This window comes from Phyllobates terribilis, unplaced genomic scaffold (assembly GCF_046119375.1).
Source record: "Phyllobates terribilis strain yellow unplaced genomic scaffold, ASM4611937v1 Scaffold_1__5_contigs__length_1240528914, whole genome shotgun sequence".
Taxonomy (NCBI): domain Eukaryota; kingdom Metazoa; phylum Chordata; class Amphibia; order Anura; family Dendrobatidae; genus Phyllobates; species Phyllobates terribilis.
Window position 1 is genome coordinate 663,351,512 of NW_027362761.1, and position 144,179 is coordinate 663,495,690.

General features: G+C 45.0%; 1 protein-coding gene and 1 long non-coding RNA gene across 3 annotated transcripts; one reads left to right on the plus strand and one right to left on the minus strand.

Moving 5' to 3' along the window:
- Positions 1–26,436: 26,436 nt before the first annotated feature.
- On the minus strand, positions 26,437–28,924 carry LOC141273317 (uncharacterized). The gene is made up of 2 exons (XR_012322086.1): positions 28,499–28,924; positions 26,437–26,549 (listed from the first exon to the last, which is right to left on the minus strand). It is a non-coding gene; the product is annotated as an uncharacterized lncRNA (long non-coding RNA).
- On the plus strand, positions 28,307–91,575 carry KLHL26 (kelch like family member 26). Of its 2 annotated transcripts, XM_073684952.1 has the most exons (3): positions 28,307–28,516; positions 70,608–70,790; positions 89,402–91,575. In XM_073684952.1, exons 1-3 carry the CDS (start codon positions 28,470–28,472, stop codon positions 90,981–90,983), a joined length of 1,812 nt encoding a protein of 603 aa, XP_073541053.1. In that variant the 5' UTR covers positions 28,307–28,469; the 3' UTR covers positions 90,984–91,575. The 2 variants fall into 2 exon arrangements, with proteins under 2 accessions (XP_073541053.1, XP_073541061.1); XM_073684960.1 differs by lacking the exon at positions 70,608–70,790.
- The last annotated feature ends 52,604 nt before the right edge of the window (positions 91,576–144,179 follow it).

A 144,179-nucleotide genomic window follows, 5' to 3' on the forward strand; every position in this document is an offset into this window, starting at 1 on the left:
CGCTGGCTGTTGCGGGTAAAGAGGTGGCAGGTCTGCGCCCCAAAACAGGTGTGACTGCTGTCCCCCCAGTCACAGAGGATGAAGAGGCCGCGGATGCACAAGATATGGCAGACGGTGGTTGGCCCGGCCGGCTAGGCCGCATTGTAGCACACTGAGCTTCCCACTGCAACTTATGCTTCATGTCCATGTGCCGGTTCATGCATGAAGTACTCAAACTATGTATTTTTTGGCCTCTACTTAGCTTTTGCTGACAAATGTTACAGATAACACGAGTTGGGTCATCTTTATCGATCTGAAAAAATGCCCAGGCTATGCAAGGCTTAGCACCCATGCGACCTGAAGAGCCACCACGACTTGTGGTGAGAGGCAGAGTTGTGTTTGAGGATGCAGTTGTTGACGTGCTTCCAGTACTACGTCTCTGTCCAGGAAGGCGCAACCTGACCTCGTCGTCACTAGCATCTTCCTCCACCTCCTCTGCTGACCTCATCTCTTGGCTGACTGTGGGTTGACAGTAAGTGGGATCTCCGACCTCATCATCATCACCCTGTGCGTTATCACACCCGTCGTCCTCAGAGCCAACCTGTTCCTGCCCTGACAAAAAACTAAAGTTGTCGCTCCAATCAGGTATTTGAGTCTTATCATCGTCTTCCTCATTGTCTCCACCAACAGGAGTTACAGTTTGGGAATGAGGGTCTACATTATGGTCAGAACCTTCTGCGTCTGGTCCTGGATCCGACTCATAAAGATTCTGGGCATCAGTGCAGATCATTTCCTCGTCTGGATTCACAGAAGCGCTGGAGTCGACCTCTGATTCCCAGGCTATAGTATGAGTAAACAGCTCTGCAGACTCAACCATCTGTTCTACCTCATACTCAGATGGGCAGCTGGAGATTTGGGAGCTGTGAGGAAGCAAGTGCGATTTGGGTGACACCATTGAGGACTGGAGTATTTGTGATGTTGAAGTTGATGTGGAGGAGAGCCCACTTAAAGGAGCACTTGATATCCGTTGAAGCACCTGCTGTTTTTGTGCCTCATCTGGAATTTGTAGCGATTGGCGTGGCCGTAAGAAAGGGATCTTATCACATTGTCCGCTAAAAGAAGTAGACATTTTAGTTTGGCTGGAAGATGGTCTTTCTTCTGCACCTACCCCACGGACACAACCTTTTTTCCCCTTCCCAACACGCCTATTCCCCTTTCCACCAGCAGCAGGCCTTTTTCCACTCATTTTGGTGGTTAACTAATTCACAACTCTGGAGTTGTTTGCACAAAAAAACAATGGATGGTAACCGAGCAGAGCTGAGTGGCCAAACTGTGGCATTAGGCCAAAACTATTGGCTGGGTTAGATGCAGAAAAAAATTATTTTTAATTTGCAACCTGATGGAGGTCAGTATAGATGGACTAATAGACCAAGTCCCACACACCGCTAGAAGCCCAAATATTTTTTCAGAGCTAGATGCAGAAAAAAATTATATTCAATTTGCAACCTGCTGGAGGTCAGTATAGAAGGACTAATACAACAAGTCCCACACACTGCTAGAAGCCCAAATATTTTTTCAGAGCTAGATGCAGAAATTTTTTTTATTCAATTTGCAACCTGATGGAGGTCAGTATAGATGGACTAATAGACCAAGTCCCACACACTGCTAGAAGCTCAAATATTTTTTCAGAGCTAGATGCAGAAAAAAATTATTTTTAATTTGCAACCTGATGGAGGTCAGTATAGATGGACTAATAGAACAAGTCCCACACACTGCTAGAAGCCCAAATATTTTTTCAGAGCTAAATGAAGAAAAAAATTATTTTTAATTTGCAACCTGATGGAGGTCAGTATAGATGGACTAATAGAATGATGCTATGCCCAAAAGATTTTACTTCACTAGGTGCAGTAAAAAAATTGGTATTCTATACACAGGTGGTATATCTTGCAACACAGATAGGCTACTCCACTGACTAACACACTCTGCAATAGGCCAAAAAGGATTAGCTTTGCTAGATTCAGCCAAATGCTGTGAAAAAAACTTGCACAGCACTGGCACGGACCTGCCTGGCAAAAACTGATAGGAACTCATGTAACCTAGTCCTGAAAAGGACTCCAATTACAATTAGTCTTTACTCCCACAACCTATCTATTTAAGAGCACAGACCTCCCTGATAAAAGTCGTAGGAAATGCTGTAACCTAGTCCTTAAAAGGACTGCAATCACAACTATTCCCTACTCCCAAGCTATCTGTATATTTGTGCGAAAATTGGCTTGAAATTAACAAGGTATAGCGCACACAGCAACAGCGGTGCCGTCTAACACGCAGCTGCAGCAGTGAGAAAATGGTGGCGACGGGGAAAATGGCTTGGTCTTATAGGGCAAGGACATGTGACATACACTGCCAATGACACATGCCCTTGCTTGTGTGAAAAAAAGCACTTCGCTCCGTGTGTGCGCTGCTGATAGGCTGACAGATTGCACCTCCCCACTGCAAATGCGGGAAAGAGAAAAAAAAATGGAGATCTTCATTGTTCCTGCAGAGATCCATCCCCTGCCCCTCCCCCCACCCCGCTGTACACTCAAACTGCGTATTAACATTAATTTTCATCATTACTGAGAAAAAATCCAGTTATGATTTTGGTGCACGAACAGTTATCGAACATAACCTCGAACAGCCGAATTTTTCTCAAATTGTTCGTGTTCGCCGACCGGCTCGAACACCGCCCAAAAAAGCTCGAATTTGAGATTGGCGAACAGTTCGAGTAGAACAACGCTCATCTCTAGTGAAGAGTCCGGAAAGGCGCAGACTGGATGTGTGTGAGTGAAACATTCCAGTAGCCTTAGACGGGACGACGGCTAGAGACCCCCACCTGGGAAAGCCTTAAAGCCACAGTGGTGGCGGATTAAATGGACTGCAGCAACTAAACCCGGCAAAGGTAATACTTTGTTATATGGACACTTATATAGGCATTGCTATAGTGTTACCTTGCTGAAGGCTGTAACTTGGGCCAATTGGGCCTGTCTGCTACTTGAGAGACTCCCGGATGTTAAGTGTGTAAACATGCCGGTGATAAACTAAGAAGGACTGTGTGATATGCGGTTTATGATAATATAATAAACTGCTGTATTGAGAAAATACCGGAAGGACATTGCACGTGTGCTTAATTGACCCGGTGCAACGAGTATCCCCCATTATGATGACTAGCGCTGCCTTACATGTGGTTCGAGAATGCGGGCAACTGCAGTCCGGTTGCTAGGGGCAACTGCAGTCCGATTGCTAGGGGCAACTGCAGTCCGATTGCTAGGGGCAACAGCACAGGATGACAAGTGTGGATAAAGCATCTTGCTGCAACTCGGCGGGGTTGCGAAGATTGTCGTCGCACTCAAATCCAGTTGTTTGCTGCAACTCGGCGGGGTTGCGAAGATTGTCCGCGCACTGAAAACCTGGTTTGCGGTGGCTCGGCGAGGCCACGAAAATTTTTCCAGGGAGAGCGGTGTGTGAATAGTGTCCTGAGGAAATGCAGGAGCAGATCAAAATGGCTGTGAAAGGAGCAGCAACTGAGTCTGAAGCTATTGAGCGATTAGAGTGCCTGTTAAAACCGGAGCAGGTATTTGAGAAACGTCTACTGGACATGAAACTGGACATGGTGCAGGAACCACTGGAGCTGTGGGCACCATATGGAATGGCGGCAGTGGACCATTCTATGAACTCTCCGGGGGCGCCAGTGTTGTCCCAGAGTGCCCGGGGAGGTGGTAAGAGCTGTTGTGAACTGAGTTCTAAGACTATTGTTGATTTTTCTTGTAAAAATTCCCCTGCCGATGTGGTTGTTAAAAAGGGGGCGGAGTCTAAAAAAGGGGCGGTTGTTCAAAACAGCGTGGAGGATAGAAAATAAAAAAAAAATTACTGGTGGTGGGTTGGTACCTCCTAAAAATGACAATGTGACCGTTGATAAACGGGGTAGCTCCAGTAGAAGGGGGTGACGTCAAAGTGGGAGGTGACCTGTTAGTCCACAACACCATGGGGAGTGACACAGACCCCGTAGCTGACGGTGACACTACGAAAGTAGAAGGAGAGGTCAGTCAGGAGGGGCTAGACGAGGTGAGAAAGTCCCCATCTCGTAAACGGCGCAAGGGCCACAAAAAGGTTGCTCCTGTAGTCTTGGCTGAAAGTGAAAATAAGGAAAATGTAATGCTGTGTGCCTTTGTTTCAAGTGTGGATCCTTCCGAGGCAGAAGAGGAGGTGACGTTGCCAGTAGCAACCTCCAGTAAAGTATCAGACAACTATAAAGAGTTGGAGGCAGTTCTGCAGATTCGTTACAAGCAAGATGATCTACTGGGACAAAAGGATCAGGAACTGACAGCCCAGAAAGAGGAGGTGGCCAGTCAAGACCAAGAGCTGGAGCCTGTCAGGCAGCAGTATCAGAGTGATGTACAGCAACTAAGGAAAAACATGGAGAACTGGTCCTCAGACCAGCTGAGCCTGGAGTCTGAACGGCAGAAAATAAACCAGGTTGTGAGGAACTTGCAGCGAGAACTGGAGGAAAACAGCAAGGAAGTCAACAATTGGAAGGAAAAGTTCCAGAGAAATAAAGAGGAGGTATTTCAGTTGGAGCTTGACAAAGCGGAGTTTGAAGATGAGCTGTGCGAGTTGAAAGATAAGTTCTCCCTGGTACACGTAGAGCTGACACAAGTCAAGCAAAAGCTGGATGAGGGACTACACCAGAGGGATAGAGAGCTGTCTGCCTTAAAAGAGGCGCTGAAGGTTGAAGTTTCCGGACGTGACCAAAACCTAAAACGACTGTGCGAACAGTTCAACCGGGAGCTATGTGACTCCAAGAAGGAATATGGTGAACTCATGAGGGAACTGCAACAAATCAAGAGAGATTATGAGGATCTCCTCAGGGTTAAAGGAAAACTAGAGGATGATAAGGTGGATGCAGAGCACATACGCCAAGTGGTTGAGACCACTCTGCAGGACACCCGTAATGAAAATGGTGATCTCCGCAGAAAGACCTTAGGTCTGGAAGCTCAGGTGAAGGAGCTGCAGACGTTCTGTGATAATCTCCAGAGGGCAGAGACGTGCCGTAAGGAAAGGCTCAGCAAGATGGAGGCTGAGCAGAAACAGATGGAGGAGTCTATCGGAGAAGCCACAGGCCAGGGCCAGGAGTTGGCCGCTGGTGATGGGAGGTATGAAGCAGATACCTCCTCGAGTGATGTGAGCTCGGATGATTCGGTGGATGTAGGAGCCGAGATCAAGGAGTCGCTACAAACCCATTGGAAGCAAGAGGAGCTTCAGAGATGGGCCGCTGAGAGGCGATTGGCGGAGCTAGAGGAAGAAGTTTCCGGGCTCAAAAGTCGCCTGACAAAGTATCACTCAGTGAACGAGGCCTTCTTGGAGAAGGAAAAGGGCGAACACGTTGCACTCACTCCCTTATACCATGAGAAAGTGGACATGAGGAGAGCTAAGAGAGTGTTAACCACAGATAAATATGAGATGGAAGTGGTCAAGACGAAAATTCGTGAATTTGTAGCTGTGAGTCAGCTCAGGGGAAGCATACAGGGTGAAGAAGCTGGAGGTCAGTTGTCCCTGAAACCTGAGCTGGTTGATCGTCTGGAAACCACTGGTGAGACTGAAACGTCTCGGTACAAGTGCCTCGTAGATGTACCCGAGGATTTGAGGGAAGAATGCACCAGTGAGTCCGTGCATGAGGAGTTTAAGAAGGCCGCGGGAGCCTGTAAGGTGTACTTGACCTCAGAAGCTAAACAGCTGGTGGTCCTGTCCACGACCGAAGTCACAGTGAAGAGGGTGGCTATCCTAAGTGACATGCACTGGCGATGTATTCGCACGAAGCGGTTTCTCCTGTTGAAGACGGAACAAGCCGTTAGACAACTGGAGTTGATGAGGAAATCTCACAGTATGCGTGAAGAGGTCATCCGGGTGCCTCATGTTCTGGTGAGGAAGCTCGCTGGGAGAAATGGTCGAGCCATGCAGATGATGGTCAAGAAGTCTGGTGTGGTGAAAGTAAGCAGTCCACGTGATCGTCAGGACTGGATACCAGACGAAGACGGCATGGTATCATTCTCCGCTGTAGGAACAGAAGAAAGCCTGGGATATATGCGCATGCTGTTGGAGTACCGAGTGACCTACCTGCGAGAGGTAGAACAATTGAATCTCGCTAGACTGCGAGTGGATAGACAGCATCATCTGAGTAGCAGAAGATGGAAGCCGTCTAGAAATTATAAGACCAGACAGAGAAAGGGCCCCCTAAATAACAGAACAGCTAAAGCTGGAGTTAGGGACCTTTCAAGATGTCCTGAGAGTAGTGGGCGTGGGTTTAGAGGTAGTGAGACCTCCAGTAACTTAGGTTTGAGCAGCCCATACAAACGACCCAATAGAGGACGGGACAGTACGGAGTCGAACCGGACCTTAGATACCAGGGCATGTGAGTCACACCGCTGGGAGCGGGGGAGACCTGACAAGGTTACGACTGACCGCTGGGAGCGGGGGAGACCTGACAAGGTTACAACTGACCGCTGGGAGCGGGGGAGACCTGACAAGCTTACGACCCGGAAAGGTGACCTGATTAAGTCAGTGACAAATGGTAGGTCCCTAAGGAATGGGCTAATGTCGTTGACTAATGTTCCAGGGGCTGAGTAGCACAATTGTAAAGTACATGGTCTCTATGTGAACTGGGGGTTATAATGTCATTGTGTACATTATGTGTTCAACCCCACAAGTTTGAACAGAGGGGGGTGGGGATATGTAATGCAGCGACTTGCTGGCATTATGGTAATGGTCCAGGATGTGTTTTACCTGACCATGTACCTTCCCCCTCAGGTGACTGGTCACATGACTGTGACATAGCACAGGTCCTGCGCGCACAGAATGTCTGTCTGATCACATGACTGTGACATCAGCAAGGTCGTGTGTGTGTGTGTGTGTGTGTGTGTGTGTGTGTGTGTGTGTGTGTGTGTGTACGGGATGGATATATAAACCCTGCTTGATGGGTGTTCGGTGTGTTGGGTGTGAGGCCTGTTCCCCGTGTGTGTGGGACACCGTGATACAGAGAAGCCTGGCAGCCTGAAAGGTCGAGGCTGGATCTTGTGTAGATGCCAGTGGCCTTGGAAGGCAGCGGCTTGGTGAAGAGTCCGGAAAGGCGCAGACTGGATGTGTGTGAGTGAAACATTCCAGTAGCCTTAGACGGGACGACGGCTAGAGACCCTCACCTGGGAAAGCCTTAAAGCCACAGTGGTGGCGGATTAAATGGACTGCAGCAACTAAACCCGGCAAAGGTAATACACTTTGTTATATGGACACTTATATAGGCATTGCTATAGTGTTACCTTGCTGAAGGCTGTAACTTGGGCCAATTGGGCCTGTCTGCTACTTGAGAGACTCCCGGATGTTAAGTGTGTAAACATGCCGGTGATAAACTAAGAAGGACTGTGTGATATGCGGTTTATGATAATATAATAAACTGCTGTATTGAGAAAATACCGGAAGGACATTGCACGTGCGCTTAATTGACCCGGTGCAGAGAGTATCCCCCATTATGATGACTAGCGCTGCCTTACAGTAGAGAGGGGACAAGGTAAGCACTAGTCAGTCCCCACTGCAATTAAAGACAAACAGGTAAACAGACAAGGGAAAACACTTAACTTGAGAAGACAGCAGACAGATTATGCCAACAATCCTCCAAGTAAAGTCCAAGAAGACACTAGAAGACGACTAGTACTTCAGGCCTGGACAAAGGAAAATAGAGCTATCACTGGCGACTCTCTGGATGGAGAGACTGAAGGTATTTAACCCTAGAACTCATGACCATAAAAATGGGTATTTTCAAAAAAAGAGTTGTTATACCGAAAATGCCTGTAACATAAAAATAAATGAACAACTGGAAATGACAAACAACTATATAGCTGAGGAATACCTAGAGTTTCAAAATTCTAACTAAAGAAATCTTGCAGAAAATAGAAAACAATTAACAGGGCGGGCCTGCGAGGCCCCAGGTATGCGTTCTAGGGTTAAACATCCAGCAAGGGTGTGTCAATTAGCAGCAGACAGTGGAGGTCACTGCTAGGTCATAAAAGAAGGATATCCAGTACACTACAGAAATGAAAGAATCAAAAAGGCATCTGCAAAGCCAAACGCAGTGACCTTCTACAGCCGGATCCAGAACAACTGTCTGTCACACTTGATACACCCATGACACTCCCTCCTCTCTCATATGCCATCTTTCCCTCCTTCATCATATGCCATCTCACCCCCCTCTCTCATATGTCATCTCTCCCCACCTATTTTTGCACCTGCACAAAAGCACCATGCCTGGCCCTTCACCGTTGCAGCCCTGATCCTTACCAATGGATGAAGTCGTCGCTGCAGCTCCTCCAGTTCACGATCTTCACTGCTGTCTGCTGCTCCTCCAGTCTCCTCACAAGCCAGGAAGTGAACAGTACAGCTTCCGGTTACAGGTCCCAGTGATAGACGGTAAGTGGAGCTCAGCAGATAGTGCTCGAATATAATAAATTGTCACGCGGCTGTAAGAAAGTCCTTACTGAGAGCTGGAAGAGCTGGGAAAACAGTGTGGACGATTTCTTCTTTAAAAGCAGAGAATGAAGTTTATTCAGAGATATGCGGCAGAACAGTTCAGAATGCAGGCAGGGAAAATACACTGGCACTCGCAGGTGACCAAATCAGTGACACAGCATTAGGATATCTGGCGATAGTTTGGCCATGGTGTGGCTTTGGTCTGGTGATGGTGTGGCCTTGGCGGTGGACTGGTCCGAACAACAGTATCCGAGCCTTTTTATAAATGGCTTAAACAAAAGGAACTACATATTGTGGCAAAAGGCGTATACATGATAACATCATACTGCAGGGATGCCGTGCATTTTAGAACAGCAATGTGATAATACAACATGACAATATTTATGATTTTTACTAAAATCCATTACAATCCATAAATCCCCATGTCCTTCTTACTTAAATGACAGTTTCTTCATAATTTACAACTTTACATTGATGTAATATGCAAAGGTGAATTATTATAAACAGGATGTTCGAGGTAATTCATCATTTTATAAACCTGTGTCTGGAGCTGCAAAAATCCCTAAAAAAGCAAAAAATAGAATTAGACTTACCGGTAATTTGGTTTCTAATAACCCACAACGACAGCACCAAAGGAGGATGTCACCCCACCCTAATAGGGAAAGGAAACACAAAGAGGTTAAATAGCCCCTCCCACATCCTCCCTCCAGTGTTTTCATAAAGGACCACACAAGTATGGATGCTTCAAATTATATTTATTCTAATTAAATGATTGGCTAACCAAGCCTGGGAGGGAATTACCAGTGCTGTCGTGGTGGGTTATTAGAAACCGAATTACCGGTAAGTCTAATTCTATTTTCTCCAATAACCGCACGAAAGGAGGAGTACCAAAGATTCATGTTTAGGGAGGGACAATGGCCTGAAGCACTTTCCGCCCAAAGGCCAAGTCTTTAATGGACATTAAATTAAGTTTGTAATGCTTGGTGAAGGTATGGACCGAGGACCATGTAGCTGCTCTACATATCTGCTCGAGGGAAGCACTAGCCTTTTCTGCCCAGGAGACGGACATGGCTCTAGTAGATTGTGCTTTCAGTTTCTCTGGTGGTGAGAGATTCTGGATTTGATACGATTCCACAATTGCTTTCTTGATCCAAGTAGCGATGGTCACCTTTGAGACCTTCTCTCTGTTCTGACCAGATAGATGAATAAAGAGGTTCTGATCCTTCCTCCAGGCCTCTGTCTTTTGGAGGTAGTGAAGAACAACCCGCCTTACATCTAAAGTATGGAATTCTTCTTCCCTTTTATTTTTTGGGTTTTGACAAAAGGAAGGCAGAATTATTCCTGAGATCTATAAAAGTCTGAGACTACCTTTGGCAAGAAAGATGGGTCCAGTTGTAGAATAATCCCATCATCCAGGATTCTCAGATATGGGTCATTCACCGAAAAGGCCTGGATTTCTCCCACTCTCCTGGCAGTGGTAATCGCTACTAGAAATGTTGTTTTCCAGGCTAATTTATCCAGCTCTATTGAGGCCAAAGGTTCAAACGGTGGTAGCGTCAGACCTTTAAGGACGATATTAAGATCCCAGGAGGGAACGTGGTTGATTATTCTGGGACGCAGACGAGTAGCTGCTGTCATGAACCTTTTTACCCATTGTGTTCGGCTAGGCTCTGGTCAAAATAGATACTTAGCGCCGCGATCTGAACCTTGAGGGTGCTGGGTTTAAGGCCTTTTTCCAGCTCCTCTTGTAGAAAATCCAAGATCTGGGTCATGTCAGAATGCTGAAGATCTGGTACATTTGGTTTATACCATGTTAGGAAGGTCTTCCATATCTTGCTGTATATGGAGTTTGTGATTTGTTTCCTACTTTTTTGTAGGGTATGAATTACTCTGTCTGTGAGTCCTTTTGCCTTCAGGATTGAAAACTCAGAAGCCAGGCCGCTAGATGGAGGTTCTCTGGTTCTGGATGGAGTATTGGACCCTGATGGAGAAGGTTTTTGATTGCAGGCAAAATGAGAGGTCCTTCTATGCTTAAACTGTTCAGTGCACAGAACCAGCTCCTTTTGGGCCAAAGTGAGGCTATCAAAATTATTTTGACCTCTTCGGTCCTTACTTTCTGTAAGGTCCTGGGTAGCAATGGAATAGGGGGAAAAGCGTAAGCCAGATGGAAACACCACGGGTGAGAGAATGCATCTATCCCCAGGCATACGACGTCTGGATCTAGGGAGAAGTATTTTTCTGCCTTGGTGTTCTGGCGTCTTGCAAAGAGGTCCACCTCCGGACGACCCCATTGTCTGGTCAGCATGTGGAAGATGTCCGAGTCCAGCTCCCATTCCCCCGGATGGATATTCCTTCTGCTCAGAAAATCGGCCTGGATATTGTCTGAGCCTTTTATGTGCAGACCTGATAAGGAACGAAGAGGTCTTTCCGCCCAGAAGAATATTCTCGCTGAGATACTTTTTAGATTCTCGTATCTTGTACTCCCTTGATGGGACAGGTGAGCTACGGTAGTCATGTTGTCTGAATAGACTTTTACGTGTTTGCCCGTAATGATTGGGGCCAACATTTTGAGTGCCTCCTCTACTGCCTTTAACTCGCGGAAGTTGGAGGATCTCCTGCTGGTCTCTTCTGTCCAGACCCCTTGGAAAGGGGTTTGAGCAACGACAGCTCCCCATCCTGTCTTGCTGGCGTCTACCATGACTGTTACCAGAGGGAACTGAGACCATGGAACCCCTGTTCCTAGGTTTCTTGGGCTGAGCCACCATGACAGGGATGTTTTCACATAATGAGGGATCATGATCTTCCTGTTTAGGGAGTCTGGGGATCCGTCCCACTGTGCAAGAATATGGGTTTTGCAATATTCTGGTGTGAGCCTGGGCCCAGGCTACGGATTGGATGCAGGCTGTCATGGAGCCGAGGGTTGACATGGCAAACCTTAGGGACACCCTGTTCAGGGTCTTCAGATTTAATATCTTAGATCTCAAAAGTATCTGTTTGTCCTTTGGTAGGAAGGAGGTTTGAATGGCGGAGTCTAGTAGAACACCCAGGAACGTTTTTTCTGTGGCAGGGACCAGGTCTGACTTTTGATGATTTATCAACCTCAGGATTTGGATTGTTCTCCGCAGATCTTCCTAAAGTGCTTCCGCTGAGGGACTTACTAGTAAAAAGTCGTCGAGGTAGGGAATGATGCAGATTTTTTCTTTTCTGATTGAAGCCACTACCTCTGACATAATTTTGGTAAATATTCTCGGTGCTGAGGATATCCCGAATGGCAATACGTTGAATTGAAAATGTAACGTCTGATCTTCTTGAACCACCGCAAACCTTAGAAATTTCCGGTATGTTGGATGTATAGTGACGTGATAGTATGCGTCCTGTAAGTCGATGGTTGCTATCACATATCCTTGTCCTATCAAGGGAATTGCTGATCTGATGGACTCCATTTTGAATCTTCTGTAGATGATGTATTGGTTTAGGGGTTTCAGATTTATTATTATTCTGTAGGTGCCGTTTGGTTTCCTTATCATGAACAGGCGTGAATACTGGCCTGTGTGTCTTTCTGTTTTTGGGACCGGTGAAATAGCCCCCAAGGATAGTAGGTTTTTTAGGCCGGACATCAGTGCGGTCTTTAATCTCGGGGAGGTTAGACGAGTTATCCTTACTTTTCTTGGAGGATATGAGGAGAATTCGATCTTTACCCCTTCTTGAATTACCTTCAAGACCCATTGACTGGAGCAGATCTTTTGCCATTGGGGAAGGTATTTCATGATTCGTCCCCCCACTACTCTGGCGTCACCGCTTCTGTTGTCGCTGTCCTTTTGGGAAAAAAATATTTCTATCTTTCCCCTCTTTGGGGTAGCTCCATCGACCGGACTTGCCTTTCCCCTTGTACTGGGGATTCTGTTCCCGAGGGGGGTGAAAGGGGGTCTTCTTGTAGTGTCTGGGTTCAGGCAGAGAATTATTTTTATCAGCCGCCTTCTCCAGGAGGTCGTCAAGGGCCTGGCCAAACATATATTCACCCCTGAAGGGAATGGAACAAAGTTTTATTTTAGAGGCCACGTCACCGTTCCACGATTTCAGCCATAGTGCTCGCCTTGTGGAGTTTGATAGGACTGCGGCTCTGGTGGTTACCCTCACAGATTCTGCTGAAGCATCCGCCAGAAAGTCAGTGGCCTTCTGCAGTAAAGGTAGGGAAGCTTGTATCTCCTCTCTGGATGTGCCCATAGCCAGATGCTCTTCAAGCTGGTTGAGCCATCTTGACATGGACCGTGCAACACACGTGGAGACTATGTTTGTGTTCAGAAGGACTGCTGATGTTTCCCAGGATTTTATGAGAAGGCTGTCCATCTTGCGGTCCAGAGGATCCTTTAGTTGCGACGAGTGCTCGATTGGCAATACTGTCTTTTTAGCGACTTTTGCCACCTGAATATCGACCTCAGGTATCTCGGTCCAACAATATGAGGTCTCTTCATCTACCGGAAACCTGTCTTTCAATTCTGCTGGTGTGTTCAGTCGTCTTTCAGGATTTTCCCATTCGTCCAGGATTAGATCCTGAATGTTTTTATGTATCGGGAACGCCATCTTTTTCTTTGAGCGGAGACCACCAAACATCTCTTCCTGGACTGATCTAGTGGGCTTCTCTTCTTCCACTTCCATCGTTCTTCTTACTGCTGAGAGGAGGTCTTCCATAAATTCCAGTGAAAAATAATATTTCTTAATTTTCCAGACCTTCCTCTGCTGGGCTGAGTTCACCTTCCTCTAAAAGGTTTTCTGGAAGGGATACTTCATCCTGGGAGTCCGAGTCTCTTTTTTCTTCCAGGGAAATCTTACTCTTTTTAGCTTTTGGAGGCGAATCAGAAGTGGATCGGGAAAAGGAGGCCAATGGAGACTGAACCTCCTGACGGACTATCCCTTTAATTTCGTCTATGAGGGACGGCTGCTCTTCCCTAATAATCTTCTCCGTGCATTTCTGGCATAAATATCTTTTGCTTGAAGAAGATAATTTTTTTGAACATATAGCACATTTCCGGCTAGATTTATTTCCTGGTGCAGGATCCTTGTCCCCCTAAAAATGAGGGAGAAGGGTAATTAATGTATCAATTCTAATCTGCACCTAGGAAAGGACCCCCAGTGCCAGACTTACTGGGACTGGAATTGCGCTGGGCTCTGCAGACATGGAGAAGGTAAATTCCTGACCATCCAGTGTAAGAATACAAAACGGATTAGGTCCTACCGTAGATGTCTTCAGTCCAGGGCTCTTATATAGGCGACTGGACTCAGCGCTCTCCCTCTTTCCCTAGGGAGGGGGGTGGCAAGGCTCCTCCCCCTTGGTCCAATTGGTGAATCAGGATCACCTGCGGGGTTATTTATTATTCCCTTTTTTTTATTTTTTTGCTGCTGCTGAAAGACCCGGAAGTGACCTAGGGGACCCTTTTCCGGCATCCCATGTCACTTCCAGTCTCTTCCTAAGTACTTTCACTCCGGAAGTGACGTTATCGGCGGTCCGCGTCACTTCCGGGATCCAGCGCGCGTCTCTCCGCTATGGTGACCGCCGGAGACGGCCTTGAGAGGGGGGGAGGAGCGGGGCTGGAGAGCTCGAGCAGGCCTCCAGCCTGACACCCACCAGACCTTACCCGCAGGCGCGGACTCGGTGGGGACAGGGGTCCCGAGTCCCGGAGGAGACCGAAGCAGCATAAGGGGAGGAGAAAAACAGCCCGGTCCCAGCTGCCCGGCTTAAAGGTATACTGGGTGCGGAAGTTTCCGCTGCGGATTATCATTGCGGAAAAAAATCGCAGCACTACCAATTATTTTGCGGAAGTGCTGCGTTTTCGCCGCCATTGACTTGCATTAGAACAAATGGATTACGCATCACTGCATATGTAGATGCGCATTCCACGTGTTCCAATGTGCGGATGGTACCCAGGTCTAGAGGAGAGGAGACTCTCCTCCGGACCCGGGTACCATAGAAACTGTAAAAGAAAAAAAAAAAAAAGAATAAAATAAAAAATAAATATGATACTTACCTTCTGATGGCCCCCGGTGAGCTCGTCCTCCCTTGCTGGCAAATCGCGATGGACTGAAGGACCTGCGCTGACGTCATAGTCATGTGACGGGTCACGCGACGCTGACGTCGGCAGGTCCTTCAGTGCAGTGTACCGCAATCTGCCGGCAGTCAGCACCGAGCGAAGCAAGACTCCGGGGACCATCGGAAGCTAAGTATAGATTTATTTTTTATTTTTTTACATTCTCTCGGGTCACACTATACAAGTCCATGCCGTTTGCATGGATTTGTATAGTGTGACCAAGTTGCCAAGCACTTTCCAAGTGATGCTAAAATCGCTTGGAAAGCGCTTGTCAACCCGCATGTGGAAATGCATGTGAAGAACGCTTCACATCCGCATGTCCCTGGCAGGAAAAACGCATGTACAATCCGCATGCGTTTTTTCTGCCAGGGGAGATGCAGAAACGCTCAGGAAAAATCCGGAGCATTTCTGCATCGTGGGCACATAGCCTTAGATAATTAAGAAGTCTACACTGATCAATAGGAACAATTTTAACACCTTTATTTCTACCTTAGCATGTTAACCCTGTGCACTTCTAAAACTGCTAAAACTGTGGGGCCAATTATTTGAGTAACAACAAAGGGACCTTCCCAATTAGTTTCGCAGAGTCCTGTTTTTCTGAAATTCTTAATCATCACCTGAGCTCCTTCAACAAATTTAGACTCGTGGGATTTTTCAGTAGGATCTGCACAACTCTTTGCCATCTGAAAAGCAGCATACTGCTGAAGGTTCTTAATGTGCTGCTGTATTTGTTGTAACCACTGATCTCTCTGCACTACGGCTTGCTCAGGACTAGGAAGTACAATATCACTTGGCAACTGAACAGGTATCTGTCTCCCAGTCATTAATTCAAATGGGGAAATACCGGTGGACTTGGATGCCACAGCATGGATGGCTAACAGAATAGCCAGTAAATGATTGACCCAATCATTGCCTTTTTCCTGAATCATCTTGGACATTTTCGACTTTAGGGTTCTGTTCATGCGCTCTACCATTCCTGCAGACTGAGGATGATAGGGGACATGACACCGCTGCTGGATCCCCAGCAGAGCACAAATGTGAGTCATAACCTGTCCCACAAAGTGAGGGCCATTGTCACTTTCAGTTATTCTAGGGAAACCCCAATGTGAGAAGATATTTTTCCACAATAGGCTAGCTGTAGTCAGGACAGTATTGTTTGTGGCTGGTAGTGCCTCTACCCATTTAGAAAAGACGTCGAGAAACACAAGGGCATATTTAAAATCACCTTTTGCTGGAGGGAAAGGACCAATAAAATCAATTTGAATAGACTGCCAGGGACCCACCGCTACTTGTATTCTCCGGAGATGGGGCTTGCCTTTTCCTTTGGGATTATTCTGTAACCAAATAATGCATTCATCATGAATCTCATGACACAAAGCACTGAAGTGGGGATGCCACACTTTGTGTTGTACAAGCTCTAGTAAAGCCTCTGGTCCCGGGTAAGCAAAAACTGAATGATTAAATTTAATCAGAGGCTTTATCATTGTCGTGAGGATGTAAGGCACAAGCTTGTCATTAACCCTTTTGTAGTACAGATACTCCCCTTTTTCCATGGACAGAGACTCGAGAGAATTAAACAAGTTTTTGGTGACCTTTGATTTTACAAACAGACCATAAGTTTGGGAATTCTTTGCCCCGCTGCACAATTTGTCCGAGAATCTCTGCATGTTGTAAGGGCTTGTTCTGTGAATCAACCGGGAATTGGATGTTTCGCCCCCAGCAGTTCGCCCCCGGGTACATTTGGCCCCCAGGATGTTTTGCCCCCGCACATCTCACCCCCGCACATATCGCCCCCAGTTCGAAACATCCAGGGGCGAAACGTGCGGGGGTGAATCTTCCTGGGGGCGAAATGATAGGGGCGAAATGTACCTGGGAGCGAAGAGATTGGGGCAAACGGCTGGGGGCGAAACTTCCTATAACCGAATCAACCATCCCCCTCAGAGCCCAAACATTTAGATACTAAGTGAGGGAGGAAACAACATAGGCACTGTCACTGAAAATATTCATATGTTCGGTGAAAGCTAGGATAACTTGTAGAGCTGCTTCTAATTCAGCTCTCTGGGCAGAAAAGTGACCTGGGAATATGTACTACATCAACAACTGTTCATCGGGAAACCATACAGCGTAACCTGTGACTTAGCGTCCGTTATACAAGTATCGAGCTCCGTCGATATAGGCACAAGGGACGCCCTCCTGAAAGTCTGCTCGGAAGGGGAAGGGAGTGACATTAACTGTTCAACTTGACAATTGTGACATTTTACTGCATTATCTAGACGGGCAAAATGATATTTTTCACTGACTTCAACTTGTAAGTCTCTGGTCTCAAAGCCAATGATCCATTCTCTGTGAATTTACCCCAAGGCTTTTCCTTTCAACAAAGATTTTAGAGTGACATGTGGAGTTTGTAGAATTAATGGAGCAAATCCCACTATGTGTCTTACTTGATTCATTGTCAAGTGTAAGTGCTTCATGCACGGAGTAAAACATTTCTCCACGGGGGTAAGCAACCTGGAGTAATAACCCAGGACATACAATTGACTGGACACTTCAGGACTATCTTTGGGTCATTTTTGTAAAAGCACCGAGGAAATAGACACATCTCTGGTGTGAGCTTGAATGTAAAAGGGCTGGGATAGGTCAGGACTGATTAATGCAGTGGCTGCCCTAAGGGCTTGCTTCATACCTTCAAAAGCCTGTAAGGATTCTCCCTCTACAATGACAGGGGCGTGATCATTATCAACTTCTTTTAACAAATCATACAGTGGTTTAGCCTGATGAGCAAAGTCAAATTCTGTGACCCCAAAATTTCCTAAGCTCAATAATATTAGTTGGTTTGGGAATAGCTTTAAATAAAAATTAACCATGTCATGCATTGTTTTGCTTTTTTTCTGCTGAAATTGACACACCAAAAAATGTAACCTCTGACTTCATCAATTGTACTTTGTCAGGCTCATTTTGAGTCCCGGGTCAACTTTCAAGGATCTCTTTGTGTTCCTATTCATCAGCAGTTTGAATTAACAAATTATCCACATATTATAAGACTTTGTCTCCATAACCAAGTGGTTCTAAAACCTGAGCCAATGCCTGATGGAAATACACAGGGGAACTGTGGAAGCCCATGGGCAACCGCGTGAACAAGTACTGCACTCTCAAAGATGAATGCCAAGCGAAGGGCAGATTCAGGTGTTAGGGCTACTGAGAAAAAGCCATTTACAATGTCCAAACAAGAAAACACTTTACAATCACTCCTCAGCTGTGACATAACTTCAGGGACAGATGCAACAAGGTGAGCTGCTGAGGGAGTGTACTTATTTACAAGTCTACAACCAGGCGAAAGCTACCATCATCCCTTTTTACTGGTAGAATGGGACTGTTACATGGGGAATTACCTTTTACAACAAAATCTTGTTTTTCAAACTCAAGTTTTTTATTTTTGTGTTGAAAAAGTACAAGAAAATACAATATACATAGTAAAAGGGGTAGTATAACTATAAATCTATGCATAACTACAGTACATTGGGGGGTACAGGGAGGAAAACCTTGTTTTTCAAATTCACTGATCGCAAATCTTATGTAAGGCATTGTGTCCTCAGGAATTCGGTACCAACGCTGGAAAGGTGGTAGCTTTTCACCAGTAATTTTAACTTCAGTTTGCATAAACCCACAATCAGTTTTCTTTGAAATCCACAATTCAGGGAACCTTTGTTTCAATTAATTTTTTAGCACATCATTGTCAAAATTTTCAACATTTTCATCATTAACTACATAAACCTAGACTGGCAATGGGTATTTTGTGACTCTCCAACTCCTCCACAACAGGTACAATTACAGAACAAACATTTGCTTCTTTGTTCCGCCACAGAACTTTGTTACATAAATTAACAACAATCCCCATTGCTCCCAAAACATCGGTACAGAACTGTGGATTTACCCAAAAAGTGCATTGAAGACCCGTTTTCTTTGATCCCCCTGTATCCTGAAATCTCAGGTTCACTGGACGGCTGTTTACTGCTTGAATACAGGAGCCCTCAAATCCTACCAAAGTGGTAGCCTCGGGCAGTCCAGGGGGTGACTGCAATTTGTGTCCTGTTATTGAAACTGCGGCTCCTATATTGACATCTTCCCACGGCAGCCCCTCTATTCTTCCTCTGACATAAGGTCTTCCATCCTTGCCCATGGAAAGAGGGACAAGGAAGGCAAGTGAAACAAGGGAAGCACCCTATCAGTCAGTGTTACCTGCGGTAGGAAACCCGAAAAAAATCCATAGTCCCCATCTGACAAAGTTTTCCATCCTACAGCTCCCAAAGAGATCTTTAGTAAGAAACCTAGTCTTCATGATCCAGCAGCTCCTTCATTAAAAGAGCATGGAGATGAGGAGGGGTGGCTCTTCCATGAATAACATTGATCTCCAGGCGGGACAGCTGGGGGCTGCTGGAGAGAAAACAGGAGCAGAAGGCTCCTGAGACAGGGTTAACTCTTTGAAGACCGTTCCACTGCTGATATTGCCTAAAGGGAATCTGTCACCCCCCTGTAACCTATCAGACCGCTAATATGGGCATACAGGTGTTAGAAATGTATGCCCATACATTTCTATCACCTGTATGCCCATATTAGCAGTCTGATTAGTGCCTGCGCACTTCACCTGTATGGACGGCGCTCTTCTTCCAGCCCACTGTGTAGTGTTGTGCAGCAGGAAACTTGTGCGCAGGCGCTGGTGAGTCATTCTGCCTTCCCAGCGCCTGCGCACAAGTTTCATTTGGCACAACACTACACAGTGGGCGGGAAGAAGAGCGCCGTCCATACAGGTGAAGTGCGCAGGCGTGGGATCCGGCCGAGAAGTGCACGTCACAGGACCCTGTGAAGTGCAGGTTAGGTGGGGTGAGTATGTAAACGAAGGTAGTAGACAGTCATTTCTTGGTGTCAGGGGGACACGAAGCTTGCCAGAAATAATTTATTAAAAAGCAATTTCACAGCAATCAGACCGCTAATATGGGCCATACAGGCAAGTATAGATTCACATTTCTATCACCTGTATTATTATTTATTATTATAGCGCCATTTATTCCATGACGCTTTACATGTGATAGGGGTATACATAGCAAAAACATTTACATAATCTTTACAAAACGAGTCAGCGACTGGTACAGGAGGAGAGAGGACCCTGCCCGCGAGGGCTCACAGTCTACAAGGGATGGGTGAGGATACAGTAAGTGGGGGTAGAGGAGGTCATGCAGTTATGTGGTGGGGCGGTGGTTACTGCAGGTTGGAGGCTTGTCGGAAGAGGTAGGTCTTCAGGTTTCTTTTGAAGGCTTCCATGGTAGGCAAGAGTCTGATATGTTGGGGTAGAGAGTTCCAAAGTAGGGGGGATGCGCGGGAGAAATCTTGTATGCGATTGTGGGAAGAGGAGATAAGAGGGGAGTAGGGAAGGAGATCTTGTGAGGATCGGAGGTTGCGTGCAGGTAAGTACCGGGAGACTAGATCACAGATGTATGGAGGAGACAGGTTGTGGATGGCTTTGTATGCCATGGTTAGGGTTTTGAACTTGAGTCTCTGGGCAATGGGGAGCCAGTGAAGGGATTGACAGAGGGGAGAGGCCAGGGAATAGCAGGGGGACAGGTGGATTAGTAGAGCAGCAGAGTTTAGGATAGATTGGAGGGGCGCAAGAGTGTTGGAAGGGAATGCCCATATTAGCGGTCTGATAGGTCCCAGGGGGGTGACAGATTCCCTTTAAAATCAGAGAATGAAGTTTATTCAGAGATATGCGGCAGAACAGTTCAGAATGCAGGCAGGGAAAATACACTGGCACTCGCAGGTGACCAAATCAGTGACACAGTATTAGGATATCTGGCGATAGTTTGGCCATGGTGTGGCTTTGGTCTGGTGATGGTGTGGCCTTGGCGGTGGACTGGTCCGAACAACAGTATCAGAGCCTTTTTATACATGGCTTAAACAAAGGAACTACATATTGCGGCAAAAGGCGTATACATGATAACATCATACTGCAGGGATGCCGTGCATTTTAGAACAGCAATGTGATAATGCAACATGACAATATTTATGATTTTTACTAAAATCCATTACAATCCATAAATCCCCATGTCCTTCTTACTGAAATGACAGTTTCTTCATAATTCTCCACATATTGACAACTGTATTGTCCTAATTTCCATACCACAATTACAAGGACACTATTTACTACCCTATAACACCACTTATTTACTCTCACATTGACCTGCAGCTGCTTCCATTAACCTTTGTGTATACCACCATACCTGCTAATGGCACTGACCTCATTTTATGTCTCCATTATGGGGAGAGCGCGCAGGACATGCATCTCATTAGCTGCAAAACTTTGCTCAAACTTCAGAACAAGATGGCTGCGAGGTTTAACATGGCTGTTCAAAATATTAGGACTTCTCATTCTCTTACAGCGGCCACACCTACAACTGTGAATTGGGCAGCCCACAGGTGATATGTGTTATGATCTGCTACAAACACTAAGGAAAGACAGGAGATCTGTCCCTACAATAGAACTAAACTGGATCCCTACGATGTAACGGGGAACCTGATCCTGCGAGTCTGTACGAAGACCTATAGATGCAAGGGAGGGATCCCTACAAGAACTAGGGACTGGGATAAAGTTGGACACCTCCTAGCAGAAATTGTAGCAGTAAAAGACAAACACACAACATAAAACATAGAGGTCAGAAGACCTAGCAAAACTAACAGAGAAAGGTAACAGAGTACCAAGCTAGCTCAAGAGTAGTAAATACAATGAAGTCCAGCAAGGCCAGGAGGGCGGAGCCGGATTAAATAGGCAAAAATGGTCATGTGACCAGCAAACTAAAAAAAACCTAACAGGAGAGTTCTAACAGTACCCCCTCTTCTAAGAGGATCCTCCGGATCCCCTAGGACCAGGCTTATCAGGAAACCTCCTGTGAAACGCTCTGACAAGTCTGGAAGCAGAAACATCATCCACCCTCACCCATGAGTTATCCTCGGGTCCGAAACCCTTCCAAGCGACGAGATACTGCAAACTCCCTCTATACCGTCTAGAATTTAGGATGCGGGAAATTTCATATTCCCCGTCCTCCACCACCGGAGGAACAGTGGCAGAGGCGTCACCAACCGACACATCAGCTTTTTTCAACAGAGAAACATGAAACACCGGATTAATCTTCCAGGAGGTAGGAACCTCCAACCTAACAGCAGATTGGTTAACTATCTGAAGCACCTTAAAGGGCCCTACAAACTTGGGACCCAATTTTTTCGAAGGAATCCTCAATCGCAGATTCTTAGAGGACAACCAAACCATGTCACCAATAGCAAACGAAACCTCTTGCCGTTTCCTATCAAAGTACCTCTTAGATTTTTTGTTAGCCTCCTGAAGATTATCATGCACATCCGTCCAAACTCTCTCCAAATCACCGGAAAAACTCTCCTCCTCAGGCACAGCCGATACCAATTTGGAGAATGACCCAAAAGACGGATGTCTCCCAGAACAACAAAAAAAAGGCGAACACCCAGCAGAAGAGGATGTATGGTTGTTAAGAGCAAATTCAGCAAGTGGCAGAAACTCAGACCACCCCTCTTGATTGTCTGCCACAAAGCAACGCAAGAACTGCTCAACATCCTGGTTCTTTCTTTCTGTCTGGCCATTAGACTCAGGATGATATCCGGATGAAAACGGCAAATGAACTCCCAACCTGTCACAAAAGGCATGCCAAAAACGAGCCACGAACTGAGGTCCCCTATCAGAAACAATGTCAGTAGGAACGCCATGTAGTCTGACAATTTCCTTGACAAAGGCCTTAGCGAGTGTCTTAGCGCAAGGCAGTTTGATGAAGGGAACCAAGTGACACATCTTGCTAAAACGGTCCACGACCACCCAGATGACCGTGAAACCTTCAGAGGGGGGGTGAAGGTCAGTAATAAAGTCCATAGCCAGATGTGTCCAAGGTGCACTAGGAACCTCCAGAGGGCAAAGCAACCCCGCAGCAGGAGCATGCGAAGACTTGGATCTAGCACACACAGTACATTGACGCACCCACTTAATGACTTCCTTCTGCCATCCAGGCCACCAAAAACTGTGACCCACAAGTCTCTTGGTCTCAGAAATTCCTGGATGACCTGCCAACCGAGACTCATGACACTCAAACAAATCTCTCCTAAAGGTCCTAGGCACAAACAACCTCCCATGGGGAGTGTTAGATGGGGCATTCTCCTGAGCTTTAAGAATCATATCCTCCAAAACGGAGTTCAAAGCAGCAATCAAAACACCTTCTTGTAAAATGCTCTCCTCCTCCTCCTCAGCACTGACCATGGGAGAAAAGCTACGAGACAAAGCATCCGCTTTAACATTCTTGGTACCCGGGATGTAAGTAACGGAAAAATTAAACCGTGAGAAAAAAAAGTGCCCACCTAGCCTGACGGGCATTCAAGCGCTTGGCAGCATCAAGATAGATCAGATTTTTATGATCAGTGAAAACCTGAATGGGAAATTCAGCACCTTCCAAGAGATGACGCCAGTGTTCAAATGCGAGTTTAATAGCCAGCAATTCCTGATTACCAATATCATAATTAAGTTCAGTCTCAGAAAATTTTTTTGAAAAAAAGGCACAGGGATGAACCCCATCCTTGTTTTCCTGAGACAACACCGCACCGACCCCCACAGAAGAAGAATCAACCTTAACCAAAAACGGCTTAGTCACATCATGCTGCATAAGGATGGGAGCAGAGCTGAACCTCTCCTTTAGAAACACAAAAGCTTCAATGGCCTCAGAAGTCCACTGAACCGCATTAGCACCTTTCCTGGTGAGATCGGTCAGCGGTTTGACAATAGAAAAACTTTTTATGAATTTTCTGTAATAATTGTCGAAACCCAAAAACCTCTGTATCGATTTCAAACCAATAGGCCTAGGCCATTCCTGCACAGCTTGAACTTTAACCGGGTCCATCTCAAAACCTTCACTGGAGATAATGTAACCCAAAAAACGAATTCTCTGTACAGCGAACTCACATTTCTCTAGCTTAGCAAAAAGCGAATTGTCCATTAATAACTGTAAAACCTCACGTACGCTCCGCCAATGAGACTCCAGATCAGGCGAATAAATCAGAATGTCATCCAAATACACAACCACATTTTTGCCGATCAAAGGTCTAAGGATGTCATTAATAAGATTCTGAAAAAATGCTGGAGCATTGGTGAGACCAAAAGGCATAACCAGATTCTCAAAATGACCCACAGGAGTGTTAAAAGCAGTCTTCCATTCATCACCCTCCTTCATGCGCAACAAATTGTATGCCACCCGGAGATCAATTTTAGAGAACCACTTGGCCCCCACTAACTGGTTAAACAAATCAGGAATCAATGGCAGTGGGTAAGGATTGCGTACAGTAATTTTATTAATCTCACGAAAGTCCAGACAAGGACGTAAACCACCATCTTTTTTTTTTTAACAAAAAAAAATCCAACAGCCACAGGAGACTTGGAAGGCCTAATGTGACCGGTGGCCAAGCTTGTCTGTATGTATTCCTACAAAGCCTTTCTCGCAGGAATAGTAAGATTAAATAAACGACTTTTAGGAAGAGTCGCTCCAGGGACAAATTCAATGGTACAATCATAGTCTCTATGGGGAGGAAAAATTTGTGACTCCTCCTCAGAAAAAACTCTCCAAAAATCCTGAATAGGTACAGGTAATTCCCCTTTTTCCACCGCAGCAATACGTCCGTTACAACACTTGTCATAACATTTAGGGCTCCAGGACTTAATTTCATTGGTAGACCAATCCAGTACAGGATTATGCAATTTTAACCAGGGTAACCCCAAAACTACTGGAGAAGGCAAATTATTCAATACTACCAAATCCAAATTCTCTTGATGAACACCATTAATAGTGAGGGGAAACTCACAGACCTTGTGAGTAACACTCTTCAAGGGAGAGCCATCAACAGAAACCACAGCAATAGGGGATGACAAAGGTTTAGGTTTTAATGTAAGTTTTTCCAAGAATCCCCCATCAATCACATTCAGAGTAGAACCACAATCCACAAATATCCGAAATTCAATTAATTCTTCCTGAGCAGCAGTAGTAGTAGATACGAATACTCCTTTAGAATTTAAACAGGCTATACGTGCATAACTGACCATTTTTTTTTCTTTGTTCATATGAAGCACACAGTTCTTAATAAAATGACCAGAATTTCCGCAATAGAAGCACAAACCTTCAGAAAGCCTGCGGTCTTTTTCCTGAGAGCGGGGTGTCATCGCCCCAATCTCCATCGGCTTTCCTTTGTCAGCACAGACCCTCTCAAGACTCGGAGTTGACATGGCAGAGGATTTGCTCTCATTAACCCTTGCACGCAGTCTCCTGTCCACCCGTATAGCTAATTGCATAGCCTCCTGCAAGTTTCCAGGTGTGGGATAAGCAATCAGCAATTCTTTAACCCTTTCACCTAGCCCCGCAAGAAGCAAACTTTTCAAAGCTGAATCGTTCCACCCCACCTGGGCAGACCACCGACGGAAGTGAGAACAATATTTTTCCACATTACCTGATCCCTGCCTCAAACGTCTCAATTCAGACTCAGCAGATGAGACACGATCAGGATCATCGTACAACAAACCCAAAGCAGAAAAAAAACTATCCACTGATCTAAAGCACGGATCACTAGGTTGGAGAGAAAAAGGCCATCCCTGAGGATCCTTGCGCAAAAGTGACATTATGAACCCTATGCGCTGTGATTCATCACCAGAGGATCCGGGTCTTAAACGAAAATACAATAAACAAGCATTTTTAATAGAAAAAAAATCTTGTTGTTCACCAAAAAATAGATCAGGCAGAAGTACCTTTGGCTCCACAAAATGTGCTCCAGAACAGCTACTCACGTGTTGTTGGAGCTCGGCCACCTCCAGAGAGAGTCCCTGCAAGCGTTGAGCCAAATCTTGAACCAAGACCATGATGGAAACTGGGGGTCTTTCCTTAGAGAAATTTTTTGGGCTGGACTTACTGTTATGATCTGCTACAAACACTAAGGAAAGACAGGAGATCTGTCCCTACAATAGAACTAAACTGGATCCCTACGATGTAACGGGGAACCTGATCCTGCGATCAGACCCGCTAAAGTCCTCGGCTAGTCTGTACGAAGACCTATAGATGCAAGGGAGGGATCCCTACAAGAACTAGGGACTGGGATAAAGTTGGACACCTCCTAGCAGAAATTTTAGCAGTAAAAGACAAACACACAACATAGAACATAGAGGTCAGAAGACCTAGCAAAACTAACAGAGAAAGGTAACAGAGTACCAAGCTAGCTCAAGAGTAGAAAATACAATGAAGTCCAGCAAGGCCAGGAGGGCGGAGCCGGATTAAATAGGCAAAAATGGTCATGTGACCAGCAAACTAGAAAAAACCTAACAGGAGAGTTCTAACAATATGGCTACAATGCAAGGCCACGTGCACACAATGAGTATTTGGTGAGTCTATTTGGTGAGTTTTTTACATCAGTATCTGTAAGTCAAAACCAGGAATGGAACAATCAGAGGAAAAGTATAATAGAAACACGTCACCACTTCTGTATTTATCACCCACTCCTGGTTGTGGCTTACAAATACTGAGGTAAAAAAACCTCACCAAATACTCAATGTGCACGTGGCCTAAGAGATAGGGTCGGCGTCCAACCGCTCTCTCTTATGCCCAGGGGACACCGTATTTGCAGACTGTAATAGTCGTCCAGTGACCCTTACAGACTTGCAAAGTTAAATGGCCGTCTCCAGTGGCTGCATTAAAAATGTATTAAAAAACAAACAAATACAATTTAAGAAAGCTTAGGTTAAATCAACATGTTATGTAACATTTTTTTATTGTTTTAAATATTAAAAAAAAAACACAGCAGGTCTAGAGTAGTCCAGAGAATGTGACGTAGTCCGCAAATGATAACCTGAAAAACATAAAAAAAGAGAAATAAAAACAAGACACGATCCAGGGATAGTTGTGGGAGGCGCTGGACTACGTTGGACCTGCATGGAAACTTTTTTTTCTAATTAATTGGTGAACGAGGGACAGTGTTTTGTTTTAATGTTTCTCTTTTTATGTTTTTTTCAGGTTTCCAAGTGTGGACTTTTTGTCGGATTCCATGGACTACATCGGACCTGCATAGGACTTTTTTTAATAAATTGGTGAACCAGGGAAAATGTGGGGGAGTGTTTATTCAAGTAAAGTGTTTTTTTTTGGTTTGTGTGTTTTTTTTTCATTACTGGGTTAGTAATAGGGGTGTTTGATAGACACCTCTCCATTATTATCCCCTAGGCTTGATGCCAGCTGTGATTTTTGACAATGCACAGTTCACATCAACCCCAACTACCATTACCCAATTGCCAATGCACCAGGCCAATTGGGAAGAGCAATAGGTGAGGTGCCAGAATTGGCGTGTCTAAAGTGATGCGTCACTTCTGGGGCGGCTACAGATTGGTATTTTTAGGCTGGGACAGCCCACAACTGTCTGCCTTACCTTTGCTGGTGTCATAAAATAAGGAGGACCGCATGTCATTTTTTTCCATTTATTTAATAGGGTAACACATTTACAGTAAGCAACACAAGCAAGACACTAATTATCTATATCTTTTCACATCTTTGTTATGGTAAATACTTTGCTTTGATTATTATTTTAGACAATTAAATCTACCTATATATCTAAACAACTTAATATTAGCTTTATAAGTGTTATTCATAAAAGCGATAACACAGGGTGTAGAGCTGTGTTTCTGTTACACTTTTATCTGTTTTTTTAAAGTATAGTCCATTGGACAGAGCTAGCTTTCAAGGACGACTTATTTCCAATTAAAATACTTTCTTTCTTAGGTAATGTTAGCCATCCCCTTTCTTCTGGAGGTGTAATAAAATAGTTGTTGCTTGAGTTCTGAGGGCAGAAAAGACACTCAGACACTGGCTGTGTGTTATTTTCTTTCTCCGATGCATCGTATTTAATTATAGAATTTGAACTAAAAATGGCAGACAGATTTAGAGATAATTATCTCAATCCAAATGATCTCTTCTTGGAAAGGTTAATGCGACATCTTTAACACCTAATCATCTGTAATTTCCATTCTGCATTCTATTCCGGTATGTGTCACATGGACGGCACATGGATGGCACACTTATGTCAGTCGTGTGCACAGGTGCAGGACGTATTGTGATCCGTGCTGCTGGAAAAAAATGGACACGTCTACGGGTGGGTCACACAGACACTCTACGGGTGGGTCACACAGACACACGGTCAGTGTGAAAACACAAACATGTGCGCAGCCCATAGATTATAATGCATGTGTCTCCGGTATGTGTGAAAAATGACACCATATGGACCTGAAACACAGACGTGTGAAGGGGTCCTAAAGGGTATTTTTCATACGGAGCAGAATTCCAGCAAGGGGTCAGATTTGTGCACTTCGAGCAGCTCTGCAGTGTCCAGACCCCAGGCTCATGTAGGCCTCTGAGGCTGTGGCGTTGGGGTCAGGGACCTGCGGCCCCCCAGTCTGTATTGGGACTGTGAATGTTGTGATGGGTCAAGCCCGAATAAGGTGACGTTTTTACAAATGACTGACAAGCCCTGTGCTTCTATATAGTGACAGATCTGCAGCTGCTGATCTGCTCCCAGTTTAAGCTTGCGTCTAGTGGTGGGAATCCCTTCCCAGGCAGACACCTATGCTTTCAGTCACACTACGTCTAGCGCTAGAGAGCTGTGCCCAGACATGGCGGCTGCCGTGAAGTAAGCGCCTGGCACTGCCATAAAGCGTGCTTTCACTATAGTCGCTGTGGTGACTGGATGCTATCCCTTTAACACGCCAGAGACTGCCCTAGGAACATGGCGGAGTCCGGCGGCGGAGAGTTTACCTCGCTGGGGCAGAGCAGGTGAGCAAGGTCCGGGAACATGGCGGTTAGAGTCCTCTCATGTAAAGTCTTGGAGGCTCCTCTCTCCTCGGTCAGTGTACTGGGAGTGACGGACATAGGCCGGATGCAGGCGGGCAGCTGCTATAAGAAAGTCCGGGGATCCTGGAAGAGGTTAGGCCGCAGGAGGTGTAAGGGTCTTCAGTGCCGCCGGCATGAACTTTCTCTTCAGCTGTAAGAAGTGCGTCCTGCATTTCCCTGCTAGGAAGCTGAGGGGAGGTGTACACTGGAGTGGTGTACATGAGCAGCAATGTAAGCATTCCGCCTGAGATCAGCACAGGTGGGATGTGTCAGGACCACTACATAAACGAATCAGCCGCATCATAGCCATAACCTGACTGGTGATGGAAGGTGGTGCCGCCGCTGACCTGCCGTCACTGACCTGCAGACCTGCCGCCGCTGACCTGCCGTCACTGACCTGCAGACCTGCCGTCGCTGACCTGCTGACCTGCAGACCTGCCGCCGCTGACCTGCAGACCTGCCGCCGCTGACCTGCAGACCTGCCGCCGCTGACCTGCAGACCTGCCGCCGCTGACCTGCTGACCTGCCGCCGCTGACCTGTAGCCATGTAATGCTACAGTTGGTGTGCAGCTACTGCTGCTGGTATATATGTTAGTTTTACTGTCAGAAAGGAGGAAGCCACCATGAGGGAGAGCAAAGTTTTATACTTGGGACTCTAGTCTTAGGCCTTGTTCACACTGCACTTCTGCCATACTGCCTGAAACACCCTAATAATGAGATTCTGATGGGGCTATAATCTGAATTACCACAAACTGAGTTCAAATGAAAGTGTCCTTATTTTTAGATGAGAATGGAAACATAACAAACCACCTTTATGTGCCCCTCTGAAAAGATGGCAAAAATGGAAGCTGGTACGTTTAGGCGGGATGCACTGCAGGAATGACAGACTAATAGGAGACGCTTGAGTAACCTTCATCTTTTCTTTTTTTTTTTCCTATGCGAAAAACTGACCAAACCAATGAAAATCCTATCAAAAAGACTGTTGAAACTCTGTTCACTTTTTGCGCATGAGAAAATAACTGACTTGTGAATGAGGCTGTGGTCCTGATTCATTAAGCTCAGCATTGTTCACGGGAGGACGTGCTGGAGTCAGACGCTCCTGATACATGAAGAGGCGCACCCCTGTTTATGAATCTGGAGGGTCTGATATGTAGCGTGCACTACACCAGAAACCTGAGTGAGCGACATCTCTGATGTACAGAACGCCACAGCTGCCAGCCCAGTTCATAATTCTGGCATGTAAGCTTAGATGAATTGGGCCCTTTGTTTTTAACAGGACAAGTTGTATTTTTTTAATGACAACATTTTGGGGTACACATCATGACTTTATGATCCTTTTGCTCACCATGCATTTTTATGCAGGATAGTACAATTACACCAGTGTATGCGATCTAGGATGGGAATTTATCAAAGCTTTTGCATTTCATTTTCTTGCATGAAAAAGATGCAAACATTGCCGCATGTTGATTTAGCATAAAAATTTGTAGCATCTCGTCAAAGCTCATTGGAAAGTGAGAGTGGCTAGCTAGGTAAAGAGCCAGATTTTTAACCAATATTGCAATTGATGTAAAAGAACGGGGAAAAACATACATGCCAATATAAGCAGGTACCATAATGCAACAGCGGAGACACAGGCGGAACAACAGTATATTTCTTTTATTTAACAACTAATATTAATTATAATACACGTATTATATGGTAGCAATTTCTTTACATTGCTTGACAGTAAAATAAGCAGAAAATCACATAACAGAATAATTATCAGAATACACTAGAATTCAGGGCCTGGTAGTTTAAAATGATCTACTGGAGGGAAGGGGAACTATATTAACTATACCAGGCAAGGGGCAGTCTTTGCTACAGTCTCTGCAAAAATATTACCTGCTTTTCTGTCTGGTTTTGAGGACGTTTTTTCTGAGAGGGGGTGTCAGGATTCCTCATCGTTCATATGACTGTCCTATTAACTTGACCCCGGAGCTGAACTACCAAAGTCCAGGCTGTATAATCTTTCTGGCCCTGAGAGACAATCCATGAAGGATTTCATTGCAGAGAGTCTGGAGAAGGGACATATCAGACCCTCATCTTCACCCGTGGCGGCAGGGTTCTTCTTTGTGAAGAAAAAAGATGGCGGTCTATGTCCCTGTTTAGATTTCCGGGAATTAAATCGAATTACCATTCGAGATCCATACCCTCTTCCTCTGATTCCAGATCTGTTCAGCCAGCTTGTGGGAGCTAAGGTATTCTCCAAGTTGGATATAAGGGGGGCCAACAACCTGGTTAGAATCAGAGAGGGGGATGAATGGAAAAGGGCGTTTAATTACCCTGAGGGTCATTTTGAGAGTCTGGTCATGCCTTTCAGTCTGACCAATGCACCTGCGATATTCCAGCATTTCATAAATGATATTTTTCATCATTTGGTGGGGAGGTTTGTGGTGGTCTATCTGGATCATATTTTGGTTTACTCACCTGATTTTGAGACCCATTGGGGCCATGTTAAGCAGGTGCTCCAGATATTAAGGGATAACAAACAATATGCCAAACTAGAAAAATGTATTTTCGCCGCCCTGGAGGCGCAGTTTTCGGGGTACCTGTTGTCAGCTTCTGGTTTTGAAACCTTCCCGAGAACCTGAAGGCTTTACACCTCTTTCTAGACTTTACTATTTTCTGCTGGAAATTTATCCAAAATTAATCGTGAAACCTCTCACTGACATGACAAGGAAGGGGTCTGATTTTTCTAAATGGTCGGATGCCGCCATGCAGGCTTTTTCCTCCCTAAAGAGCTGTTTTGCCACTGCACCTATACTCAGTCAGCCCGGTGTTTCCCAATCCTTTATTGTGGAAGTTGATGAGTCTGCGGTGGGGGTTTGGGCTGTATTGTCTCAGGGTCTGTCTCCTGGTAAAAGATGTCCATGCGCTTTCTTTTCTAAGAAATTATCTTCGGCTGAGAGAAATTATGACGTGGGTAATAGGGAGCTTTTGGCGATTAAATTGACATTCGAAGAATGGTGACATTGGTTGGAGGGGGCTGTTGTCACAGGTGTGTCAGAGGTGACAGACAGTCACCCTGCAATGGTTTCCAGTAGATCTCCACGTTTGGCAATGCAGACAGCTGCCTAGATAGGAGGCTGTGTTTAGGACCCAGCGACTACCTCCCTTTAGTCTGGGTGTATATATACCTGGTGTGTCTAGGTGGGCGTTGCCGGTTATATTCATTTCTACTTGGAACTTGGCTGAAGCAGCATCACGTCCTCTCTGAAGTCTTGAGGCCGTGTGCCCTGTTGGAGTTCTTCTAAAAGCTGAGTTGTTGTTGTTCCCCTGTGTTGTCTTTCCCTTTTGTCTTTAGAGTGCTAGCAGAGGTTGACTAGTGCTCATCTCCTTCCACCCCCCTTTATAACCTTACGCCAGGGATAGTATGGCGAGGCACTTGATCTGCGACAGCTGCGGAGGCTGTATAGGTACGTTAGGGGGAGACAGGCTGACGCTAGTTCAGATTAGGAGGTCACCTCTTCCCCCTTTCCCTAGTGTCTGGGCTCACTTTCCCCTCTGTGTTGCACTCACACCTGGCGTGACATTATAACCGGCCCAGCACGTTTTGGGGAAAAAAAAGACACTAGATTAACTTTTTTTTTTCTTTGTGTGTTTTTGGGCTTGCACCTTTTTTTTTTCCCTTTCTCCCTTTAACCCCTTAATAACATCTGACGTACTAATACGCGTCTGTGCCCTGGGACTTAAGAGCCAGACCCGTATTAGTACGTCATCGCGATCGCGCCCGCACACAGGCTGTGCGGGCGCGATCGCCGCCGGGTGTCAGCTGATTGTCACAGCTGACACCCGGTACTATGTGCAGGGAGCGGTCACGCACCGCTCCCAGCACATTAACCCCCGCGATGCTGCGATCGAAGTCGATCGAAGTCGATCGCGGCATTGCGGGGGCAAGGGGAGGTGATCGGCGATACTCACCTCCTCTTCCGGCTTCCAGCGCAGTCTGCAAAGGCTTCCCGGGTGTTGCCATGACGACCCGATGTCGTCATGACAACATCCGGGTCACCAGAGAGCAGGAAGATTGCTTGGACATGCGCAGTGCATCTCCAAGCAATCTTCACACTGTGCACTTCTGACAGCCTTCATGGCATAGGGATGGTGCTCCATTCCTGTGCCATGCAGGCGATCAGAAAAAAAAAAGTGAAAGTCCCAGAGTGGGACAAAGTAATAAAGTGTATAAACTGTGTGAAAGTGGAAAAAAAAAAAAAAAAAAAAAGTGCAAAAATATTATAAAAAAATAAAAAAAATAATACACCAAAAATAAAAATATAATGTACCCATCAATAAATATTATTATAAAAAAAATTAAAAAAAAACAATAAAAGTACACATATTTGGTATCGCCGCGTCCGGAACAACCTGACCTATAAAACTGTCCCACTAGTTAACCCCTTCAGTGAACACGGTAAAAAAAAAAAAAAAAAAACAAGCAAAAAACAATGCTTTATCACCATACCGCCAAACAAAAAGTGGAATAACACGCGATCAAAAAGACGCATATAAATAAAAATGATACCGCTGAAAACGTCATCTCGTCCCGCAAAAAACAAGCCGCCATATAGCTCCATCAGCCGAAAAATAAAAAAGTTATAGCTCTCAGAATAAAGCGATACTAAAAAATATTTTTTTCTATAAAATAGCTTTTATTGTGTATAAGCGCCAAAACATAGAAAAATGATACAAATGTGGTACCGCTGTAAACGTACTGACCCGAAGAGTAAAGCTGCCTCATCAATTTTACCACACGCGGAACAGAATAAAAAAAAAAAAAAAAAACAATTCCTGAATTGTTGGTTTTTGTTTATTCTGCCTCCCAAAAATCGGAATAGAAAGCGATCAAAAAATGTCACGTGCCTGAAAATGGCACCAATAACAACGTCAAGTCATCCCGCAAAAAACGAGCCGTCACATGACTGTCTGCCAAAATCTGGAAAAATTATAGCTCTCAAAATATGGCGATGCAAAAACTAGATTTTACAAAAAATGCGTCTTTTAGTGTGTGACAGCTGTCAGTCATAAAAACCCCATATGATTCTGGCATTGCTGTAATCACACCGACCCGAAGAATAAAGTCGTCTAATCACTTATACCGCACAAGGAACGGCGTCAAAAATAAACTCTTGAGTTAGGATTGGGCTAGGGTTAGGGCTGGGTTTGGGGCTAGGGTTGTGCTGGGGCTAGGGTTGTGCTGGGGCTAGGGTTGTGCTGGGGCTAGGGTTGTGCTGGGGCTAGGGTTGTGCTGGGGCTAGGGTTGTGCTAGGGTTAGGGCTGGGGTTGGGATTTTTTTCAAAAGTAAGAAAAAAAGATGACGATATGGCGACTAGTGTTGAGAGCAAGTGCTCGCTACTTGAGTTTGCATCGGGTGCTCTGGTATGCATTTAGTATCGTGGGTATTTGAGTGACATGCTCGAGTCTCTGCCCCATATGCTTCGCGGCCAAAAAACTTTACGGGGATTGCCTGCCATGCACGAGCGATCCCCGCATGTTTTTTTTTGGGTGTCTAATAACCGTGAAACATGCGGAGCAGGGACTCGAGCATGTCACTCGAGCACACGCTGTACATGGTGCATACCTGAGTACCCGATGCAAACTCAAGTAGCGAGCACTTGCGCTCAAGAATAATGAAAACTTATTCAATATGATTACCTAATGTAAACAAATAATGTGCCGTACCTCTGGGTTCAAAATGTTCACTATACACCTTAATAAAATCTTTGAGGGGTATAGTTTCCAAAATGGGGACACTTGTGGGGGAGCTCCACTGTTTAGGCACATCACGGGCTCTCCAAACGCGACATGGTGTCCGCTAACAAATTGAATGGAAAATCGGCTCAAATTGTTAGCGGACGCCATGTTGCGTTTGGAGAGCCCCTGTGTGTCCAAACATTGGAGCTCCCCCACAAGTGACCCCATTTTGGAAACTAGACCCCCCAAGGCACCTATCTAGATGCATAGTGAGCACTTAGAACCCCCAGGTGCTTCACAAATTGATTCGTAAAAATGAAAAAGTGAAAATAAAACACTTTTTCATTTTTATGAATCAATTTGTGAAGCACCTGGGGTTCCAAGTGCTCACTATGAATCTAGATAGGTGCCTTGGGGGGTCTAGTTTCCAAAATGGGGTCACTTGTGGGGGAGCTCCAATGTTTGGGCACACAGGGACTCTCTAAATGCAACATGGTATCCGCTAACAAATTGAATGGAAAATCGGCTCAAATTGTTAGCGGACACCACATTGCGTTTGGAGAGCCCCTCTGTGCCCAAACTTTGGAGCTCCCCCACAAGTGACCCCATTTTGGAAACTAGACCCCCCAAGGCACCTTTCTAGATGCATAGTGAGCACTTGGAACCCCCAGGTGCTTCACAAATTGATTCGTAAAAATGAAAAAGTGAAAAAAAAAACACTTTTTCATTTTTATGAATCAATTTGTGAAGCACCTGGGGTTCCAAGTGCTCACTATGAATCTAGATAGGTGCCTTGGGGGGTCTAGTTTCCAAAATGGGGTCACTTGTGGGGGAGCTCCAATGTTTGGGCACACAGGGACTCTCCAAATGCAACATGATATCCGCTAACAAATTGTCGGCTCAAATTGTTAGCGGATATCATGTTGCATTTGGAGAGTCCCTGTGTGCCCAAACATTGGAGCTCCTCCACAAGTGACCCCATTTTGGAAACTAGACCCCCCAAGGCACCTATCTAGATGCATAGTGAGCACTTGGAACCCCTAGGTGCTTCACAAATTAATTCGTAAAAATGAAAAAGTGTTTTTTTTTTCACTTTTTCATTATTACGAATCAATTTGTGAAGCACCTGGGGGTTCCAAGTGCTCACTATGCATCTAGAAAGGTGCCTTGGGGGGTCTAGTTTCCAAAATGGGGTCACTTGTGGGGGAGCTCCAAAGTTTGGGCACAGAGAAGCTCTCCAAACGCAATGTGGTGTCCGCTAACAATTTGAGCCGATTTTCCATTCAATTTGTTAGCGGATACCATGTTGCATTTAGAGAGTCCCTGTGTGCCCAAACATTGGAGCTCCCCCACAAATGACCCCATTTTGGAAACTAGACCCCCCAAGGCACCTATCTAGATGCATAGTGAGCACTTGGAACCCCTAGGTGCTTCACAAATTGATTCGTAAAAATGAAAAAGTGTTTTTTTTTTCACTTTTTCATTATTACGAATCAATTTGTGAAGCACCTGGGGGTTCCAAGTGCTCACTATGCATCTAGAAAGGTGCCTTGGGGGGTCTAGTTTCCAAAATGGGGTCACTTGTGGGGGAGCTCCAAAGTTTGGACACAGAGAAGCTCTCCAAACGCAATGTGGTGTCCGCTAACAATTTGAGCCGATTTTCCATTCAATTTGTTAGCGGATACCATGTTGCATTTAGAGAGTCCCTGTGTGCCCAAACATTGGAGCTCTCCCACAAGTGACCCCATTTTGGAAACTAGACCCCCCAAGGCACCTATCTAGATGCATAGTGAGCAGTTGGAACCCCCAGGTGCTTCACAAATTGATTCATAAAAATGAAAAAGTGTTTTTTTTTTCACTTTTTCATTGTTACGAATCAATTTGTGAAGCACCTGGGGGTTCCAAGTGCTCACTATGCATCTAGATAGGTGCCTTGGGGGGTCTAGTTTCCAAAATGGGGTCACTTGTGGGGGAGCTCCAATGTTTGGGCACACAGCAGCTCTCCAAACGCAACATGGTGTCGCTAACAATTTGAGCCAATTTTGCGTTAAATTTGTTAGCGGACACCATGTTGCATTTAGAGAGCCGCTGTGTGCCCAAATATTGGAGCTCCCCCACAAGTGACCCCATTTTGGAAACTAGACCACCCAAGGCACCTATCTAGATGCATAGTGAGCACTTGGAACCCTCAGGTGCTTCACAAATTGATTCATACAAATGAAAAAGTGTTTTTTTTTTCACTTTTTCATTGTTACGAATCAATTTGTGAAGCACCTGGGGGTTCCAAGTGTTCACTATGCATCTAGATAGGTGCCTTGGGGGGTCTAGTTTCCAAAATGGCGTCACTTGTGGGGGAGCTCCAATGTTTGGGCACACAGGGACTCTCTAAATGCAACATGGTGTCCTCTAACAAATTTAACGGAAAATCGGCTCAAATTGTTAGCGACACCATGTTGCGTTTGGAGAGCCGCTGTGTGCCCAAACATTGGAGCTCCCCCACAAGTGACCCCATTTTGGAAACTAGACCCCCCAAGGCACCTATCTAGATGCATTGTGAGCACTTGGAACACTCAGGTGCTTCACAAATTGATTCATAAAAATGAAAAAGTGTTTTTTTTTTTCACTTTTTCATTGTTACGAATCAATTTGTGAAGCACCTGGGGGTTCCAAGTGCTCACTATGCATCTAGAAAGGTGCCTTGGGGGGTCTAGTTTCCAAAATGGGGTCACTTGTGGGGGAGCTCCAAAGTTTGGGCACACATGGGCTCTCCAAACACAACATGGCGTCCGCTAATTATTCAAGCAAATTTTACAATCAAAAAGTCAAATAGCGCTCCTTCCCTTCCGAGCCCTGCCGTGCGCCCAAACAGTATTTTTTCCCCAAATATTGGGTATCTGCGTGCCCAGGGGAAATTGCACAACAAATTTTGGGGTCCATTTTTTCTTGTTACCCCTGTGAAAATAAAAAAAATTGGGTCTAAATTAACATTTTTGTGAAAAAAGTTAAATGTTCATTTTTTTCTTCCACATTCAAAAAATTCCTGTGAAGCACCTGAAGGGTTAATAAAGTTCTTGAATGTGGTTTTGAGCACCTTGAGGGGTGCAGTTTTTAGAATGGTGTCACTTTTGGGTATTTTCTGTCATAAAGACCCCTCAAAGTGACTTCAAATGTGATGTGGTCCCTAAAAAAATGGTTTTGTAAATTATGTTGGAAAAATGAGAAATCGCTGGTCAACTTTTAACCCTTATAGCTCCCTAACAAAAAAAAATTTTGGTTCCAAAATTGTGCTGATGTAAAGTAGACATGTGGGAAATGTTATTTATTAACTCTTTTGTGTGACATATCGCTCTGATTTCAGGGCTTAAAAATTCAAATTTTGAAAATTGCAAAATTTTCAAAATTTTCGCCAAATTTCCGTTTTTTTCACAAATAAACGCAAGTGATATCGAAGAAATTTTTCCACAATCATGAAGTACAATATGTCACGAAAAAACAATCTCAGAATCAGGGGGATCCGTTGAAGCGTTCGAGAGTAATTACCTCATAAAGTGACAGTGGTCAGAATTGTAAAAATTGGCCCGGTCATTAACGTGCAAACCACCCGCGGGGCTTAAGGGGTTAATATGGGATCAGTTGCAGAGCAGTAAAGCTGTCTGTCTCTGGAGGTGAATGACCTACACTGTGAGGTTCAGCAGCAGTATCACCGGTTACAGGCCGCCAATGTAGGGGTTTCTGGTGATAGACCTGTCCAGTTTGAACCCAAGGTTGCCCTCCCGGACAGGTTTTCAGGAGGTAGGGACAGTTTTTTTGTGTTTAAGGAGGCATGCAAATAGTACTTCAAACTTCGTCCCTACTCTTCCAGTAATGAGGGGCAACTGGTTGGTATTGTGATCTCTCTACTGCAGGGCGATCCTCAGTCATAAGCGTTTTTGTTACCGCAGGATTCGGTTTTTTCACCAATCTGTGGAGGGTTTTTTTGGAGCTCTTTCCCTCATCTATGATGACCCTGACCGAGTCGCCTTGGCTGACTCTAAGCTATGTCGCCTTCAGCAGGGGATTCGGTCAGTGGAAACTTACAGTTCGGCATTCCGTAGATGGGCAACGGATTCCAAATGGAATGACTCAGCCCTTAACCACTTTACAGCCTGTACCGTATTAGTACGCACAGGCTGTAATCCCCCGGTTCAGTGAGGGCTCCGACGCTGAGCCCGCACTGAACTGGGCACATGTCAGCTGGTTATTACAGCTGACATGTGCCCGCAACAGCCGCAGGTGGAATTGCGATCCACCCGCGGCTGTTAACATGTTAAATGCCGCTGTCAATCTCTGACAGTGGCATTTAGCAGCGCCACGCCGGAAGCGCGTCACTTACCCCGCCCATCGGTGACCCCGTCACGTGATCGCGGGTCACCGATGGGTGGTCATGACAACCCTGGGTCTGCAGCAGACACTAGTGGTTGTCATGAGCTGGTCGCTATGAGCGTCACCTAGTGGTCGACGCTCATATCACAGGACCATTTCTGCTACATACAGGTGATCTGCTGATCATCTGTATGTAGCAGAGGCGATCAGATAAGTGCTGCTTCTAGTCTCCTATGGAGACTATAGAAGCAAGCAAAAATTGAAAAAAAATGTTTTTAAAAATATAAAAAAAAGTAAAAAAATATAAAAGTTTAAATCACCCCCCTTTCGCCCCATTCAAAATAAAATAATTAAAAAAAACCCTACATAAACATATTTGGTATCACCGCATTCAGAATCACCCGATCTATCAATATAAAAAAAGAATTAATCCGATCGGTAAACTGCGTAACGAGAAAAAAATTCTAAACGCCAGAATTACGTTTTTTGGTCGCCGCAACATTGCAATAACGGGCGATCAAAACATCGGATCTACCCCAAAATGGTATCAATAAAAACTTCAGCTCGAAGCGCAAAAAATAAGCCCCCACACAGCCCCAGATCCAAAAAATGGAGACGCTACGGGTCTTAGAAAATGGCGCTATTTTTTTTTTATTTTTTTTTTACCAAACTTTGGAATTTTTTTTCACCACTTAAATAAAAAAGAACCTATACATGTTTGGTGTCTGCGAACTCATAATGACCTGGAGAATAATAATGGCAGGTCAGTTTTAGCATTCTGTGAACGTGGTAAAAAAAAACCATCTGTGGTATTGCACTTTTTTTGCAATTTCACCGCACTTGGAATTTTTTTGTCCGTACACGATATGGTAAAACTAGTAATGGCGTTGAAAAGTACAACTCGTCCCACAAAAAATAAGCCCTCACACGGCCATATTGACCAAAAAATAAAAATGCTATGGCTCTGGAAACAAGGGGAGCAAAAAATGAAAATGTAAAAATGGAAAATCCCAGGGTTGCGAAGGGGTTAAAAGTCAATTTTTTGAGGGGCTTACTGAAAGGTTGAAAGGTGCCTTGGCTGTATATGATACCCCTCAGTCCTTGGAGGCTGCCATGTCTTTGGCCATACGTCTGGATATGCGCCTTCAGGATAAACGGGTGTGACCTCCTTCTCCTGGGCCTTCTTGTCGGGGTTGTGTACCTTTGCCAAGGGAGCGGTCTGGGGGTGAACCAGTACTGAGGGAAGTGGAGGAACCTATGCAGTTAGGGGGTGTTTCTACATCATACATCTCCCCGGAGATTCGCAAGAAAAAAGGCGTATGTTTGGGGTTTTTTTGTGGGCAAAAGGGACACTTTGTTGGGACCTGTCCTTCAATTACTAAACAAAAGGGGACTCGTTTAAGGGGGTATTCCCATCTCCAAAATCCTATCGCAATATATAGTAGGTATAATATTAGCAAATATCTCCAATTAGAAATGTAGTATAGTATTTTTGATTTGCTATGTCTCTTTCCTCATGTGCAGGTATCGCAGGACCTTAGGTATCCATGGTTACGTCCACTGATAGTGACAGTTAGTTAGCTAGCTGCTCGTGGTCTTAACCTTGGATACTTAAGGTCCTGCATTGCCTACACATGAGGTAAGTGGCATAGCTAATCAAAAATACTATACTACATTTCTAATTGGAGGTATTTGTTAATATTATTATTATTACACCTACTACATATTGGGATAGGATCTTGGAGATGGGCATACCCCTTTAACTCTCGGTAGTCTGGAGTAGGATAAAAGGATAAACAAGGGGTACATTTGTGGCCAAACTGCAGTTCCCACTTTGTCCTGACAGCAGAGGTGGTGCTGGAGAGCAAAGCCGAAAATATTTCTGTGTGTGACAGTGGAGCCGGGGTCAGCATGGTTGATGCTGAGTTTGTGAAAACTCATGGTCTCGCTTGCTGTGCTTTAGCTGAACATATTTCCATCTTTTCCATTGACTCTGCGCCACTTGCACAGAAAGCATTTACTCAGATTGTACATAATGTGAAACTGAGGGTGGGGTCAGTTCATTGTGAAATCATTCCTTGCTATGTTTTTGAGAATCTCCCTACTCCGATTGTTTTAGTTATCCCCTGGCTTGTTAAACATAATCCATTGGTGGATTGGCAAACCTGGGAGATTATTGAATGGGGAGATTACTGCCATGAGAACTGTCTGAATGTTTCCGTTGCTGCTGTCTCTACGGAGTTTCTGCCTGCTTTTCTGTCTGGTTTTGAGGACTTTTTTTTTGAGCAGGGGTGTCAGGATTTGCCTCCTCATCGTGCTTATGACTGTCCTATTAACCTGACCCCCGGAGCTAAACTACCAAAGTCCAGACTATATAATCTTTCTGGCCCTGAGAGACAAGCCATGAAGGTTTTCATTGCGGAAAGTCTGGAGAAGGGACATAACAGACCCTCATCTTCGCCAGTGGCGGCAGGGTTCTTCTTTGTGAAGAAAAAAGATGGCGGTCTACGTCCCTGTTTAGATTTCTGGGAATTAAATCAAATTACCATCCGTGATCCATACTCTCTTCCTCTGATTCCTGATTTGTTCAGCCACGTTGTGGGAGCTAAGGTATTCTCCAAGTTGGATTTAAGGGGAGCCTTCATTCTGGTTAGAATCAGAGAAGGGGATGAATGGAAGACAGCGTTCAATACCCCGGAAGGTTATTTCGAGAGTCTGGTTATGCCTTTCAGTCTGACCAATGCACCTGCGATATTCCAGCATTTCATAAATGATATTTTTCATCATTTGGTGGGGATGTTTGTAGTGGTCTATCTGGATGATATTTTGGTTTATTCACCTGATTTTGAGACCCATTGGGGGCATGTTAAGTAGGTACTCCAGATATTAAGGGATAACAAACTTTATCCCAAACTAGAAAAATGTGTTTTTGGTGTACTTGTCATCTTCAGGTTTTCGGATGGATCCGGAGAAGATCCGTGCAGTCCTTGACTGGGAACGTCCCGAGAACCTGAAGTCCCTACAACGTTTTCTGGGCTTTACTAATTTTTACAGGAAATTCATCCAAAATTACTCGGTAGTAGTGAAACCCCTTACTGACATGACTAAGAAGGGGTCTGATTTTTCCAACTGGTCGGAGGCTTCCCTCCAGGCTTGTTCTTCCTTTAAAGAATCATTTTACCACTGCACATATACTCAGTCATCCCGATGTTTCTCAACCCTTTATTGTGGAGGTCGATGCTTCGGATGTCGGGGTTGGGGCTGTGTTGTCTCAGGGTTCGTCCCTTGGTAAATGGCGTCCATGCGCCTTCTTTTCTAAAAAATTGTCTTCGACTGAGAGAAATTATGACGTGGGTAATAGGGAACTTTTGGCAATCAAATTGGCGTTCGAGGAATGGCGACACTGGTTGGAGGGGACTGTCCATCCTATTACTGTTATTACTGACCATAAGAACCTGTCATATCTCCAGTCAGCTAAACGTCTCAACCCTAGGCAAGCCAGATCGTCCTTGTTTTTTACTAAGTTAAATTTTGCTGTCACTTTTCTTCCAGGGGTCAAAAATGTCAAGGCTGATGCTTTGTCCCGGAGCTTTCCTGGTGGTGGTGACCATGAGAGCCCTGCCCCGATATTACAGAAAGGGGTAGTTATTTCGGCTCTTTTTTCCTGAACTGGAGGGTGAGGTGCTGGAGGCTCAGGGGGACGCCCCTGCCTCCTGCCCCTCAGGAAAGTTATTTGTACCACCTGATCTGCGCCTTAAAGTAATCAAGGAACATCATAACTCTGTGCTTGCTGGGCATCCAGATGGTAAGCAATCGCGGACCTCCTCTCATCGTTTTTGGTGGCCAAGGTTGCATCGGGATGTAATTGAAGACGTAGCTGCTTGTAATATTTGCATGCTTTCTAAGATGTCGCACACCCGTCCGTCTGGTACTCTTCTTCCGCTACCTATCCATAGCAGGCCATGGACACACTTGTCCATGGATTTTATTACTGACCTACCGGTTTCTGCAGGCAAAACGGTGGTTTTGGTAGTAGTAGATAGGTTCAGTAAAATGGTTCACTTCGTGGCTTTACCTGCACTTCCCAATGCTAAGACACTTCAGGTGTTCATAAATGAGATTGTGAAGCTTCACGGGGTTCCCTCAGATGTGGTGTCTGATTGGGGGACCCAGTTTGTTTCCAAGTTCTGGAAGGCATTCTGTTCTCGACTGGGGGTGCAGCTGTCCTTTTCTTCTGCCTTCCACCCTCAGTCGAATGGGCAGACCGAGTGTGTCAATCAGAACTTGGAGACATACCTCAGGTGTTTCGTCTCCAAAAATCAGGAGGATTGTGCATTCTACTTACCGCTGGCAGAATTTGCCATTAATAATCACAGTCAAGAATCCACTGGCAGGTCACCGTTCTTCGGTGCATACGTTATATCGCCCACAGTTTGGTACCTCGAGTGGGGGAGGAGCTTCAGGAGTTCCTGAGGAGGAACGGTTTGCTTTGTCACTCTCCTCGGTATGGCAGGGTGTTCTGTGTAATTTAAAGACCATGGGAGACGGGTATAAACGTATGGCTGAGAGAAAACGCTTGCCAGGTCCGGACCTGAATGTGAATGACTGTGTGGTTGTCTACCAGGAATATAAGATTGAAAGTTCCTTCTTGAAAGCTGGGACCTAGGTTTGTTGGTCCCTATAAAATAACCGCCGTCATTAACCCAGCAGCGTTTCGGCTTGAGCATCCTCAGGCCCTTGAGGTCCACAACGTGTTCCACAGGTCCTTACTCAAAAAAGTATGTGGAACCTCTTGAGCACTCACCTCTACCACCACCAGCACAGAAAGCTGAGCTGAGCTTTGAGCATGATCTCAGAAGCTTTCCGTAGCTTGGTGACCCGGGTCTCCATGGCAACTATCAGACCCTTACAGTAATGTTGCGAGGGTGCCGAACTGAAGGCAGAGGGAGCTCCCGTTCCTCTGCCTGCATCCTTTAATGTTGCGATCGCTAGAGAGTTAACAGCCTGGTGCGGTGCTGACACCACTCCTGGATGTTTAGTTCAGGAGTTCAGCTACTGGGAGTGCTGAGCTACAGCTCTGATCTGGCAGCAGGTTCTGATATTTCAGCTCCTCCTGCGCGATCATGCTGTGATCGGTCAGTCAGATTGACTGACCGATCAGAGCTTTGTAGGTGCGGGGAACGACAGCATGGATCCACGCACCTGTTCCTGCGCCGCCCAGCTGTCAGTAATGAACTGTCACTGCGTGTACACGCAGTGACAGTTCAAAGTCATGCATAGCACGTCATGGTGCAGGAACTGACACCCATTCATGACGTGCTATGTCTGTCATTGGACGTAAAGGGGTTAAATTTTTGATGCTTTCATAAATAAATGCAAATCATATTGAACAAAATTTACCACTAAGGCCGGTTTCACACGTCCGGAGATACCCGTGTCCGTGTGCCACATCAGGATCACACGGACCAACGCCTTGGAATCAGCGCTACAGTTAGCCCTGTTCCCAAGCTCCAGGTGCTGAACACTGCCCTCATCATGGTTCTCTGACTGACGGTGCTGCCATCAGCACTAGCAGGGACAGTGATGAGGGTAGTGGTAGTCTGCTCCTGGAGTGTCCCCACCTGTAAAAATAAGAGTAAAATAGTAAAATCCATATACTCACCTGTCTGGAGATGTCCTCCGCTGTAATCCTCTGACAGCTGCTGCAGAGGAGCTGGGGAGAATGAGCCGCTCCGGAGCTGCGCTCAGTGAGTGACAGGACACCGCTCCTGAGCTGCAGCTCCGAAGCCCCTCGGTGTCAGCGGGGGACACCTAGGACAGGTGAGTATAAGGATTTTTTATTTTATTCTTATTTTTACACTGGGACACAGCGGGAGCAGACTACCACTACCCTCATCATTTTCCCTGCTGGTGCTGATGGCACCCTGCGCTTGGGATTCCCAGGCAACGGTCTGTGTTTCACACGGATAACAAACGGATGTCATCCATGTGTGTTCAGCATGAGGCGCTTTTGCAGACTGTGTGTATCCGCAAAAAAAGACATGTCAGCATGTGTCAATGTCTCCGGTACGTGTGGAAACTTTCACCACTCGGTCCGGAGATATTGACGTGTGAAAGAGCCCTAACGTGAAGTACAACATGTCGCAAAAAAAACAATCTCAGAATCACTGGGATATTTTGAAGCAAGAACTATCAACCTAAATTTACCACTGACATAAAGTACGTGTCTCAATAAAACAGTCAGATTCAATGGAATCCGTTCAGGTGTTCCAGAGTTATTACCTCATAAAGTGTCACTGGTGAGAAGGTGAGAATAAAAAAAAATTGGCCTGGTCAGGAAGGTGAAAACAGGCTTGGAGTTTCAAGGAGTTAATTACTAAATTCTAGAAGGTATTGAAGGCTTTTGAGTATTCATTAACTGGATTAAATGCACTTTAAAGTTGTATGTAGTGTTGAGCGATACCTTCCGATATCAGGAAATATCGTATCGGATTGGATCGGACCGATACCCAAAAAGTATTGGATATCGCCGATTCCGATACCGGAAACCAATGCAAGTCAATGGGACACAAATATCGGAATGAAAATAAACCCTTTCTTTCCTTGTAGGTTAATTCTACATGAAGTAAAACAACTAAGAATAATGTAGAATGTATTACACGAAAAGCCGGCAATTCATCAGCAGCATACACCGGTACCCGACAATTTAGAATAGAAGGAATAGAGAATCACACATAGATTAGATAGAAACATGTCAGTCACATATATATGAAGTACAGTGACAGTGTTGATTACTGTACTTGTCATTTAGTGTTAAAATAAAGGATTTATTTAAAAAAAAATTGGCGTGGGGTTCCCCATAATTTTAGTCTCTAGCGGAGGTTAAGCAGACAGCTGGGGCAGATGTTTGAAGCCTGGGAAGGGGGTAATACCCACGGAGCTTCCCAGGCTACTAATATCAGCCCTCAGCTGAATACATAGCCTTTACTAGCTATTAAAATGGGGGACCTCCCCAAAAAATGACGTGGGGTCCCCCCTAATTTAATAGCTAGCAAAGGCTAGGCAGACAGCTGGGGGCTGATATTAATAGCCCAGGAAGGGAGCCATGAATATTGGCCCCCTCCCAGGCTAGAAACACCAGCCGTCAGCCGCCCCAGAAACGGCGCATCCATAGGATGCGCCAATTCTGGCACTTAGCCTCGCTCTTCCCACTGCCCTGTAGCGGTGGCAGTGGGGTAATAGGGCTGGGGTTGATGTCAGCTTATAATGCCAGCTGACATCAAGCCCAGGTTAGTAATGGAGAGGCGTCTATAAGACACCCCCATTACTAACCCCATAGTCAAAGTTACAAAAAACACAAACACCCAGAATAAAGTCCTTTAATTGAAATAAACACACAATTCTTTATTGTTCTAAATTAAACCATACTTACCGTCACGCCCATTCCAGCTGAAGCCAACGATCCCCTGCAATAAAAGAAAAATAATAAAGCAACTTCATCCTTACCTTTCCATGGTTCCCAGGACAGCTTCAGCTCTGCTACATCGAGATGACAGGCTGGACCGCAGCAGAAAGCTGCCTTCCAGCCTGTCATCCAGCGGACACTGAGAAGCGCAGGCATGCTTGCGCTCCTCAGTGTCTCTCTGTGACGGCATCCAGATGAGCCGACAATGAACTCGGCTTACCTCATGCACGTCACTGACAGCGTGGGAGAATTCTCACGCTGAAGTTCTGAGTGCAGGAGAATTTTCCCACGCTGTCAGTGACGTGCATGAGGTGAGCCGAGTTCATTGGACATGACCTCGGCTCATCTTTATGCCGTCACAGCCAGACACTGAGGAGCACAAGCATGCCTGCGCTTCTCAGTGTCTGCGGGATGACAGGCTGGATGGCAGCGTTCTGCTGCGGTCCAGCCTGTCATCTCGATGTAGCAGAGCTGAAGCTGTCCTGGGAACCATGGAAAGGTAAGGATGATGTTGCTTTATTATTTTTCTTTTATTGCAGGAGATCGTTGGCTTCAGCTGGAATGGGCGTGATGGTAAGTATGGTTTAATTTAGAACAATAAAGAATTGTGTGTTTATTTCAATTAAAGGACTTTTTTCTGGGTGTTGTGTTTTTTTTAAATACTTTACTAGAAATTCATGGTGGTCATGTCTAATATTGGCGTGACTCCATGAATTTCGGGCTTAGGGCCAGCTGATAATGCCAAGCTGGCCCTAACCCCTTTATTACCCAGTGAGCCACCGCACCAGGGCCCTGGATGAGTTGGGTACAGCGCCAGAAGATGGCGCTTCTATGAACGCGCCATTTTCCGGGGTGGCTGCGGACTGCAATTTGCAGCGGGGGTGGCCCAGAAAGCTTGGGCCTCCCAGCGCTGCGGATTCCAGCCCCCAGCTGCCTAGTTGTACCTGACTGGACACAAAAACAGGGCGAAGCCCCACGTCAATTTTTTTTTAAATTATTTCATGAAATAATTTTAAAAAAAAAAAGGGCTTCCCTATATTGTTGTCTCCGGCCAGGTACAAATACGCAGCTGGGAGTTGGGGGCAGCCTGTTCCTGGATGCTGTACCTGGCTGGCATGCAAAAATATGGCAACATTTTTGGGAAAAATTAATTAAAAAATAAAGAATAATTTAGGGACTGCATCTTTATTAACCCCTCAAGTGTCATTTAGTGTTAAAATAAAGGATTTATTAAAAATAAAATTGGTGTGGGATCCCCCATTATTTTAGTCTCTAGCGGAGGTTAAGCAGACGGCTGGGGCAGATGTTTGAAGCCTGGGAAGTGGGTAATACCCACGGAGCTTCCCAGGCTACTAATATCAGCCTCCAGCTGAATACCTAGCCTTTACTAGCTATTAAAATGGTAGACCCCCCCCCCAAAAAAATGACGTGGGGTCCCCCCTATTTTAATAGCTAGCAAAGGCTAGGCAGACAGCTGGGGGCTGATATTAATAGCCCAGGAAGGGTGCCATGAATATTGGCCCCCTCCCAGGCTAGAAACACCAGCCGTCAGCCGCCCCAGAAATGGCGCATCCATAGGATGCGCCAATTCTGGCACTTAGCCTCGCTCTTCCACGCTGCCCTGGTGCGGTGGCAGGGGGTAATAGTGGTGGGGTTCATGTCAGCGCCAGCTGCCATGAAGCCCAGGTTAGTAATGATGGGTGTCTATAAGACACCCCCATTACTAATCTACAAAGTGTTAAAAAGAAAAAAACACACTACACCCAGAAAAAAATAATTTATTTGAAATAAAACACACCATTTTATTTAATTCTTAGTTTACTAAAAAAAAATAGTTACCTGTCCACGTTCCTGCGCTGATCTCCCATGCACAGCTGTCACATCTGGAGATGGTGACAGCTGTGCATTGCTGCTGTAAGCTCACGCTGCCGGGAACACGTCCGCTCCCGGCAGCGGGAGCCACTGACTGAGGTCACCGGAGTGCATTCAGGCAGCGCAGCTCCGGAGACCTCCTTTACGGCACTGCTGTACCGTGGGAATTTCTCACGGTACAGTGGGGCCGTAAAGCAGCTAACCGGAGCAGCGCTGCCTGAACTCCGGCGAACCCGCTTATGCAATGACGGGGCTGCTTTACGGCCCCATTATTCTAGCGGCGGCGGCGGTTCAGTGCGGTCACATTCTATGTGGCTGCTCTAAACTGGAGATCTTCGTGGGACACTCGTGGACTACTATGGAGGGGTAAGGATAAGGTTGTGGTTTATTATTTTATATTTTATTACAGGAGATCGATGGCTTCGGGGAATTAGGTGTATAGGTGTAGTTTTTTTATTTTTTACTTTATTTTAGGTGGTGATCGGCGGGGACAGGTAATGTATAAACTAATTTATTTTAGGTAACCACTGGCCACCAATGACATGTATTTAAAATTTATTGGGGACACAGTAGGGCAATTTAAATAGCAGGATCAGGCTGATGGGAACTACTGCTCCCATCGAGCTGATCCTGCTGGCACGAGTGGACGGGGGACAGACATAGGCCGATGGGAGTAGTAGTGTCACATAGGCCTATGTTTGCCTGCACGCACACACCCACAGACACAGCGCACACCCGCACACATCGCACAGACACAGCGCACACCCGCACACATCGCACAGACACCGCGCACACATCGCACAGACACCGCGCACACACCAATCATGACGGGCTGATGGTCTGCGAGGTGTGGCTGACCTGTGCGGCCGTGGGAAAGTTCATGTGAGTTCATGCAGTCAAGCATGAACTCACATGAAACCTCCGAGGGCACCGCGGCTACTTCAAATGAACAGCTGATCGGCATCACCTGATACCTCAGCTGTTCATTTGAAATAACCGGCGGGAAAGCGCAGCACAGAACGGGAAAGCCGGCGGTGAAGTCTTTTCACTGCTGGCTTCCCCGCCCGGGTCCTTCGCTCCTTGGTGCTGCGCTCTCCGCCCGGTCCTAACTTACGATCGGGATGGGAGGTGGCGAGGGGAGCGGGGAAGCAGTATGGGGCTGTGTGATTGTTTAAAAGCCGGCTGCTTTTTACCGCCCGCCGGCTTTTAAACAATCAGGAGAATTCTCTCACGCTGGGATGGCATTCTGATGACAGGCTGGATCGCAGCTGAGCGCTGCCATCCAGCTTGTCATCCTTCAGAGACACTGCAGAGCGCAGGCATTATGGGAACTTCCGATTCCGGTATTCGATATTGTAAAAGTATCGGAATTCCGATACCGCGAATATCGGCCGATACCCGATATTTCAGTATCGGAATGCTCAACACTAGTTGTATGTCAAAACGCAATGTGTATCCATCATTTTATTATTTCTTTGATTTACAGTTTGTTTTTTAAATAAACTAATGGTAATGTAATCAGTCACTTGAATTTGGGGACTGCGTACAGGCACAGACTGGCTGGCCCACAAGAGAATCCTCTGGTGGGCGTCCATGCAGGCCTCTCCCCTCCACCTATATGAGAAGTAGTTGGCACAATATATTTTTTACACGAAAAATACATTTGTTTCACAGAAAAGTACATCATCTCAAACTTTATTTAACAAATTACCTTGTTTATTATTATATAGAAACATAGGCATATTTGTGAATGAGGGTAAAGTGATATTTGCATGTAGCTGAACAATGGGCCTCTAGAGTCAGCACTGGCTGTATATCTAGCAACATGCAATGGCTTTACAATGGCATGTACAAGTTTGCACACCCCTGGTCAAAATTACTGTTATTGTGAACAGTTAAGCAAGTTGAAGGTGAAATGATCTCTAAAAGGCCTAAAGTTAAAGATGACACATTTCCTTTGTATTTTATGCAAAAAAAAAATAATTAATCTTTTAACGTTTTAAAAAATTACAAAATTGTAAATGGGCCAATGTAAAAGTTTGGGCACCGTGCATGGTTATTACCTAGTAGCACTCTCTTTTGAAAGTATCCCAAACAAGAGTCTTTCAATTCTTGTTTGAGGGATTTTCATCCATTCTTCTTTGGAAAATTCTTCTAGTTCTGTGAGATACCTGGGTCGTCTTGCATGTACTGCTATTTTGAGGTCTATCCTCAGATTTTCAATGATGTTCAAATCAGGAGACTACTGTGGCTTTTGAATTGTGTTTAGTATCATTATCCATTTGTAGAATTCATCCTCTCTTCAAATTCAGCTTTTTTACAGATGGTGTTATGTCTGCATCAAGAATTTTTTGAAATTTCATTGAATCCATTCTTCCCTCTACCCCTGAAAAGTTCCCTGTGCCATTAGCTGCAACATGACCCAAAAGCATGATTGATCCACCCATGGGGCTTAATGGTTGGCGAAACGTTCTTTTCTGAAAGGGCAACGCTTTATCTTCTTATAGCCTTCTGGTTTGTAGGCCTCCACCATTTTCAGAGTGCTAGGCAGCTGCTTAGAAGAACCGATGGCTGCTGTTTTTTGGCACAAGGTTAGAGGAAGCTGGGTTTTTATAAAGCTGTGAAATTTGCATCATCTGGCCTTTCCTATCGATGATGGTGAACAAGCCATAACCCTAGCATTCTAATTAAGGTCTGAAACCTTGGTCAAAGTTATCTGAGAACACAAATCTCCAAGGGTGCCCAAACTTTTGTATTGGCCCATTTTCCTTTTTGCAATATGTATTATATAAATTAATAGATATAAATAAATATATACTGCTCAAAAAAATAAAGGGAACACTTAAACAACAGAATATAACTCCAAGTACGTCAAACTTCTGTGAATTCAAACTGTCCACTTAGGAAGCAACACTGACTGACAATCAATTTCACATGCTGTTGTGCAAATGGAATAGACAATAGATGGAAATTATTGGCAATTATCAAGACACTCAGTAAAGGAGGGGTTCTGCAGGTGCGGTCCACAGACCACATCTCAGTACCATTGCTTTCTGGCTGATGTTTTGGTCACGTTTGAATGTTGGTTGTTCTTTCACACTTGTGGTAGCATGAGATGGACTCTACAACCCACAGAAGTTGCTCAGGTAGTGCAGCTCATCCAGGATAGCACATCAATGCGAGCTGTGGCAAGAAGGTTTGCTGTGTCTGTCAGCATAGTGTCCAAAGGCTGGAGGCGCTACCAGGAGACAGGCCAGTACAGCAGGAGACGTGGAGGGGGCCATAGGAGGGCAACAACCCAGCAGCAGAACCGCTACCTCCGCCTTTGTGCAAGGAGGAACAGGAGGAGCACTGTCAGAGCCCTGCAAAATGACCTTCAGCAGGCCACAAATGTGCATGTGTCTGCACAAATGGTTAGAAACCGACTCCATGAGGGTGTTATGAGGGCCCGACGTCCACAGATGGGGGTTGTGCTCCCAGCCCAACACCGTGCAGGACACTTGGCATTTGCCACAGAACAACAGGATTGGCAAAGTCGCCACTGGCGCCCTGTGCTCTTCACAGATGAAAGCGGGTTCACACTGAGCACATGTGACGGACATGACAGTCTAGAGACGCTGTGGAGAGCGATCTGCTGCCTGCAACATCTTTCAGCATGACCGGTTTGGCAGTGGGTCAGTAATGGTGTGGGGTGGCATTTCTTTGAAGGGCCGCACAGCCCTCCATGTGCTCGCCAGAGGTAGCCTGACTGCCATTAGGTACCGAGATGGGATCCTCAGACCCCTTGTGAGACCATAGGCTGGTGCGATTGTCCCTCGGTTCCTCCTAATGCAGGACAATGCCAGACCTTATGTGGCTGGAGTGTGTCAGCAGTTCCTGCAAGATGAAGGCATTGAAGCTATGGACTGGCCCGCCCGTTCCCCAGACCTGAATCCGATTGAGCACATCTGGGACATCATGTCTCGCTCCATCCACCAACGTCACGTTGCACCACAGACTGTCCAGGAGTTGATGGATGCTTTAGTCCAGGTCTGGGAGGAGATCCCACAGGAGACCATCCGCAACCTCATCAGGAGCATGCCCAGGCATTGTAGGGAGGTCATACAGGCACATGGAGGCCACACACAATACTGAGCCTCATTTTGACTTGATTTAAGGACATTACATCAAAGTTGGATATATATATATATATATATATATATATATATATATACAGTTATATGAAAAAGTTTGGGCACCCTTATTAATCTTAAGCTTAATGTTTTATAAAAATTGGTGTTTTTGCAACAGCTATTTCAGTTTGATATATGTAATAACTGTTGGACACAGTAATCTTTCTGCCTTGAAATGAGGTTTATTGTACTAACAGAAAATGTGCAATCTGCATTCAAACAAAATTTGACAGGTGCATAAGTATGGGCACCCTTATCATTTTCTTGTTTTAAGTACTCCTACCTACTTTTTACTGACTTACTAAAGCACTTTTTTTGGTTTTGTAACCTCATTGAGCTTTGAACTTCATAGCCAGGTGTATGCAATCATGAGAAAAGCTACTTAAAGTGGCCACTTGCAAGTTGTTCTCCTGTTTGAATCTCCTCTGAAGAGTGGCATCATGGGCTCCTCAAAACAACTGTCAAATGATCTGAAAACAAAGATTATTCAACATAGTTGTTCAGGGGAAGGATACAAAAAGCTGTCTCAGCGATTTAACCTGTCCGATTCCACTGTGAGGAACATAGTAAGGAAATGGAAGAACACAGGGACAGTTCTTGTTAAGGCCAGAAGTGGCAGGCCAAGAAAAACATCAGAAAGGCAGAGAAGAAGAATGGTGAGATCAGTCAAGGACAATCCTCAGACCACCTCCAGAGAGCTGCAGCATCAACTTGCTGCAGATGGTGTCACTGTGCATCGGTCAACTATAAAATGCACTTTGCACAAGGAGAAGCTGTATGGAAGAGTGATGCGAAAGAAGCCATTTCTGCAAGCACGCCACAAGCAGAGTCGGCTGAGGTATGCAAAAGCACATTTGGAGAAGCCAATTTCTTTTTGGAAGAAGGTCCTGTGAACTGATGAAACCAAGATTGAGTTGTTTGGTCATACAAAAAGGCGTTATGCATGGCGGCAAAAAAACACAGCATTCCAAGAAAAACACTTGCTTCCCACAGTAAAATTTGGTGGAGGTTCCATCATGCTTTGGGGCTGTGTGGCCAATGCCGGCACCGGGAATCTTTTTAAAGTTGAGGGACGCATGGATTCCACTCAGTATCAGCAGATTCTTGACAATAATGTTCAAGAATCAGTGATGAAGTTGAAGTTACGCAGGGGATGGATCTTTCAGCAAGACAATGATCCAAAACACCGCTCCAAATCTACTCAGGCATTCATGCAGAGGAACAATTACAATGTTCTGGAATGGCCATCCCAGTCCCCAGACCTGAATATCATTGAACATCTGTGGGATCATTTGAAGAGGGCTGTCCATGCTCATCGACCATCAAACTTAACTGAACTAGAATTGTTTTGTAAAGAGGAATGGTCAAAAATCCAGGATCCAGGAACTCATTAAAAGCTACAGGAAGCGACTAGAGGCTGTTATTTTTGCAAAAGGAGGATCTACTAAATATTAATGTCACTTTTCTGGTGAGGTGCCCATACTTATGCACCTGTCAAATTTAGTTTGAATGCAGATTGCACATTTTCTGTTAGTACAATAAACCTCATTTCAAGGCAGAAACATTACTGTGTCCAACAGTTATTACATATATCAAACTGAAATAGCTGTTGCAAAAACACCCATTTTTTTTTATAAAACATTAAGCTTAAGATTAATAGGGGTGCCCAAACTTTTTATATATATATATATATATATATATATATATATATATATATATATATACATACATAGCGCATTGTGAAAGTATTTGGCCCCCTTGAACTTTTCTACCTTTTGCCACATTTCTGGCTTCAACCATAAAGATATGAAATTCTAATTTTTTGGGGGAAGAATCAACAACAAGTGGGACACAATCGTGAAGTGGAACGAAATTTATTGGATATTTTAAACTTTTTTAACAAATTCAAAACTGAAAAGTGGGTGCGTGCAACATTATTCGGCCACCTATTGCTGCGATTACAGCTGCAAGTCGCTTGTGGTATGTCTCTATCAGTTTTGCACATCGAGAGGCTGAAATTCTTGCCCATTCTTCCTTGTAAAACAGCTCAAGCTCATTGAGGTTGGATAGAGGGCGTTTGTGAACAGCAGTTTTCAGCTCTTTCCACAGATTCTCGATTGGATTCAGGTCTGGACTTTGACTTGGCCATTCTAACACCTGGATACGTTTATTTTTGAACCATTCCATTGTAGATATTGCTTTATGTTTGGGATCATTGTCTTGTTGGAAGATAAATCTCCGTCCCAGTCTCAGGTCTTTTGCAGACTCCAACAGGTTTTCTTCCAGAATGGTCCTGTATTTGGCTCCGTCCATCTTCCCATCAATTTTAACCATCTTCCCTGTTCCTGCTGAAGAAAAGCAGGCCCAAACCATGATGCTGCCACCACCATGTTTGACAGTGGGGATGGTGTTTTGAGGGTGATGAGCTGTGTTGCTTTTACGCCAAACATATCGTTTTGCATTGTGGCCAAAAAGTTCGGTTTTCGTTTCATCTGACCAGAGCACATTACTCCACATGTTTGGTGTGTCTCCCAGGTGGCTTGTGGCAAACTTCAAACGAGACTTTTTATGACTATCTTTGAGAAATGGCTTTCTTCTAGCCACTCTTCCATAAAGGCCAGATTTGTGCAGTGTACAACTGATTGTTGTCCAATAGACACTCTCCCACCTCAGCTGTAGATCTCTGCAGTTCATCCAGAGTGATCATGGGCTTTTTGGCTGCATCTCTGATCAGTCTTCTCCTTGTTCGAGATGAAAGTTTAGAGGGACGGCTGGGTCTTGGTAGATTTGCAGTGGTCTGATACTCCATTTAAATATGATCGCTTGCACAGTGCTCCTTGATATGTTTAAAGCCGGATTTGGATACAAAAAGATTTCCCAAATTTTAAACTTCGCCACAACAGTATCTCGGACCTGCCTGGTGTGTTCCTTGGTCTTCGTGATGCTCTCTGCACTTGAAACAGAACCCTGAGGCTATGTGCCCACGATGCAGAAATGAAGCATAAATTTTCTGCATCTCCCTGGCGGAAAAAAACGCATGCCGATTGTGCATGCGTTTTTCCTGCCAAATACATGCAGATTTGAAGCGTTATTCACATGCGTTTCTGCATGCGGATTGACAAGCGCTTTCCAGGTGATTTAAGCCTCACTTGGAAAGTGCTTGACAACTCGGTCACACTATATAAATCCATGCAAACCGCATGGATTTATATAGTGTGACCGTAAGAATGTTTAAAAATAAAAAAATAAACCTATACTTGCCCTCCGATGGCCCGGGGTGTGTAGCTGCGCTCCCTCCTGTCTGTTTTTTTTTTTTCTTCTATCCTTCCAGTAGACGAGCATGGCGTCAGGAGATGGAACAGGATCCTTGATGTGAACAGCTGGCTGAGACGATGGTGCAGACAACAAGGATTTGGATTCCTGGACCACGGTGTGAATTACCTCTATGATGGACTCCTTGCCAGAGACGGACTACACCTCAACAAACCCGGGAAACACACATTCGCCAGGAGACTCGCAACACTCATCAGGAGGGCGTTAAACTAGAAGAAGAGGGGATGGGAAGAAAAACGCCGGACATGAACATGCAACCAGAGGACATACTAATGAAAGATATGAAGTGCGACAAAGAAGGTCCAAGACAAGATACTTGGAAGGAAGGTAAGAAAATGTCTAATACAATCCACAGGGAGAAGATTGGAACAAAACAAAATCGTGTAAACTGCGTGCTAGCAAATGCCAGGAGCCTGACAAACAAGATGGATGAACTGGAAGCAGAAATATCTACAGGTAACTATGACATAGTGGGAATAACCGAGACATGGTTGGATGAAAGCTATGACTGGGCAGTTAACTTACAGGGTTACAGTCTGTTTAGAAGGGATCGAAGAAATCGGAAAGGGGGTGGAGTCTGTCTATATGTAAAGACGTGTCTAAAGCCTACAATACGGGAGGATGTATGGGAGGGAAATGAGGAGGTCGAGTCCTTATGGGTGGAGATACATGGGGCAAAAAACAATAATAAAATTATCATAGGAGTCTGTTATAAACCACCAAATATAGCAGAAGCCACGGAAAGTCTATTAATGAGACAAATAGACGAAGTAGCAAAAAATAACGAGGTGATTATTATGGGGGACTTCAACTACCCCGATATAGACTGGGAAACCGAAAGCTGTAGATCTCAGAAAGGAAACAGGTTTCTGTCAATTATCAAAGACAATTATTTGTCACAACTTGTGCAGGAACCAACTAGAGGGACGGCCCTTTTAGACTTAATATTAACTAACAGGCCAGACAGAATAACTGAGGTGCAGGTTGGGGGGCACCTGGGAAATAGTGACCACAACATTATACAATTCCACATGTGCTTCAGTAGGGTGCCCAGCAAGGGAGTCACAAAAACACTGAACTTCAGGAGGGCAAAGTTTGATCAGCTAAGAGATGCCCTTCACCTTATAGACTGGGATAGTATCTTCAGTAATAGGAGCACGGATAGAAAATGGGAAATTTTCAAAACAGTCCTACATAGTCACTGTAGAAGGTACATACCTTATGGGAATAAAAGGGCTAGGAATAGAAGGAAGCCAATGTGGCTAAATAAGGAAGTCAAGAGGGCAATGAAAAACAAAAAAAGGGCTTTCGGTAAACTTAAACAAGAAGGCAGCGAGGAAGCGCTAATAACTTATAGGGAAAAAAACAAAATCTGTAAGAAACAAATAAGAATAGCAAGAGAGGAGACAGAGAGACTAATTGCCAAAGAAAGTAAAACGAATCCCAAACTGTTCTTTAACTATATAAACAGTAAAAGGATTAAAACTGATGGAGTTGGCCCATTGAAAAATAACCTGGGTAAAATCATAGAGAGCGATGAGGGTAAAGCAAACCTACTCAATAGCTTCTTCTCCACTGTTTTCACAAAAGAAAACAATTTATCGGAGGAAATGCAAAGTGATAAAGTAAACCCTCCGCTAAATATCACCCACCTAACCCAGGAGGAAGTTCAGAAACGCCTAAATACTATCAAAATAGACAAGTCACCAGGCCCAGATGGCATACACCCCCGGGTACTAAAAGAATTAAGTAATGTGATAGACAGACCGCTGTATCTTATATTCAAGCACTCTTTATGGACAGGGACTGCCCCACTAGACTGGCGCCAAGCAAATGTGGTACCAATATTCAAAAAGGGGTCTAAAAGTGACCCTGGGAACTATAGACCAGTCAGCTTAACGTCTGTTGTGGGTAAATTGTTTGAAGGATTTCTTAGAGATGCTATTGTAGAATATCTTAATGATAATAACTGTCTAACTCCATATCAACATGGATTCATGAGAGATCGCTCCTGCCAAACAAACCTGATCGCCTTCTACGAGGAGGTGAGCTCACAGCTGGACCGGGGAGAGTCAGTGGATGTTGTATACCTTGACTTCTCCAAAGCGTTTGATACCGTGCCACACAAAAGGTTGGTATATAAAATGAGAATGCTTGGTCTGGGGGATAATGTGTGTAAGTGGGTAAATAGCTGGCTGAGTGATAGAAAGCAGAGGGTGGTTATCAATGGAGTAAGCTCAGGGTGTGTCAGGGTTACTAGCGGGGTGCCTCAAGGGTCTGTCTTGGGCCCTATATTATTTAATATATTTATTAATGATCTGGTGGAAGGGTTGCATAGTAAAATAGCAATATTTGCAGATGATACTAAACTTTGTAAAGTAGTTAACACAGATGAGGATAGGGCACAGCTACAGGAGGATTTAGATAAATTGGGGAGTTGGGCCAAAAAATGGCAAATGGGGTTCAATGCCGATAAATGTAAGGTCATGCACATGGGAAAGAAAAACAGCAGTCACCCATACATATTAAATGGGAAACCGTTGGGGAAATCTGACATGGAGAAGGACCTGGGCGTCTTGGTTAATAGCAAATTAAATTGGAGTGCCCAGTGTCAGGCAGCAGCTGCGAAGGCAAATAGAGTCATGGCATGCATCAGAAGAGGAATAGGGGCATATGATGAGAACATTGTTCTTCCTCTGTATAAAGCGCTGGTAAGGCCGCACTTAGAATATTGTGCACAGTTCTGGGCTCCGGTGCTCAGGAAAGACATATTGGAGCTAGAGAGGGTACAAAGGAGGGCGACTAAGGTAATAAAGGGAATGGAGGGACTAGAATACCCAGAGAGGTTGTCAAAATTAGGCCTATTTACGTTGGAAAAGAGAAGGCTTAGGGGAGACATCATAAACATGTATAAATACATCAGGGGGCAGTACAGAGATCTCTCCCATGACCTGTTTATACCAAGGATGGTGACAAAGACGAGGGGGCACACTATGCGTCTGGAGGAAAGGAGGTTCCTGCACCAGCATAGAAGGGGATTCTTTACGGTCAGAGCCGTGAGACTCTGGAACTCTCTGGGAGAGGAAGTGGTGATGTCCAACTCACTTAATGAGTTCAAGAGAGGCCTGGACGCCTTTCTTGAGAACAATAAAATTACATCTTATGCTTAGTGATAGTTAATTAATCCAGATTGGTGTCGGGAAGTGAATTTTTTCCTCAATGATGTCAATTGGCCTATACCGCATGTTTTTTTTGTTTTTTTTTGTGTTCCCCAGGATCAACGCTGCGGAATAGCTGCAGTGCACAAGAAATAGGCTGAACTGGATGGACGCTTGTCTTTTTTCGGCCTTATAAACTATGTAACTTATAAACTATGTAACTATGCCAGCTGATCGCAGGACACTGCACTGAAGGGCCTGCGGTCACATGACTGTGACGTCACCACAGGTCCTTCAGTCCTGCCCGCAAGGAAAGGGAAGGAGACCGGGGGCCGTCGGAAGGTGAATATAATCTTTATTTTTATTTTATTTGTTTTTTTACAGGTACAATGGTACCCAGGTCTGGATGAGAGTCTCCTCTCCTCCAGAACTGGGTACCATCCGCACATTGAAACGCATATAATCCTTGAGTAAAAATGTGCTGACACGGATTATATGCGTCTCAATGCAAGTCAATGGTGGCGATTACGCCTCTCTTCCGCAAAATTAATGGACATGCTGCAGATTTTTGAGCGCAGCATAAACGCTGCGGAAAAATCCGCAGCATGTGCATAGAACTTGCGGAATCCCCTTGGGGACCATGGGGGGCGGATTACCTAGCGTTTAACAAATGTTTACCCTGCGGAAATTCCGCAGCATAAACGCTTGAAAAACGCTACGTGGGCACTTAGCCTGAGACTATCACAGAGCAGGTGCATTTATACGGAGACTTGATTACACACAGGTGGATTCTATTTATCATTACCAGTCATTTAGGACAACATTGGATCATTCAGAGATCCTCACTGAACTTCTGGAGTGAGTTTGCTGCACTGAAAGTAAAGGGGCCGAATAATATTGCACGCTCCACTTTTCAGTTTTTAATTTACTAAAAAAGTTTAAAATATCCAATAAATTTCGTTCCACTTCACGATTGTGACCCACTTGTTGATTCTTCCCCAAAAAATTAGAATTTTATATCTTTATGTTTGAAGCCAGAAATGTGGCAAAAGGTAGAAAAGTTCAAGGGGGCCAAATACTTTCACAATGCACTGTATATCTATATCATTTTTTTTTTTTTGCCTAAAATTTGAAGGAAATGTGTTATCTTTAACTTTAAGCCTTTTAGAGATCATTTGATCTTGCTTAACTGTGCACAATGACAGTAATTTTGACCATGACTGCCTAAACTTTTACATGCCACTTTACATTCCTTTTGTATCCTTTTAAATTGTTTGTGCAAGGCAATGATTTTGTCTCAACTTTTTGACCACTCTCTTGACAACCCAAGAATATTGAGTTGTGTGAAAGAATTAATGTGCAAAGATCACTCGGGAACAGTGGCTTACCGCCAATGGCAGTAAGCCACGCCATTGCTATGGGGCCCGTGAGCCAGGGGGCCTGCTGGTGCAGCTTCTCTTTGCTCGCGGCGGGCAGGAGAGAATGGCAGCGGAGTTGCAGAGATCCGTCCTTTGCTTCCTGCCCGCCGCTTCCTCCCTCACACAGGCACGCGCTGCTTGATGACGTCATCATGCAGTGTGGGCCTGTGTGAGGGAGGAAGTTGCAGATAACAAGGATGCTGCGGCCTGTGGGGGAACTGGCAGAGAGGTAAGTGTTATGTTTTTGTCTTTTTACTGAAACTCTGTGAAGGGGAAGTGGGGGAGAGCAAAGATGGGGCTGGAGAGAGGAATAATGGGGCTGATGGAGCTAGGGAGAGCAATAATGGGGATGGTGGGGCTGGGGAGAGCAATAATGGGGCTGAGGGGGCTGGGGAGAGCAATAATGGGGATGGTGGGGCTGGGGAGAGCAATAATGGGGATGGTGGGGCTGGGGAGAGCAATAATGGGGATGGTGGGGCTGGGGAGAGCAATTATGGGACTGATGGGGTTGGGGAGAGCAGTAGTGGGGATGGAGAGGGCAATGGCGGGGTCGCTGGGACAGGGCAATGACGGGGGTGCTTGTATATTTTCCGTGTGCACATAACCTTACAGTTAATAGGGGAGAGTCAAAGAGACTAAATAATTTATATTATTGGCAGGTGGAGATTATAGTTAATGGGCGGCACAGTTCTGCTTATCACTTTATTTTGATTACTAAGTGGCTAATAGTATATTAATGGGGGGAGCACATATCTGTATTCAGGGGCGCAGTGTGGAGGAGACGTGTGTGTGTGTGTGTGTGTGTGTGTGTGTGTGTGTGTGTATATATATACTATATATGTGACTTAGTTATTTTTAGGGCTGCACTGATCATCGTGACAAGACAAGTCGTGGCGGGGAGATGTGGACATGAAGATCTGCCCAGTTGGAGAAGTAACAGAAACAGGCTCTGATCAGATGAGACGTCAGCGGTAAGTTCCTGGATGTAAATAATATTCTATATCTGCACTGCGTGACTTGGAGTGATAATGTTACCTGTAAAATACCTTAGGCTGTATTCTCACATTTGTGTGAAATGTCCGTGTGCTGCAAGATTTTTTTATGGGCTGGTCCACGGACTCGTACAGTTATATAGATCCATTCACACATCCTTGAAAATCACGGATCTTAGAATGAGATCTGTGAGGATCAGAGAATGTCCTGTTCTGATCCGATTTTGAGGATTAGAATAGGACATGCCCAATGCGTCTGTGAAACAGGGCAGCACACCGACACTGCACGCAGATGCAGGAATGTAGCCGTATTATGTATAGCACAGTCCCTTAGTATATAGTGTACTCACTTATTATGTATAGTGCCATCCTTAGTTATATAGTTTCCTCTTTTATTATGTATAACACCCTCCCTTATTACCTTCCATCCTCTCTAGCTCTAGGGCTCACAGTTAAGGGATCATACTATGTTGGGGTCAGCATACTTTGCCCTGGGAGTTGAGGTGAGGTACAGTAGGGTCATTATACTGCGCATGTGGAGGAATTCACCATGGGGGGATCACACTGTGTTTGGGGGACACTTTTGTTGACATCACACTTTATGGGGCAATGAAAGAGGAATCTAGGACTTCAGCAGGAGGAAAATTACTATGCAAAGGCTGTAAGGTTGTGAGATCTGCTCTTCTGTGACCCCGACAATTATTTACATTTTTTTTGGGGGTAGTGGGGGGCCCAATTAGAACTTATGCTATGGGGCCCCATGATTCCTATGTACGCCCCTGCTCGGGAACACTGCCAGAGGGTGGTGTCTGGCTATGTATCACGTTTGCAGCAGATCATAACAACCAATGGGTGCTCTAGTGAGTACTAAAGTTTGTTGTCATGAAGGGCTTGAATTATTCTGAGCCTGCAGTAGTCACTAAATGTGCCATTTTTTGTTAAATTTTTAAAAGTTGATCTTGAGCAGAATTTTATTTATTCCAAAGAGAAAACATTTATGCTGTGTGCCCACGATGCGTTTAAGCGTTTCCGCAGCAGCAGAAACGCTTAAAAAACGCATGGTAGAAGGCCTGCCATGTTCCCCAATGATAATCCGCATGTGCTGTGCACATGCTGCAGAAATTTCCGCTGCGGATTATCATTGCGGAAAAAAACGCAGCACTACCAATTATTTTGCGGAAGTGCTGCGTTTTCGCCGCCATTGACTTGCATTAGACCGCATGGATTATGCATCACTGCATCTATAGATGCGCATTCCATGCGTTCTAATGTGCGAATGGTACCCAGGTCTAGAGAAGAGGAGACTCTCCTCCGGACCCGGGTACCATAGAAACTGTAAAAAATAAATATGATACTTGCCTTCTGATGGCCCCCGGTGTGCTCCTCCTCCCTTGCCGGCAAATCGCGATGGACTGGAGGACTTGCGCTGACGTCATAGTCATGTGACGGGTCACGCGACGCTGACTTCGGCCGGTCCTTCAGTGCAGTGTTACCGCGATCTGCCGGCAGCCAGCTCGGAGTGAAGCAAGGCCATCAGAAGGTAAGTATAGATTTATTTTTTATTTTTTTTTTACATTCTCTCGGGTCACACTTTATAAATCCATGCAGTTTGCATGGATTTATATAGTGTGACCAAGTTGACAAGCACTTTCCAAGTGATGCTAAAATCGCTTGGAAAGCGCTTGTCATCCCGCATGCGGAAATGCAAGTGAAGAACGCTTCACATCCGCATGTCCCTGGCAGGAAAACGCATGTACAATCTGCATGTACAATCTGCATGTACAATCTGCATGCGTTTTTTCTGCCAGTGAGATGCAGAAACGCTCAGGAAAAATCCGGAGAATTTCTGCATCGTGGGCACATAGCCTTACATGTACATTCTGTTGATTAATTTAGTTTGCAACATGGGTTGAATAATTTTGAATGCTACTGTTTATACTATAAGGTGAATTTACTTATAGCACAATCACAGGTTATATGGACAATATTTGCAGTTGGAGAGCTAGAAATTCTCTGCTTGGCAGTTCACTATTTGCCTGCTGACAAGAATTTCCAGTGTGCATGATCAGTGTTAGTGCCGTATGCACAATCCACTGATATATTTATATACACTGCTCAAAAAAAATAAAGGGAACACTTAAACAACACAATGTAACTCCAAGTCAATAACACTTCTGTGAAATCAACCTGTCCAGTTATGAATAGTATTGAGCGATACCTTCCGATATCGGGAAATATCGGATCGGACCGACACCCAAAAAATATCTGATATCGCTGATTCCGATACCGGAAACCAATGCAAGTCAATGGGACAGAAATATCGGAATGAAAATAAACCCTTTCTTTCCTTGTAGGTTAATTCTACATGAAGGAAAACAACTAAGAATAATGTAGAATGTATTGGGGGAGGTGGGGGAGACAATAAAGGCATAGAGGTTTAGCCCAATCAAATGGAATAGCAGGAATTAATATTTTTTTTAAGACGTTCTGAGTTACTTAAATATTGACTATGTTAAGTATTTTTATATTTTGTCAGATATTTATGTTTCACTACTTCCATGCTCTTCACCTTCTTTTTTACTTCTCCCACACTTTCTCCTTCATCATCCTCAGCATCAGCATCTTTTTCATCCACTTCTTCTTCACCTTCTTCATCTTCTTCACCTTCTTCGTATTATTCTTTTTTTTTTACATTCTTCATATTCTACTTCTTCATCTTCTTCATATTCTTCTTCTTCATCATATTCTTATTTGTGACAGGCATTCCTGTAGTTGTTATCTATAAAAGTTTGAAGATTACACCTTTCGTTCTGCCTTTCACAAAAGAGCTGCAATGCGCGATCTTGCGTTGCTGGAACGCCGCAAGTGAGCGCACTTTATGCGGACCTTGTGAAGCAGTGCATCAAGATCTGGATAGTCACTCAAAAAACGCTGCACAACCAAGTTGACCACATGTGCCAGACATGGGATGTGAGTGAGGTTGCCTAGGCCCAGAGCTGCCACCAGATTTCGGCCATTGTCACACACTACCATGCCTGGCTGGAGATTCGCTGGCACAAACCACATGTCGCTCTGCTGCTTGATGGCATTCCAGAGCTCCTGCACTGTGTGGCTTCGATTCCCCAAAGAAATTTATTTTAATACGGCCTGTTGACATTTGGCCATGGCTGTGCTCATATCGGTCATCATAACAGGTAACCGTTCACGGGTCTATGTGGAGGTAGACCGTGACTGCTCCTGCAGCGCTGATTCAGAGGAACTGGAGTATGAGGAGGAGTCAATGTGTACAGACTGGATACCTGCAATCCTTGGAGTTGGCAGAACACGTACAGCGCCACTCTCAAGATCTGTACCCGGCTCCACAACATTTACCCAATGGGCAGTGAGGGAAAGGTATCATCCCTGTCCATGCTTACTGGTCCACGCATCGGTGGTCAGGTGGACCTTGCTAGTGACGGCGTTTTGTAGCGCATGTTTAATTTTTCCCTCCACATGCTGTTGCAGGGCAGGGACGGCTTGCCTGCTGAAATAAAAGCGGCTGGGCACGTTGTATTGTGGGACTGCCAATGCCATAAAGTTACGGAAGGTGTCAGTCTCCACCAGCCTGAATGATAGCATTTCAAGGGCCAGTAGTTTTGCAATGCCAGCATTCAGAGCCTGTGCTCGGGGGTGGTTTGCCGAGTATGGGCGCCTTTCCTCCCATGCCTGTGCTAACGATGGCTGTAGACTGGCCTGGGAGTGTGAGGATGACAGGGAACGTGGTGCTGTGGGTGGAATTACACTGTGTCTCTGTACAACAGTGCCAGAGGTTCTTCCATGGCAATCCTGTGAGGAAGCCAAACCAGCTGTGTGTGAGCTGGAGGAAGAGGCTACAACACGAGCTGAAGAGGTGGTAGGTGGCGCTGTAGGTTGGCCTAGGTCTTCAGTGTGTTTTTGTAACTCCACCACGTGCTTGGTCCGCACTTGTTTCCACATATTTGTGGTATTGAGGTTGCTGACACTTTTCCCTCTTTTCACCTTCTGATTACACAGCTTGCATTTGACAAAGCAAATGTCATCTGCAACTGTGTCAAAAAAGGACCAGGCACTGCGAGTCTTGGGAGCGCCTGCTTTGGGTTTTAGAAGAGCCATGCTCCTAATGGGTGCCGAAGTGGAGGCTACAGGCAACCAAGTCTGCCCCCTCCCTCTCCCTCCTTTTTGGGCCGTTCGGAGAATCTCTTCCTCAGAGCTGCTCCCTCCACCTTCCTGTCCCTCACGCCATGATGGGTCAAGGACCTCATCATCTACACCTCCCTCTTCAAACAACTGCTTCTCCTGGGTAGTCTCGACAGCACAGTACACACCAGAAAGTGGCACCTGAGTCTCATCATCAGATGCGTACTGAGGTGTGCTGCTGACCATAGGCACTGGCCCACCTGCCTCTTCAGATTCAGAGAGACAAAACGGTTGCGCATCACTGCATACTACCTCTTCTTCAAATTCTCGAATTCTGCTTGGCTGGCCCCCTCTTTCCAAGCCAAGAGATTCAGAGAACAAAAGTAGAGATGGCTCCTGTCCAGGGCTCTCTGACTGCCTGGGCAATTTGGCAGGTGGTGAAGAAACAGATGGGTGCTCTTCAGTGCTCAGGACCTGAGAGGATCTGGAACTAATTGAAGTCGATGCGTTAGCTGCCATCCATCCGACAACGGCTTCAATTTGGTCCTCCCGCACCAGTGGGGTACGGCTAGCTCCTACAAAGCTGCGCATAAAGGACTGTTCCCTGGTAAAACTGGGGGATGCTGAGTCACTGGTGCTCGCAGCAGGCACAGAATCCCCACGTCCTCTCCCTGCAGGCACAGAATCCTCACATCCTCTCCCTGCAGAAACTCCACGCCCATGACCACATGCCTTACTCCCTGCCTTCTTCATCTTGGTAGACTGATAAAGATAGGCAGAAAAGTACTAAGGGCTTAGTGTGCTTATTCCTGAACAGCTGCTAACAGGTATAAGAAACACTAATTTTATAAAGTGTGGACTAGACTTTAATATGAGCTAATGTGGCCTACACAACTGTAAAGTGGAGTGTTTGGTGATCTTTATTTAGGTTTTTTTTTTACACAAAAAGACACTGGATGTGCCCAAAGATGTAATACCGATAGTATCACAAACTTTTTGTAGCTATTACAATGCAGGAAGGTAACCTACAATGCAATAGATGAGGCTACAAAAAATAGGCTAATACTAATCTGGCTGGGGCTGCAGGGCACAAGGCTGCAGAAAGTCTCCCCTATCTACTCCTATATAGTGGGTTTGGAACCCCCACACTAATAGGAGAAATCAGGAAAAATGATCAGTTAGCAAAAAAGGCCAATGTATGAGGCAGTGACGCACGCTGATCGCACTACAACCAGACGTGGCTGAAGCACACACTACAGCATGAGCTGCACTCACACACAGGGACCTTGCAGACAGCCGTGAACAGCACAGAGAACTGTGCACTAGCGCTGCAAGGCACAGCGGTTTATAAAGTAGCTTGGGTAAAGCAGAATAGAGCAAATAGGTAGCTAAAACTGTCCCTCAGAACAGAAGCGTCCTATCCCTAACTGAATTCACAGCAGAGCGAGCTCAAAATGGCGGCAGTGGCTTTTATAGTGCATCATGACATCATTTCAGCAGCCAATCACAGCCATGCCATTAGTTAACATGCCTACATGCCTAACAGGATGTGCCCACACTTCTTAGGATCCTCATTGGCTGAATAAAATGAAACTGGCTCATTGCATTATGGGAACTTCCGATTCCGGTATCCGATATTCTAAAAGTATCGGAATTCCGATACTGAAATATCGGGTATCGGCTGATATTTGCGGTATCGGAATGCTCAACACTAGTTATGAAGCAGCACTGATTGTTAATCAATTTCTCCTGTTGTGCAAATGGAACAGACAACCGGTAGAAATGATTAGCAAGACAACCCCTATAAAGGAGTGGTTCTGGAGGTGGTGACTACAGACTATTTCTCTGTTCTCATCCTTTTTGGCTGTTGTTTTGGTCACTTTTGCATCTTGTCATTGCTCTCACCCCTAGAGGTACAGTAACATGAGGCCGTGTCTACAGTACAACCCACAGAAGTCGCTCAGGTATTGCAGCTAATCCTGGATGGCACATCACCTGTGGCAAGAAGGTTAGCTGTGTCTGTCAACACAGTGTCCAGAGCATGGAGCAGATACCAGGATACAGGCCAGTACACCAGAAGTGGTGGAGGGGGCTGTAGGAGGGCAACAACCCAGCAGCAGGACCGCTACCTCCTCCATTGTGCAAGGAGAAACGGGATCAGTGCCAAAGCCCTGCAAAATGACCTCCTGCAGGCCACTGCTCAAACTATCAGAAATAGACTCCATGAGGGTAGTATGAGGGCCCAACATCCACAATTGGGTGTCGAGGTTACAGCCCAACACTGTGCAGAACAATTGGCATTTGCCAGGGAACACCAAGATTGGCAGATTTGACATTGGCGCCCTGTGCTCTTCATGGTTTAGAGCAGGTTCACACTGAAAACATGTGACAGACGTAACCGAGTCTGGAGACGCTGTACAGAACGTTCTGCTGCCTTCAACATCCTCCAGCATGACCGGTTTGGCAGTGGGTCAGTAATAGTGCAGGGAGGCATTTCTTTAGAGGGCTGCACAGCCCTCCATGTGCTAGCCAGAGGTACCCTGACTGCCATTGGGTACCGGGATGAGATCCTCAGACCCATTGTGAGACCATATGCAGGTGCAGTGGGCCCTGGGTTACTTCTGATGCATGACAGTGCTAGGCCTCATGTGGCTAAAGTGTGTCAGCAGTTCCTGCATGATGAAAGCATTGATGCTTTGAACTGGCCCACCCGTTCCCCAGACCTGAATCCAATCGAGAACATCTGGGACATCATGTCTCGTTCCATCCACAAACAAAACTAAAACAACAACAAAAGTTGCACCACAGACTGCTGAAGAGTTGACTGCTGCTTTAACCCAGTTCTGGGAAGAAATCCCTCAGGAGAACTTAAGCCACATCATCAGGAGCATGCCCAGGCGTTGTAGGGAGGTCATAGATGCATGTGGAGGCCACACACACTACTGAGCATCATTTCCTTGTCTTGAGGCATTTTCACTGAAGTTGGCTCAGCCTGTAATTTTGATTTTCTACTTTGATTTTGAGTATCATTCCAAATCCAGGCCTCCATGGGATATTAATTTTGATTTATATTGATCATTGTTATGTTTTATTGTTCTTAACACATTCCACTATGTAATGAATAAAGATTTGCAACTGCGAAATTTCATTCAGTGATATCTAGGATGTAGTATTTTTAGTGTTTAGTATTCCGTTTATTTTTTTGAGCTGTGTGTGTGTTGTGACAGTCACTGGGGGAGATATGTTTCACTACTGCTATGAGCCTCAGTGAACTGAACCTAGAAGTTTCTTTAGCATGTTAGGTGCTGAAGAGGTTAAACAGCCTTCTTGGGTCTGGTTGTTTGTGAGTAGGTGAGAGACGGGTGGGATGCCTACTCGCCATATCTCCTCCTCAAGGGTGTGGCTGGGAGAAGTTAAATACTCAGTCACTGTCTTTTTTTCTCTGTCCTGGTCGGGAGAAGGAAGTCTCCAGACAGTGAGTGGATGCCTGAGAGCTCCACAGAAGGACTTTGCTATTCGGTTTTGTGTTACTGAGAGCGGGCGAAACCCTCTCTATTGTAGGGGTTTGGTACTCACTCAGCCACGGTTCAGGTAGGAACAGGAAACGTTTTCATAAAAATGTTAAGGCAGGTTTATTCTGACTTCATAAAACGCTTAGCATAGGCAAACAAAAGGACAGCCTTTTCCGGCACAAAGGGAAAACACAAGCAAAATGCCAACCAATGGTGCGGGTTTGCCCGCTAGAGGTCAGTGTCCAGTTCTCACGGACTTGGCACAGACCAACACACTGGAGATCCATACGTCTCCAGACAGACACCAAATGAGATACTTGGCCTCCATTTTATTTACAAGAAACCACGTCCCGGGGTGGGGATATGTGAGCAGCCATTCCCACCCATCTCTTATGACTGCTCGTAAAAACCAGCCCTGATATACCCTATTAACCTTCTCAGCACTGTCCTGGAGCATTCTTTCCCGGTTTTACATCACTGAAGCGGCCAACCTCAAGGACATGTCTGGCAGCCATCTTACATACCCCCCCCATCTGCCCAAAGCCGGGGGGCTTGGCACCTTCTGTTAACATACAGTGGACCCTCGACAAAGCGTCAGCGTTGCCATGCAGTTTCCCAGGCCTATGCTCTACATGGAAGCCTGGAGGGCTAAGAACCACCTGGTCACTCGGGCATTGTTCCCCTTCTCTCTCATCCACCTTAGTGGGGCATGATCTGATACCAGTTTGAACTTTTTGCCTAAGAGGTAGTATCTCAGGGAGTCCAACGCCCACTTGATGGCCAAACATTCCTTCTCCACTATGGAGTAATTCTTCTCACAAGATGTCAGCTTCTGGCTTAGATACATTATGGGGTGCTCTTGCCCGTTCACCTCCTGTGATACGACAGCCCCCAGTCCGACATCTGACACGTCCATCTGGACCACAAACTCTTGAGAAATCCGGTACCACCAGCACAGGCTGTATACACAGCGCCTGCTTTAGCTCCTGGAAAGGCGTCTCAGCTTCTGGAGACCACTTAGCCATAGCCGACTATGTCCCTTTCAGGATGTCTGTCAAAGGGGCGGCTATCATGGCGAAGTTAGGAATGAACCGGTGGTAGTAGCCCACGATGCCCAGGAAGGCTCTGACCTGTTTTTTTGAGAGAGGTTGTGGCCAACCCTGGATAACTTCAATTTTATTTATTTGGGGCTTTATCACGCCTCTGCCTACTACATAGCCCAAATATCTGGCTTCCTCCATACCCATGGCACATTTCTTCGGGTTGATGGAAAACCCTGCCTTGAAGAGCATTGAATATTGCCTGGACTTTGCTCACATGGCTTCTCCAATCCTGGTTGTAGATCACGATACCATCCAGTTAAGCTCATAAAGACTGGCCCTGATACGCCCTATTAACCCTCTCAGCACTGTGTTCTGGAGCATGCGTTCCGGGTTTTACATCACTGAAGCTGCCAACCCCAGCAATACATATCTCCCCTCAAAGACATGTCCGGCAGCGATTTTTTTATATATTATATAAAGAAAGTTCAACAGCACTCCACTAAGGCCAAGATACATAAAGACAATGAAAACATATGGTCTAGTTTGTACTAATACTCAGTAAGCTGTACTTAATTTAAAAAACGGAGGTTCTTGGCGCATAAATTGGCCAATTCATGTGTGCCTATCAACCGCTCCAAGGTGACCTCCCATCTGATGGGTACTACTCTGCCTGAATTGACCAATTTATGCGCCAAGAACCTCCTTTTTTATATAAATATTATAAAGCTCTGTTGATGTGAATGTGGTCTAAGATGGCATCATGCATTGTATTGAATGCCTTCTTAGAAGGATAGTCAGTGGCTTGTTGTTTTCTCTACTTTTTAGCATGGCTGACAAGAACCGCATCATGAAATGCACCTTCTCCGCTCCAGGCCATAGCACAACTCTTCTGCAGGGACTGACTGCACTACGAGCACAGGGCCAGCTGCTTGACGTCATTCTTACCATAAACAGTGAAGTATTCCAAGTTCACAAAGTGGTCCTAGCTGCCTGCAGTGACTATTTTAGGTAGGTTTTGGATATAAATATAATTTTTACCATAAAGGCATGTTGGAGGTAATGGAAAATGACCAATTTTTTTTCTTTTGCAAAATTGGAGGACACTACAGCAAAGGTAGTGAAAATATATGAACACATTTTATTAGAAAATATCATTCAAAATATACAAAGACAACATATGAGGGGAGCAAAACAAGATATGTATATAGATGTAAACCTGCATAAAGAATAGTAATAGATGCTAAATGTTATAGGGTACTGGCTAAGAGCAGTGTAAAACCAAAAACACTGTATCGAAAAGAAATACCCACTATGCCCTATGGCCAAAGAAACCTCACATATCTGTGAGTGGCTCCCATAAGTGTACTATAGGCCATTACTGAGCACAATGGCTCACTATATATAGGGGGGCACAGCCCGGAAGCAGTGGGGTCAGTCGATAAACTGATATAGGGGTATGGAGAGCGACATAGAACAGCGCTGTTGGCGTTCTCTTATCCTCACCATCCCTCCTCCATCCCTGACAAGCAACCTGGTATGTATTAGCATATTAGTTTGGGATTGATTTTGAATATACATCTTGGCGTTCTCTTATGTCGCTCTCCATACCCCTATATCTGTTTATCCACTGAACGCACTGCTTCCGGGCTGTGCCCCCCTATATATAAGGAGTGAGCCATTGTGCTCAGTATATGTGAGGTCTCTTTGGCCATGGGACGTAGTGCAATAATCGTTTGGGCATAGTGGTTATTTCTTTTTGATACAGTGTTTTTGGACCTATTTATGCAGGTTTACATCTACAATCCCTGGCAAAAAATATGGAATCACCGGGCTCTGAGGATGTTAATTCAGTTGTTTAATGTTGTTGAAGAAAGCAGATCACAGACATGGCACAAAACTGAAGTCATTTCAAATGGCAACTTTAGGGCTTTAAGAAACACTAAAAGAAATCAAGATTAAAAATGTGGTACTCGGTAAGGGTAATTTTTTTCAGACCAAGCAGAGGGAAAAAATTATGGAATCACCCTGTAAATTTTCATTTCCAAAACTAACACCTGCATCAAATTAGATCTGCTCATTAGTCTGCATCTAAAAAGGAGTGATCACACCTTGGAGAGCTGTTGCACAAAGTGGACTGACATGAATCATGGCTCCAACACGAGAGATGTCAATTGAAACAAAGGAGAGGATGATCAAACTCTTAAAAGAAGGTAAATCATCACGCAATGTTGCAAAAGATGTTGGTTGTTCAGTCAGCTGTGTCTAAAATCTGGACCAAATACAAACAACATGGGAAGGTTGTTAAAGGCAAACATACTTGTAGACCAAGGAAAACATCAAAGCGTCAAGACTGGAAACTTAAAACAATATGTCTTCAAAACCGGAAATGCACAACAAAACAAATGAGGAACGAATGGGAGGAAACTGGAGTCAATGTCTGTGACCGAACTGTAAGAAACCACCTAAAGGAAATGGGATTTACATACAGAAAAGCTAAACAAAAGCCATCATTAACACCTAAACAGAAAAAACAAGGTTACAATGGGCTAAGGAAAAGCAATCGTGGACTGTGGATGACTGGATGAAAGTCATATTCAGTGATGAATCGCGAATCTGCATTGGGCAAGGTGATGATGCTGGAACTTTTCTTTGGTGCCGTTCCAATGAGATTTATACAGATGACTGCATGAAGAGAACATGCAAATTTCCACAGTCATTGATGATATGGGGCTGCATGTCAGGTAAAGGCACTGGGAAGATGGCTGTCATTACATCTTCAATAAATGCCCAAGTTTACATTGATATTTTGGACAGTTTTCTTATCCCATCAATTGAAAGGATGTTTGGGGATGACGACATCATTTTTCAAGATGATAATGCATCGTGCCATAGAGCAAAAACTGTGAAAACATTCCTTGAAAGAAGACACACAAGGTCAATGTCATGGCCTGCAAATAGTCCGGATCTCAATCCAATTGAAAATCTTTGGTGGAAGTTGAAGAAAATGGTCCATGACAAGGCTTTAACCTGCAAAGCTGATCTGGCAACAGCAATCAGAGAAAGTTGGAGCCAGATTGATGAACAGTACTGTTTGTCACTCATTATGTCCATACCTCAGAGACTGCAAGCTGTTATTAAAGCCAGAGGTGGTGCAACAAAATACTAGTGATGTATTTGAGTGTTCTTTTGTGTGTTGGTTTTTCATGATTCCATATTTTTTTCCTCAGAATTGAGTGATTCCATAATTTTTTCCCTCTGCTTGGTCTGAAAAAAATTGCCCTTACTGAGTACCACATTTTTAATCTTGATTTCTTTTAGTGTTTCTTAAAGCCCTAAAGTTGCCATTTGAAATGACTTTAGTTTTGTGCCATGTCTGTGATCTGCTTTTTTTCAACAACATTAAAAACTGAATGAACATCCTCCGAGCCCTGAGATTCCATAATTTTTGCCAAGGGTTGTATATACATACCTTGTTTTGCTCCCCTCATATGTTGTCTTTGTATATTTTTAATGATATTTTCTAATAAAATGTGTTCATATACAGTACAGACCAAAAGTTTGGACACACCTTCTCATTAAAAGATTTTTCTGTATTTTCATGACTTTGAAAATTGTACATTCACACTGAAGGCATCAAAACTATGAATTAACACATGTGGAATTATATACTTAACAAAAAAGTGTGAAACAACTGAAAATATGTCTTATATTCTAGGTTCTTCAAAGTAGCCACCTTTTGCTTTGATGACTGCTTTGCACACTCTTGGCATTCTCTTGATGAGCTTCAAGAGGTAGTCACCAGAAATGGTCTTCCAACAATCTTGAAGGAGTTCCCAGAGATGCTTAGCACTTGTTGGCCCTTTTGCCTTCACTCTGCGGTCCAGCTCACCCCAAACCATCTCGATTGGGTTCAGTTCTGGTGACTGTGGAGGCCAGGTCATCTGGGGTAGCACCCCATCACTCTCTTCCTTGGTCAAATAGCCCTTACACAGCCTGGAGGTGTGTTTGGGGTCATTGTCCTGTTGAAAAATAAATGATGGTCCAACTAAACGCAAACCGGATGGAATAGCATGCCGCTGCAAGATGCTGTGGTAGCCATGCTGGTTCAGTATGCCTTCAATTTTGAATAAATGCCCAACAGTGTCACCAGCAAAGCACCCCCACACCATCACACCTCCTCCTCCATGCTTCACGGTGGGAACCAGGCATGTAGAGTCCCTCCGTTCACCTTTTCTGCGTCGCACAAAGACACGGTGGTTGGAACCAAAGATCTCAAATTTGGACTCATCAGACCCAAAGCACAGATTTCCACTGGTCTAATGTCCATTCCTTGTGTTCTTTAGCTCAAACAAGTCTCTTCTGCTTGTTGCCTGTCCTTAGCAGTGGTTTCCTAGCAGCTATTTTACCATGAAGGCCTGCTGCACAAAGTCTCCTCTTAACAGTTGTTGTAAAGATGTGTCTTCTGCTAGAACTCTGTGTGGCATTGACCTGTTCTCTAATCTGAGCTGCTGTTAACCTGCGATTTCTGAGGCTGGTGACTCGGATAAACTTATCCTCAGAAGCAGAGGTGACTCTTGGTCTTCCTTTCCTGGGACGGTCCTCATGTGAGCCAGTTTCTTTGTAGCTCTTGATGGTTTTTTTAACTGCACTTGGGGACACTTTCAAAGTTTGCCCAATTTTTCGGACTGACTGACCTTCATTTCTTAAAGTAATGATGGCCCCTCGTTTTTCTTTACTTAGCTGCTTTTTTCTTGCCATAATACAAATTCTAACAGTCTATTTAGTAGGACTATCAGCTGTGTATCCACCTGACTTCTGCACAACACAACTGATGGTCCCAACCCCATTTATAAGGCAAAAAATCCCACTTATTAAACCTGACAGGGCACACCTGTGAAGTGAAAACCATTTCCGGTGACTACCTCTTGAAGCTCATCAAGAGAATGCCAAGAGTGTGCAAAGCAGTCATCAAAGCAAAAGGTGGCTACTTTGATGAACCTAGAATATAAGACATATTTTCAGTTGTTTCACACTTTTTTGTTAAGTATATAATTCCACATGTGTTAATTCATAGTTTTGATGCCTTCAGTGTGAATGTACAATTTTCAAAGTCATGAAAATACAGAAAAATCTTTAAATGAGAAGGTGTGTCCAAATTTTTGGTCTGTACTGTGTGTGTGTGTGTGTGTGTGTGTGTGTGTATGTAATATGTGTATATATGTGTGTGTATGTATGTTATCTTTTACTTTTTTAAAATTACATAAAGAAAAATGGGCCGTTGCTAAATTTTTGGCCCTTTTGGAGAGATTGTGTGTGTGTGTGTGTGTGTGTGTGTGTGTGTGTGTGCTCACTTAACTTTGACCAAGGTTTTAGACCTTAATTAGCCTGTTATGGTTATGACTTGTTCACTGTCATCCTTAGGAAAGGTCAGGTGATGCAAATTTCCCAGCTTTTTGAAATCCCAGCCTCCTCTAAGCTCGTGCCAAAAAACACCAGCCATGGGTTCTTCTAAACTTCTGCATGGCACTCTGAAAATTAAAATGGTGGAGTCTCACAAGCAGGAGAAGGCTAAAAGAAGATAGCAAAGCATTTTCAAGTTGCCTTTTCCTCAGTTTGAAATGTAATTAAGAAATGGCAGTTAACAAGAACAGTGGAGTTCAAGATAAGGCCAGGATGACCAAGCAAAATTTCACTAACTTTCATTAGGCTTGTCAATTCCTCACTGTAAGGCTGGAGTCACATGATCGTATAAAAATAATTGCTCACATGTTGATCCAAAAAAGTAGGACGAGTATCATGAGAGTAAAATGCGATTTTTCTCACCTAGCATCCGTATGACATGTGCATGACATGCGTATGCAATACTTATGCAATGCGTTCTTAGCACCATCTTTTAGATGGAGAATTACAGTATGTAATTTAAAGCTAGTTTGCAAATTAATAAAGAAATCTTATATATAGATAGAATAGTTAAATAGAATATATAGATATCCTGTAGACATATAATAAACTTGCACCCTTTAATCCCTTTCATGTGCCACTAAAGGGTGTTTAGCGTATTTAACCTATTAAATAAACCATTTAAAAAAAAAATATAGGGGGGCCCCTATTTTTGATAACCAGAAAAGGTAAAGCAGACAGCTGTGGGTTGATATTATCAGGCTGGGAAGGTCCATGGATATTGGGCCCTTCCCAGCCTAAAAATACCAGCCCACAGCCACCCCAATAGTGGTGCATCACATTATTTCTATTTCTGGTGCTTTTGCCCAGCTCTTCCCGATTGCCCTGGTACGGTGGCAATTGGGGTAATGGTAGTTGGGGTTGTCAGCTGTTGTTTGCAAAAATTCACCGCTGGCATGAAGGCCTTTTGTTAGTAATGGAGAGGTGTATCAGACACCCCCATTACTAACCCAGTATTTAAAAATAAAAATACATACACACAGAAAAAAAAGTTTACTTGAATAAACACTCTACCACACATACCCTGGCTCACCAATTTATTTAAAAAAAAAAATAAAATCCATGCAGGTCTGCCAAAGTCCAGGGAATCGTCGTAGTCCACCAAATTAGCCATAGTCCACAATTTGATACCTGAAAGACATAAAAAGCAAGAAAAATAAACAATACTCTCCCTCTTTCACCAATTTATTCCCAAAAATGTTCCACGCAGATCCGTCGTAGCCCAGCGTTCCTTGAATCTGGTGCTGGCAACTGTGAACAGCAGGAACGATACTGCCATTCACAGGCGCCAGGTACTGACGTCACTGCTAATCAAAGTTGCTGGCTCCCACGTGACCCTGCAGCTATGAACAGCAGTGACGTCCGTAACTATGCCGCTCATCAGAGTCGCCGAGTCACACTACCCTCTGAGACTTGGCGACCCTGATGAGCGATATAGTTACGGATGTCACCGCTGTTCACTGCCGCCGGGTCTCGCGAGTAATGTAACAATCTGTCTCCACTGAATACAGATTTTACCAGTGAATTGATAATGACTGATGAGCCTAGAGGAGAAAGAAGCAGATTTCTCTGATAAGATATATTACACAGTTGCTTATTGTCATGTGTCCTATTGATTTATAACATAAAAATTAAAATGATTGTTTTGCTTTACGCCTGATTTGCATTTGAATTAAAACAGTGATTTTTCAGTCAGATTGCATATGTAAAGATGTGGATGACCTCTTTCAGAGGGTAACATGACCGTGTGGATTGTTTGGGTGCTTGAATTGTTCTAACAGATTCCCTTTAAAAGAATGAATGATTAAAATTAATTTATAAGTGTGCTGTGGAAAAAAAAAAAAAGCACATCGTGGTGATCAGGTCTAAATAGGTTTGACTATACCTACCCCTGATGAAGCCTTGAGCTTATGGGTATATTGTCTTGAGTATATTTACCAGACTGGTGGTTCACGTGTTGCTGCTTTCTGATCAACCATCCATTTACTTCGGTGTACAATAACGTTTTTTTCTGTAGCGATTAGTCTACACAGTAATGTCACTGTGGATGTCACTGTTGCAGGTCATACCAGGCTAATTGACATCTTGTAAGTCTGGTCACAATGTTATTGTGTGCAGACAGCTTCATTTTCTACTTGTTTAACCCCTTCCCGACATTTGAAGTGTATACATACATCATGGTTTGGAAGTACTTCCCCACCGATGAGGTATATATACGTCATGGCTATCGCCCGCGCACAGGAGATGTGCGCGGGCGATCACCGCCGGGTGTTCAGCTGATAAGATAGCTGACACTTGACACTTACTGCCAGGAGCAGTGCCCTCACCACTACCAGCAGTTTAACCCGCTAAATGCTGCAATCGATATTGATCGCAGCATTTAGAAGGAAGAGGGAGGGGGCTCTCTCTGTCCCTCCGATCGGCTCCTCCGCAACGTCATCGCGAGGGGCCGATCGTTACCATGGTGGCTCGATGTCGTTATGATGACATCTGATTCACCAGAGCTAGCAAGCTTGTTATACCATGCCCAGAGCATGGTGTATCAAGCTTGTATGTCAGTGCAGCACTGACAGTTTATAAAGCATTGCAATGCTTTATAAGTGATCAAAGTGGAAAAGTGAGAATTCCATAAAGTAAAAAGTTAGAAAAAATGTGGAAAAATGTTTAGAAAAAAAAATAAATCACAGAATAATAATAAAAAATTTACTGTGCCCATACATAAATATTTTTATTAAAAAAAAGGACATATATTTGGTATCGCCGAATCCGGAACGACCTGACCTATAAAACTGTCCCACTAGTTAAACCCTTCAGTAAAAAAAAAAAAAATGAGGCCAAAAATGATGCTTTATCGTGATGCCTCCTAACAAAAAGTGGAATATAACGCAATCAAAAAGGCAAATGTAAATAAAAAAGGTATCTCTGAAAACTTCATCTTGTCCCGCCGAAAACAAGCCATCAGCAGAAAAATAAGTTATAGCTCTCATAATAAAGCGATGCAAAAAATTATTTTTTCTAATAAATAGTTTTTATTGTGTAAAAACGCCAAAACACAAAAAAATATATAAATGTGGTATTGCTGTAATCGTACTGATCCATAGAATAAAGCTGCCTTATCAACTTTACCACACACGGAACAGAATTAAAAAAAAAAAAAAAAAAAAAAAAAAAAAAAAAAAAAAAATGAAGAAACCATTCCTGAATTGCTGGTTTTTGTTTATTCTGTCTCCCAAATATCAGAATAGAATGAGATCAAACAATGTAATTTGCCCGAAAATGATACAAATGAAAACGTCAACTCATTCCGCAAAAAAAAATGTAACATGATTCTGTCGGCTGAAATATGGAAAAATTCTAGCTATCAAAATATGGGGATGCATAAACTTGTTTTTGCAATAAAAAGCATCTTTTAGTGTGTCACAGCAGCCAAACACAAAAAAAAGATATAAATCTGGTATTGTTGTAATCACACCGACCCGAAGAATAAAGTAGTCTAATCACTTATACCGCATGAGGAATGGCGTAAAAAATAACCAAAAACAATTATTCACCTGCTGTTAATTTGTTCATTCTGCCTCCCAAAGTTAGGCTCGGCTCACATTTATTCTGCGCTCTACGCTGAATGCTTCCCCCGTGTTTTCCATGTAAATCTCTGAAATAAGTGATTTAGATGGGACCCCCAACAGAAGATTCCCGATAATGAGGCAGGTGGAGTCACTTTAGACGCCTGGCCTATGATCCGGCAGTATCCGTCATTTTTGGCGTGCATAAAAGCACCGTCTGCCACAGTTTTGTGCAGCTCTGAAAACAAGACAACGCTGAATAGAGGCTGAACGGAGTCCAGAGTAACTCTGCTGCCTCATTATAGTGAATAGATCCTTTGGGGGTTTCATCTGAATCGCGTCATTCGGAGATTTAGATGGAAACCCCAATGTAGAGTGCCGAATAAATGTCATCCAAAATGTTATGTAAAATGTTCTCAATAAAAGCTTCAACTCAGTCCACCAAAACGGCAAGTCCCCCACTTAGGTCTGTTATCTTTTAATGGAAATATAGGGGGCTTCCATGTTACTGGTAGTACAAAGGCTCTAGAAAAGCGCTCTTGTTCTTCACCACTCAAAAGAAATCTAGTGAATTCTGCACTCCCAAATCCCAATGCCCTCCTCCCTACTGAGCCCCACAGTGTGCCTAAACCACATTTACCATCCACATGTTTGGCATTTCTGTAGTGATGAGAGTCCACTTAATTTACGGGTGCATATCACTAGAACCACAAGCTGAGCATAACGTAGTGGGCTCTACAACATACTGGGCACTACAACGACAGATTTGCAATTTTCACTCCACAACATCCACTGCTGTTTGTTTCTGGAAAATACCCATGGAGTCATATCATCACTACACCTGTATATAAATTTCCAAAGGGGTAGAATTTCCAAAATGGGGTGACTCGAGGGGGGTATTCTGCTCTTCCAGCACTTAGGGTCTTTGCATAAACTATTCTAGGAAAATCTGCGCTTCAGGAAGCCAATAGCGCTTCATCCCTCCTGAATCTCGCTGTGTGGCTAAGCAGTACTGTTCAGCAAAATTGTGGGCCAGATTTTGGTGCCATTTTAACCCATTTCCTCTTGTGAAAATGTAAAATCTGCGGCTAAAACAAAATTTTTGTTTTAAAAATGTAATCATTTTTTTATTTACTGCCCAATGGTATAAATTGCTGGGACACACCCATTGTGTCAATATGATCACTGCACCCTTAGATGAATTCATTGAGAGGTGTAGTTTGTAAAATGGGGTCAGTTATGGGGGGTTCTGATGGTGTTGCACCTCAGGGGCTTTCCCAGTGGGTCATGGCACCCTCAAACCGTAACAGTAAAACTGCACTATATTATGACAAGCTTTCCCTTCTGTGTTTTGCACTGTGCCTCAAAAGTAGTTCCCGATTACATGTAGGGTATTGGTGCACTCAGGAAAAATTGCAAAACAAATTGAGAGGTCTATTTTTTTCCTATTAGCCCTTACAAAAATTAAAAAGTTTTGGCTGAAACAACATTTTAGCGGTAAAAATGTAATAATTCTTCACTGCCCAATGGTATACGTTTCTGTGAGACACGTGGTGTCAATATGATCACTGCACTTATAGATGAATTAATTGAGAGGTGTAGTTTGTAAAATGGGGTCACTTATGGGGGGTTCTGCTGTTCTGGCACCTTAGGAGCTCTGCCAATGTGACATCAGGATGCCATCACAGCCTGACACCGAGGAGCGCAAGCATGCCTGCGCTTCTCAGTGTCCGCGGGATGACAGGCTGGATGGCAGCTTTCTGCTTCGGTCCAGCCTGTCATCTCGATGTAGCAGAGCTGAAGCTGTCGTGGGAACCATGGAAAGGTAAGGATGATGTTGCTTTATTATTTTACTTTTATTGCAGGAGATCGTTGGCTTCAGCTTGAATGGGCGTGATTGTAAGTATAGTTTAATTTAGAACAATAAAGAATTGTGTGTTTATTTCAATTAAAGGACTTTATTCTGGGTGTTGTGTTTTTTTTTTAAATACCTTACTAGAAATTCATGGCGGTCATATCTAATATTGGCGTGACCCCATGAATTTCGGGCTTAGGGCCAGCTGATAATGCCAAGCTGGCCTTAACCCCTTTATTACCCAGTGAGCCACCGCACCAGGGCCCTGGATGAGTTGGGTACAGCGCCAGAAGATGGCGCTTCTATGAACGCGCCATTTTCCGGGGAGGCTGCGGACTGCAATTTGCAGCGGGGGGGGGGGGGGCCCAGAAAGCTTGGGCCTCCCTGCGCTGCAGATTCCAGCCCCCAGCTGCCTAGTTGTACCTGGCTGGACACAAAAATAGGGCGAAGCCCCACGTCAATTTTTTTTTTAATTATTTCATGAAATAATTTAAAAAAAAAAAGGGCTTCCCTATATTGTTGTGTCCGGCCAGGTACAAATAGGCAGCTGGTGGTTGGGGGCAGCCCGTTCCTGCCTGCTGTACCTGGCTGGACACAAATATAGGGCGAAGCCCCACATCAATTTTTTTTTTTTAAATTTTTTCATGAATTTCCTGACATAATTAAAAAAAGAAAATTGACGTGGGGCTTCGCCCTATATTTGTGTCCAGCCAGGTACAGCAGGCAGGAACGGGCTGCCCCCAACCACCAGCTGCCTATTTGTACCTGGTTGGACACAACAATATAGGGAAGCCCTTTTTTTTTCTTTATTATTTCATGAATTTCATGAAATAATTTAAAAAAAAAATATACGTGGGGCTTCGCCCTATTTTTTGTGTCCAGCCAGGTCCAACTAAGCAGCTGGGGGATGGAATCTGCAGCGCAGGGAGGCCCAAGCTTTCTGGCCCCCCCCCCCAGCTGCAAATTGCAGTCCGCAGCCACCCTGGAAAATGGCGCGTTCATAGAAGCTGGATGCTGTACCTGGCTGGCATACAAAAATATGGCAAAGCCCACGTCAAAATTTTTGGGAAAAATTAATTAAAAAATAAATAATAATTTAGGGACTGCATCTTTATTAACTCCTCAAATGTCATTTAGTGTTAAAATAAAGGATTTATTTAGAAAAAAATTGGAGTGGGATCCCCCATAATTTTAGTCTCTAGCGGAGGTTAAGCGCTGCCTGCACTCCGGCGAACCCGCTTATGCAGTGACTGGGCTGCTTTACGGCCCCGTCATTCTAGCGGCGGAGGCGGTTCAGAGCAGTCACATTCTATGTGGCTGCTCTAAACTGGAGATCTTCGTGGGACACTCGTGGACTACTACGGAGGGGTAAGGATAAGGTTGTGGTTTATTATTTTACATTTTATTACAGGAGATCGATGGCTTCATGGAATTAGGTGTCTAGGTGAGTATAGGTGTAGTTTTTTTTTTACTTTATTTTAGGTGGCGATCGGCGGGGACAGGTAATGTATGAACTAATTTATTGTAGGTAACCACTGGCCACCAATGAAATGTACAGTTATATGAAAAAGTTTGGGCACCCCTATTAATCTTAAGCTTAATGTTTTATAAAAATTGGTGTTTTTGCAACAGCTATTTCAGTTTGATATATGTAATAACTGTTGGACACAGTAATGTTTCTGCCTTGAAATGAGGTTTATTGTACTAACAGAAAATGTGCAATCTGCATTCAAACTAAATTTGACAGGTGCATAAGTATGGGCACCCTTATCATTTTCTTGTTTTAAATACTCCTACCTACTTTTTACTGACTTACTAAAGCACTTTTTTGGTTTTATAACCTCATTGAGCTTTGAACTTCATAGCCAGGTGTATGCAATCATGAGAAAAGCTACTTAAAGTGGCCACTTGCAAGTTGTTCTCCTGTTTGAATCTCCTCTGAAGAGTGGCATCATGGGCTCCTCAAAACAACTGTCAAATGATCTGAAAACAAAGATTATTCAACATAGTTGTTCAGGGGAAGGATACAAAAAGCTGTCTCAGCGATTTAACCTGTCCGATTCCACTGTGAGGAACATAGTAAGGAAATGGAAGAACACAGGGACAGTTCTTGTTAAGGCCAGAAGTGGCAGGCCAAGAAAAACATCAGAAAGGCAGAGAAGAAGAATGGTGAGATCAGTCAAGGACAATCCTCAGACCACCTCCAGAGAGCTGCAGCATCAACTTGCTGCAGATGGTGTCACTGTGCATCGGTCAACTATACAACGCACTTTGCACAAGGAGAAGCTGTATGGGAGAGTGATGCGAAAGAAGCCATTTCTGCAAGCACGCCACAAGCAGAGTCGGCTGAGGTATGCAAAAGCACATTTGGAGAAGCCAATTTCTTTTTGGAAGAAGGTCCTGTGAACTGATGAAACCAAGATTGAGTTGTTTGGTCATACAAAAAGGCGTTATGCATGGCGGCAAAAAAACACAGCATTCCAAGAAAAACACTTGCTACCCACAGTAAAATTTGGTGGAGGTTCCATCATGCTTTGGGGCTGTGTGGCCAATGCCGGCACCGGGAATCTTTTTAAAGTTGAGGGACGCATGGATTCCACTCAGTATCAGCAGATTCTTGACAATAATGTTCAAGAATCAGTGATGAAGTTGAAGTTACGCAGGGGATGGATCTTTCAGCAAGACAATGATCCAAAACACCGCTCCAAATCTACTCAGGCATTCATGCAGAGGAACAATTACAATGTTCTGGAATGGCCATCCCAGTCCCCAGACCTGAATATCATTGAACATCTGTGGGATCATTTGAAGAGGGCTGTCCATGCTCGGCGACCATCAAACTTAACTGAACTGGAATTGTTTTGTAAAGAGGAATGGTCAAAAATACCTTCATCCAGGAACTCATTAAAAGCTACAGGAAACGACTAGAGGCTGTTATTTTTGCAAAAGGAGGATCTACTAAATAATAATGTCACTTTTCTGGTGAGGTGCCCATACTTATGCACCTGTCAAATTTTGTTTGAATGCAGATTGCACATTTTCTGTTAGTACAATAAACCTCATTTCAAGGCAGAAACATTACTGTGTCCAACAGTTATTACATATATCAAACTGAAATAGCTGTTGCAAAAACACCCATTTTTTTTATAAAACATTAAGCTTAAGATTAATAGGGGTGCCCAAACTTTTTCATATAACTGTATTTAAAATTTATTGGGGACACAGTAGGGCAATTTAAATAGCAGGATCAGGCTGATGGGAACTACTGCTCCCATAGAGCTGATCCTGCTGGTACGAGTGGACGGGGGACAGACATAGGCCGATGGGAGTAGTAGTGTCACATCGGCCTATGTCTGCCTGCACGCACACAACCCCCAGACATCGCACAGACACCGCGCACACCCGCAGACATCGCACAGACACCGCGCACACACCCGCAGACATCGCATAGACACCGCACACACTAGCAGACATCGCACAGACACCGCACACACCCGCAGACATCACGCACACACTAATCATGACGGGCTGATGGTCTGGAAGGTGATGCTGACCTGTGCGGCCGTGGGAAAGTTCATGTGAGTTCATGCAATGCAGTCAAGCATGAACTCACATGAACCCTCTGAGGGCACCGCGGCTACTTCAAATGAATAGCTGATCAGCATCACCTGATACCTCAGCTGTTCATTTGAAATAACCGGCGGGAAAGCGCAGCACAGAACGGGAAAGCCGGCGGTGAAGTCTTTTCACTGCCGGCTTCCCCGCCCGGGTCCTTCGCTCCCTCTCCTTGGTGCTGCACTCCTCGCCCGGTCCTAACTTACGATCAGGATGGGGGGAGCGGAGGATCGGGGTTGGAGGCTGCGGGGAAGCAGTATGGGGCTGTGTGATTGTTTAAAAGCCGGCGGCTTTTTACCGCCCGCCGGCTTTTAAACAATCAGGAGAATTCTCTCTTATGCTGGGAAGGCATTCTGATTACAGGCTGGATCGTAGCTGAGCGCTGCCATCCAGCTTGTCATCCTTCAGAGACACTGCAGAGCGCAGGCATTATGGGAACTTCCGATTCCGGTATTCGATTTTGTAAAAGTATCGGAATTCCGATACCGCGAATATCGGCCTATACCCGATATTTCAGTATCGGAATGCTCAACACTACTCAGGAGACATTGCACAACAAATATGGTCCATTTTCTCCTGTTACCCTTTGTAAATAAAAATGAAAAATTTGGGACAAAGCCAACATTTTTGCTCGAATAATTTTTATTTTTTAATTTTCACAGTTCAAAGTTATAAACTTCTATGTAGCACCTGCGGGTTTTAAAGTGCACACCAAACATCTATATAAATTCCTCAAGCGGTCTAGTTTCCAAAATTGTGTCAATTGTAGGGGGCTTCCACTGTTTAGGCACATCAGGGACTTTCCAAACACAAAATGGCGTCCGCTAACAATTCCAGCCAATTTTGCATTCAAAGAGTCAATTGATCACCTTCCCAAACAGTAGTTTTCTCCCACATATGGGGTTTCGGCATACTCAGGAGAAATTGCACCACAAATTGTATGATGCAATTTCTCCTATTACCCTTGTGAAAATTTAAATTTAAAAAAAAATGCGGCTAAAATAACATTTTTGTGGGAAAAATGTGTTGTTTTTTTTTCACAGCTCAACGTTATAAACTTTTGTGAAGCACCTCTCTCTCTCAAATAAAGTTCAGGGCATCTGTGGATCTTTATCTGACCCCTGATATCTGGTCTTAAGCCCTTTCCTTGGATCATGGTCATACCCTCTCTGTTTGAATACAATTGAGTGCTATTTTCATGTTATTTGGCACCTTCACTCTCTCACTGATCACCAGTTTTGTTTGTTCAAGCATTGTTTCTGTATTGTCCCTATTATTCATGTCCTACCTGTTCTTGTTTTTCATGTGTGAGAGTTACATGTTTATGGTGGCAGTGTGGGTTGTTTGTCAATTCAATGTCTGTGCAGAATAATATGGGTGTTGTGACTTTGCCATGCATTCAATGGGCTGACAGCCGCTGAAACGCATGTTTATCGCCATTGCCTGATCCCTTTTCCCATTGCCTCTTCTTTGGGCCTGATTGTCAAAGTATCCTCCTTCTTTCCCATATCGTGGCCATCAGCATAACCCTCGACCGCGTCTTGCTTTCCACCGCTACCAGGTCTGCATGTCCCTTCCAGCCGCAAGTGGCATCACGTGCGTTCCACTGTTATCGGCCGATGGAGCGCGCTTTGCTTTCCGCATAATAGACTGCTATCGGTCTGTGGAACGCACATCGCATTACCCACTGATGGGCGTTCCACCTCCATGGGTCCGTGGAGTGTACTCTTATACCTTGTGTTTCAACATGTCAGGCAGGGAATGAACCTTTAATACCTGCACACAGCTGGTTTTCCAAATTGCCTCCCTATAAAAGTTAGTTCAGCAGCATCTTTAGATCACCCCTAACAAAGCTGCTGGTAAGCAGCGATACGTGTTGGGTTCACTTCACAGCAGGTGACTTAAATTGGCCCTTTGTATTGTATGAACCTTCTTACATATTTGTACTGTGAGTGCTGTTAACCCTGGTATACTTAGGACTTTTTGTGATTGATCTTTTTAATTTATATTTATTCATATTAATTGCTTAGTGCTTCATGCACTAATTACATACATACCTGGTTTATTATATTTTATACAGTACAGACCAAAAGTTTGGACACCTTTTCATTTAAAGATTTTTCTGTATTTTCATGACTATGAAAATTGTACATTCACACTGAAGGCAGCAAAACTGTGAATTAACACATGTGGAATTATATACTTAACAAAAAAGTGTTCAACAACTGAAAATATGTCTTATATTCTAGGTTCTTCAATGTAGCCACCTTTTGCTTTGATTACTGCTTTGCACACTCTTGGCATTCTCTTGATGAGCTTCAAGAGGTAGTCACTGGAAATGGTCTTCACTTCACAGGTGTGCCCTGTCAGGTTTAATAAGTGGGATTTCTTGCCTTATAAATGGGGTTGGGACCATCAGTTGTGTTGTGCAGAAGTCAGGTGGATACACAGCTGATAGTCCTACTGAATAGACTGTTAGAATTTGTATTATGGCAAGAAAAAAGCAGCTAAGTAAAGAAAAGCGAGTGGCCATCATTACTTTAAGAAATGAAGGTCAGTCAGTCCGAAAAATTGGGCAAACTTTGAATGTGTTCCCAAGTGCAGTTGCAAAAACCATCAAGCGCTATAAAGAAACTGGCTCACATGAGGACCGCCCCAGGAAAGGAAGACCAAGAGTCACCTCTGCTTCTGAGGATAAGTTTATCCAAGTCACCAGCCTCAGAAATCGCAGGTTAACAGGTCAATGCCACACAGAGTTCTAACAGCAGACACATCTCTTCAACAACTGTTAAGAGGAGACTTTGTGCAGCAGGCCTTCATGGTAAAATAGCTGCTAGGAAACCATTGCTAAGGACAGGCAACAAGCAGAAGAGACTTGTTTGGGCTAAAGAACACAAGGAATGGACATTAGACCAGTGGAAATCTGTGCTTTGGTCTGATGAGTCCAAATTTGAGATGTTTGGTTCCAACCACTGTGTCTTTGTGCGACGCAGAAAAGGTGAATGGATGGACTCTACATGCCTGGTTCCCACCGTGAAGCATGGAGGAGGAGGTGTGATGGTGTGGGGGTGCTTTGCTGGTGACACTGTTGGGCATTTATTCAAAATTGAAGGCATACTGAACCAGCATGACTACCACAGCATCTTGCAGCGGCATGCTATTCCACCCGGTTTGCATTTAGTTGGACCATCATTTATTTTTCAACAGGACAATGACCCCAAACACACCTCCAGTCTGTGTAAGGGCTATTTGACCAAGAAGGAGAGTGATGGGGTGCTACGCCAGATGACCTGGCCTCCACAGTCACCAGACCTGAACCCAATCGAGATGGTTTGGGGTGAGCTGGACGGCAGAGTAATGGCAAAAGGGCCAACAAGTGCTTAGCATCTCTGGGAACTCCTTCAAGATTGTTGGAAGACCATTTCCGGTGACTACCTCTTGAAGCTCATCAAGAGAATGCCAAGAGTGTGCAAAGCAGTCATCAAAGCAAAAGGTGGCTACTTTGAAGAACCTAGAATATAAGACATATTTTCAGTTGTTTCACACTTTTTTGTTAAGTATATAATTCCACATGTGTTAATTCATAGTTTTGATGCCTTCAGTGTGAATGTACAATTTTCAAAGTCATGAAAATACAGAAAAATCTTTAAATGAGAAGGTGTGTCCAAACTTTTGGTCTGTACTGTATATATATTAGTTCTCACGCTGTGTAATGGCCCCACATTAGCTCTCACGCTGTGTAATGGCCCCACATTAGCCCATGCTGTATGATGGCCTCCACAATGTATGAGGGGCTCCCATACTTTATGATGCCCCCACAGTTGCACTACAATTTTTGATAAAAATAAAAAGCATACTCGCCTAATCCCACAATCCTGACGAGTCCTCTAGCAAAGTGCTGGTGGAACAACGCGCTGTTCCGACACATGCACAGGACGTGAGCTGGGACTCTGACGGAATATGCTTGCGCCAGTGCTTCAGCCGTTCTATAGACTGCAGGCTTAAAACAAAGTGCTGCCTTCAGAACGGAGAGCAGGAGTGCAGGGAGATTATGTCTCCCTGCACTACCACAAGGTTTAACTATATCGGCTCAACCAAGTAGGATCCCGGCACTCACATGTGAAATAAAAGCTGTTTATTGTTTTCTTAACATAGAAGTCATCAGATGTTTCAGCTCCTCTTGGGCTTTTTATAGTAAATGTTGACTTGTATGTTGAGACAACAAGAATTTGCTAACTATTTCACATGTGAGTTCCAGGATCATACTTGGTTTGATCTGCATTTACTCCACGAGCACCACAAGAACCATACTGAGTGCCGACAAGCCTGCCTTTTCCTTGTAACTATATCGGCTTGATGTGCACGCCGATATAGTTAAGGGTAGCAATAGCTCCGGATGGGCCCCTCTGTGCCGGGCCTGGGGTGATCGCAACCTCTGCCAGTGCTGTGGAGTTGACCCCTAAAATGTATAATAAATTGGGTACAGTAGTTCAATGCAGTATGTGCTGAATAGTTTTTCATAACAATTTGGTTAAGTCCTATAAATGTCTGTTCTATTTCTGATCTAAGGATACAGACTTTTAGTGGAGTTTAAGCTGTGCTACACTTTATGTACATGCTGAGTAGTGAAGCTCCTCCTTTACAGATCAGAGGAAAAAGGCACTCTGATCTGTAGTTAGTGTAGAGAGGTTGTTCTCCAGCCTTAAAATAATTAGATCAGAATTGAGGTCATCTATGAAGGAGGATCTGATGCAAGCGATATTATTTCTCGGAACAAATTCATAGACTGCACAAATGTTATTCAGTACCTTTTTTTTTAAAAAAAAAAAAAAAAGTTTCTTCCAACTTACTGCATAGTGTTTTTCATGTTAACAATTTATTTAAAGTTTTTTGTGTTCCAAAGTTGTATTCCAATAAATATATACAATACAGCCCTGCCCTCTGCCCCCCTCCCCTGTAATTACGCTTCTGCTTATGATCCTGTCCTGTTTGATTTTTGATGTCACTACTGCATCAAGTTGATTTTCTATTATGCACTTCATGCACAGATTTTAAAATGAATTAAACCCCCTTTAAATGTTAACCTTGATTAAAGAGAGCTTAATCTGTTCATTTTTCTTTTCAAGGGCAATGTTCACAGGAGGAATGAGAGAAGCCAGTCAAGATGTTATTGAACTTAAAGGAGTATCTTCCAGAGGACTACGACATATAATTGATTTTTCATATAGTGCACAAGTTACTCTGGATCTTGATTGTATTCATGATGTTCTCGGAGCTGCAGTTTTTCTCCAAATGGTTCCTGTTGTGGAACTTTGTGAAGAGTTCTTGAAATCTGCAATGAGTGTGGAGACTTGTTTGAATATTGGGCAAATGGCTACAACCTTCAATTTGGCATCTCTAAAAGAGTCAGTGGACTCATTCACTTATAAACATTTTCTTAAAATATCTGAGGAAGAAGATTTCCTTCATTTGCCTTTAGAACGTCTAGTATTCTTTCTCCAAAGCAATATATTAAAAAACTGTAGTGAAATAGATTTATTTCGTGCGGCAATCCGTTGGCTGCAGTTTGACTATTCCCGACGAGCAAATGCTAGCCAAGTTCTTTGCCACATTCGCTTTCCATTGATGAAGTCTTCTGAGCTGGTGGACAGTGTTCAGATTGTTGATATAATGGTAGAAGATGTGTTATGCCGACAATTTCTGCTTGAGGCCTTCAACTACCAAATTCTTCCATTCCGCCAGCATGAAATGCAGTCTTGTAGGACTGTTATTAGGTCAGATGTCTGCTCACTTATAACGTTTGGTGGAACACCTTATACCGATAATGATCGAACAGTAAGCCGTAAAGTATGTTATTTGCCAGATCTGGGAGCTCGGCAGTTTAAAGAGCTTGAAGAAATGGAGGTTGGCTGTAGCCATGCGTGTGTTGCGGTCCTGGACAATTTTGTGTATGTTGTAGGAGGGCAGCATTTGCAATATCGAAGTGGCGAAGGAGCTGTAGAACTTTGTTTTCGCTATGACCCTCATTTAAATCAATGGCTGAGAATTCAGCCTATGCAAGAGAGCAGAATTCAATTTCAACTTCATGTCTTGCATGACATGTTATATGCAACTGGGGGAAGAAACCGATCAGGAAGTTTGGCATCTGTGGAAAAGTATTGTCCTAAGAAGAATGAATGGACGTATGTATGCTCTTTGAAACGCAGAACATGGGGTCATGCAGGTGCTACACTTGGAGGAAGGCTGTATATTTCAGGAGGTTATGGAGTTTCTGTGGATGACAAAAAAGCCTTGCATTGTTATGTCCCTTCTTCAGACCAATGGGAATTTAAAACTCCAATGAATGAGCCAAGAGTTCTTCATGCAATGGAAGGAACCAAGAACAGAATTTATGCGTTTGGGGGTAGAATGGATCATGTTGATCGATGTTTTGATGTTTTAGCTGTTGAGTATTATACTCCAGAGACTGAAACGTGGACAGCTGTGAGCCCAATGAGAGCTGGACAGTCGGAAGCAGGCTGCTGTCTTTTAGATCAGAAAATTTTTATTGTGGGGGGCTACAACTGGCATTTGAACAATGTGACTAGTATTGTACAAGTGTACAATACAGAAACTGATGAATGGGAGAGGGACTTACATTTTCCAGAATCCTTTGCAGGAATAGCTTGTGCCTCGGTTATATTGCCACAAGTTAGAACTCAGAGCTAACCAAACGACTTGAAGTATTCTTTATGTTAATTTGTATTGCCCAGAGAACAAAACAAAAATGTGCTCTGTACCTATAGAAACTTTTAATGCAGCTTTATGTATTATACTTATGCCATCCCTAAATGTCTACACATTGTTTCCAACAGTTTTTATACACCACTAAGTATTTTTTTTGTTCTAAACTGTTCTATTAAACTAAAAGCAATATTGAACATTTGGTAAAGTAGTTAATGTTTGCCCTTATTTAGGTGAATTTTTCACTCCTTGCCTCTTAAGCCTCATACCATTTCTTGTCTGTATTTAAGTGCATCATCTTGTGTCCCAAATTGCAGTTCTGTTACAATTGATTGTATGTTATGTTTGATAATATTTTAAATGTATCTTTGTAGAAAGGTGGTCAGGATCTCCTATTCTGCTAGATCTTAAATGGTAAATCAAGGAAATCCACCAGTTTCATAATTATAAAGCTAATTTAGCCATAAGTACACATAAATGGCAGCTCCACTTATAATCAATTGCAGAAAGGAGAAAAACTGAGTTTTTTGAGCTACAAAAATACTTAATTTATTGTTGACATATATCATAAAAAAGAGTATAAAAATTGACAAAACAGTACGTGTGTGTGTGGTGACATTGCAGTTTGCTTCAGTGGCAGGGGCATAACTATCACGGTTACAGAGGTTGCAACCAGACCCGTATGGGTGAGGGGCCCTCTGACGCCAGCCCAAACTTCAACTGGTTGTGCTGTCTCGGACGTACATTCAGGAGAAGTGCGTTGTAGCACAGAGACCTGCCTGGTCTGTGCGCTGCAATACACACTGCTGGCCATTCAGAAGCCAGCAGCTGACGTTGGCGTGCACGTGACTGGGGACGCATGGCAGTGACGTCATGTGCTCCCATTGCTTGCATGCTGAAGTCAGCTACCTGCTTCAGACGAGCATGTCGCTCAGCGGGGGGTGCTAGTGGGAAGGTGTTACGGGTGTGTCACGTTTGACAGACATTCATATGGGGTCCGGCTGTAGAAGGTCGCTGCGTTTGGCCTTGCAAACATCTGCCTGATCCTTTCATGATCCTTCTCGCTTTAGGACCCAGCGGTGATCCTCACCTTCTGCTGCTAATTAGCACGCCCTTACTGTATCCTTAAATACATTCAGTTTCTCCAGAGAGTTGCAGGTGATAGTGTTCTGATACTATTCAGGCCTGGAATTCGAGTAGTTGGCTAGAAGTTTCTTAGACTTCCTTTGTGGATTGTTGCTGTTTTCTCTCCGGTGTTATCTTGAAGCTAAGTGTATTCCTTTGTTTCCCTTGTGTGTACTTTAGTTTGCAGTGGACTGACTAGTGCTCACCCCTCCCTCTCACTACCTAGGGTCAGCTAGGGCCAGGTTTCCTTCTCAGAGATAGGTGCAAAACCTATATAGGGTCCATAGGGGAGTCGGGGCTTGTCGTTTGAGCTGTTTAGGGGTTTCCTCTCTCCCTTTCCCTACTTCTAGGGCACCCTTCTCTTTTCCTGTCATTAAATGGTGGGTTCTCCCCATATCCAGCGTGACAGAAGTTGAGTTGACTTATTTATTTTTTTCTATGCATTAAAGAACAGCTGCTCAATGGGGAACATATATACCAGGATGGGGGCTATAGATACCAGGGTGGGTCCCAGGATAAGGGACATGTATAACAGGATCAAGCCCAGGATAAGGGACATGTATATCAGAATGGGGGATATATATACCAGGATAGGGTACACGCATAACATGATGGAGGACATGTTTATATTAATGGTAGATTGCTCAATCAGCTGCACACAGAGGTAGACACAAGTACTCTATCTGTTTAAATCTTTGGTTGGTTTATTACAATGTGGCATAAACCAATTTTTAGTCCGTTGGTTTCCTGGGTCTGCGCTTTACTTGAAAATTAAAGTCTTGGAGTTCTAGAAACCACCTAGTCACCCGGGCATTCTTCCCCTTCCTTTCCCTCATTCCTGTCAGGGGTGCGCGGTCTGACACTAGCCTGAATTTTCGGCCTAACAAATAGTATCTTAGTGTCTCAATGGCCCGTTTGATGGCTAAGCACTCCTTCTCTACAATGGCATAGTTCTTTTTACAGGAAGAGAGTTTCCTACTGAGGAACAGGACTGGATGTTCATCCCCATTTATTTCTTGGGACAACACAGCTCCCAAACCAACTTCTGCACCACGAACTCCTTAGTGAAGTCAGGCGCGACTCAGACCCACTGTCCACATCGGTCAAGCTTCAACTCCTGGAATGCCATCTCCGCTTCCGTGGACCATTTGGCCATCGAGGTCTTCGTGCCCTTGAAAAGATCAGTTGGGGGCAGCTATTATGGCGAAATTCGGCATAAAACGCCGATAATACCCCACAATTCCCAGAAACGCACCAACTTGCTTCTTGGAGTTCGATTGCGGCCAGTTTTGGATATCCTCCACCTTATTTAGGTGCATTTTTATTTCGCCCCTTCTTACGATGTAGCCCAATATATTGGGGAGTGCCGAAGCAGAAAAAAACGAACATATGGCCCATTTTATAGAAAATTAGAAAAAAAAAATTATTTAGCAAAATCTTACTGTACAGAGTTTAAAGTGACGCAGCATGTGTCAAAAAATACATACAGAGTTTAAAACGTACTTAAAAACAAGCAGGTGTCACAAAAGTGTAGGTATCACATACCAAAGGTATCATTATTTATAATTATTATTACATCGATACTGAATTGATGGATAGGGGGAGTGTGGACAACCAATCCATGTGCAAACAAATCAGTCAGAAAGACTATGTATATATATACAGCTCTCCCTACCCCTGTACATCAAAAATCACTAATGTCTATCATAATTACCTTTCTGGAGTGAGACCCGCACGCTGCGTGGTTCCCCGACGCGTGTTTCGGCGCTATTGCCTTCCTCAAGGGGATTGCTCTGACTGAACATCAGGACCTTTAAATATGTATTGCGCGCATTCCTAGCCAATGGGGCAACAATACCGCCCCCACCGGAAATGGGCTGTCATGTGATCATTGTCATGGCAATCCAGGACACTACCAGTGGTACACCGCGACCCGGAAATGACGCAGAGTGCGTCGCCGTAACCAAGCCAGCAGACCCCAACGGCGTCACAGCAGCGACGCTGCCCAGGACGCCGATGGAGTCATATGTGTAGGGACAGCGACGCACCTGCGTGCAGGGTCTTACGGTAACGCACTACTCATATCACAATAGACCACTACATATAGAGATCACACCTCGGAAAAAAGGGGGTCGCTAGAGTGTCACCCCATGGTGTTACCAAGGATACAAAAAGGTATATCCTATAGTGACACATCTCATAATTCATAGCCAGTGACATATCTCATAACTCATAGTGTGTATACATCATAGAATAATGCATATATCTTACATTGCTAATACCATCCCATTTCAGGGTATATCTGTATATATAAAATACATACAGATATATATTTCATATAATACACAACCCCAATCCAATGAGAAATTACATAGAAAAAGGGGATATATACCCCAATTATGGCTAGATTTTCTCAAATACATCCGCATCACCATTTATACGGGATAATATTTTACAATTATAAATATGGCTAAATATTTTTATATATTTTTATAACCCCATCGCCATTTCATAGAAAACAATGTTTTACAATTATAAAAGTCAATATAGCGTGCTTATACAGAAAACAATGGCAAAGGAACCTTCCCCAAATAGCAATCGATATGTAATATATGTATACACACATGGAATAATGCACATAACATAATACAGATAGAGGACCATAAGCCATAAGTTTCTTCGTTTTGCGTGTTGCATAACTTCCAAGTTGGATTGCTATGGTGTGAATTTCACAAATGTGGCATGCAGATGTATTGTCACGATAATCCCATGTATGAAGCGCACAAAGATATCATCATGTTCAACCCAAACCGTAAATTCATTCAAATTCGTTAAACCTGCTAAAGAATACATATAATTAAAAAAACAACAACCACCTTAAAAAGAGACAATGCATGTATTGATTGCACATGTACTCAAATGTAATGGCAGGACTAGGTTCACAGAAATGGGGCAAAACTATTGTTTTCATTTAGGCCCCTGGGATGTAATGTTTTGAGGGACCCGATCCACCTTGTCTCCATACGAGCGAGTCTCTGGGAAACGGGACCACCCCGTATTCCCACATCAACCATGTCGATCCCTCTTATTTCTAATAATTTGGCGTCACAATTATGGTGTATTTTAAAGTGCTTTGGTATCGTCTTGAGAATGGATACATCATTTTGTTCTGATGCAGCCAATATCCCCAAGACATGCTCCCTAACTCGTGTTTTTAGACAACGTGTGGTCATCCCAACGTAGATCATGCTGGTGGAAACTTAATGATTTTAGTTCACTGAAGCTAACAGCCTTAGGGATACATATCTCCCCTCCAGCACTTTACCAGTGACTTTGTCACAATAAATGTATATATACACTGCTCAAAAAAATAAAGGAAACACTTAAACAATAGTGATGAGCGAGCACTAAAATGCTCGGGTACTCGTTTCTCGGATCAAGCTCATTGGAATACTCTAGTGCTCGACCCAAGCAACGAGCCCAATGTAAGTCTATGGGAAACTCGAGCATTTTTCAGGCGGCTTCCCCCGGCGGTCTGCAGAGGGCCTAAAAATTGCCCAAATCGATGAAAACAGTGCTCAGATGACATGGGAACAGCATGGGGAAGACCACTGGAAGCATTTCTGACTCCCAGGTCACTGCTGTCAACAACGTTGTCAGAGTATTACGCCACTTTTACGGACTCACAATAAAGCATACTAAAACTAAACCAAAATGGATTTTCCTGGGAAATATGTTAAGGAACATCCTTTCCAGGGTAATGACTTGTATATAAGGCAAAATAAATAACCAAAAGCAAAAATACTCCTCCACACCTTGGGCTATGTTCACACGTAGCGTTTTTCATGCGTTTTTGCACTTTTGCATTGCTTTCAACCAAGACAAATGCATTCACCAGGAAATGTAATTTTAACATTTTACAACCTTATCTGGCAATGTGGTGTGTGACACATCATCAGACACATGCATACAGTGCTGAAAAGACATGGGAACAGCCTGGGGAAGACCTCCGGAAGCATCTCTGACTCCCAGGTCACTGCCTAAAAGTGTGCCCATCATAAGTGATCCTTGGCGCATGCGAAAATGCCTCCCGTCATGCACCTGTTGTTGCAGACTTGCAACAATCACCGTCCACGTCCTTGTCCCAGTGCAGCGTTCAGTTGTCCCCACCCCATTCCTTGGAATGCAAGCGCAAGTATGCAGCCAGCCACCCACAAACCCACAGGCTGTAATATTATACTGCCAAATTTTTGACAGCTGCTTGCACTTGGAATGTGGCCTTTTAGGCTCGTGGAGGTGGAAGCTGTCCACAACCTTTATGGCGGCAGCGACCTGGTATCCATACTCTGTCCCCAGCCGCCACTATTTATCCCGGTGTCATCTCCGCCTTCCACAAGCACGGGTCCCACAACATTACCCGTGCCCTCCCCAGTGCACTTACTGTCAAGTACCGCCTAACCACAAACACGTGGACAGGTGAATGTGGCCAGGGACGGTACGGAACCAGTCCACAGCTTTTTTTTGCTGAGAGTTGTATTTCACCACAGCCATATTCTTTAGCTCGGTGAAAAGACTGGCATAGAGGGAAACCGTATATCTGCTCTGGGTGTCATTTCTCCCAGGAAGTCCTCTAAAGCAGCTTTTGCAGAAGCAATGGCAGCCCGTCCACCATCAATTCGCACTTCTCGGTGGTGCTTTGACACACAAACATCTTTCTTTGCGCATTTAATTTCATGACTACAGAGTTGGGCAATGGCCTGATCTGCAGTCCGGTTTGAGAAATAACATGCATAAGCACGTCCGATCCACATTAAAAAACAGCCATAGAGTGTCTGGAACCTTCCCCCACACTTTTCTTAGCCAGGGCTGCTTCTCGGAAGGGTTGGATGGACCCACCAGAAAACCGGAGATTCCTCCGGTGGGCCCTGGCTTCTTCAGGAGAGTTCATAGTGCCGAGGTGAGGCCATGATGATGATAGAGGCCACCATCTGCTTAGTTTTCTGTTACTTGGAATGCAAGCGCAAATATGCAGCCACCCACCCACCCACAGGCTGCAATGCTAAACTGCCAGATTTCTGGGCAGCTGCTTGCACTTGAAATGTGGCCTTTTAGTCTCGTGGAGGCGGAAGCTTTTCACAACCTCATGCCTCGTGTCCATACTCTGTCCCCAGCCGTCACTATTTCTCCCAGTGTTGTCTCCGCCTTCTACAAGCGCGGGTCCCTGAACGTTACTGCTGGTACTTCGCTGTGGGAATTTGCCTCCTACCAGGCTGGAATATTTCCAGTAAACTATGGTACGACGCCATGGTATTAGCACTGCCCCCAGTAACAGTAGCGAAGCCATCCCCAATTTCCTTCTCAGGAATTTTATTTGGTAGACTGAGTGGCTGCCCAAATACACTAGTTTCTCACAAAGGAGCTGAAGATAGTGTCAGTAGCTGCAAGTTTCTCCAGCCTGTTAGATATCAGAGGGTGAACGGCAGCGCATTGGATCAGTGGTTAGCACTGAAGCCTTGCAGCGCTGGGATCCTGGGTTCAAATCCCAGCAAGGACAACATCTGCAAGGATTTTGTATGTTCTCCCCATGTTTGCGTGGGTTTCCACCTCAGTAAAAAAAAGCAGCCATACAGTGTCCAGGAACCTTCCCACACACTTTTCTTAGTGAGGACTGCTTCTCGGCAGGGTTAGACGGTCCCACCAGAGAATCCTCTGGTGTGCCCTGGCTTCTACATCAGGAGAGTTCATGATAGCGCTAACTTTGCAGCTGCTATGGGGCTCTTGAGCTGGGGAGAAAGGTGAGCCCTCAATCAAATCCTCTGGTGGGCCCAATGTTTTTCAATCTGAAACAGCTTCTCAGTGGGAGTTGTATTTTTCCACAGCCATATTCTTTAGCTCGGTGTAAGGACTGGCATAGAGGGAAACCATATCTACTCCGGCTGTCATTTCTCCGTCACCAGATTCCACCCATTGTCACACACAGCCATGCCTGGCTATATGTTCAGCGGTGAGAGCCTCAGATCAAGCTGCTGTGTTACAGCTTTCAACAACTCTGCAGCGCTGGGCGGTTTGTCACCTAAGCATTAAGCATGTTATGTTCAGCACAGCCTGTTGCCGCTTGGCCAAGGCAGTGCTGCAATTCTTTCAGCTTGTGACTGATGTGGTCACTTCGGAGATGGAGGAGGAGGTGCAGGAGCTGAACAATGTGATTACATTGAGGTTACATTGGCGACTCTGTTTTTATACTAAAGAAAGATCCTGTTATTTTTACGTTATTTTTTAAGGCAAATGCATTCACCGGGAAATGTCATTTTAACATTTTACAACCTTATCTGGCAATGTGGTGTGTGACACATCATCAGACACATCCTGTTTCATTGATGATGGAGGGACTCTGGAAGACACACAGAGCAGGGCCACAGTAACAAGTACGACATGTTCCCATTAGAAAGGAGAGAGTCTGCTATACTGTAATAGGGTATGCAGTGAGTCCAACGGCTGACCAAATTTAGGAAAAACCACACTAACAATTTTTAAGACACAAAGAGCAGGGCCACAGTAACAAGGAACAACAAATTCCCATTAGAAAGGAGAGAGTCTCCCATAGTGTTGGCCTATGCAGTGAATGCAAGGGCTGCCAAAAATTTGGAGGCACTTAAATGCCCCTTGGAAGAGATGTGGAGATGGGCCTCATAAAAAAATGTTCCCATTAGAAAGGAGTGGGCCTCATATATTTGTAATGCCCATGCACTAAGTGGGCTGACAAACATTTACCCCTGGGGTGGGGTATACATGAACATACTGTATAAAAAAAAAATGTTACGGGCATCATAAACACCCTTTAAAAAAATGATGTGGGTGTTGCATCACGGACCATGGTTACCCTGGTGATATGGTGGTGCAGGATGAGGAGGAGGAGGACAAGAGCAAATAGTCAAAATCAGGAAGCGTATACCCATGTCTCGGTGTGAAAAGGTGCATGGGAATACACCTTACAAGAAAAGACACACTGGATTTGAGTTTGTTACGCTGCTATCATTCGGTGGTGTTGAGAAGTCTATCCCAATCCAGCCCTTGTTCATTTTTATAAGAGTCAGCCTGTCAGCATTTTCAGTTGACAGGCGGATGTGCTTATCAGTTATAATTCCACCAGCGGCACTAAAAACCTGCTCTGATAAAACGCTGGCGGCAGGGCAGGCCAGGACCTCCAAGGCATAGAGAGCCAGTTCATTCCACGGATCCAGCTTGGATATCCAATAATTATAAGGCACAGAGGAATCACGGAGGACGTTGGTACGGTCGGCAAGGTACTCCCTCAGCATCTTCCCAAACTCTGCATTCCTTGTGAGAGTACCCTGCGCCTCAGGGCTTGTGCGATGGGAGGGGCTGAGAAAATTCTCCCAGAACTTTGACAGTGTTCCCCTGCCTCTGCTGGATTGAAGTTGTGTCTCTCTCGCCTGTACTCCTTGGTTGTCCAACGAACTGTGACCTCTGCCGCCAGCGTTTTCAGATGGGAATTTTTTTAATAGTTCCGCAACAAGGGCCTTCTGGTACAGCCCCATTTTTGTAGACCTGTCCACCTCAGGAATAAGAGATCTAAAGTTCTCCTTGTAGCATGGGTTTAGAAGTGTCACCAACCAGTAATGACTGTCACCCAAAATTTTGAGAACGCGAGGGTCATGGGAAAGGCAGCATAACATAAACTCAGCCATGTCCTCACCAAGAGGATGACTGACCATGCTCTCCTCCTTCTCTCTGTCCTCTGGCCATCGACGCTGAACAAACAGTATGACTGATGTGCAGGTAGTACCGTCTATAGTGCATGAAACTAGCTCCTGTCCTTCTTCCTCATTGTCGCCCAATCCACGTTGGGATGAGATGAGGCTGGGCTGTGTGTAATCACCCTGTATGGTTCCTTGCTCATCTCATCATGCTCTGCCTGCAACACATCCTCTTTGATTCTGAGCAGAGAGCATTTCAGAAGACAGAGAAGTGGGATGGTGTTGCCAATTATGGCGTCATCGCCGCTCACCATCTTGGTGGAGTCCTCAAAGTTTTGGAGGATGGTACATATGTCTGACATCCATGTCCACTCCTGAGGTCTTGTGTGTGGAGTCTGAACTGAAGACCGACGGCCTTGTTGATTCTGGTACTCAACAACTGCCCTCTTCTGCTCACAAATCCTTCCCAACATCTGCAGTGTAGAGTTCCAACGCGTGGGGACATCACACACCAGTCTGTGAGCCGGAAGTGGCAAACGCTGCTGAAACACGGCAAGGGCGGCTGAAGCTGTAGCTGACTTTCTAAAATGGGCACACAGGCGGCGTACTTTAACAAGCAGATCCTGCAGCTCCGGGTAGGAGTTGAGAAACCGCTGAGCCACAAGGTTAAGCACATGGGCCAGGCATGGTACGTGTGTGAGCTCGCCTCAGGGCCGTCACCAGGTTCCGGCCATTGTCACACACAACCATGCCTGGCTATAGGTTCAGTGGTGTGAGCCACAGATCTGCCTGCTCTTTCAGAGCTGTCCACAACTCTTCAGCATTGTGCGGTTTGTCATATTAGCTTCAGCACAGCCTGTTGCCGCTTGGCTGAGGCAGTGCTGCAGTGCTTCCAGCTTGTGACTGATGTGGTCATTTCGGAGATGGAGGCTGAAGAGGAGGAGGAGGAAGAGGTGCAGGAGCTGTAGACCATGGGGGCAACCCTGATTGACCTAGGGCCCGCAATCCTTGGCATCAGGAGGACGTGTTCCGCCCAAGGTTCGACTGGGTCCCGGCTTCCACTATGTTAACCCAGTGTGCCGTTAGCGAGATGTACCGTCCCTGCCCACAAGCACTTGACCACGTGTCCGTGGTTAGGTGGACTTTCATGGTAACTGCGTTATTGAGGGCACGGCTAATGTTTTGGGACACGTGCTTGTGTAATGCGGGGACGGCACACCGGAAGAAATAGTGGCGGCTGGGTACCGAGTACCGAAGGACTGACGCCGCCATCAGGTTGCGGAATGCTTCCATCTCCACAAGCCTTAAAGGCAACATTTCGAGCGCAAGCAGTCGTGAAATGTGAGAATTTAGTAGTGTGGCCTGTGGGGCGTTGGCTGCATATTTGCACTTGCATTCCAATGACTGGGGTATGAACAACTGAACGCTGTGCTGGGACAAGGACATGGACGTGCTTCCTGATGCTGCTACTTGAGAGTGTGCAACGACTGGTGCAGGGTAGGAGGCATCTTCGCATGCAACATGGACACGGGATTGGCTTGCATGCTCAACAGCGGAAGAAGCAATGGTGCCACCTGCAGACACTGTTCCTGGACCCTGGGGTTCGGCCCACAAAGTCGGGTGCTTTGCTGCCATGTGCCTGATCATGCTGGTGGTGGTTAGGCTGGTCGTTTTGCCACCCCTACTGATGCTGGCCTGGCAGATGGTGCAAATGGCCTTTTTGGGGTTATCAGTAGAGTCTTTAAAAAACAACCAGACTCTGGAAGACCTAACAGTTGTACTGGCAACTTCCTTCGTGTTGGTGTTACGGGGAACTGGTTGCCTGCCTTCTATCTGCTGCCACCACACTGCTTCTTCCTGCCTGTTGGGGTGCTCCGCTTCCCTTCCCCTGTGTGCTGCTGTCCTCGCTATGCATGTCCTCCTGCCAGGTTGGGTCAGTTACTATATCATCCACCACCTCGTCTTCCACTTCCGCACCCTGGTCCTCCTTCTGACTTTCTGGCAATTGTGTCTCATCATCTTCCACCTCTTGTGACACTTTCCCACCGTCGCCTTCATGTGACCGTGGCTGCTCAAATATTTGGGCATCGCTACACGCGATCTCCTCTTGCCCCACTTTAAGTGTACCGGGCGAGAGGCCCGAATCTATAAATGGAGCACAGCTCTTCAGAGTGTCTAATTGTGGGATCAGTTGTCTGCGGGCCCTCGCCATGGTGGGAGGAAGGAGGATCAGGGTGAGGAATATGCGGTCCAGCCTCACGGCTACTGAGACTTGACCGTGTGGAAGACAGGGTGGTGGTGGTGGTGGCAGCTAAGTGACTGGAAGCATTATCCGCTATCCAACCAACAACCTTTTGACACTGCTCTGGGTTCAATAGTGGTGTGCTGCGGTCCCCTAGGAATTGGGACAGGAAGGTCAGGCGAGAAGATGTGGGTGTTTGTTGTGTTAAAATTTCAGCTTGCCCACGGCCTTGTCCTCGGCCTCTGCATGCACCATCACCATCACGTCCAGTTCCCCGTCCCTTGCCACGTGCCTTGCCCATTTTAAATGGAGGGCAATATCTTCCATGCTCACTACAAATGACTGAGTTTGGAGCAAACTTATATGTGATCCGTGTGACGGAGAAAACTGAGTTTTAAATACCTGGCCTGTAGGTAAGTAGTTTTAACAACAAACTGGTGTGAATTGCTTCACTGACACACTGAAGGAAATTTTTAATGGAGGCCAGAAATGGCAGTATTTTCTGACAACGTATATGTGATCCGTGTGACGGAGAAAACACAGTTTTAAATAGCTGCATTTCTAGCGCTGTAATATGGAAAGAACCTGGCTGTATTCTGCAGTGCCAACAAGCAAATGGCGCAGAAAAAGAGTGTTCTCTGGATTGCTGTTTAAGCAAATAATGAGGATTAAGATCCAAAAAAAAGTATTCCTGGCCCCTGAGAACTGGGCCTTTGTATAGAAATATCTAACAGCAGCAGAAGGCAGAATTGGAATGGAGCCTCTCGTGCTATATGCACTGCAGTCTGCTATATACACTGCCTGCCTGCCTATATACACTGCCTGCCTGATATCTCTGCAGATGGATTAGTTAGTCCTCAAAGGGACTGTTTGTTAAGATGGATATATGTAATGTACGGTTTTTCTCCCTACACTACCTAATACACAAGCAAATCTCTCCCTCACTCAGCAGCAGCTCTCCCTACTCTGCCTGATTCCGGAGTGACTGTGACGAGCACAGCGGTGCCAGATTTGATATAGACCTGATGACGCTGTGCGGCCATCCAATCACTGTAATGCCACAACTACCATGGCTGCGGCATTACAATGAGTGGCAGGCAATCCCTGCATGTTGATTGGCGCTCTAAAGAGCGCCAAACATGCAGGGAGGGGACCCGAGCAACCCCGGAAATACTCGGCCAGCGCCGAGCATCTCGAGCAGTGAGAATATTTCATTCATTCAGATCTAGGATGTGTTATTTGAGTGTTCCCTTTATTTTTTTGATAAATAGCACAAAACATGGAAAGATGGGGTGAATAATGAATTTAACCAAAAATGGCAACACCCCAAAATTGGACTTATAAATCCACATACTGGGAACTACCGAAGCAAGATAGAGTTGAAGAACAAAAAGAGCAAAAAACTTCGAAACAACATCCCAAATCATGAGAATACAAAATCTTTATTAGCCAAAATTCAAATATAAACAATGAGAATCATTCAGAAGCACACAATATAAAAACAATGAAGGAGCACAACAACGAGGAGCAATATCCATTGATTACTTATAGAGGGTGTGCACTGCCCCATATGAGTGGAATAAATACAATAAAGTTCCACAATGCTAGTTATGGATGAGGTAACTTGTGGGGAAGTTAATAGAGAGGTCGCAGAGCAGAGACACTCACTGGAAATAATGAGGTCTCCAAACAGCAGCACACACAATACATAATCAATCCAAATCATATACTTACACCCACAGTGGTTGGATAGTAGCTCCTCAGTCGTGCCGAAACGCTCGTCGGGTCGAGCACGAGCGAGCTACTATCCAACCATTGTGGGTGTAAGTATATAGAGGTCTGCTCTGCGACCTCTCTATTAACTTCCCCACAAGTTACCTCATCCATGACTAGCATTGTGGAACTTTATTGTATTTATTCCACTCATATGGGGCAGTGCACACCCTCTATAAGTTATCAATGGATATTGCTATCAATGGATATTTGTCCCCATAAGGGGACAAACTTATGGTGTGGCACCCATGCTCCCCTGACCTCAACCCCATTGAGAACCTCTGGAGCACCATCAAAAGGAGTGTCTATGATGGCGGGAGGCAGTTCACATCTAAGCAACAGCTCTGGGAGGGTATTCTGTCCTCATGCAAAACAATTAAAGCAGAAACCATCCAAAACCTGACAAATTCAATGGACGAGAGAGTTCAGAAGTAGAGATGAGCGTTGTTCTACTCGAACTGTTCGCCAATCTCAAATTCGAGCTGTTTTGGGCGGTGTTCGAGCCGTTCGGCGAACACCAACGATTTGAGAAAAATTCGGCTGTTCGAGGTTATGTTCGATAACTGTTCGTGCACCAAAATCATAACTGGATTTTTTCTCAGTAATGATGAAAATTAATGTTAATACGCAGTTTGAGTGTACAGCGGGGCGGGGGGAGGGGCAGGGGATGGATCTCTGCAGGAATAATGAAGATCTCCATTTTTTTTTCTCTTTCCCGCATTTACAGTGGGGAGGTGCAGTCTGTCAGCCTATCAGCAGCGCACACACGGAGCGAACTGCTGTTTTTCACACAAGCAAGGGCATGTGTCATTGGCAGTGTATGTCACATGTCCTTGCCCTATAAGACCAAGCCATTTTCCCCGTCGCCACCATTTTCTCACTGCTGCAGCTGCGTGTTAGACGGCACCACTGTTGCTGTGTGCGCTATACCTTGTTAATTTCAAGCCAATTTTCGCACAAATCTACAGATAGCTTGGGAGTAGGGAATAGTTGTGATTGCAGTCCTTTTAAGGACTAGGTTACAGCATTTCCTACGACTTTTATCAGGCAGGTCTGTGCTCTTAAATAGATAGATTGTGGGAGTAAAGACTGATTGTAATTGCAGTCCTTTTCAGGACTAGGTTACATCAGTTCCTATCAGTTTTTGCCAGGCAGGTCTGTGCCAGTGCTGTGCAAGTTTTTTTCACAGCATTTGGCTGAATCTAGCAAAGCTAATCCTTTTTGGCCTATTGCAGAGTGTGTTAGTCAGTGGAGTAGCCTATCTGTGTTGCAAGATATACCATCTGTGTATAGAATACCAATTTTTTTACTGCACCTAGTGAAGTAAAATCTTTTGGGCATAGCATCATTCTATTAGTCCATCTATACTGACCTCCATCAGGTTGCAAACTGAATATAATTTTTTTCTGCATCTAGCTCTGAAAAAATATTTGGGCTTCTAGCAGTGTGTGGGACTTTCTCTATTAGTCCATCTATACTGACCTCCATCAGGTTGCAAATTAAAAATAATTTTTATCTGCATCTAGATCTGAAAAAATATTTGGCCTTCTAGCAGTGTGTGGGACTTTCTCTATTAGTCCATCTATACTGACCTCCATCAGGTTGCAAATTAAAAATAATTTTTATCTGCATCTACCTCTGAAAAAATATTTGGGCTTCTAGCTGTGTGTGGGACTTGTTCTATTAGTCCATCTATACTGACCTCCATCAGGTTGCAAACTGAATATAATTTTTTTCTGCATCTAGCTCTGAAAAAATATTTGGCCTTCTAGCAGTGTGTGGGACTTTCTCTATTAGTCCATCTATACTGACCTCCATCAGGTTGCAAACTGAATATATTTTTTTTTCTGCATCTACCTCTGAAAAAATATTGGGCTTCTAGATGTGTGTGGGACTTGTTCTATTAATCCATCTATACAGACCTCCATCAGGTTGCAAACTGAATATAATTTTTTTCTGCATCTAGCTCTGAAAAAATAGTTGGCCTTCTAGCAGTGTGTGGGACTTTCTCTATTAGTCCATCTATACTGACCTCCATCAGGTTGCAAATTAAAAATAATTTTTATCTGCATCTACCTCTGAAAAAATATTTGGGCTTCTAGCTGTGTGTGGGACTTGTTCTATTAGTCCATCTATACTGACCTCCATCAGGTTGCAAACTGAATATAATTTTTTTCTGCATCTAGCTCTGAAAAAATATTTGGCCTTCTAGCAGTGTGTGGGACTTTCTCTATTAGTCCATCTATACTGACCTCCATCAGGTTGCAAACTGAATATATTTTTTTTCTGCATCTACCTCTGAAAAAATATTGGGCTTCTAGCAGTGTGTGGGACTTTCTCTATTAGTCCATCTATACTAACCTCCATCAGGTTGCAAACTGAATATATTTTTTTTCTGCATCTACCTCTGAAAAAATATTTGGGCTTCTAGCTGTGTGTGGGACTTGTTCTATTAGTCCATCTATACTGACCTCCATCAGGTTGCAAATCGAATATAATTTTTTTCTCCATCTAACCCAGCCAATAGTTTTGGCCTAATACCACAGTTTGGCCACTCAGCTCTGCTCGGTTCCCATCCATTGTTTTTTTGTGCAAACAACTCCAGAGTTGTGAATTAGTTAACCACCAAAATGAGTGGAAAAAGGCCTGCTGCTGGTGGAAAGGGGAGTAGGCGTGTTGGGAAGGGGAAAAAAGGTTGTGTCCGTGGGGTAGGTGTTAAAGCAACAGTAACATCTGCAGAAGAAAGACCATCTTCCAGCCAAACTAAAATGTCTACTTCTTTTAGCGGACAATGTGATAAGATCCCTTTCTTACGGCCACGCCAATCGCTACAAATTCCAGATGAGGCACAAAAACAGCAGGTGCTTCAACGGATATCAAGTGCTCCTTTAAGTGGGCTCTCCTCCACATCAACATCACAAATACTCCAGTCCTCAAAGGTGTCACCCCAATCGCACTTGCTTCCTCACAGCTCCCAAATCTCCAGCTGCCCGTCTGAGTATGAGGTAGAACAGATGGTTGAGTCTGCAGAGCTGTTTACTCATACTATAGCCTGGGAATCAGAGGTCGACTCCAGCGCTTCTGTGAATCCAGACGAGGAAATGATCTGCACTGATGCCCAGAATCTTTATGAGTCGGATCCAGGACCAGACGCAGAAGGTTCTGACCATAATGTAGACCCTCATTCCCAAACTGTAACTCCTGTTGGTGGAGACAATGAGGAAGACGATGATGAGACTCAAATACCTGATTGGAGCGACAACTTTAGTTTTTTGTCAGGGCAGGAACAGGTTGGCTCTGAGGACGACAGGTGTGATAACGCACAGGGTGATGATGATGAGGTTGGAGATCCCACTTACTGTCAACCCACAGTCAGCCAAGAGATGAGGTCAGCAGAGGAGGTGGAGGAAGATGCTAGTGACGACGAGGTCAGGTTGCGCCTTCCTGGACAGAGACGTAGTACTGGAAGCACGTCAACAACTGCATCCTCAAACACAACTCTGCCTCTCACCACAAGTCGTGGTGGCTCTTCAGGTCGCATGGGTGCTAAGCCTTGCATAGCCTGGGCATTTTTTCAGATCGATAAAGATGACCCAACTCGTGTTATCTGTAACATTTGTCAGCAAAAGCTAAGTAGAGGCCAAAAAATACATAGTTTGAGTACTTCATGCATGAACCGGCACATGGACATGAAGCATAAGTTGCAGTGGGAAGCTCAGTGTGCTACAATGCGGCCTAGCCGGCCGGGCCAACCACCGTCTGCCATATCTTGTGCATCCGCGGCCTCTTCATCCTCTGTGACTGGGGGGACAGCAGTCACACCTGTTTTGGGGCGCAGACCTGCCACCTCTTTACCCGCAACAGCCAGCATGATTGGCAGGTCATCATTTTCTTTGGAGGTGGTAACACCAGCTGGTGTTGAGCGCTGTCCGACATCGATAGCACCACCTTTGGATCAAGGCAACCTAACATGTCCGCCTGCATCTTCCTCACAGACCGGCAGTTTGCCGGGGACACCCTTATCAACCCAGTCTAAGCACAATAGCCAGCCCTCGGTCCCTCAGATGTGGACAAGTAAAAGACCATTTCCTCCTAGCCATGAGAAAGCTAAGAGGTTGAATTTCACCATCTGCAAGCTCTTGGCTACAGAAATGCTGCCTTTCCGCCTGGTGGACACAGAGGATTTTCGAGACCTTATGTCCGTCGCAGTGCCCCAGTACCAGATGCCCAGTCGGCACTACTTCTCAAAGAAAGGTGTGCCTGCGCTCCACCAGCATGTCGCACACAACATCACCGCTTCTTTGATAAACTCTGTGTGTGACAGGGTGCATTTCACCACAGACACTTGGACGAGTAGGCATGGACAGGGGCGTTACATGTCGCTGACTGGGCACTGGGTAACTATGGTGACAGCAGGACAAGGGGCTGCTGTCCAAGTCTTGCCGTCCCCACGAGTTGTGCGTCAATCCTCTTTATGTCAAAGTTCCTCCACTGCTTCTGCCTCCTCAACCTCCTCTCGGTCTTCCACCTGCACCCAAAGCCTGTCTGGTCATGCCACAAGCTTTCTAACTGCGCAGAAGGGATCCTGCACACCTCCTTACTATGCTGGCAGTAGGGCTCAACGTCATCAGGCGGTTTTTACTTTGAAATGTCTGGGAAATGTGAGTCACACAGCTGAGGAGTTGTGGTCAGCTCTGGAGAACCAATTTCATGAATGGTTGTCTCCACTGGACCTGAAACCAGCGAAGGCCGTGTGCGACAATGCTGCAAACCTGGGTGCGGCCCTTCGCCGGGGCAATGTCACACACGTGCCTTGTATGGCTCACGTGTTGAACCTGGTTGTCCAGCAATTTTTAGCCCACTATCCCAGACTAGATGGCCTTCTGCAGAGGGCACGGTCGCTGTGTGTTCACTTCCGCCATTCGCATCCCGCAGCTCAGCGACTTACATCTCTACAGAAGTCGTTGGGCCTGCCACTTCACCGGCTAAAATGCGATGTGCCTACCCGGTGGAATTCAACTCTGCACATGTTGCAGCGACTGTGGCAGCACCGACAAGCCCTGGTGCAATACGTTCTGACGTATAGCCTGGGCCAACGAGATCCAGAGGTGGGGCAAATCACGCTGGAGGAGTGGTCTCAGATCAGGGACCTATGCACCCTTCTGCACAGTTTTGAAATGGCGACGAAGATGTTTAGTGCTGACGATGCCATTATCAGCATGACTATTCCGGTGATTTACATGCTGGAGCACATGTTAAACAGAATTCGGAGTCAGGTGGTGGCACAAGAGGAGGTGGAGGAAGTAGAGGAGGAGGAGTTGTATGCGGAAGGGCTAACATCTGCAAGGTCCAGACGGTCGGCAGCACCAAGGCGGCAGGCATGTGAGGGTGGGGGAGATGGTTTTACCAGGGCGCATGGTAGCAGCCAAACTAGTGAGGAAGGTGCAGGAGCCCAGGAAGAAGTGGAGGACGAACTGATGGAAGACTCATCAGATGAGGGAGACCTTGATCACATTTCTGTTGTGCGAGGTTGGGGGGAGAGGACAGAGGAAGGAAGCATGATTGTTACCTCGCCACCAACACAACAGGGACTTGGTGCTCCTGGATGCGCAACACACATGAGTGCCTTCTTGCTGCACTACCTGCAACATGACCCTCGAATTGTGAGAATTAGAAATAATCCTGACTACTGGGTTGCCACACTGTTAGATCCCCGGTACAAAAGTAAATTTGCCGAAATTATTCCTGCCATAGACAGGGATGCACGCATGCAGGAGTATCAGCAGAGACTGTTGCAGAATCTTACATGTGCTTTTCCACAAAACACCAGTGGTGCACGTAGTGAATCTCACAGTTCCAACTTGCCAACCGTGGGACCGTCAAGTGTTCAGCACTCAAACCGTAACAGAACCACAGTATCTGCTGGTAACATCAATTTTGCGGAATCATTTCACCACTTTTTTAGCCCATCCTTTGCAAGGCCACAGGAGACAAGAAGTCTGACACATAGTCAACGCCTAGAGACGATGGTACAGGAGTATCTCCAAGTAAACATTGAAGCCATGACTGTGTCACTGGACCCTTGCTCTTTTTGGGCTTCCAATCTGGATAAATGGCCGGAGCTAGCCACTTACGCCTTGGAGATCTTGTCATGCCCCGCAGCCAGCGTTCTGTCTGAACGTGTGTTCAGCGCTGCTTGTGGTGTGCTGACAGATAAGCGCACGCGGCTCTCCACTGATAATGTAGACAGACTCACGTTCATAAAGATGAACAAATCATGGATCCGAAACGACTTTTCTACCCCTGTGTCATCCTGGGGAGAGTAAAAGCTTGATGATTGGTTAAAATCACCCTACCAACCGTTTTAAGCTTTCAAATTACTAATCATGTTTATCTGTATCTTGGCTGGAAAATAATTTGGGCTTTTTAGCAGTGTGCAGCACTGATTCTATTAGGCCATCTATAATAAGCTCCACCAGATTTAAAATTACTAATCATGTTTATCTGTATCTTGGCTGGAAAATAATTTGGGCTTTGTAGCAGTGTGCAGCACTGATCCTATTAGGCCATCTATACTAAGCTCCACCAGATTTAAAATTAATAATAATTTTTAGCTGCATCTAGCCCGGAAAATAATTTTGGGGCTCCGAGATGCGCAAGACACATAAGTGCCTTCTTGCTGCACTACCTGCAACATGACCCTCATATTGTCAGAATTCGAAGTAATCATGACTACTGGGTTGCCACACTCTTAGATCCCCCAAACTTTTCGATCAACCTTTTCATTTTAATAAAGACCAAAAAAATGGTCATTTTTGAAATTATAAGCATTAGCAGGTTATTAGAAACTGAAATCAAACAGTTTTCAACTCAAAACTTTATTCTAGGTGATGTTACATTTTCACATAGGACCCCTTGTTCGAAAGGAGCTTCTTAACTCTCTCGTCCATTGAATTTGTCAGGTTTTGGATGGTTTCTGCTTCAATTGTTTTGCATGAGGACAGAATACCCTCCCAGAGGTGTTGCTTAGATGTGAACTGCCTCCCGCCATCATAGACACTCCTTTTGATGATGCTCCAGAGGTTCTGAATGGGGTAGAGGTCAGGGGAGCATGGGGGTCACACCATAAGTTTGTCCCCTTTTATGCCCATATCAGCCAGAGATGCAGATGTTTTATGTGCAGCATGAGATGGTGCATTATCATGCAAAAAAATGATCTTGCTGTGAAATACACGATTCTTCTTCTTGAACCATGGCAGGAAGTGCTGTTTGAGAAAATCCACATACATTATGGAGTTCATCTTTAGCGCCTTCAGGGATCCTAAAGGGGCCGACAATCTCTCTCCCCATGATTCCAGCCCAAAACATTACTCCACCTCCTCCTTGTTGGCGCTGTAGCCGTGTTTGCGTGGGGTGTCCATCAACCAGCCATCCTCCACTCCATCCATCTGGACCATCGAGCGCTGCACGGCACTCATCCGTGAACAAAACAGTTTTGAAATCAGTCTTCATGTAATGTTTAGCCCACTGGAGCCGTTTCTGCTTGTGTGAAGTGGATAGAGGAGGTCGACAGGATGGCGTATGCACAGCTGCAAACCTCTGAAGGACCCTGCATCTTGTTGTTCGGGGGACGTTGGAGGCACCAGCAGCTTCAAAAACTTGTCTGCTGCTATGACAAGGCTTTTTTGACGCTGCTCTTTTAACCTGACGTAATTGCCTGTAGGAAAGAGTCCTCAATTTGCCCTTATCAGCACGCACACGTGTGTACTGTGAATCAGCTACATACTTCTTGATTGCCAAGACACTTCATCCTGATCATCGCACAATGTTGATTGTAGTCATGCCTTGACCTAAACACTCCACAATTTGTTGCTTCTCATTAGCCGACACATCCTTTTTCTTTCCCATTTTGGCAGAAAATGTAGGCTGCTTAATAATGTGAGACAGCCTTCTTAAGTAGTCTTGCCTTTCATTGGACACACCTGCCAAACTAATTAGCACAGGTGTCTGCAATTGCTTACAGTGATATAAAGAGCCCTGACACACATCACCATCAATGAGTTTAACTGACAAACAAACAAATTCTTCCCTTATCACTCCTAAACACTTTTTGCATAATAATTTGGAACACAGTGTACATGTGCTTTTCCACAAAACACCAGTGGTTCACGTAGTGAATCTTACAGTTCTAACTTGCCAACCGTGGTCTGTATGGAGTTGTTCAATAAAGGGCCCAAAATTAAGATAACATAGATGGGAGAGGTCTCTATGAATAGGAATTCCTAAGTATTTGATACCCTGTGAGGGCCAGGCAAAGGGAAAGTTGGACTGGATGGAATCCTATATGGATTTGGGGAGGGAGACATCGAGGGCCTCAGACTTCGCTGCATTGATTTTAAAATTTGACCATGTAACAAAGTGATCTATTTCAGCCATAACAGCATGGATGGATATATGTGATTGAGTGATATATACTAGGACATCATCAGCAAATAGAGAGCACTTGTACTCGGTGCCTCCCACCTCAATCCACCTAATATTGGGGTTATGGCGAATTGATGAGAGCAGGTGCTCTGTCACTAGGATGTATAAGAGAGGGGACAGAGGACATCCCTGCCTTGTCCCATTGGTGATTGTGAAAGGTGATGAAAATGTTCTGATGCACCCCCTGGGCCTTGGGACACCCGGAGCTGGACCCTTTTTGGTGGATGCTGGTGGTTGTAGTCTTCGTGGCGGCGACCCGGTTCCATGGCTTAGGGTGGTCAAACCAGTGGCGGAACTATTTATGTGGTTTTGATGTTTAAATGTCCGACTACGCCACCCGTGGATTGCGGTCAGAGTGAACCGCCGCTACAGGGCAGACCGCTGAGGCTGGTGTTGTGGGTGCAGCAGAGCGTAGCATAACTCCCCACGGGAGGAGTATAGCCTCAGGGCAGTGTTTGCGGAGGATGGGGGTGATGGTGCAGGGCAGCAGCAGTAACGACACAGAGTCAGTGATGCAGTCCAGGGCCTTTACTCACAGTTCTTATTATCCAGACCACGTCTGCAGGTAACGGCTGCCCACGTCGTACTGTGCTCACCAGGTGAGGGGCTCAGACAACTCCCAGATAACTTTGGAGCGCTTCACAGGACCCCCTTTGTGTGTCCTTTGTCTGGCCTTTCTTACCAACCCTTCTGTCCGGCTGCCTCGGGCCTCCTCTTGGTAAACTTGGCGCCAGTTTCCCTGACCCTATGTGGTGCCTTCCTAGCGGGTGTAGCGAGGGGCTGCGCCACATAAAATGTCAGAGCCAAACTAGTTTCTAGCTGAGGGTCGTTTCCTGCCTCCACTAGTTTCGGGGACCGGTCTCCCCCTTTGGCCTGACCCCTCCACGCAGGTGGATTCGGGCGTGCGGTGGCGACTCGCCCGTCCGCACCCCTGGGATCCCTTCATTCCTCGTTCCTGGAGCCTTCTCCGCTCCTCTTCCTTCCTTCTCCCTCTTCCAGGCCTGGGCCTCTGTTACTAGGCCCGCCTCCGGAGCAGAGCTCATGCAGAGCCCCTGCTCCCTGCCACTTCTGCTCAGACTTCTCTGCACTGAACTAAGATGGTGCCCACCTTTTATACTCCCTTCTCAATGCACCCAGGAACTGCTTCCTCCCTGCTCCTGCACTACAGGGTTCCCCTTCCTCAGTGTTCCCTCCCCCCACTCCAGCCAGGGACAGGGACTGTCGTGCCCATCTCAGAGGCATATTGGTCGCCCTGCCCCACGGCAATATGGTGTAATGCATGCAGGTGTCGGGTCCTGATCCACACTCCATCCTTACCTGAGAGTGAGATATCACACCTCTGGGTGAGGTGCAATACCTCTGTAGCAACCGAGACCACAGTTCCATCTATCTTCAGCCTAGGTGACGTATTGTGATACAGGGCCGTGATTTTGGCTATAAAAGGGTCCCCTAGACCCCTACCCCAAGCTTTTTAAGAGAATCATATATGGCGTGCCAGGAGACTCTATGGAATGCTTTCTCAGCATCCAACGAGAGTATCTAATTACAAATTTTTAACTGCATCTAGCCCAGGAAATACTTTGTGCCTAGTAGCAGTGTCTGCTAGTCAGCGGATTATCCCGGCTGTTAAGCAAGCTACACCACCTGTAGTTTGGACACTTAATTTTTTCAAAGGAAATGCTTCGGGACCACGGGATACTCAGTGAAGAGCATCAGGAGGCACCCCAAGGCATAGGGGCTGGGACTGGCAGTAGGATGCCTTGCGGTGGACAGCCGAGCTCGATCCTTATAAAAGCTTTTTAACTGCAGCAGCTTTAGTGGACGCTACTGGAGCTGGAATTACGCGGCTGCTGGCATGAGACTTGCCCTCCAATAGATCCTTGTAAATGGATTTAAAGTGTATTCATTCAAATTAGAGAGACAATTTAAATTAAAAAGCTTAGAGCTGCTTCCACCACAGGGGGGCTCGCTCGACCCACCAGCGGACAGGCACCAGTATTGGGAGATGGGGGCTGGCCGTCAGGGTTCACCGCGGCTCTGGCACAAACCGGCGACACGGAGGTGGCACGGGCAGGAGCGGACTGAACGTGTCGGCTTCTCACTTTTTGGATTTTAGAAGGGCATGACATGCCTATATTTGTGTCTCCCCCTCCTTTTACTCATCCACCTCTTTTCTTTTCGCATGACTATATGTACTTGTCACTTTTCCATGTGTTAGTTGTGTCTTCTGAGCAGTTTGTCAGCTTTTGGACACCTTTGAAGGTGTTTTCTATGTGTTTCTATGTGTTTTTGTTTGCCTGCCATTGGTTTTAACGGTGTTCGAAGGTGTTCGACGAACAGTTCGACGAACACACGGGTGTTCGACGAACCGAACTGAACTCGAACACTACGGGGGTGGCTCAACACTATTCAGAATCTCCTTTCGAACAAGGGGTCCTATGTGCAAATGTAACATCACCTAGAATAAAGTTTTGAGTTGAAAACTGTTTGATTTCAGTTTGTAATAACCTGCTAATGCTTATAATTTCAAAAATGACCATTTTTTTTGTTCTTTATTAAAATGAAAAGGTTGAAAACTCTGCTGTGCATAATAATTTGGAACATGCATTTTGAGTGCAGTTTGAGTTTTTTATTTTTTTAAAAATATACGGTTATCATAGGCAGTTTGTACAAAATCCTTTCAATTGTACTCTAATAGTTATTTGACTGGAAAATTACAATGACTGCAATTCATATACAGTACAGACCAAAAGTTTGGACACACCTTCTCATTTAAAGATTTTTCTGTATTTTCATGACTTTGAAAATTGTACATTCACACTGAAGGCATCAAAACTATGAATTAACACATGTGGAATTATATACTTAACAAAAAAGTGTGAAACAACTGAAAATATGTCTTATAGTCTTGTTTCTTCAAAGTAGCCACCTTTTGCTTTGATGACTGCTTTGCACACTCTTGGCATTCTCTTGATGAGTTCAAGAGGTAGTCACCGGAAATGGTTTTCACTTCACAGGTGTGCCCAGTCAGGTTTAATAAGTGGGATTTCTTGCCTTATAAATGGGGTTGGGACCATCAGTTGTGTTGTGCAGAAGTCAGGTGGATACACAGCTGATACTCCTACTAAATAGACTGTTAGAATTTGTATTATGGCAAGAAAAAAGCAGCTAAGTAAAGAAAAACGAGTGGCCATCATTACTTTAAGAAATTAAGGTCAGTCAGTCCAAAAAATTGGGAAAACTTTGAAAGTGTCCCCAAGTGCATTTGCAAAAACCATCAAGCGCTACAAAGAAACTGGCTCACATGAGGACCGTCGCAGGAAAGGAAGACCAAGAGTCACCTCTGCTTCTGAGGATAAGTTTATACGAGTCACCAGCCTCAGAAATCACAGGTTAACAGCAGCTCAGATTAGAGACCAGGTCAATGCCACACAGAGTTCTAGCAGCAGACACATCTCTACAACAACTGTTAAGAGGAGACTTTGTGCAGCAGGCCTTCATGGTAAAATAGCTGCTAGGAAACCACTGCTAAGGACAGGCAACAAGCAGAAGAGACTTGTTTGGGCTAAAGAACACAAGGAATGGACATTAGACCAGTGGAAATCTGTGCTTTGGTCTGACGAGTCCAAATTTGAGATCTTTGGTTCCAACCACCGTGTCTTTGTGCGACGCAGAAAAGGTGAACGGATGGACTCTACATGCCTGGTTCCACCGTGAAGCATGGAGGAGGAGGTGTGATGGTGTGGGGGTGCTTTGCTGGTGACACTGTTGGGGATTTATTCAAAATTGAAGGCATACTGAACCAGCATGGCTACCACAGCATCTTGCAGCGGCATGCTATTCCATCCGGTTTGCGTTTAGTTGGACCATCATTTATTTTTCAACAGGACAATGACCCCAAACACACCTCCAGGCTGTGTAAGGGCTATTTGACCAAGAAAGAGAGTGATGGGGTGCTACGCCAGATGACCTGGCCTCTACAGTCACCAGACCTGAACCCAATCGAGATGGTTTGGAGTGAGCTGGACCGCAGAGTGAAGGCAAAAGGGCCAACAAGTGCTAAGCATCTCTGGGAACTCCTTCAAGATTGTTGGAAGACCATTTCCGGTGACTACCTCTTGAAGCTCATCAAGAGAATGCCAAGAGTGTGCAAAGCAGTCATCAAAGCAAAAGGTGGCTACTTTGAAGAACCTCGAATATAAGACATACTTTCAGTTGTTTCACACTTTTTTGTTAAGTATATAATTCCACATGTGTTAATTCATAGTTTTGATGCCTTCAGTGTGAATGTACAATTTTCATAGTCATGAAAATACAGAAAAATCTTTAAATGAGAAGGTGTGTCCAAACTTTTGGTCTGTACTGTAGGTAATTTTGGAAAATCTGAGAAAATATTTGCATAATAATTTGGAACACAGTGTATATATTAGATCATACTATGTGATATTCTGGATTTTTTTTAGATTCTGTCTCTCACTCTTTCTTTCCCCACTGTATATACCAGGATGGGGGACATATATACTAGGATGGGCCTAGGATGGTGGACATTACTACATAATAGGCGAGGGGGTGCAACTCGTATGTCCTTGTAGGATTTAGAATGCTACAAGGGCCCATACATTTGACCAACATGCGGAGAGGGAGTCTCTGGTCCAAATTTTGCATCGGGGCCCATCGGACTGTAGTTAAGCCACTGAATATTGTTAATAGGTAAGAGCCTTTTTTGCCATATACCTATATGATACCTTTATGCCTGCATATGCATTTATGAACACTGTGTCTTTTACATCTATACTATAATACGTTTATGCACTTATATCTTCCTTTATTGTTGCAAGTGTGCATATCCTGCATGGTTACCTATGTAACTATTTTGTCAATCTTTGTACTCAAAGCTCAAAAAATTAAGTTTTTTCTCCATTCTGCATTGGATCTTGAATGGCGTAAAAAAAAATGTTTGACAATGTCACATTTAAAGATCCTATCTGACTTAGTGATTCTTTACTTAAAATATTGCTGATTTGCATAATTCTCAGTCTGTGACTGCAGACTTATGAATTCCCCCAGCATGCTCATTGTGCCCTGCCGGATTTGCCGGTTTCTGGGCCTCGACTTGAGTATGTATGTACAGTGGCAACCAAAAGTTTTGCTTTTTCTTTTTTCAAAAGCGTGATTACTTCTATCTTGTTGGTGTGATGTCATTTCCCTGGTGATGAGTTGAAAGTGCATGAAGTTGTCAAAAGTTTTCCATATGCTATTTATTGATCGCATCATAGAGAGTAATTCATTATTTACAATGCCATAACTTATTATTTTGTAGCATAACCTCTTGCTTTAATTACTGCACTACACTGACGGGGCATTGAAGCCATTAGGGCATAGAAGACATCTTGAGGAATCTTGCTCCATTACATTTGCAAATCTGTAAACAACTCATCTTTATTGCTATGGGCCCCAACTCGTCGCCCTAACTCATCCCAAACATACTCTATAGGGTTTAAAATTAAATTTTAGGCTAAATTCGACTACTCATTAGAGATGAGCGGTGTTCGACTCGAACTGTTTGCCAATCTCAAATTCGAGCTGTTTTGGGCGGTGTTCGAGCCGTTCGGTGAACCCGAACGATTTGAAAAAAATTCGGCTGTTCGAGGTTATGTTCGATAACTGTTCGTGCACCAAAATCATAACGGGATTCTTTGTCAGTAATGCTGAAAATTAATGTTAATGCACAGCTTGAGTGTACAGCGGGGCGGGGGGAGGGGCAGGGGATGGATCTCTGCAGGAATAATGAAGATCTCCATTTTTTTTTCTCTTTCCCGCATTTACAGTGGGGAGGTGCAATCTGTCAGCCTATCAGCAGCGCACACACGGAGCGAACTGCTTTTTTTCACACAAGCAAGGGCATGTGTCATTGGCAGTGTATGTCACATGTCCTTGCCCTATAAGACCCAGCCATTTTCCCCGTCGCCACCATTTTCTCACTGCTGCAGCTGCGTGTTAGATGGCACCGCTGTTGCTGTGTGCGCTATACTTTGTTAATTTGAAGCCAATTTTCGCACAAATCTACAGATAGCTTGGGAGTAGGGAATAGTTGTGATTGCAGTCCTTTTAAGGACTAGGTTACAGCATTTCCTACGACTTTTATCAGGCAGGTCTGTGCTCTTAAATAGATAGGTTGTGGGAGTAAAGACTAATTGTAATTGCAGTCCTTTTCAGGACTAGGTTACATCAGTTCCTATCAGTTTTTGCCAGGCAGGTCTGTGCCAGTGCTGTTCAAGTTTTTTTCACAGCATTTGGCTAAATCTAGCAAAGCAAATCCTTTTTGTCCTCTTGCAGAGTGTGTTAGTCAGTGGAGTAGCCTATCTGTGTTGCAAGCTACACCACCTGTGTATAGAATACAATTTTTTTTACTGCACCTAGTGAAGTAAAACCTTTTGGGCATAGCATCATTCTATTAGTCCATCTAAACTAACCTCCACCAGGTTGCAAATTAAAAATAATTTTTATCTGCATCTAGCTCTGAAAAAATATTTGGCCTTCTAGCAGTGTGTAGGACTTGTTCTATTAGTCCATCTATACTAACCTCCAGCAGGTTGCAAATTCAAAATAATTTTTATCTGCATCTAGCTCTGAAAAAATATTTCAGCTTGTAGCAGTGTGTGGGACTTGTTCTATTAGTCCATCTATACTAACCTCCAGCAGGTTGCAAATTCAATATAATTTTTATCTGCATCTAGCTCTGAAAAAATATTTCGGCTTGTAGCAGTGTGTGGGACTTGTTCTATTAGTCCATCTATGCTAACCTCCAGCAGGTTGCAAATTCAATATAATTTTTTTCTGCATCTAGCTCTGAAAAAATATTTGGGCTTGTAGCAGTGTGTGGTACTCATTGTATTAGGCCATCTATACCAAGCTCCACCAGCTTTGAAATTAATAATAATTTTTAGCTGCATCTAGCCCTGAAAATAATTTTTCTTCCCAATAGTGGTAGCAATAGAAATATGGGGCGCGCGCCTGGCTAACAAAAATATACGCTTCATAACAAAAAACACCAGCCTAGCGCACTGCATTAATAAGATGGCATCATCGTCTCTCCCAGTGCTAGGCCTACTACGCCGGCTAGCATTCCTGTGCCTAAAACACAATGTATGGGTCCGCGCTAGCTACGATGCTGAGGGGTCTAAAGCTGCTGCTAACGCTTTATCACAATTCAATTGGCAGATTTTCACAAAGCTCTTCCCCAACGCCCACCCATCGGGCAACAGTTGTCCACCCTCTCTATGGGATCTAGTGGCGAATAGTTAATGCCATTAATCAGAGCGTCAGTTACCCCGTCGATGTGGCAAGCATAGGGTAAGGCATGGGAAGAGTGGACTCGACTAGTAGCAGGCAGACGGGTTGACCAATGTGAACAAGCCAGATCACAAGTCACCATAGAATTTCTCCACCAGCTAATGATGAGGGGCATATCAGGGGCGTCAGCGCAGCGGTGTCTGACCGGAGTAGCATTTCACTTCCAACTAGTGAATTGGGGAGATGTGACAAAGATTCATCATTAGACAATCCATAAAAGTGTGGAAAAGGGGTCAGCCAAGTCAGGAGTGTAGACGTCCCGTCCCGTGTCACTAAAACTGATTTCTCACATCATATCCCTAACACCATTAACATGATACTCACAATTTGAAGCAACACTACTGTCTTCTGCATTTGCGATCTCCTTCTTCGGGGCGCTATGCATAAGCGAATTAGTCCCTCAATCCAAAATTACCACCAGTGGAGGCTTATTACACCAGGACGTAGTCATAGCCAATAATGCAATACGTCTACGCATATGCCAATCGAAAACGGTTCCAGCGGGCAGGGGCACTTGGGTACTTCTACAACCCACAAACGGTACACTGAGTCGGGTAACAATAGTAAAAACATATATAACCATCAGATCACAAAGTAATTTCTTCCTATCACACATTGATGGAACGCCATTATCAAGATACCAGTTCCAAGCTATATTTAATAAATGCATAACATCGGCAGGGAACCACCCCAAAGATTACGGGACACACTCATTCCGCATAGGCGCTGCCATGGAAGCAGCAAGAGCAGGACTGTCAGAAACGGAAGTTCAGAGGATAGGGAGATGGCGATCCACGTGTTTGGCGAGATACATAAGACCGGACTTGTTATTCTAACGTGGTTTGTTTCTTTTACAGGTGACGCTAAGCCAACAGTGTGGGTGATAGGCCACTCGTATATATATTGGGCAGAAAAAAGGGCGAAAGTCCGCCCAGGTGGGAGGAAATTAGAGTTTCATAACACATATTTCAACTGGAGAGGTATTAGAGGCCTGCTATGGCCACAGGTATTAATGGAGGTAATCAAAGTAGGGAGAGAGGCAAGAGGTCTGGTCATCTTAGTTATACAGGCCGGGGGAAACAACCTAGGTCATCACAAGAGCGCATAACTAATGGCAATAATGAAACTAGACACTGAGCGCTTCAGAGAATTTTTCACAAAACTAATTATAGTATGGTCAGAGATTGTGCCGATAGCGGTATGGCAAGGTGCGCGAGACATCACGGCCATCGAACGGACAAGGCGGGTAATAAATATTCGGATGGCAAAATTTAGAAGAGACAGAGGCGGTGTAGTGATACGACACCGACAACTGTAAGGAGATAAAGCAGGCCTCATACGGCCCGATGGTGTTCACTTAATGGATATTGGACTGGACATATTCCTGTCAGGACTCCAGGACTGAGTGGAACAAGCGTTAAGAGTGATGGGTGGGGGTCAGAGTCCTGCATACGAGTACGCAGGATCCTCCGTGGCCTGGAAATAGAAAGGACATGTTGGAGAGTTATACTTGTTGGCCAACTTGCCGGAGTGGAGACCCAGGGCATGCTGCAACAAGCTGAATTATTTTAGAAATAAAATGCCTTTCTAATGGAATGAGTATAAAGAGTTAATAAAGCTGTGACCGATCCTCACCCATCCAGTTGTAAGAGTTACATTATTGTATTGTCAAGGAAAGGGGGGCGGTAGGGGGGCTGAGCGTCTGGGTTTGGTTGGGGGTCCCCACAGTCTGCCTAGGCTAGATGCATTTAAAAATTCTTATTAGATACACAGGCGGTGCAGCTTGCTTCGCAGCTGGGCTACTACGCCCAAAGTACTGCCTAGGCTAGATGCAGTTAAAAATTCTACGCTGACTACCAGACACTGAAGCTTTGGAGCAGACCTCTGAGTAAACAGCTCTTCAGACTCAACCATCTGTGTTACCCAAAGCCATAGTGTATGTAGTTTCTTACAGTTAAAAGGGGGGGGGGAGCGACCCAACCCACCTGAAATTGACGATGCCAACGTCACGTAAGACACAGCAAGGGGACTCCAAAAAGACTCTCCATTTTTTCCCAAAATTGTGGCACAGACACCACTTAACCCTAGAATGCATACCTGGGGCCTCGCAGGCCCGCCCTGTTAATTGTTTTCTATTTTCTGCAAGATTACTTTAGTTAGAATTTTGAAACTCTAGGTATTCTTCATGTATATAGTTGTTTGTCATTTGAGTTTGAGTTATTCCATGTTATTTGCACACGGGCCTAAAAGGCCTCAGGTATGTGAAAGTGTAGATTTTTATGGTCATGCATTCTAGGGTTAAGTGGCATCAATTGCCCCACAGTTGCTTAAAACGGTTGGTGAGGTGATTTTACCAAATCCTCAAGCTTTTAGTCTCCCCAGGATGACACAGGGGTAGAAAAGTCCTTGCGAATCCATGATTTGTTCATCTTTATGAACGTGAGTCTGTCTATATTCTCAGTGGACAGCCGCGTGCGCTTTTCTGTCAGCACACCACCAGCAGCGCTGAACACACGTTCAGAGAGAACGCTGGCTGCAGAGCATGACAAGATCTCCAAGGCATGAGTGGCGAGCTCCGGCCATTTTTCCAGATTGGAATCCCAAAATGAGCAAGGGTCCAGTGACACAGTCATGGCTTCGATGTTCACTTGGAGATACTCCTGTACCATCCTCTCTAGGCGTTGACTATGTGTCAGACTTCTTGTCTCCTGTGGCCTTGCAAAGGATGGTCTAAAAAAGTGGTGAAACGATTCCACAAAATTGCTGTTACCAGCAGATACTGTGTTACTGTTACGGTTTGAGTGATGAAGACTCAACAGTCACATGGTTTGCAAGTTAGAACTGTGAGATTCACTACGTGCACTACTGGTGTTTTGTGGAAAAGCACATGTAAGATTCTGCAACAGAGTCTGCAGATACTCCTGCATGCGTGAATCCCTTTCTATGGCAGGAATTATTTTGGCAAATTTACTTTTGTACCGGGGATCTAAGAGTGTGGCAACCCAGTAGTCGGGATTACTTCGAATTCTGACAATCCGAGGGTCATGTTGCAGGTAGTGCAGCAAGAAGGCACTCATGTGTCTAGCGCATCCAGGAGGACCAAGTCCTTGTTGTGTTGGTGGCGAGGTAAGAATCATGCTTCCTTCCTCTGCCCTCTCCCCCCAACCTCGCACAACAGAAGTGTGATCAAGGTCTCCCTCATCTGATGAGTCTTCCATCAGTTCATCCTCCACTTCTTCCTGGGCTCCTGCACCTTCCTCACTAGTTTGGCTGCTACCATGCGCCCTGGTAAAACCATCTCCCCCACCCTCCCATGCCTGCCGCCTTGGTGCTGCCGACCGTCTGGACCTTGGAGATGTTATCCCTTCCGCATACGACTCCTCCTCTACTTCCTCCACCTCCTCTTGTCCCACCACCTTACTCTGAATTCTGTTTAATGTGTGCTCCAGCATGTAAATCACCGGAATAGTCATGCTGATAATGGCATCGTCGTCAGCACTAAATATCTATGTCGCCATTTCAAAACTGTGCAGAAGGGTGTGTGGCGCCCTTGAGGGTTCAGTCGCCACAGAGTTACTGCATCTCACCCAGAGGTGTGGTATCTCACCCTCAGGTAAGGAAGGAGTATGGCTCGGGACCCTAACACCTGCATCCAACACATACCCGCAGTGGGGGTAGGGCGAGATTGCTCCTAAGGGAGAACACAGTCCCAGGTCCCTAGCTGGCGGGAGGGTCCTATGTAGTGGGTGCTTAGGGGAGCACATGACAGGGAGAGTATAAAAAGGAAGCCATCTTAGAAAGAGCAAGCCAGTCAGAGGAGGAGAAGTGACAGGAGCAGAGGCTTTGCATGAGCTCTGCTCCGGAGGCGGGCCTAGCCTGGGAGGCCCAGGACTGAAGGAGAGAAGAGAAGAGTGGGAGCAGGAAGGCTCCAGGAACTGAAGGGACCCTAGGGGTACGGGCCGTGCAGAAGGCCACCCGTACACCCGCTGTTACCAGGAGGTAGAGGGGTCAGGCCAGATAAGGGGAACCGGTCCCTCAACTAGCGGAGAAACAGCAAGGCTCAACTAGAAACCGGAGGCTGCAGCATTTCATGTACTGCAGGCCAAAGTGCACACCAGTCTCACTAAGAAGGTAGCCACATAGGACCCAGGGGACGGAACACACGTCGCCCGCCAAGGCCCGAGGATACCGGATAGAAGTGTCACTGGGTGTGAGGTGCAGGGAGAAGGCCAGAGAAAGGACACACAGAAGGGGGTCCTGGTAAGTACTCCGGAGCTATCTGGGGGTGGACTGAGCCCCTCACTAAGTACGCACCGCACGACGGGGGAGATTGCTCTGGTACCTGTAATCTGGACTGCAACAACTGTGAGTAAAGATCTTGGGACTGCATCACATGGACTCTGTGTTCATTACTGACTCCCTGCACTACAACCACCATCATCCACCCACACTGCCCTGAAGCTACACTCTTCCTGTGGGGAGTAATAATACCATTGCTGCAAAACCACCAGCTTCAGAGGACTGTTCCGTAGCGGCGGCCCCTTTGGCCGCACTCCACAGGTGGCGTAGTCGGACATTATAAAACCCATATATACAAATTACCGTTGGATTGACCTCCCTGGGTCACGGACCGGGTCACCGCCACAGTGACTACAACCCCCAGCGTCTACCGACCCGGCATCCGGGTACCCCACGGCCCAGGGGGGCGCGTCAACTTCATAGGTCCCTGATCTGAGACCACTCCTGCAGCGTGATTTGCCCCACCTCTGGATCTCGTTGGCCCAGGCTATACGTCAGAACGTATTGCACCAGGGCTTGTCGGTGCTGCCACAGTCGCTGCAACATGTGCAGAGTTGAATTCCACCGTGTCGGCACATCGTATTTCAGCCGGTGAACTGGCAGGCTCAACGACTTCTGTAGAGATGTAAGTCATTGAGCTGCGGGGTGCGAACGGCGGAAGTGAGCACACAGCAACCGTGCCCTCTGCAGAAGGCCATCTAGTCCGGGATAGTGGGCTAAAAATTGCTGGACAACCAGGTTCAACACGTGAGCCATACAAGGCACGTGTGTGACATTGCCCGGGCGAAGGGCCGCACCCAGGTTTGCAGCATTGTCGCACACGGCCTTCCCTGGCTGCAGGTACAGTGGAGACAACCATTCATGAAACTGGGTCTCCAGAGCTGACCACAACTCCTCAGCTGTGTGACTCACATTTCCCAGACATTTCAAAGTAAACACTGATGCCGTTGAGCCCTGCTGCCAGCATAGTAAGGAGGTGTGCAGGATTCCTTCTGTGCAGTTAGAAAGCAGGTGGCATTACCAGACAGGCTTTGGGTGCAGGTGGAGGACCGAGAGGAGGTTGAGGAGGCAGAAGCAGTGGAGGAACTTCGAGATAAAGAGGATTGACGCACAACTCGTGGGGACGGTAAGACTTGGACAGCAGCCCCTTGTCCTGCTGTCACCATAGTTACCCAGTGCCCAGTCAGCGACATGTAACGCCCCTGTCCATGCCTACTCGTCCAAGTGTCTGTGGTGAAATGCAGCCTGTCACACACAGAGTTTCTCAAAGAAGCGGTGATGTTGTGTGCGATATGCTGGCGGAGCGCAGGCACACCTTTCTTTGAGAAGTAGTGCCGAATGGGCATCTGGTACTGGGGCACTGCGACGGACATAAGGTCTCGAAAATCCTCTGTGTCCACCAGGCGGAAAGGCAGCATTTCTGTAGCCAACAGCTTGCAGATGGTGAAATTCAACCTCTTAGCTTTGTCATGGCTAGGAGGAAATGGTCTTTTACTTGTCCACATCCGAGGGACCGAGGGCTGGCTGTTGTGCTTAGACGGGGTTGAGTAGGGTGTCCCCAGCAAACTGCCGGTCTGTGAGGAAGATGCAGGCGGACATGTTAGGTTGCCTTGATCCAAAGGTGGTGCTCTCGATGTCAGAGGGCGCTCAACACCAGCAGGTGTTTCCACTTCCAAATGAACTGCCGACCTGCCAATCAAACTGGCTGTTGCGGATAAAGAGGTGGCAGGTCTGCATCCAAAAACATGTGTGACTGCTGTCCCCCCAGTCACAGAGGATGAAGAGGCCACGGATGCACAAGATGGGGCAGACGGTGGTTGGCCCGGCCCGCTAGGCTGCATTGTAGCACAGTGAACTTCCCACTGCAACTTATGCTTCATATCCATGTGCCGGTTCATGCATGAAGTACTCAAACTATGGATTTTTTGGCCTCTACTTAGCTTTTGGTGAGAAATATTACGGATAACACGAGTTGGGTCATCCTTATCGATCTGAAAAAATGCCCAGGCTATGCAAGGCTTAGAGCCGATGCGACCTGAAGAGCCACTACGACTTGTGGTCAGAGGCAGAGTTGTGGTTGAGGATGCAGTTGTTGACGTGCTTCCAGTACTACGTCTCTGTCCAGGAAGGCACAACCTAACCTCGTCGTCAATAGCATCTGTGACGCCCCGCTGCGCTTGGTATCACAGATCCTAGAAGAGTGCATTGATGGAATCCTCCACAAGAGGCCCCCATAAACATTCACACATCTCCACCTTCCACCTCAGACCAGCAGAGGGAGCCCGTTAGGGATATAAATAGGGAAGGTGGAGCTAGGCAGTTCAGTTCCTCTGAAGAGTTCCTGCAGTAGAGAAGCCTAAGAGAGGTCAGTCTGCAGTGGAGCTCAGTCTAGTCTAGAGAACTCAGTTAATAGTTCAGCAGTGGAGCACAAGGCTCCTGCTAGCTAGATTCAGGGAGCCCAGTTAGAGCTTAAGGTGTGCCGGCGCCATAAGATCGGTGAAGCACGGCAAGCTGCCGTTAGTGTGTATAGCCTAGTGAGGGCCCGAGTAGGCCGAAGGCGAGTGGCGAGTTAGTACATAAGGGGCAGAGGAGCTTAACCAGCTCACCCCGAAGCATTTACCGGACACCGGATCCGAGCTTACCGGGATCTCTATGACCCAGTAAGGCATAACCGGAATCCCTGAAGAAGTACAAGTCTCAGGATCGCTAAGGTGCTGATACGTAACAGAGCCAGGAGACGCTTAGGCTCCGCATACTGGGAGCGTGAACTCCAAGACAAGGCCCTACCATAAGGTCAGCCAGCGCAGGACAGAGACAAAATTAGGCCTAGCTCCAGGCAGGTCAGAAAGTTACTACGCAGAGGCAAGAAACAGGAGGCCCTACACCCGCTCATTGGGGAGGATCCTACAGTGCTCCGGGATGTGCCTGAATTTCCACCAGTAAAAGGTACTGAAGTGACTACCGTGTCCGTTCCCGTTCTTGCTGTGACCCAGCTGGGTCTCGCCTGTCCTGCATTCCCCCTGCATACGCTTTTCTGAGGCCTAGCTCCACCTGTGGGGAGCTATACCATCGAGCTGCCTTATCACCGGCCTCAGTGGACTGCTGCAGCGCTGGTGCTTCTCACCAGATACCACAGGTGGCGTCACAAACTCTTATAAAATTAATTATCCACCCTTTTAAAGAGTGACCCCAGGGTACGGGCCCGGGAACCGACCACCGCGACATCCCCAAGGCAGGCAAAGGCCCGGGTACCGAGTCATCCCCATCCCCTGGGCTAGTCACATCCTCCTCCACCTCCTCTGCTGACCTCATCGACTGGCTGACTGTGGGTTGACAGTAAGTGGGATCTCCAACCTCGTCATCATCACCCTGTGTGTTCTCACACCCGTCGTCCTCAGAGCCAACCTCTTCCTGCCCTGACCGAAAAGTCAAGTTGTCGCTCCAATCAGGTATTTGAGTCTCATCATCGTCTTCATCATTGTCTCCACCAACAGGAGTTACAGTTTGGGAACGAGGGTCTACATTATGCTCAGAACCTTCTTCATCTGGTCTTGGATCCGACTTATAAAGATTCTGGGCATCAGTGCAGATCATTTCCTCGTCTGGATTAACAGAAGCTCTGGAGCAGACCTCCGTTTCCCAGGCTATAGTATGAGTAAACAGCTGTGCAGACTCAACCATCTGTGTTACCCCATACTCAGACGGGCAGCTGGAGACTTGGGAGCTGTGAGGAAGCAAGTGCGATTGGGGTCACACCTCTGAGGACTGGAGTATTTGTGATGTTGAAGTTGAGGTGGAGGAGAGCCCACTTGAAGGAGCACTTGATATCCGTTGAATCACCTGCTGTTTTTGTGCCTCATCTGGAATTTGTAGCGATGGGCGTGTCCGTAAGAAAGGGATCGTATCACATTGTCCACGAAAAGAAGTAGACATCTTCGTTTGGCTGGAAGATGGTCTTTCTTCTGCAGATGTTACTCCCCCCCCATCGCGGGGGGGCTCGACCCACCAGCGGACAGGCACCAGTATTGGGAGAGGGGGGCTGGTCGTCAGGGTCCACCGCGGCTCTGGCACAAACCTGGCGACACGGAGGTGGCACGTTCAGGAAGAGACTGGCCGTGTCGGCTTCGCACTTTTTTGGTTTTAGAAGGGCATGACATGCCTATATCTGTGTCTCCCCCTCCTTTTACTCCTCCACCTCTTTTCTTTTCGCATGACTATATGTACTTGTCACTTTTCTATGTGTTAGTTGTGTCTTCTGAGCAGTTTGTCAGCTTTTGGACACCTTTGAAGGTGTTTTCTATGTGTTTCTATGTGTTTTTGTTTGCCTGCCATTGGTTTTAATGGTATTCGAAGGTGTTCGACGAACAGTTCGGCGAACATACGGGTGTTCGACGAACCGAACTCGAACACTACGAGGGTGGCTCAACACTACTACTCGTAACAAAATATGCAAAACATTTGGCCCAGAATATGTTGAAAACTAACATATAAAGGAATAAAACAATGTCAAACACAATTTTGTCCTTATAGCTGACAACCATTTGCTTCCGGTTTACTAAAATCACCAGGTAAATGGCATCACAACAACCAGACAGAAGTAATCACACTTTTTTTTTAAAAAAAAAAAAATGCTAAACTTTTGGTCACCACTGTATTATGCATACTCTCGACTGGAACCCGACTAGTTGGCGCGGCCTCACTCCATACAAGTGTATGTAGTGGGGCCGTGACCACTGGACGGGTTCTGGCCGGGAGTATGTATAATGCATATATACCCTCCGATCCTGGCTCAGAAACTGGTAAATCCCCGCAGCGCACAGTGCGCACACGGGGGGGGATTTATAAGTCTGCAGTCACACAGGGTGATTGCAGACTTATCATTTTGCACCGGACAACCCCTTTTAATAAAAAATCGTTTCCACTTTTAGCTGTTATGATTGTGTAACTACTAGTGATGGGCAAACACTAAAATGCTTGGGTACTCATTACTCGAGTCGAGCAAATCGTAATGCTCGGGTGCACGACCCGATTAACGAGTACAATGTAAGTCAATGGGAAACTCAAGCTGGCAGCCCCCTCGGGAGGTTTGGAGAGGATCTAAAAATTGGTCAAATGTATGTAAACAGCGCTGAAATGGCATGGGAACAGCATGGGGAAGACCACTGGAAGCTTCTCTGAATCCAAGGTCGCTGCTGTGAACAATGTTGTCAGAGTATTACGCCACTTTTACGGACTGATAATAAAACATACAAAACTATGCAAATTGTCTCTTCAGAGAGGAAGAGAACTAGAACTCTAGTGCCACCTATTGGAAATATCAATCCTAAAAGTCAATATTGACCCTTTAACGAGCCATGTCATATGACTTGGTGAAAAAAGCCAAGACCAGAAACTTAATTTGCAGACACTGTGTTTCGGGGTACTACTCCTCAGTGCAAAGTGTGAGTTCTGGTTTGGCTGGGTGAGAGGCGTCAGACCGTATCTAATAAGTCGCCCCCCAGACGCCAAGCCTGTACAAAACAGAATTGATTAAAGCGCTTTTCTCTGCAATCACACCTCTACTATGGGCCATACAGGTATGTATAGATTTACTTTTCTATACCGTGTATGGCCATAGTAGAGGTCTGATAACTCCAAAGTGGTGACAAATTCCCTTTAACTCAGTTACTCCCTTAGGCATCAATGAGCAACTGCAATTCAAGGATTTTCTGGGCAATTGATACCGGTCCTACTACTGTATTCTAAACTATTTTTTTTTCTATTGTGGCCCCACTCTTCATAGATACTCTCTGATGCTTACTTTGTCATTGTCATTGAATGGGGCCATGAAGATCATCGCTTAAAGACCATTCCAAGCCTCCTGGAGATCCATCTGTATGATTATCCTCTGGACAACATTGCCATCTTGTGTCGCCTATATTATACTATCATTATAGAGGTCTAAACTATCAATATCATTGCTATAGAGGTCTAAATTAACGTCGCTAGACCGCGATCTATGGCCATTACAATCCATGCAATTATACCATGATATGTTTCGCCCTCTAATAAGGCCATAAATAGACATGCCTACTATAATATCCTTAGACACTTAATTAACTTTATCTATGCATAGCCATTGGTGGTGCCAGATGCCATGACCACTTTTTTGATCGCTGACCAATAGGACCATGGTCACGTGTGTTTACAGTCATGTCTCTAGACAACATCAAGCGGCCATTGCTCACCTTGTACTAATTGTGTCTGTAATCACGTCGCCAGACACTCTGTGCGATATATGGGCATCATAACTGATTACTGCCCCCTTATACTGATACATTTTTTTTTTTATGGCTGATGTTGCCACCATACGCACTATTTATATCTAGTGCACCTCCCTTATATGACCACACGAGGGAGCGTTTTCTGTTTGTCTTCTTCCACCAGAGCAATTAGGCCTTGGTCCTTGCACACAAACGATGGTCACACCCACTTGATCATGTGACCGTTACACCTCCCTGCTGTATGCCTCAGTGACATGCATGCAGGTTCAATTGCACCAACCACATGTAGATGAATGGTGGTCATCTATGGGCTGAGCCATGTTAGAGCACCGCCCTCCCACACTTTGACATACATGGGCAGCACGTCCTAGATCCTCCCCCTTTTCACATACGCGTTGTGCAGTGGAACAACACGAACGCCTCATTATGACCACTTCTGGATCCTGACCGCACACCATCCCACCGGCATGTGACTAATAAATTAATTTTGAGGACATATATAAGTTTACTGAATCACCAGGGAGATCATATTCTCCTGATGAAGCCGTGAGTTACATGGCGATATACGCAGGGGCGGACATACCATTGGTGCAACCTGTGCAGCCGCACTGGTTTCCAAGAGGTAAAGGGGCCCTTTTCTACCTCCACAGTAGGTGGTATTGTTGATTATGATTGTAACATACCAGGCGGCGTGCTTGCATAGTCGTCCATCTCCCACTGTGCAAGAGCGCGCACTTGTTCTCCAGTCCAGAATGTCTCTCTGGCTTCCCTCCATGCTGTCTGTTTGTGTCTTTCTGCTGCTTAAGGGCGGCGCCCGATCACTTCCTGCTTTTTGTACCTGCTGCAGGCACACCCATTGTGCGTCCTCAGCCTATTGCTGTCTGTCACCTGGTATTTAAACCAGCTGCTCCAATTAACCCATGCCTGAGCATTGTGTTTCATTTAGTGTGCTCTTGCACTCTGAATGTGCCAGGTCCCTTCTGTGTTCTCTTGTCTGCCTATCCTGGAGGCTGTATTTCCAGGCCTGTCTGAACACGCTCCTAGCCTGTTCCTCCCGCCTTCTAGTGGCTGCTACCTAGACCCGCTCCTGTATCTTGCTACTGTGTCTGTTCTTGTCTGTATACTCTTCTAGCCTGTTTCCCGTGTTTCTCTGTCCGTATCTTTCCTTTTTCTGAGGAGTCTGAACTCGTACCTAACTCTACCTTTCCCTTCCTGTCTGTGTGAACAGAGCCCTGTCCCCCCTGCTCTGCCTTTGCTCACCGCTCCGGGGGTTCTAGCCTGCTCTGCCTTTGCTCACCGCTCCGGCGGTTCTAGCCTGCTCTGCCTTTGCTCACCACTCCGGCGGTTCTAGCCTGCTCTGCCTTTGCTCACCGCTCCGGCGGTTCTAGCCTGCTCTGCCTTTGCTCACCGCTCCGGCGGTTCTAGCCTGCTCTGCCTTTGCTCACCGCTCCGGCGGTTCTAGCCTGCTCTGCCTTTGCTCACCGCTCCGGCGGTTCTAGCCTGCTCTGCCTTTGCTCACCGCTCCGGCGGTTCTAGCCTGCTCTGCCTTTGCTCACTGCTCCGGCAGTCTCGCTCTGCTCTGACTCCTTTGCTCACTGCTCCGGCAGTCTCGCTCTGCTCTGACTCCTTGCTCACTGCTCCGGCAGTCTCGCTCAGCTCTGACCCTTTGCTCACCGCTCCAGGCGGCCTTGTCCTGCTCTACTCTTGCTCACCGCTCCAGGCGGCATTGTCCTGCTCTACTCTTGCTCACTGCTCCAGGCGGCCTCGTCCTGCTCAACTCTTGCTCACCGCTCCAGGCGGTCTCGTCCTGCCCTGCTCTCGCTCACCTCTCTGGGCGGCCTCACTCTGCTGTGTTTGTCCGCCACATCTGTGGTTCTGTTCCTGAGTCCCAGTGTGTACTGGGTCCTATCCCGCCTGTGTTCCTACCTGCTAGTGCCTCCCTGTATGCACTCTAGCCGTGCTTGCCTGTACCCCCCTGCCTGCATACCCGTCTGCCTGCATACCAGTCGTGCCTGCCTATTCCCACCAGTCTGTGTGCCAGCCTAACCATTCTGTTCCTGTATTCCCCTGTGTGGGTCAACAGCCGTGTCCGGGGTCTGTCCTGGAGTAGCACCTGGTCCCTCTGCTCGGTTCCTCCTTGGTCCACTGGCGTCGTATGCCGTCGTGCGACCCTGGTCGGATCGGGTGAATACCTAGTTACGCCCCTCCAGGCATTCACTCTCCGGCACGGTCCAGTGGAATCACACGCACATGCCGCTCAGCCCGGGCGTGTGCATTACAATGATGAACTATTGGACTGCAAAGGGCCCAAATACTTTTTTTTGCACAGGGGCCCTGTTCAGTCTGAGTCTGCCATTGGATACACGTGGGGTTCTCCCTGCATCCCCTCTTGTTCCATTTCCCCCCTGCACTCTCCATTACCCAATAAGCAGATGCCAGCCGGTACAGGTGCATCTCACTAAATTAGAATATCATCAAAACGTTAATATATTTCAGTTCTTTAATACAAGAAGTGAAACTCATATATTTTATATAAAGTCATTACAAACAGAGTGATCTATTTCAAGTGTTTATTTCTGTTAATGTTGATGATTATGGCTTACAGCCAATGAAAACACAGAAGTCATTATCTCAGTAAATTAGAATACTTTATAACAACAGGTTGAAAAATGATTTTAAAATCGGTGCATTTTATACCGACTCCACGACTCTGACTCCACAGCCCTGCTTACACCTGCCGTCTAACTTTACTGCCACTATTGTCTTGTGTGAGGCTATATTGTTATCTTATGTAACATGTCATGATTCAAATTATTGATGGGTGCTTGCATTACGCTTGTATTTGATTATTTTAGTAGATAACGCTATTCCTGCAATATATCTGCTATATTTCATGGTGGTATAAAACTATTGCTGCTCATATGTTCACATAGCTGGGATCTCTGTGCACCATATTATTGGCTCATGGAGGCTGCAATATATTTGGTGGTTTAATGTGGCTATAGCAGACATTGTGTCCATTCCTGCAACATATTTGCTTTATTCCATGGTGGTACAATAACCATTGCTGTTCATATGTCTACATAGCTAGGATGTTTACTTACTATATTATTGGCTCATGGAGGCTGCAATGCATTTAGAATAGGGACAGGTGCTAGGTATTATCAGTGGGAAATAGATGTTCATTCTGGTTGCATAAATCTCTTAATCATTGACAGATTCATGTTTTTTAATATAATCTGCACTCAGAAATTCATCAAAGCAGTCAGGGTTGCACTGTTATTGCATATGCAGTAAGTGCAAGGGCTGCCAAAAATTAGGTGTCACTCCAATACCACTTTTGAAGAGACGTAGTGAAAGGCCTCAGTAAAAAAAAGTTTCCCATTATTAAGGAGTGGGTCTCCTAGACTGGTAATGCCCATGCACCAAGTGTATGGGCTGAAACTCATTTATCCCTGGGGGATATATATATATACTGGCATCATAAACACCCTTAGGCCCCGGCCCCACTATCAATATTTGGTCAGTATTTTTTCTCAGGAGTGGGAGCCAAAACTAGGTGAGAAACAATCAGAGAAAAAGGTATAATAGAAACATACCTTTATGTGGGGCCGTGGCCTTAAAAAAAAAATAATGTGGGTGTTGCATGATGGTCACCCAGTTAATATTGTAGTGGAGGATGAGAATAAGTAGGAGGACGACATAAAATAGACGAAATCCTGAAGCGTATGCCCATGTCTTGTTTTGCCATTCGTCATAACGGCAAAGAAAAAGATTCAGCACAGTTTGTATATTGGCCGGGATCCAGCCACTCAGGGTTAACCACACACGGTTCAGGTTTAGCACAACAACTGCATGCTCTTCTCTGGAGCTAGCCTCTCCAGACACTGAACAATATCTGAGTCAAAAGGCTGGCTATTTATAGCCTAGACCACACCCTGGGGTGGAGATAAGGTGAATGACCTCCCACCCGCACTCTGGCCATTCACAAAAAAAGGCCCTTTTAAAATGGCGGTTTAACCCCCCGCACATAACATGCTGGAGAAAACTTCAAGGTTTCAATTCACTGAAGCTAATAACCTCAGTGAAACATATCTCCCCTCCAGCATTCTGACTGTGACTCTGTCACAACTAGCTTTCCACAAACTCTGCCTAACTACTGCTAACAGCATTATTAATATTCATCAGAATGAGCCTTTACAAAGACTGTTGGAGTAGATGAAATAAATAATAGTGGTGTGGAATCCCTGCCTAAAGTAAGCGCCAGTTCTCTCTCTCTCTCAGCAGTACCTCTCCCTACTCTGCCTGTTTGATGGGGTAGACTGTGACAAGCATAGGGCCCCGGGCGCCAATATTCAAAAAATACTCGCAGAGTAACGAGCATCCCGAGCACTGTGATGCTCGGGCGAGTGATGAGTAGTGACGAGCATGCTTGCTCATCACTGGTAACTACTCACATGGGAAAATAGGTAAAACACTAGAAACTGCAACTGATGCAGCTGGTTTCTATACAGATTAGAGATTCTAACCCCGTAGTCCCTAGTGGTTCCTACATGGGCTGAAATAGCCCTAACAGCAGACTAAACAATGGAAGCTCTGACCTATGCTGCCTGAAAGGCCGTTGAGCACTCCTCCTAAGGAACTGGAGTGCAAAGCAGAGTGTAATTTACCTACAGAAGGGAAGGTGTGCTGAGATAGAAATATATCCTAGAGTGAATTAAAACAAATCACAAAATACAACATGAGAAGATAATACTGCTAGAAAGTATGTAGCCTACTTCTTATACAAGAAACAGAAAATATGTGCAGGGTGAAAAGTCTGTTCAACAGAGAGAGAAACCCTAACCGGTCTTTCTGTCACTGGTGTATCAAATGTGACAGCCAGTCTCTCTGGATCCGGCTGTAGAAGGTCTCTGCGGACGCCTTCTTGATCCTCTCATCTCTGTAGTATAGTTACATCCTTCTTCCTTTAGGACTCAACAGGAACCTCTACCTTCTGCTACTGATTGACACACCGTTGCTTGGTAGTTAAAAGCACTCATTTTCTCTAGAGAGTTTCTCTATCATAGCTAGTGATCGTTCTATGTACCTCTGTGCAGGCTTGGAGCACTAGCAGTCAGCTAGTTTCTTCTCTGGTGCCCTTGAGGACAGTTGGCGTTATCTCTCTGGTGTCTTCTCAAGCTAAATGTATCCCCTTTGTTTGTTTACCTTGTTGTCTTTAGTTTGTAGTGGTGGAGCCTGATTAGTGCTCACCCCGTTCCCTCACTATCTTGGGCCTAGTTCTAGCGACATTCAGGGATTAGTTTGCTGCTTGGTGATAGGTGTGGAACCTATATAGGGATGATAGGGTAGGCAGGGTGATATTAGATCTGCCAAGGGGTCTCCACTACCCCTTTCCCTAGTTGTTGGGCTCCCTTTCCCCCCTTCCCGTCGTTCCCGTCACCTTGCGTAACACTTTCACTGACTGGCATAAACAACGGCAGTATATCTGGACATCCAAATGAGAATATCACCAGCAGGATATACTAGCAGGGCGAAAATATATAAAGCCGCACCCAAAAGGTGATAAAACAGACAAATGAATAAATGAAAACTTCTGTTAACCTAAAAAGACTAAAGCAAGGATAGCATCAAATAAACAAATGTCCAGCATATGAAAAGAAATAGTGAGGCACCAGTCACACTATGCAGCTTTCAATTGTCGAGCACTAATCGCTGCACTCTGTATATGAAAGAGTGTTAGCCTGAAAACCACGTAGACCGGGCACTAGCCGTGTGCATGCGAGCCAGGTGGTGCAAATTCCATATATATAGTGAAACCTGAGCCATAAAAGCTCTAGAAGTGGAACAGATAATGCACTCACCAACAGTGTTGCTTGATAATAGTCCTGTTTATTCGGGATTACACATGCGGAGTGGTGGTGCAGGTTCTGGGGTGCGGGGGGGTAAAATGACTCTTACATGTGTAATCCCGAATAAACAGGACTATTATCAAGCAACACTGTTGGTGAGTGCATTATCTGTTCCATTTCTATAGCTTTTATGGCTCAAACATCAAATAAACACCTACAGACAAGGTGTAACTGCTGTGGCTCAGCGAATAGAGAAACCGACCACAAGCATTTACTCAAGGGTTTGAACCCAGATGCATGACATTAACAATCTCTAGTCATATGAGTTACTATAATATGTCAGTAAAAAAATGAGGATAACAGAAAATAGTTTGATGCCCCCCTCTACTAGCCATAGAATTGAGTCATTGGAAGGTAATCTCTTCTGCTTTTTTATCTTTGCAGGTGAGATTTTCACTTCCCCACCTTCTTAATCTACATACTAATGTCTTCGTATCTGTTAATCAGCAAATCACCTGGTAACTCAAATTGCAATTCTAAGATTCTGATTTTAATATTTTTACTAATAATTTTGTAGACAGATGATCAAGTTTCCTATTCTACTGAATCTTGATTAGCGTAGCAAAATGTTTGACAATGTCTCATTTACCGTAATTTCTCAGATCTTAAAGAGAAATTATCATCAGAAAATGACCTATTGTTTGAATCAGGCTTTTGTTTTATGCTAGGTTCACATTAATACACATCTGTCCACCAATCACTATGTTGAGGTTTTTGTTGGAATTATGTAAAAGCTATATTCCGATGGGAACATCGACTAAACCTTTCACTTAAAGGGGTACTCCGGGGAGATAAAAAAATTTGTACTGTCCCTGCCCTCATTAACTAGAAAGATGAGATGTCCAGTGCAGTTTTATGATCTTTATAACCCTTTTAATTTCGTGTGACAGGATCTGCTCCCTCACTGCTCCCCCACTTCCTGTCTGGATCATTACATCATACTCCAACTGCTGCTCCCCCCTGTAAAGAACAGCCATCCTGGGAAGAGGGGGCATGACCATGGCCCCTGTTCTCTGCAGAGAAACAGCTATTATCAGGAGACTGACTGATAACAGCAGGGAGCTGCACACAGACAGAGGGGTGAGCAGAGGGGTGAGCAGTTCAATGCAAAGCAGCTTTTGGCACACCAGCCCTCTGATAATGGCTCCCTGCCTGCAATCTGATGTGAGGGGGCGTGGCCTGCTCCCTTCTAGCAGCCCTGCAGTGATTGAGATATTATCCAGGGACTGGCTGCAGCTGCTAGAAGCTGCGAGCAAGCCACACCCACTCACCCCAGACTTCAGACAGGGAGACATCATGGAGCTGGTGTGACAGCAGCTGCTCCTTACTGCTCATTCCTGTCTGGGACATTACAGCAGTGTGCAGCTCCCAGCTGATATCAGCCAGTCTCCTGATACTACAACCCCTGGAAAAAATTATGGAATCACCGGGTTCGGAGGATGTTCATTCAGTTGTTTAATGTTGTTGAAAAAAAGCAGATCACAGACATGGCACAAAACTAAAGTTATTTCAAATGGCAACTTTAGGCCTTTAAGAAACACTAAAAGAAATCAAGATTAAAAATGTGGTACTCAGTAAGGGTAATTTTTTTTTCAGACCAAGCAGAGGGAAAAAATTATGGAATCACTCAATTCTGAGGAAAAAATTATGGAATCACCCTGTAAATTTTCATTTCCAAAACTAACACTTGCATCAAATTAGATCTGCTTGTTAGTCTGCATCTAAAAAAGGAGTGATCACACCTTGGAGAGCTGTTGCACCAAGTGTACTGACATGAATCATGGCTACAGCGGGAGAGATGTCAATTGAAACAAAGGAGAGAATTATCAAACTCTTAAAAGAAGGTAAATCATCACGCAATGTTGCAAAAGATGTTGGTTGTTCACAGTCAGCTGTGTCTAAAATCTGGACCAAATACAAACAACATGGGAAAGTTGTTAAAGGCAAACATACTGGTAGACCAAGGAAGACATCAAAGCATCAAGAACGGAAACTTAAAGCAATATGTCTCCAAAACAGGAAATGCACAACAAAACAAATGAGGAACGAATGGGAGGAAACTGGAGTCAATGTCTATGACCGAACTGTAAGAAACCGCCTAAAGGAAATGGGATTTACATACAGAAAAGCTAAACTTAAGGCATCATTAACACCTAAACAGAAAAAAACAAGGTTACAATGGGCTAAGGAAAAGCAATCGTGGACTGTGGATGACTGGATGAAAGTCATATTCAGTGATGAATCGCGAATCTGCATTGGGCAAGGTGATGATGCTGGAACTTTTGTTTGGTGCCGTTCCAATGAGATTTATAAAGATGACTGTACCCGAATTCTTAGCCACACTCCTACTTTGTCATAAGAGGACACGGAATGTTCGGGATTATTTAGTCAAGGCGGATGTGGGTTCAACACGCCTTGGACCAATCCAGCGCACCTTAGCTACCCCTCGCAGAGGTACCTTTCCCTGTTTGGGGTGTTTACAATGTTTCAACGTCACAAAGGGTGACCCACACATCCCCAATCCGGTAAAAGATACCCCATTAAAGGGTTTTTCACTTGTGATTCTAGTTATGTTGTATACTTAATTAAGTGCCCGTGCGGTCTAGGATATGTTGGGGAAACTACCCAACATATCCGGGACCGTATCTCACAACACAAATCTACTATCAGGTGCAATCGGATTATTTTTCCTATTCCGGCCCATTTCTCAGCCATGTCCCACTCAGTGTCTCAGTTAAGATTTCAGGTGATTGACCATGTTCCACTCAATAGAAGAGGGGGTAATCGCATATTGAGACTTAAAGAACGCAAATCCTATTGGATTCATACACTACAAACCCTGACACCAAAGGGTCTGAACAGGGAGTATGAATTGTAATACTGATGAATGACTAATGATTACAGATTTGGATTTAGCATATTTTGGCACATAATGTACTAATGTTATAAATTGCCTTATACACTATAGTTTTGACATATTTAGTACTTGCTAAACCATGAGTCTGTTTCTATTTTGTATATTCCATAGCTTTGGGATAATCTGGTATACTCCTTTCAGAATAGTATCGCTATTTTCCATATACTATAGTTGATTCTGTTGTATTCTGATCACTTTTCTCTTTATTTTTCATAGGTCACCAATTAGTACCTGTGAGTGTAATACCTGCGATCTCGAGGGGTCACAGTTTTTTTTCTTTCTTCCCCTCTTTCCGTGGGAGTCTGTTTCCCATCACTTATCCAGTGACACACCTTAATTCCCCTCCTCATCCTTGCGCCATGGAGGCAACTCTATAAAGAATTGGGAATAACAAGCGTTCCACCGATGCAGCATAGTTACATATCACGGGTGCACAATGCGCATGTCTGGAGATTTCAAGCGTTCAACATATGCGTTCCACTGGGGCCTAAGAATGCACATGTCCGGAAGTCTTATGCGCTTCAACATGCGCCCCAGCCCCTAACAGGAAGTACCCCACGCGCATGTCCGGAGGTCTCATGTGGTTCAAACCGCGGTGTTTATGCGTTCCACCTATTGCGCATGACCGACAATGCCGAAAAAGTGTGCACTTCTCAATTTACTCAGGGACATAGGGCATATATAAACAAGCAGATATGTCCTGTTACTTTGCACATAGCTCCTGTCACCGGCACTTATCCGGAAGGCACTTTCCCCTATGAGCAGGTACGTCCCACTGGTTACATATCAGGACATGTTTTGCTAGTAGCCTTATGCTAAGACTATATTACTTTCTACATGGCATTTCCTTTTTCTTTATATAGCGTCTCAATGACCTATTCAGCACCCGGTGTACATCTATATTGAACTCAAACTACTATTCAGTGAGTTTCACATCAATTATGATTCCTTCTTACTTTGGAGTATTTCAATTCATATGTTATAACAATGTTGTCAATTCCTCCCATTCTGCATGAATCAATTGAATTTCAGTTTGGGGCCTTGAATATATCGCTACTATTTTGCTGAATATGTAATGTTGCACAGGGTTCTTCCTTTGATAGCTTTATACTGTATGTTTATATCTCTATTATGTACTTGCTTTTTGTTTTTCTTTTCGTTTAGAGAAACCTTGATAAAGACAGACATAGGTCGAAACGTTGGTTTAGGATTATAAAGTTTTTTTTGTTATCAATCATATTCTCTGAAACAAGGCCAAGAAAGGAAAATTTCTGCCGGGGTATGTAAATGTGTGTGTATGAATATGTGTACCTGTGTGTATGTACAGTATAGGTCTGTGTGCATGTACAGTATGTGTGTGTCTGTGTATCTGTGTATGTACGGTATATGTGTACGTGTATGTATGTATGTATGGTATTGTGTGTGCGTGTGTGTATGTGCAATGTGTGTGTGTGTACAGTTGTGCTCAAAAGTTTACACTAGTTCATGCTAGACAGCCCAGGAATTTACAGTAACTGGAGGATTTTTGCCAAGGAGAATGGGCAGCTTTACCATCTGAGAAATTAAATAACCTCATCCACAACTTCCACAAAAGACTTCAAGCTGTCATTGCAGTTAGAGGGGGCAATACACGGTATTAAGAACTGGGGTATGTGAACTTTTGATCAGGGTCATTTGGATGTTTTTGGTTGTCATTAAGATTTAAAAAGAGAAAACATAGTAGACAATAAATGGCTTCACCTAACCAATAACCATGAGTGGTGAAAAAGTTTTTTTTGTTATCATTCATGTTCTCTGAAACAAGGCCAAGAAAGGAAAATTTCTGCCGGGGTATGTAAACTTTTGAGCACAACAGTATGTATGGTATATGTGTGTGTGTTTGTACGTTATATGTGTATGTATGGTATGTGTATGTAAATGTTTGTGTGTGTATATATATATATGTCTATCTGTGTGTACATTCGGTATATGTGCACGTACAGTACAAACCAAAAGTTTGGACACACCTTCTCATTTAAAGATTTTTCTGTATTTTCATGACTTTGAAAATTGTACATTCACACTGAAGGCATCAAAACTATGAATTAACACATGTGGAATTATATACTTAACAAAAAAGTGTGAAACAACTGAAAATATGTCTTATATTCTAGGTTCTTCAAATTAGCTACCTTTTGCTTTGATGACTGCTTTGCACGCTCTTGGCATCCTCTTGATAAGCTTCAAGAGGTAGTCACCGGAAATGGTTTTCACTTCACAGGTGTGCACTGTCAGGTTTAATAAGTGGGATTTCTTGCCTTATAAATGGGGTTGGGACCATCAGTTGTGTTGTGCAGAAGTCAGGTGGATACACAGCTGATAGTCCTACTGAATAGACTGTTAGCTGCTTTTTTCTTGCCATAATACAAATTCTAAGTAAAGAAAAATGAGTGGCCATCATTACTTTAAGAAATGAAGGTCAGTCAGTCTGAAAAATTGGGCAAACTTTGAATGTGTCCCCAAGTGCAGTTGCAAAAACCATCAAGCGCTATAAAGAAACTGGCTCACATGAGGACCGCCCCAGGAAAGGAAGACCAAGAGTCACCTCTGCTTCTGAGGATAAGTTTATACGAGTCACCAGCCTCAGAAATAGCAGGTTAACAGCAGCTCAGATTAGAAACCAGGTCAATGCCACACAGAGTTCTAGCAGCAGACACATCTCTTCAACAACTGTTAAGAGGAGACTTTGTGCAGCAGGCCCTCATGGTAAAATAGCTGCTAGGAAACCACTGCCAAGGACAGGTAACAAGAAGAAGAGACTTGTTTGGGCTAAAGAACACAAGGAATGGACATTAGACCAGTGGAAATCTGTGCTTTGGTCTGATGAGTCCAAATTTTAGATCTTTGGTTCCAACCACTGTGTCTTTGTGCGACGCAGAAAAGGTGAACGGATGGACGCTACATGCCTGGTTCCCACCGTGAAGCATGGAGGAGGTGTGATGATGTGGGGGTGCTTTGCTGGTGACACTGTTGGGGATTTATTCAAAATGGAAGGCATACTGAACCAGCATGGCTACCACAGCATCTTGCAGCGGCATGCTATTCCAGCCGGTTTACATTTAGTTGGACCATCATTTATTTTTCAACAGGACAATGACCCCAAACACACCTCCAGGCTGTGTAAGCGCTATCTGACCAAGATGGAGAGTGATGGGGTGCTACTCCAGATGACCTGGCCTCCACAGTCACCAGACCTGAACCCAATCGAGATGGTTTGGGGTGAGCCGGACCGCAAAGTGAAGGCAAAAGGGCCAACAAGTGCTAAGCATCTCTGGGAACTCCTTCAAGATCGTTGGAAGACCATTTCCGGTGACTACCTCTTGAAGCTCATCAAGAGAATGCCAAGAGTGTGCACAACACAACTGATGGTCCCAACCCCATTTATAAGGCAAGAAATCCCACTTATTAAACCTGACAGGGCACACCTGTGAAGTGAAAACCATTTCCAGTGACTACCTCTTGAAGCTCATCAAGAGAATGCCAAGAGTGTGCAAAGCAGTCATCAAAGCAAAAGGTGGCTACTTTGAAGAACCTAGAATATAAGACATATTTTCTGTTGTTTCACACTTTTTTGTTAAGTATATAATTCCACATGTGTTTTCATAGCTTTGATGCCTTCAGTGTGAATGTACAATTTTCATAGTCATGAAAATACAGAAAAATCTTTAAATGAGAAGGTGTGTCCAAACTTTTGGTCTGTACTGTGTGTGTGTGTGTGTGTGTGTGTGTGTGTGTGTGTGTGTGTGTGTGTGTGTGTGTGTGTGTGTGTGTGTGTGTGTGTGTATATATATATTTATATGTCAAGGTAAAATATATATATTATAGAAAATCAATTAGTTTATTTTAATAGATTACCTAATCAGTGTGAATTAATATAGAGATGATGGAATAATCTATGTGTATGTATGCAAATGTGTATATGCACATGGATTATGTTAAGTTAATGAATATATAACTAACAGTTTCTATTCTTATTGTAGAAATGATTTCCTGGGAATGACGTATGCATGTGCATGGCTGATAACAGAGAGATTCATGTCGAGTTGGCAAAGATGGCGCTGAGAGATGAACTCACACCTCCTATCAGAATTCCTAAGGCGTTACTGAGACCAAGAGATACATGGATGAGCAAATTGCAGTGTGCTGAATTATCAGAAAGAGCAATGAATTTTACTAATTCCACAAGAAGTAGAATAATATATAACCCCATGTCTACGTAATAAAGTATGCCATTTTGCATGGTTCAGTCTCTGAGTGAAGTTTTTCAACCAGATAAACAAATTTGGTTAACCCCTTTACAGCCTGTGCCGTATTTGTACGCACAAGACTGTAACCCCCGGTTCAGTGAGGGCTCCGGCGCTGAGCCCGCACTGAACCGGGCACATGTCAGCTGATTCTTACTGCTGACATGTGCCCATAACAGCCATGGGTGGAACGTGTTAACATGTTAATTGCCACTGTCAATCTCTGACAGCGGCATTTAACATCGCCGCGCCGGAAGCGCCTCACTTACCCCGCCCATCGGTGACCCCGTCACGTGATCGCGGGTCACTGATGGGTGGGCATGACAACCCTGGGTCTGCAGCAGACTCCAGTGGTTGTCATGAGCTGATCGCTATGAGCACCACCTAGTGGTCGGCGCTCATAGCACAGGACCATTTCTGCTACATAGAGGTGATCTGCTGATCATCTCTATGTAGCAGAGGCGATCAGACGTGCTGCTTCTAGTCTCCTATGGAGACTATAGAAGCAAGCAAAAAGTGAAAAAAAAAATGTTTTTAAAAATAATAAAAAAAAATAAAAAAATATAAAAGTTAAAATCACCCCCCTTTCGCCCCATTCAAAATAAAATAATTAAAAAAAAAACCACATACACATATTTGGTATCTTCGCGTTCAGAATCGCCCGATCTATCAATATAAAAAAAGAATTTATCCGATCGGTAAACGTCGTTATGAGAAAAAAATTCTAAAAGCCAGAATTACGTTTTTTGGTCGCCGTAGCATTGCAATAAAATGCAATAACGGGCGATCAAAACATCGGATCTACCCCAAAA

Excerpts from the sequence above, each read along its gene's own strand:
- KLHL26 (XM_073684952.1), top strand. The coding sequence starts at position 28,470 with ATGGCGGAGTCCGGCGGCGGAGAGTTTACCTCGCTGGGGCAGAGCAG. Across the intron at positions 28,517-70,607 it reads ACCTCGCTGGGGCAGAGCAG|CATGGCTGACAAGAACCGCA; the intron begins GTGAGCAAGGTC and ends TCTACTTTTTAG. Across the intron at positions 70,791-89,401 it reads GCCTGCAGTGACTATTTTAG|GGCAATGTTCACAGGAGGAA; the intron begins GTAGGTTTTGGA and ends TTTCTTTTCAAG.